Consider the following 144,179-nt stretch of genomic DNA (forward strand, 5'->3'; position numbering starts at 1 on the left):
TCTCTTCCTCTCTTTCAAATTAATAGGTAAACAGAATTTAAAAAAAAAAATACATGTTTGGGGGCAGGAGGGATGGCTTAGTCGTTGAGGAGCTTGTCTGCAAAGCTTAAGGTCCCAAGTTTGATTTCCATGGGCCTATGTAAGCCAGATACACAAGATGGCTACAGGCCCTGGGCCACACATTCTCTCTCAAATAAATAAATTTTTTTAAAAAAGTATATGCTTGGGCTGGAGAGATGGCTCCGAGGTTAAGGTGCTTGCCTGCAAAGCCTAAGGGACGCAAATTCGATTCCCCCACATAAGCCAGATGCACAAGGTGGCACACGCATCGGGAGTTCGTTTGCAGTGGCTGTGAAGGCCCTAGCACGCTCATTTTCTTTTCTCTCCGTCCTTGCAAATAACTAACACATTAAAAAAGAAAAACATGCTAAGTGTTAAAACACCTTAGTGGTAAAGCTGTTTTCCATGTAGTTGGGACTAGTGCTTACTGAATGCTTGCAGCCACCTGAAAACGATCGTGCGTATTAATTATAAGGGATCACAAGATGTTCTTTGATAAATTACAGAGTTGACGGGGTCACCAGGCTTGACTACGGCTCTGAAAATAAGAGTGATGACGAAACATAACGCAACACTTACACAAAGCACACAGAGACACGGCTCCGTTACGTAATCACTTTGTAACGTCCCGCCACACCCTGGCCTGTCCCTCAGCCTCGGCTCCCCGCCCGGCACCGCGCCCACTTCTCGCGGGATTTGAGGCTCTGACGAGACTTCTGAAAGAATTCAGGTTCTCGCGAGAACCTAAAACGGAAGCGTGAGGATACTAATATACTTCGAGTGCACCGGAAGGGCAGCTTTTTTGTAGGTCCTGAGGATCGTGGGTGCCGAGCCGTGGGAATCGCGGTTCCGGACGCTCGGGGCCCGAGGATGATAACGCGGGTGAGGCCGGGATCCGCGCCGCCTCGGACGAGACCTGCTCGTTCTCTCAGCGGCGGGGAGACGGGCAGGGGCCGGGGTGGAGCCGCGCCCCGGGCGGTGCGGGGAGGCCGCAGCCCGCGCTCGCTGGGGTTTCCCGCCAGGACTGCTGTCCGCGTCACCCGAGCCCTGTTGCTCGCGAGCCGCGCGGTGGATTCCCTCCTCGGCTCCTGATGCGCTCTCGTGGTGCTCATGAGTGAACGGAGTTGCAAGGAGTTTCAAGAAGAAATCAAATGACATGTTCCCCTAAATAAGCTTGCTTGTTTTGGAGTAATTTTAGATTCACGGAAAGTTTGCAGATCTTTTCACGAAGCCATCCCCCCTCTCCTCGTAGTACCTATTGTAATTTTTTAAAAAATATTTTTGTTTATTTGACAGAGTGTGCGAAAGAGAATGGGTGCGCCAGGGCCTTCAGCCGCTGCAAACGCCAGACGCATGCGCCACCTTGTGCGTCTGGCTAATGTGGGTGCTGGGGAATTGAACCTGGGTCCTTTGGCTTTGCAGACAAATGCCTTAAACCGCTAAGCAATCCCTCCAGCCCTGTGGTAGTTTTCAAAATTAATTTTTACCTTTTAAACTTCCTTAACATACTTAGTTTCTTCTTTGCTTTTTTATTGGCTACTAATCACCCTGAGAACTATCCCTTAAGCATAAATGGGTAGAGCAGTTGTAATGCAGTTTTGTTTACAAGGTATTTACCCCAATGTAAATAATAGTATCTTTTAAAAACATTTCTCAAAGGACTGTGATAGTGTCGAAGTTGAATAAATGTGTAATGTCACTGTGTGTCAGCAGTTTTTTCTTATCATCTCAGCTGAAAGCAAAGTCAGAGGGGAAGCTTGCAAAACAGATTTGCAAAGTTGTTTTGGATCATTTTGACAAGCAGTACTCCAAAGAACTTGGAGAGTCCTGGAATACAGTAAGGTTAGTATCATTCCTCCCTCAGTGCTGTGTGGGGACAGTGGGAGTATGACCTGTACCTCTGCGGGAGCAGCAGTGAGTATAAGAGGTCACGAAATCTAGACCTGGCTGTACCACTTGGGCTGTAGAAAGGAAGCGTTGAGGAAATAGATTAAAGTACAGGAGCATAGTGGAAAGAAATCCTCCTGTACAGTGATAGTAGCAAAAATTAGGCCCTCCTCAAGCAGTTATTCTTATCTGGAAAAAAAAATCAAGACTACGTACCTTTTTGACCAAATACTTGAATAAAAATATTGGAATGTTTGTTTGTTGGCTACATTCTGAAATTCAAAAAATATAAGAAGCCCTTGAAGTCACTGTCCAAAGTCACACTTTCTTCAGTAATCATATTTCCTCACTGTTGGGTCTGTGACTGGTTGTATTTTGACCACACATGCACCTGTACATACAAATTCTTTATTTTAAAAAAGAAACTGCATAAGATTAACCAAAAAATTTGATGTGTGTGGTGAGTTTTGGTGACAAAGAGTGCCTCATACAGAATATATAGTAAGTATCTCCAGCAGTACAAAAAACAATCTAGTCATGCTTGGTTTGCTTTCTAGTTGAGTGTTTAGGGACTTGTAATGGAAGGGGCATGGGCAAAATTGACATATTAATTTGGCAAATATGATAGAAGTGTGCACTAATACCATGTTTTATATGTCCAAGTGTTTGGGTGCCAGTGAATGCTTGAGGAAAAGCAGGTCTTGTTGACATAAAGTAATTAATTTGGCTAAAGGAACCAGGTATTCTAGCCTGAGGGAAAAATTGCACTGCTGGTGCAATTAAGGACAAAATCCCAATACATATGAATTTTACATATGGAATTAAAAGAGTTCTTTGGCTTTGGATATTATCTGGAATTTGGTTCAGACAGTAATTTCTTACATGATTGTCGTATTCCATCTCTTCTTGGATTAGCCCAGTATGTATTTCTCCTGTATAAATGCCAGCTTTATGAATTTCTTTTAGAACCAAAATATTAAATCCTGGCTAATAAAGATAATAAAGTCCGTGGTTCATAGATAATATTAGGTCAAATTAAGCTATTCATGAAATTCAAATACAGTATGTAGTTATCTCAATTCTAGGTTGGAAATGAAATGTGTTCTGTTATACGTTAGTGAGAATGAAGAGTGAAGTACAAAAATTCGTGAGATTTTTATTTTTCAAAGGTACTCATAGAGTACATAAGAATCACATCTTGCATACATGTATGCAGACAACACTCAACTTCAGTTCTCCAAAAGCCAAGCTTTTGATATTTACCTCCAGCTTTTTATGTTTCTTAAAACTGATCCAGCACAACTTAAAGTGTTTTGCTCAGGTTCCCTTAGCTTGTAAGCAGCAGAGCTGGGAAATTTGCCTCGGTTCTCTGACCAGGAACTTCACCACTCACTATGCCCCTTACTGCTTGTCATACCTGGGAGATAGCATAGTTGGTGAATAAAATAATATTTCAAGAAATATTTTGTTTGGAGACTAGGAATCTGACTATTCAGACCCTGTAATGAGTTGATTTTTTTTTTAATGTGCTTAAAAAGGCATAAATAACTATTTAAGCCTAAATAAAATGAACAATGAACCTTGAAGCCATTTAATTATCTCTGCCTTCTTGCTTCATCTACCTTTTTGTCGGTGTTTCATGGTAGTTAAAGCTTTGCGTATATATGTAATAAATTCACCACAGAATAAAAGTGTTTCAGAAAGTCTGAACATGGAAGAAAGTGTAGAGGAAAAAAACAATTACATATTTTGTAACTTAAAACAGTATACATGATTTTAAGTGAGTCTTCTAAGGTTCTTCCACCCCATCTACCATGTAATGTACTCAGTGTTTTCTGGTTATAGTAATACTGGTGATACTTTTAACATCTTAATTTTACTGTTTTATTATGACCTTGTCCAATCAGCACCTGGAAAGTCCTTTCAAGTTCAAGTTTACCCTTAGCCAACATATGCGCTACTCACGTGCTACACGTTCTTTTTCAAGGAAATGTGTGCATAGCATGACTTTTAGCTCTGATCAGTGTACTGTTATTTCTAGCTATGCTGTTTTTCTCAAAATGTAGTCTCCTACATGTGTTTTTTAACAATTACATTGAGTTAGCGTATTTAGTAAACTAAAGTACATTACTTTTCTCTTCAAAGCCTATGTTTTACTGCCTGTTATTTGTGATCTCACTTGAGTTGAAGGCACCACTATCAAAATGGTTACTGGCAATTTCTCCACACCTTTACCACTTTTGTGATTCAAAGGAAGAACCCAAGTCAGCCTTATGCTTTCCCTGAGCTCCTGGGAGGTGATCCCTATGCCCTTGAAACGTACTAATTCTGCTCTCATAAGACTACCTGTTTACCTGGGTGCTTGTGACACAGCTGATTAGTCAAAGAATGTGATTTAATTTACTGTAGGAGCTACAGACCACAGATAATGAATCAACCTCCAAAGAGTTGCAGACTCAAAGTCTGCTGCTTCATGACTGTTATTAAAAACATACCCTCACCTTTGTTGAACATCCCTGGTTAGCAATATTTCTTGTGTATATTGTCACATATCACTGTCAGGAAAAGAACCTTGTCCATGTTTATAATGGAAAGGGCAACTAGAAGTTTCATGCTTTGAACACTTCTGGGCTCTGTACCATGAATCTCTTCCCGTGACTGGTTTTTAATCTGTCTGCTTTTGCTAAAATAAACCCTAAGCTTAAACCTGAGACTCAATATGACAGTTTTCATTGAGTTCTATGAGTAATCAAATGAGAGTGGTCTTGAGGGCCCCTTTGATTGTAGTTAGTATGCAAAACAGAATGGTCATAGAAACCTCATTGCTATATTCTACTACACATCATTCCCTTCCCCCGCCAAAATGGCTACCAAGGCTGTTAAATCAGATTTTTTTTTTTTTTTTTTTTTTGAGGTAGGGTCTGGCTCTAGCCCAGACTGATCTTGAATTCCCTATGTAGTCTCAGGGTGGTCTTGAATTCCCAACAATCCTCTTTGGCCTCCTGAGTGCTAGGGTTAAAGATGTGTGCACCATGCCTGGCAGACTTTTTTTTTTTTTTTTTTTTAATAGAGAATTGCCACGCCAGTGCCTCAGCCTCTGAAATTGAACTCCAGATGCTTGCGCCACCCAGTGGGCATGTGTGACTTTCCACTTGCCTCACTTCCACACCGAGCATGGGTCCTTAGGCTTTGCAGTCAAGCACCTTAACCGCTAAGCCATCACTCCAGCCCAGATTTTTTATATTTTCATTTATTTGTGTCTGAGAGAGAATGAGTGCACCAGGGCCTCTAGCCACTGCAATCAAACTCCAGACACGTGTCACTTTGTGTATCTGGCTTATGTGGGTCCCAGGGAATTGAACCTGGGTGCTTAGGCTTTGCAGACAAGTGCCTTAACTGTTAAGCCATCTCTCCGGCACAGAAATTTAACTAGTAACTCATTTTTTAACTCTCTTGCTACTTCTTAGGCCTTCATCACCTCCTTTCTGACATGTTATAACAGCTGTAGGCTCCAGCCTTTTGCATTTATTTATTTGCTTATTTTAGCTGACATTTTCATGAGGCTGCATGTCAGTGTGCTCAACACTACACCAGTCCTCTCTATAGCCCTCTGAGGGGTAGTTATTTCTATTCACAGACAGGCTAGCTGACCCACAGGGATTAAATAACTTGCAAAGGAACACACAGTTCACATTTGGAAAGGGATTATGAGTTTGCCTTGTCTACTCTTGTGCAGGCTTTTGCTCGCTCACTATTATATTTGTACCTTGTGACTGAAGAGGCTCCTTCATGCCTCTAATACTAGATGTGCTGTCCCCTTTATCAGAGATACTCTTCCATGCCCCTTATCCTGGTCAGGAGTGTGTGTTCAAATGCATTTTACAGCATATGACCTAGATAAGTTTTGACTACCTCTCTAATCTGTAAAATGGGTAAGAGAGTATCTATTTCATAGAGAAGATCAAATGAACTTAACATATATTTAAGAGTAGTTAGTATATGTTACCATTATTTTTTTTCTATTATTGGCTAATTCTTTTGGTTTTTTCAAGGTAGGGTCTCATTCTGGTCCAGGCTGACCTGGAATTCACTCTGTAGTCTCAGGGTGGCCTTGAACTCACGGTGATCCTCCTACCTCTGCCTCCCGAGTGCTGGGATTAAAGGCGTGTGCCACCACGCCTGGCTTATTATTGGCTAATTCTTTATCAAGCTTTTTAATGTGCCCCTTTGTAATTAGTTCTGTCTTTTGTGTTTCCATTATATCTTGATGGTACAGTTGCTCTTGATTCTTTGAAGATTTGATTGTTATCAGTTACTAGTTTATACATGTCTTCCCTATTAATAGGGAAGACATGTATAAACTAGTAACTGATAACAATCCCTTAATACTTGGGCAAGTCATGAATTTATTCCCAACTTAAGTAGGATTTATGACCCAGGCATTCTACTATACATGAAGGTTATGATGGTTTTGTGTGTGTTTAAATTTATCTTGCCCTCCAATATAAATACAATGGCTGGACTAATTGGAAATCTTTATGAATTGTGGAAATTGTACACATTTTTGAAAACCAAAACATTTGTCTAGCCTCATTAACCAAAAATTCACAGTGCACAAAGTATAAATTATCTGAATTTGTGAAGAGTGTTATAATGGAATAGTTAGGGAAGTATACAGAAATTACTAGCTAGCTAGATTTCTGTTTTGTCTCAGAAGTTGCCTTGTTTTGTACATTGTCAATCTGTGTAAATCCTTACAAAGGAGTAATTTTTAGCCTCTTCAGCCCAGAACAGTTGCCAGGTGTGTCACTGCTAGAGCAGATCCAGGCCTTAGGAGCTCATGATTTTTCTTCTATCTTTTGTCCTTTCATGAAGGGTCTGAGGCAGCAGCCATACAAGTGAGTGCATAGTTCCCCTAATACTCACTATTTTAAAAAGTGTGCTGTCTACCAGAAACAAATTCTTACTAAGGACTCCTTATCTGCGTCACTGTGGATAATAAATTTGCACATAAATTGCCCTTGTGTAAGCAGTAAGGAAGAAATATTGCCAAGAAAAAGTAGAAAGCTATCAGCTCATCAGTGGAGTTTCTGAAGAATAAAAATAAAATGACATGGAAACATTCCTTCTTGAATTTCCATCAGTGCATTTATTACTTATTTCTAAGACAGACATAAAATGTCAGGTGAGCACCCTTTGAGATGGATAGTCATGATAATAAAACAAGGACTTTTTTTTTTCTCTGAATTACGAACTTTTCTGTATGTAGGTATCACGTGTTGGTCCCATTCCCCTTTTGTTACCCTCTTATATCCCCTCTCCCATCCCTAATTCCACAGAGGTTTTGCTTTAAAAAAAAAAACACTGGGAATTTAAATTGTGTTTGTAATCTATATTACTTGTGTTTAGTAGGTTGTCCACATCACTGTAGGAATGCTGACTGGAAAATAGTAGGAAAAAAGAATAATATAACAGAAAAGATAAATAAAGCTCATACTACCCAATAATAAATATTGCCAGTGGAATGTTTCAGGATTTTAATTTACCTGATTTCAATTTTTTAAATGCTTTTGAATTTTGCTAAAATAGCTTAAGGTATATCTCATAGGTAGAGTCCATACTTAACACTTATGAAGCTTTATGTTCAGTCCCAGGCACAATAGCAATAATAATGAATCAAGAAATCTGTGAGGAAAATTATAATTATGTTAACAAGGGCTTAGGAGTCATATAATTAGAGAAAATTAAGTTATAGTTCCTACAATCCAGCTAGGAACAACGGATAAATGGACAGTGTGACTGGTGCCATTATGTATAAAGTGTAATTTTGTTGACATAAGATTCAGTCATTCCTGTGTGCCATTTGTTCAGCATTTATGCCTTTTAGTCACCTGTGCTTAGTAGTTTCTTTTGTTTCCTAGAAATTTAAACATAATTTTCTATTCTCGCTAAATAGCCAAAGCACAGTATGTATTAGAGAATGGGTGATGGGTAGGCGGGTGCATGGGCGAATGGATTACTCTACACATGAAAACCGAAGTCTCAGTGTGCTGTAGTACAGTCAACAGTGAAACATGGTGCAGAAAGGTGCATGTGCCCAGCAAGTTTCAACCTTCAACTTCAACTAGTTCTACTGTAAGCCCTCGCAGAAGATTGCTCTCCTCCCCTTAGTTTCTAAGCAGGTGCTTAGCCTTTCCCAGCGGGCCTTTCTTTAATTCTCTGGCCAGAAAGGCCCATTTTCATCCTGATATCAAAACCATTACATGCCAGTGACTGTTGGGATGTCCATGTGAGGATTAAAAGGTTTTAAATGAACAGTGATGGGTGTCATTCTCATATTTAGGTGTCAACTAGATGCACCACATTTACTTGTCAGTGCTGGCTGCTAATATACTTGGCCTCCTGACTAGGAGATCAGTAGATAGAGCAGCTTCAGACTGTAATCATGAATCTTAGCAGGAGGCCTGGAGTGTGGGAGTCTGCTTTTTTCTTGAGTGTTCTAATCCTACTTGTCCATCTGTCAAAGCTCTGGGTTAGAGTAGTCATTGGTCTTCCAGTCCAAAGGTGGCCTCTCATTGTAGTAGGTGTGTGTGCGCGCGCGTGCGTGCACATGTGCCCTTGCGCCTGTGGTGACAGCTACAAGCAAATTCAAGGGAGTTGTGTCCTTGCAGTGATTTAGAGCAGTGATTAGAGCTTGGAAGCATCAGCCTTAGCAGTGCCTAGCAGTGCCTTCATTAACTTGTCCCTGTTGTGTCTGGTCCCGTGCAGCAAACTAGTCCCATTGTTAAAAGACGCTTGGTCGGCTTCAGCGGCCTCGCCATTTGTTCGAGGTGAAGTTGGGATGCAAATTCTCTACCCGCCCTTGTCCACCTCTGGTGCTGCACAACCAGGATATCACTGGGAATCGCACATGGAAAACGCTTGAAAGCTGAGACAGGAGACAAACTGGACTCTTTAGTGAGCTGTCTCACATTAAAAAAATTGTTCTTTCTTGAGAAGCCAAATGATTTGGTAGGTCATGAGGGACTAGAATTTTGTTTTAATTATGACTATTTTGTTTAGTTGTTCATGAACGATATAGGATGTTTCTGCCTCACTGTTGGAGTGCATGTTTTCAAAATCTTACTGGTCTTTCTCATCCTTGAGTCTTTGAAGGGCTTCACATAATTTCTGACACAAAGTGTTAAATGGTACCTGTGATAGTTATACACCTGAGTACTACTAGTCCCCAAACATACACCTTCATTATGTCTGTGGTTCCTGTGCAGAGCTGTTGCCTTTGTCTGGCACTTCCTTTCTCATTGCTTTCAGTTAACATGTTGAATAATCAAAAATCAGTGGGTTTATTAAATAACAGTCCTCTTAAACAGTATGCTTCAAAGGAAATATGCAGGACTATAAACATACTAAGAGATTTGAAAGGAAATGTGTATAAATGAAAACATTGGTCAGGGTTTGAAAGACTGAATGCCAAAGTCATTTCTTTCCAAGTTGAATACATTTAATATCTTTGTTGAGCTTACTGTGTACAACACATTTTAAAGGTTATGATTTTTTTTTTTTTTTTTTGGTGGGGAAGGGTCATGGTCTCACTCTAGCGCCAGCTGGCCTTGAACTCTTTTTGATGCTTCTGCCTCAGCCTCCAACTACTGAGATTTCAGATATATACCACCAGCTTCAGTTTACAAATTCTTTTTTAATTTTTAATTTTTATTTATTTGAGAGCGAGAATGGGCATGCCAGGGCCTCCAGCCACTACAAATAAATTCCAGATGCATGCGCCCCCTTGTGCATCTGCCTTATGTGGGTCCTGGAGGATCAAACTGGGATCCTTTGGCTTTGCAGGCAAACGTCTTAACCATTAGGCCATCTCTCCAGCCCTACAAATTATTTTTAGCTGGCCCAATTGATCCTAAAATGTAGTAGAAAGAATCAACATCTGAGGTGGTTTTGTAACTTTTATAAGAGAAAAAAGTTAATGGATTTATCATGTCAAGTCAAATAGCCCTATCCTTTTTTAGCTAAGAGGTGGGCACAGGATGGAATAAACCACTCCTTGTGGTATAAGTCATATTTTAACACTTCTGTATTATACATTACTCTTAGCACTGGGTAAATTTTCATCCAGGTTGAAGTTAGGGTACACATTCATAAAATTTACAATTGCATTCACATTGTAAATTAACTCTGGGGTCTAATTTTTTAAATTAATTTATTTGAGAGGGAGATAGAATGGGCAGACAGAATGGGTGCACCAGGGTCTCTGGCCACTGCGATCTCCAGATACACGTGCCACTTTGTGCATCTGGCTTTACGTGGTATTTTTATTTTTTATTTTTTTTTATTATTTATTTATTTATTTATTTGAGAGCGACAGACACAGAGAGAAAGACAGATAGAGGGAGAGAGAGGGAATGGGCACGCCAGGGCTTCCAGCCTCTGCAAACGAACTCCAGATGCGTGCGCCCCCTTATGCATCTGGCTAACGTGGGACCTGGGGAACCGAGCCTCGAACCGGGGTCCTTAGGCTTCACAGGCAAGCACTTAACCACTAAGCCATCTCTCCAGCCCTTTATGTGGTATTTTAAAGTGAGAGTTTTCATAGTGTGGTCCTGGAGAACAGTAGCATGGTGTCATACTCTCACCTGAAAACTAGTTATAAATACAAATTTAGGAGCTGGAGAGATTGCTTAGCAGTTAAGGCATTTACTTGTGAAGCCAAAGGGCCCACATTCGATTCCCTAGTACCCATGCAAGCCAGAAGCACAAGGTGGCACATCTGTCTGGAGTTCATTTACAGCGCTGAAGGCCTGGGTACACTCATTCTCTTTCTCTCATTCTATCTATCTCTCCCAAATAAATAAAATAAATTTAAAAAAAATTAAATAAATATGAATTTAAGTATTGCTTGAGCCGAATAAGCTGCTCCAAGCTTGGTTAGGATCCAATAGTCTTCTTTTCTAAAATTTATTTATTTATTTATTAAAGAGAGAGAAAGAGGTAGAGAGAGAGAGAGAGACAGAGAGAGAATGGGCACACCAGGGTTCCAGCCCCTGCACATGAACTCCAGATGCATGCACTTCCTTGTGCATGTTGCTTACGTGGGTCCTTAATTGAACCAGGGTCCTTTGGCTTTACAGGCAAGCATCTTAACCACTAAACCATCATCTGCAGTCCAGCAGTATTTTTTTTTAATAGTCCCTCAAGGAATGCAAAAATTCTTATCCCCCAAAGTAACTGAAACAAATCCACCATGCTTAGTAAGCAAGAGACACTGCAAATAGTTAACAGTCCTCATTTTAGCCCTAAATTGAAATTCACATGGCATGCATGAGTAGCAGGTGTTAAATTTCAATCCAGCCATTTCTCACATAAGCAACTCCAGGGTGAGTAGCAGCTGGAATTTATTTAATTGACCACGGTTAATGAGGCTCTCAAACAACTCAGCTGGAAAGGTCAGCTAGTAAATAAATTAAATATTTCCTGCTGCATCATCTGCCAGTTGATATGAGCTTATAGTTGTCATGAGACCTAATTGTTGGACCGAATACAACTTTCAGAAGATAACGCTGCAGGGGGAAGCCTGCACCATCACTCCATAAGTGATTTTGAATCATCCCTGGACCTTTACCACTGGAGCTGCTCATCACCTCATTGATTCCATGATTGTAGAGTTCACTTCCGTACCTTTTTTTCTCCATTAGAGGAAAGCTTAACGTGTGTGCCTTCAAACACATTTTCTGAGAGCATTTTTCTTTCCATATATTTATATTGGCTTTAAATTTTGCCCCAGGAAAACAATTGCTTGTGCAAATAGTGATAGAAAAGTTTTTGGCATATACACAGTTATGTAGTGACTGCAGGTCACTTTTGCAGGCTGGATTTTCTACAGGGGGTGTGATTGAGGCTGAAGTGAGGTATTCCTCCCACCGGTCACAACAAAAATCTCAGTAATCAAAAACATGTATATATAACTTTTTTTGTTTGCTTGTTTTCTTGAGGTAGGCCCTCACTCTAACCCAGGCTGACTTGGAATTCACTGTGTAGTCTCAGAGTGGCCTTGAACTCACAGCAGTCCTTTTTACCTCTGCCTCCTGAGTGCTGGGATTATAGCTGTGTGCCACCATGCTTGGCTCAAAAGAGTCTTTTTGGTTTTTAAGTCAAGTCCAACAGATTGGCCTTTTTTTGCCTTTTGTTTTTTTAAAATGCCAGAGAGTGAGAGCGAATTGGCACATCAGGGCCTGCAGCCACTGTAATTGAACTCCGGACATGTGCACAACCTTGTGTGCATGCGCGACCTTGGTTGTTTGCTTCACCTTGTGCTTCTGGCTTATGTGGGATCTGAAGAGTCGAACATGGGTCCTTAGGCTTTGCAGGAAATCACCTTTACTGCTAAGCTATCGCTCTAGCCCTCAAAGGAATATTTTAATAATGAAAATTAACTTAGAAATAAACAACAATGAATAACATCTGGTTTTAAAATAAAGAGGTTCATGACAGTGCTTGGATGCGTCACTTCAGAGCTATATGAGGCAAAAGGAAAAATTGAGAAGATTACTCTTTTATTCATCAGATTTTTGTGTTGCTGTGAAAAGAAAATGCAATAACTTAAACTTACTCCTTGTTTCAGAATCACTAGTCCAAGCTGTGGAGGGATTGGCAGAGCATAAGCAGTAGAATAGCTTCTGCCATGGGGGCAGGTAGCAGAAAAGAGAATACAGGAAACAGCAAGGACAAACCCTCATTGGTCTACTTCCTCCAACTGCCCCTCCTCCCCTGCTACTTTTTTTAGTGATCTACTTCAGTGATCTACTTCCTCCATCCCCTGTGTGGTGGTTTGAATAGAATAGATGGCCTCCAATATATTCAGTTGTTTATTTGTAGTTTGCATTCTGTAGCCACCTGGCTGGAGGCACTGGGTGATCTTAAGGTGTGGTGGTGGGTTTGAGATTTCATTCTAAAGATATGCAAAGTGTGCCTAGCTGGGGTTCCGGAAGTGTGCTGTGGCTTTTGACCTTCTGACTTGTGCTCTCCTCTCTCTGCTTGGTCCTGTGAAGGCAGGCCAGCTTCTTTTGTCATTTATGGAACTTCCCTTGGATCTGTAGGCTTCAATAAATATCCCTTCCTCCATAACTGTGCCTGGTCTGGAAGTTCATCTCAATGAACTTGAAGCTGTCTGCTACACCCTACTACTTTTTACACTTCCCCAATTATGGAAGCATATGAATCCATCAAAGGATCAATCTGTTTATTAGATCAGCCCTCATGATCTAACTCTGAAAATGCCCTCATAGACACATCCATTAGAGTGCTTTACTAATCTAGGTGTTTCTCAACCCATTCCCATTAAAAACTAAGATTAACCATCACAGGTTCTATCTGACCATTACAGATAAATGAAGTGTAAGCCTAGGACCACAGTCACCCCATTAATATAAAATTGTATTGGTGCATAACATTAATATTCAATGTTTTCTCATTTTCTCTTTCTAGGAATATACTGATAACACCATCATTGTGGCAATATGCCATCCTCCTCAACAGATTCAATTATCCTTTTGAGCTGGAAAAGGATTTGCATTTGAAAGGCTATCACCCACTCTTTCAAGGATCTTTATCCTATTATCCTAACTCAATGAAGTGTTACCTCAGCCAAACTCCTAGTCGAATGCCTTCTGAAAAACACCAAGTTGGAAACCTGAAAAAATACTTCCTCCTAAATGCAGCTTCTCTTCTACCAGTGCTGGCGCTGGAGTTTCGTGATGGGGAGAAGGTTCTGGACCTGTGTGCTGCTCCTGGAGGCAAGTCAGTAGCTCTGCTGCAATGTGCTTATCCAGGTAGTGATTCATTTTTCAGTTCGTACAGTTAGTCAGACCTGGTGGTTTAAGTACTCTGGAAAAATATACAAAAACCTGCAGAGACATGTGGGATTGAGTTTGGAAAGCCTGAAAACTAGAACCCTACATGAGGATGAAGATTGTCTTGGGAATCAGTATAAATCTTGCCCCAGCTACTTGGAAACAAAGCTACATGCACACACAAATCTGCCAGATACTTCTGATAAGGCAATTACAGAGGGTTTCAAGCATTTGTATGTGTACATCTGTGTGAGTACAGGTTCACGCTTGGCTTGGCAAGCACGTGGTGGTCAGAGGGTGGGTCCTCATGTTCCACCTTTTTGAAGCAAGATCTCTGCTTTTCTTGTTTACTTTTACATCCTTGCCTTATGTGCACTGGGATTACAAACTGGTTCTACAGTGTCTTTATGTGGCTGCTGGGGACCCAGCCTCGGGTGCTCTCACTTGCCAGTGCTTTGTATGCTGAGCCATCTCCCTGCTTCTGTGTTGTTTTTTTTTTAATTTTTTTTTGTTCATTTTTATTTATTTATTTGAGAGTGACAGAGACAGAAAGAGGGAGACTGAGAGAGAGAGAGAGAGAGAGAAGGAACATGAGAATGGGCATGCCAGGGCTTCCAGCCACTGCAAACGAACTCCAGACATGTGCGCCCCCTTGTGCATCTGGCTAACGTGAGTCCTGGAGAATCGAGCCTCAAACCGGGGTCCTTAGGCTTCACAGGGAAGCGCTTAACCACTAAGCCATCTCTCCAGCCCGCTTCTGTGGTTTTTATTGTGTATTTTTTGTGGTTATCTTTACTGGAGGTAGAATTCAGGCCTTTCATAAGCTAAGCATGTGCTCTACCATTGAACTAGTTATATTAAGAGGCTTGTATTGGATGGCACTGTCATATCTCTGCCAAATACACACACATACACACACACACACACACACACACACACACACACACTTTCAATTATTTTATTGTGCCATTAGTATAAAGTTCTCAAGAAGTTCTTTCCAACATGTATAATGTAAAATGAATATATAATTTAAAATCTTTGAATATTCTCAGCAGAAAAAATAGAAACAGGAGAAATTAATTTGAAGTTATTCAAATTATTATGACCATGTAGTCAACAATAAAATGTTTAGTGATGGCTGAGGAGATAACTCAGTGAGTTAAATGCTCACTGTACAAGCATGAGCACCAAATTGGGATTACCATCATACATGTAAAAGTCAGTTGTAGTGACACATGCCTATAATTCCAGCATGAGGGAACTGGAGACAGGTAGGTCATTAGGGTTTCCTGGTTGGCTAGTCTAGCTGAGTGGGTGAGCTCCTGGTTTAGTGATTTAACTATCCCAAAAAAGTAAAGTGGAGAGTGACTCAGGCTCTCGTTTGGTCACATCTAGTGTCAACCTCTGGCCTCCACACACATGTGTACATAGGAACATGACCATGTTAGACTACACATATATGCTTACAAAAATTTTAAAATTTTCTACTTGTACTTGTGTGTGTGTATAAGTGAGCCGGGGCCTCTTGCTGCTGCAAATGAACACCAGATGCTTATAGCACTTTTTGCATCCAACATTACATGGGTGGCTGGGAATTCAACTCATGCTAGCAGGCTTTTCGAGCAGGTGCCATTAACCATCTTCCCAGTTCCCCCCCAGTTTTTTTTTAAATTTTTTTTTAATTTATTTGAGAGCGACAGAGAGAAAGACAGATAGAGGGAGAGAGAGAGAATGGGCGCGCCAGGGCTTCCAGCCATTGCAAATGAACTCCAGATGCGTGCGCCCCCTTGTGCATCTGGCTAACGTGGGACCTGGGGAACCGAGCCTCGAACCAGGGTCCTTAGGCTTCACAGGCAAGCGCTTAACCGCTAAGCCATCTCTCCAGCCCCCCCAAATTTTTGATGATGCATTTTACATTCTCATTTTCTTTTTAAAAATATTTTTATTTATTAATTTGAGAGAGAGAGAGAGAGAGAGAGAGAGAGAAATATGCAGGTAGAGAGAGAGAGGGGGAGAGTTAGAGAGAGAGAATTACACCAGGGCCTCTAGCTACTGAAAACATACTCCAGATGCTTGTGCCCTCTAGTGCATCTGGCTTATGAGGGGTTACATAGGTCCTGGGGAGTTGAATCTGGGTCCTTTGGCTTTGCAGGCAAGCGTCTTAACAGCTAAGTCATCTTTCAAGACCCATTCTCATTTTCTTAATGGTCTTTGATACTGGTTAATTTACTCTAACAACATATTTCAAGTTCTCATAACAACATATGGCACTAAATTATCATCTGAAACAATGCAATAAATTCTTTAGAAGTGACTTCATCATTATTGGTGCAAAACTAGTACAATTTCATACATACTGTGTATGTAAAATAACATTGCTTAGTGGAAAATAACAAAATAGTTTATTTTGAGTAAAAACATGAGTGATCATGGCTTTGGAGCCTAGATTCTATTCACCCTGAATGGCATGTTCACCATGAAAGAGATTGGGTGAGCTTTTATAGTCATAGAACAACCATAATACATGCATTCATCAGGTACATTCGTGGGAGCATTCAGAAGGTACTGAGTTCTATAACAATGTAGCGAAATCTCTTCTATAGTATTCTAATGTTACCACATTCTTAATGACCTCATTGATGCTAGTCTGTGGAGTTTAGGACTATTGTCCAAAAATTTTATCTAGTAATCAAAAGGATGTTAGGTAATATATAGAAGTTAATAGTGAATGCCTATTGAAAGTTCTTCAGGGCTGGAGAGATGGCTTAGTGGCTAAGTGCTTGCCTGTGAAGCCTAAGGACCCCTGTTCGAGGCTTGATTCCCCAGGACCCACGTTAGCCAGGTGCACAAGGGGGCGAACGAATCTGGAGTTCATTTGCAGCAGCTGGAGGCCCTGGCGTGCTCGCTCTCTCTGTCTCTATCTGCCTCTTTCTCTTTCTGTCTGTCACTTTCACATATCAATAAATAAAAAAATTTATAAAAACTTCTTCAGAGAACCTCATTTTACATCTATCAAAAATAATAGTCCACATTTACTGTAAATTATTTTTTCTTTTTTTTTTTTTTTTTTTCGAGGTAGGGTCTCACTCTAGCCCAGGCTGACCTGGAATTCACTATAGAGTCTCATGGTGATCCTCCTACCTCTGCCTCCCGAGTGCTGTGATTAAAGGCGTGCGCCACCACGGTTGGCTTAAATCATTTTCTTAATAAGATAGATGATGCTTTTGTTAAAAGAAAAAAAAAACTGTCAGGTGTACCTAAGTGAATATGACTTTTTGCTAGATGAGGCAGTTCTGTCTGGCTTTATTTAACAGCATTGTTATTCATACAGATTAGTAAATAAGAAAGGCGAAAACTATGTTATAGTGGTTTCATTAGTTGTTCAAGCACCTGACTTACAGCCACAAATCACTAGGTGCATCAGGCATTAATGACCTATTAGGAGAGCACTCTAAAACTTCACCAAACGTAAACAAACTTGGGGTACATGAGGCAGTGTAGCTTCGTTACTACGCTCACTTTCTCAGCCAAGATTCCAGTGCACCAAGCTGCTCTTCTTCATGCTCCAGTGGTTGCTAAACCCTGACACAATTTACCTTAGGATTCTCCACAGGTGGGACTTTGCTTTGATCTGTGAAATTGGTGAATGGCCATGTAGAAGAGCATGCCTTTAGGAAGTAGATTCTTTTAAATTATCTATGTGTGCCTGTCTTTTAGAAAGCTCTTATTTTTCCCCAGAGCATGTATATCTCAGCTTGAAAACTATCAATTTACATTTTCCTTTGAGAACATTTGTTGTTGAAATAGATTTTTTTAAATATGGAAAATGTGAATCCAGTTGTATTAGAGTTGTGGTAAAACTGTTACTGAAGCTTCCTATATTTTAGCATAAAAACCAAAACAATATTGTTTTGTAAGTTTCTTTTATTATTCTTATAATCTGAGCCTCAATTTTATGTAATCATATATTCGAGGGAGCAATGTTTTTATATCCACTCTGTTTCTTGGCAGTATTCTTTCTTTTTTCCTCGAGTCCTTGTCACTTTTTATTTTAAATTTTAAATTTTTTTATTAATTTGTTTTGTACTCAGCAAATACAGTCAGTTTGGTACCATTATTAGGCTCATCCGTGACCTACTCCCTCCCCCTGGTCCCTCCTTGTTGAGGTATATGGGTCATGCATTGTGGAGTTAGCCCACAGTTATGGGTAGGATAAATGTCTCTGCATATCATGACCCAACATGTGGCTCTGACATTCTTTCTGACCCCTCTTCTGCAAAATTTCCCTGAGCCATGTTGGGTTCATTTTTGGTCTGCTTCAGTGATGAGGTATTGGGGACCTCTGGGTTTCTGGATCTCTGATTTGGTAGGAGTTGATTTTTCTCTGTGTTGATCTCCTTCACCATTGTGCTGGTACCCAGTTCACCAAGAAAACAGCACCCTTGCTTGTTTTGCCAACTTTTCTTAGTTTCAGCCAGGGCCCTTTTGATGTATAAAGGGGTGGCTCTGTCCTTAGGATCTACATCTATCTGAAAAAGAGAAGCAGATTCTCCAATGGAGAGTAAGTTAGCACCAGACAAATGAGATAACCCTTACTTTTTTTTATAGAGAATTTACTAGGTGTAGGCCCTCTTGTAGCCCATGATTGATGGTAGCTTGATAATGGAGAGTGGGCTTATGTTTGGATATGGTTCTGACTTGTTTCCCAGCTCCAGCTATGGGTCCCGTACCACCAAGGGGAATCAGTTAGCTGATTCAAGAGCAGCTGGTTCCCCACCATGGCTGTGTGCCACTAATTGCACTTGTGTGGGCATCACAACAGGTTATTTGCTGTGAAGTGGGTTAGACTATGAGTTGCTTGGACAGATATTGGTCATTTTCCACCAGTCGGCCATGTAGCACCTTCTGGCACTAGACGTGCTGACTGTCTGGGGACTGTCTCTCTTCCAGCTTCCAGCCATTCTTGGCAGTATTCTTATATTGGGTCTTAAAACTTATTTACCCTGAGCATAAAATTTAGTATTTCAAAATAAGGAAGAGAAATGTCAAGTTTTGGTATCATTTTGTTGATAGGGCATTTTAATTTTATTATTATTATTATTATTGAGATAGGGTCTCATTCTAGCCCAGGCTGATCTGGAACACACTATAGTCCCAGGCTGGCTTTGAATGCACAATAATCCTTTTACCTCTGCCTCCTGAGTGCTGAGATTAAAGGCATGTGTTACCACACTCAGCTGTGTTAATTTTAAATCACCTTTCTTCATGGACTGTAAATATTGACCCCTTTGTAGTGGGGAAGGTGATTTTCTTGGGAAACCTAAGGCAAGCTGATCTATTCTAGGAATCTGAAGTGGGAAAGCATCTTGCTGCTCTTATATCAAGGGCTGTGAACTACAGGCAGTGTTCCAAGTAAAGTAGCTTTTCATCTAAGTAGGGCTAATGATGATGGTTCACTGAGAAGTACAGATTCCTCATGCTGATGCTTGACACCCAAATTAGTCTAACCACAGCACTCAAGTGTGGAATGCAGAAACAGTGCTCATCAGAGCTTTTATAAGCATAAGTTGAAAAATTGGCTGCATTAAATATAGAATTTATACATCAGGTTTCTTCAGAGCAGTACTGGATATTGTCCTAGACAGAGACTCTGTAGCCATTGCTTTGAATGATTAAAAAGCTCATGGTTTAGTATAATTAAAAATGTGTCTACTTTTCTGTTGATCCTGCTGCTCTCACCTGTGATAGACTGGACATAGTTTTGATTCACACAGCCTTTGTAGTATCCTGGTCTTGCAGCAGCAAAGTATGCAGTTAGGATCTTGAATAGTAGAACAGAAGCATTCTGGCTAAACCAGGATAATGAAGCTTACTGGGGTGGCATGGTCACCTTTGCTAACATCTGGTTAACGATTGGGGTTAGAGAACATTTTGTTTTGTTTGGTTTTGTTTCTTTTTTAAAAAATAACTTTAGCGGGGCATGGTGGCTCACGCCTTTAATCCCAGCACCTGGGAGGCAGAAAGAGGAGGGTCACCAAGAGTTCAAGGCCACTCTGGGACTACCTAGTAAATTTCAGGTCAGCCTTAAGAACCTTATGAATCTTAAATAATTTTACCCACAAATGCACTTGAATCTAATGCCATCCTTGTTGCTACTTTGTACTTTTGTGATTTTATGATAGTGTTTTTGAGTAGCTTAGCTTTCACAAAACTTACAGCATACCGGCCAGAAAGATCGTCATATGGTGGCACTTTAGAGGCTAGCTGTGGGCAAGTTGGCATCTTATTAGATGCTCTAATTAGAGTAGGTTTATTTTCTTTGAGTCTGTGGACATATTTGATTTTTGAGCACTAGATGGCACCCAAAATCCAGATTTGTCACAATTCCACTGTTGGTTTTTTGTTGTTTCACCACTAGAGGGTGCTTAAAACCTCATTTTGTCTTGTATCCTCAATAGGTACATAGTTCAAGGAAGTGCCTTACTTAGTAAGATAGCCTGCCCCCACAAGCCTTCCATTGGGTACAGAGGAGGCCTACATGCCTCAACTACAGTCACTGGCTTATGGTCAGTTTCTGGATGAGTCTGCCTTGTACTGGGCCACACCATGAAAGACTGACCATGGACTCTCATATAGTGATTTTTCTTATCCCAAGTCAACAGTTACTCTTTCTGTGTTGTGTGGGGTCAGAAGAGGAATGGAGTACTAATCCCATGGATACCCACATTGCAACCCTGAGTTACACTCAGTACCTACAATCTGCTGAGACCAGCATAGCACAAGAGCACCAAGATCTGCATTGCTTGTAAGCTGTCTCCTGCTTAGTTGGACTCCTGGCCCAGAACCTCGCAGCCAGCAGGTGATGCTGGCCAGGTGAGAAGTCTGGTTGACTGTGGAACTGGGACAGGCCTAGAGGTTCTGTCCAAAAGTATTGGCCTGGGAACAGGAATTGTTAGAATCTGCCCAGTGTTTATTTTACCATTGGCACTGTGTTCTAAGACAAAGTCCTGTGCTCACATTTGTGTCAAACCCCTCCTGTAAGATGAGTTCTGTTTTTCCCTTGTGTTCCCAGGGTTGGGGGAGGGGAGGTGGAGATAGTCCCAGGGTGATGCTCAGCTGAGTTTCAAGGGTGTACATACATCTTGGCCCCCCACTACATTTGGTGGTGATATATATTGAAACTCAGATACATCCTATAAAAGTAAAAATCTCTATCTGATACCAAGCAGGTCTGGGACTCCATATGCAAGGTCAGGCCTGGGAACAAGGGACTTTGACCTCTGCCATGGCAGTCTTTGTATTGTGCTCCTGCCCAGCTGTCCAGTAGATAGAGTCTTTTTAAAAAAAAAATTTTTTTTTTATTAATTAGTTTTGTATTCAGAAAATACAGTCAGTTTGGTACCATTATTAGGCTCATTCGTGACCTACCCCCTCCCCATTAGCCCCTCCTTGTTGAGGTATATGGGTCGTGCATTTTGGAGTTAGCCCACAGTTATGGGTAAGATAAATGTCTCTGCATATCATGACCCAACATGTGGCTCTGACATTCTTTCTGACCCCTCTTTTGCAAAATTTCCCTGAGCTATGTTGGGTTCATTTGTGGTCTGCTTTCGTGATGAGGTGTTGGGGGCCTCTGAGGCTCTGGCTCTCTGATTTGGTAGGAGTTGATTTTTCTCTGTGTTGGTCTCCTTCCCCCTTGTGCTGGTATACGGTTCATCAGGAAAATAGCACACTTGCTTGTTTCACCAGGTTTTCTTAGTTTCAGCTGGAGCCCTTTTGAGGTATGATGGGGTGGCTCTCTCCTTAGGATCTACATCTATCTGAAAAAGAGAAGCAGATTCTCCAATGGCAAGTAAGTTAACACCAGACAAATGAGATAACCCTTACTTTTATTTTTTTTTTATAGAGAATTTACTAGGTGTAGGCCCTCTTGTAGCCCATGATTGATGGTAGCTTGATATTGGAGAGTGGGCTTATGTTTGGATATGGTCCTGACTTGTTTCCCAGCTCCAGCTATGGGTCCCATATCACCAAGGGGATCAGTTAGCCAAATCAAGAGCAGTTGGTTCCCCACCATGGCTGTGTGCCACTGTTGGACCTGTGTGGGCATCACAACAGGTTATTTGCTGCTAAGTGGGTTAGACCATGAGTAGCTTGGTCAGATATTGGTCATTTTCCCCCAGTCGCCCATGTAACTCCTTCTGGCACTAGACACGATGAATGTCTGGGGACTGACTCTCTCCTGGCTTCCATCCATGCCATTCCATTTTACGTGTCAACTGCATATGGTGTCTTCAGCAATAGGGTCTTACCATCAAGTACTCTGACAGAAATCTGTCTTTTAGGAAACCTTGTAGGTCTCTCTGATCAAAAGCTCATTGTGGATGATAGCCCCATGCTGGTACTGGGAGTTACAGGTCAGTGCCTAATAAGAAAATGAGGAAAAAGATAACTAATAGACAAGAGTTAGAGAGATGAGAGAAGAGAGAGAGGGAGAGGGAGAAGTAAGGAGGGAATATGTAGAAGATGAAGGTTAGCCTTGATCCTACCCTCTCCAGTGTCTTGTAGTTCAGGTGTTCCCTGTAAGGGTCTGGTGAAGGGTCAGCCATTTTGTCTGCCTTTTAGGAAGTAGAATTTTATGGTACCATTGCCGTTTGGGTCTAGATTTGTGTTTCCCACCTGTTCAATGCCCTCCCCTCCCTCCCCATACATCCTAGTGTCTAGTCCATGAGATGCTTGCTGGATATGTAAGGTATCTTGGGTAGATTAAGGTTAGGTGCTGTAGACAAGTGAGACTATGTGGTGATTTTTTTTTTTTTTCCTGTGATTGGGTAAATTCACTGAGAATGATCTGTTCCAGGTTCAACCATTTTTCCTCAAATTTCATTGTTTCACTTTTTTCTTACTGCTCTATAGAATTCCATTGTGTAGATATATCACATCTTAGTTATCCATTCTTCAGTGATGGACATCTGAGTTGATTCCAGCTCTTAGCTATTACGAATTGAGCTGTTACAAATGTGGTTGAGCAAATCTCTCTGGCCTGTGGTTTGAAGGTTTTAGGGTAGATGCCCAGTAAGGGAATAACTGGGTCTGTTGGTATCTCTATAGTCAGCTTTTCCAGGAGTCTACATATTGCTTTGCAAAGTGGCTGTACACTCCCACCAACAGTGGATGAGTGTTCCAACTTCTCCACATCCTCGCCAGCATTTATTTTCATTTGATTTTTTTTGATGATTGCTATCCTGGGGTAAGGTGGAATCTTATAGTTGTTTTAATTTTAATTTCTCTGATGATTATGGATGATGAATATTTTCTTAAGTATGTGTTTTCCATTTGCATTTCTTCTTCTGTGAACTGCCTGTTCAGCTCTTTGCCCCATTTTGTGAGTGGGGTGTTTGACTTCTTACTGTTTAGATTTTTGAGTTCTTTGTAGATTCTAGAGATTAGGCCTTTCTCAGTTGGATAACCTGCAAATATTTTCTCCCATTCTGTGGGTAATCTATTGGCTTTGCTTATTGTATGCTAGTGTGTAAAGAAACTTTTCAGCTTCATGTGATCCCATTGGTTGCGTGACTGTTTAAGATCGTGAGCTACTGGAGTTTTGTTCAGGAAGTCTGTTTCCATTCCTATATCATGGGAAGTACTTCCTAAATTTTCTTCCAGTAGTACTCGAGTTTCTGGTCTGATGTTGAAGTCTTTGATCCATTTGTTTTTGAGTATAGTGCATGGTGAAATGTGTGGATCAAGTTTCAGTTTTCTGCATGTGGTTATCCAGTTTGTCCAGCACCATTTATTGAAGATACTGTCTTTTTTCCAGCCTATATTGTTTGGGCCTTTGTCGAATATCAAGAAGCTATTCCATTGGTCTATAATCCTGCTTTTATCTTAGTACCATGCTGTTTTTATTACTATGGCTTTGTAATACAGCTTTAGATCACCAGTAGGTAGAGTCTTGTTCCTCATTGCTGCTCAAGGTTTGTGGCCAAAAGTGTTCAGCTGCCTGGCTAAGGAAGATGTGAGCCTCAGTCTGCAAGTACTGGCCTGGGGACAGGTCAATGAGGCTCTACCTATCACAGGCTTTCCATATGGAAGGCTTGGTACTGGGTTTCCAGTTTGAGACCTGGGCTTAGCTCCTTCCCCAAGTGGGTGGCATCCACTCCATCCACACTGATTGGAACTAGAGAAGTTGTGACCCAAGCAGCTCTTTCCTTCCTGCCTTCTTCAGTGCATCCCATCCTTTCTTATGAAGCCCTTGGGAAGATAGGCTAGTATATGCCTACCTGTTCCAACCACTGCCTCTGTTGAGAAGACCACCATTTGAAGCCCATCTTCAGTCTTTATCTTGCTCCCAATTTCTATCATATTCAGTCTTTTTTTTTTTTTGTTTTTGTTTTTTTTGAGGTAAGGTCTCACTCTAGCCCAGGCTGACCTGGAATTCACTATGGAACCTCAGGGTGGCCTCAAACTCATGGCAAGCCTCCTACCTCTGCCTCCTGAGTGCTGGATTAAAGGTGTGTACCATCACGCCCAGCTTTCATATTCAGTCTTAACTACCACTCTGCAAGGTGGCTAGACATAATCTCCATTTTACCTAATTCCCATATGGAAACAGACTGTTACTTCCTAAAGTTTCTTTGCTCACACTTGAACCTATGTTTTTCCTAGCATGGAACTTAAACATTTGCTTTTTTCCATATTCTATATTACCTTCCTTCACTTATAAAAAGAAAGTTGTGCCATGGGATGAATATATTACACTATATATTGTATATATTAAATGTATATATTACACTGTGCTGCTCACTGTTAATAAGTACTTTAGGATGAGAACTGTATCTGAAGTATTGGGTATACATCAACATATGTTTAGGAATCTAAAGGGTTTTACCTCTAAAATTATACTTGATGGAATAAATATGAGAAGTATAGGAAGGGCAGGTGGGTGTAACACATTCAATAGTGTGCGTATTTCTGATTTTAAAACATGAGATAATCACAGTGCTTACCTTGAGCCCTATTTCTGCATAATTTTGATGAATTGATTTTTCTGAAATTTATTGGCTGAAAAGTAGAAATTTAACAATTCCACTGCTTTCCTTTGAAACTTTTTAATCCTTTATGTTTAGGTTATCTTCATTGTAATGAATATGATAGTCTGAGACTGAGATGGTTGAAAGAAACGTTAGAATCTTTCATTCCACATCCTTTGATAAATGTAATTAAAGTGTCTGGATTGGATGGCAGAGAAATGGGAGATGCCCAGCCTGAAAGGTTTGACAAGGTACTTTTATTACATTGTGACAAACTGATGGACTCCCAGTGATACCACTGTTATGTTGTTGTTATTTCCGTCAGCTCTCAGACAGTGCCGCTTCTCAGTACTTGGCAAGATTTTGATAAAGTGAACTTGAAAGCATTTTCATTTGATGGGCAACATGGTTCAGTGGAAGCAGTAACATTGGGTTAGGGGATTATAGAGTGTCTTCTATTTTCTGGTGCCTCAAAGGTACTCAGGAAATGATCAGATATTATTTGGTTCAGTACAAAAATGTACTTAATGCTTTAATTCAGTAGCATTTCATAGCAGCATATGAGAATTGAAGAAAAAGAGATCATTTTAGTAAGCTGAATTGAAATAGTCTTAACAATGAACACTGATTCTGATTAAACCCCTAGCAATGCAAAATGAATAAAGAAACAAGTAAAGTAAAAAAAAATAAGAGATGAGAATTCAGAAATATAGTAATATCTACATGTAATTATTATCTTGGGCTGGAGAGATGATTTAGTGGCTAAAGGCACTTGTTTCCAAGGCCTGCTCACTGGGTTTAGTTTCCCAGTTACCACATAAAGGTAGATTCAGAAAATGGCACATGCATTTGGAAGTTGTTTGCAACATCAAAAGGTCCTGCTGTGCCCATACATGTGTGTACGTGCACACACACACACAAATAAAATATTTAAAGAAATAAAATAGGGCTGGAGCGATAGCTCAGAGGTTAAGGCACTTACCTCTAAAGCCTAAGGATGCAGGTTTAATTCCTCAGTACCCACGTAAACCAGATGCACAAGGAAGCGTATGTGCCGGGAGTTCATTTGCAATAGCTAGAAGCCCTAGCACACCCATTCTCTGTCTATCTGCTTCATCCTTTCTATCTCTCTCAGATAAATAAAATAAAATATTAAAAAATAAAATAAAACGAGGAACTTTCTGAGGACATCACAGGCATCTAATACCATTAATACAGATGTGTACTCTTTGTCTGCCCATTTTCCTCCCTCCACCATAACAAGCAAACAACAAATTAAATCCAAATTATGAAATTGCATAGGAAAATTTTCAGGAAACTGTTAATGAAGAAATATGATATGTAAGAATTCAACATGTTGTATTTTGCAGCCCAAAAGCAGTGTTTGTATTTGCATACCGATTGCTTGCTGTGTGGTCTATCTATACATTGTGGCTGCGGTCCATTTGATCGCTTGTTCTTGTTCTCAGGTGTTAGTTGATGCTCCATGTTCCAATGACCGTAGCTGGTTGTTCTCTTCCGACTCTCACAAGGCTGCCTGGAGAATACATCAAAGGAAGAATTTGCCTGTTCTCCAGGTAGAACTCTTAAAGTGAGTACTACTCATACAAAGGTTATTTAGTAGCTGTAGCAGACAGCTTCAGGTTCACTAAGATGAACTTTCAGACCAGACACAGTTATAGAGGAAGGAATATTTATTGAAGCTTACAGATCCAGGGGAAGTTCCCCAATGGTAGAAGAAGCTGGCCTGTCTTCTCAGGCCCAAACAGAGAGAGAGAAGCACAAGCCTAAAAGCCAAAAAGCCACACAGCACACTTCAGGAACTCCTGCTAGGCACACTTTGCATATCTTTAGATTGAAACCTAAAACCCACCACCCCACCTTAAGATCCACACAGTGATACTGCCTCCAGCCAGGTGGCTGCAGATACAAACTACAAACAAACAACTGAATATGTTGGGGGACCATCTATTCTATATAAACCACCACAGTAGATGTGATATAGCATTTCAGGCTCCCAAATGAAAATCTTCCTCTGTAGCTACATTGATTAATTCTTCTAAACTTAAACACAGAGAGTTTCAGCCTCTTTCTTTTCATCTGTCATGCTACATGCCTTCTTAACTTCAGAGAACCAGTGTAGCATCACTGTCCCTGCCCTGCAGTGGTTGCATGTATTTTGTGCAGACTCATTCTTCATTTCCTGCAGTGGTCATGTGTGATCTGTGTAGAGTCGCGGTCCCTGTAGTGCAGTGCTTATGTGTGATTTTGTGCAGAGCCGCTGTCCCTGTCCTGCAGTAGTCATGTGTGGTTTTGTGCAGAGCCGCTGTCCCTGTCCTGCAGTGGTCATGTGTGTGATTTTGTGCAGAGTCGATGTCCCTGTCCTGCAGTGGTCATGTGTGTGATTTTGTGCAGAGCCGCTGTCCCTGTCCTGCAGTGGTCGTGTGTGATTTTGTGCAGAGTTGCTGTCCCTGTCCTGCAGTGGTCGTGTGTGTGGTTTTGTGCAGAGTTGCTGTCCCTGTCCTGCAGTGGTCGTGTGTGGTTTTGTGCAGAGTCACTGTCCCTGTCCTGCAGTGGTCGTGTGTGGTTTTGTGCAGAGTCGCTGTCCCTGTCCTGCAGTGGTCGTGTGTGTGGTTTTGTGCAGAGTCGCTGTCCCTGTCTGCAGTGGTCGTGTATGGTTTTGTGCAGAGTCACTGTCCCTGTCCTGCAGTGGTCGTGTGTGGTTTTGTGCAGAGTCGCTGTCCCTGTCTGCAGTGGTCGTGTGTGGTTTTGTGCAGAGTCACTGTCCCTGTCCTGCAGTGGTCGTGTGTGTGGTTTTGTGCAGAGTCGCTGTCCCTGTCCTGCAGTGGTTGTGTGTGGTTTTGTGCAGAGTCGCTGTCCCTGTCCTGCAGTGGTCGTGTGTGTGGTTTTGTGCAGAGTCTCTGTCCCTGTCCTGCAGTGGTCGTGTGTGATTTTGTGCAGAGCCGCTGTCCCTGTCCTGCAGTGGTCGTGTGTGTGGTTTTGTGCAGAGTCGCTGTCCCTGTCCTGCAGTGGTCGTGTGTGTGGTTTTGTGCAGAGTCACTGTCCCTGTCCTGCAGTGGTCGTGTGTGTGGTTTTGTGCAGAGTCACTGTCCCTGTCCTGCAGTGGTCGTGTGTGTGGTTTTGTGCAGAGTCACTGTCCCTGTCCTGCAGTGGTCGTGTGTGGTTTTGTGCAGAGTCGCTGTCCCTGTCTGCAGTGGTCGTGTGTGGTTTTGTGCAGAGTCACTGTCCCTGTCCTGCAGTGGTCGTGTGTGGTTTTGTGCAGAGTCGCTGTTCCTGTCCTGCAGTGGTCGTGTGTGGTTTTGTGCAGAGTCACTGTCCCTGTCCTGCAGTGGTCGTGTGTGGTTTTGTGCAGAGTTGCTGTCCCTGTCTGCAGTGGTCGTGTGTGTGGTTTTGTTCAGAGTCACTGTCCCTGTCCTGCAGTGGTCGTGTGTGGTTTTGTGCAGAGTCGCTGTTCCTGTCCTGCAGTGGTCGTGTGTGGTTTTGTGCAGAGTCACTGTCCCTGTCCTGCAGTGGTCGTGTGTGGTTTTGTGCAGAGTTGCTGTCCCTGTCTGCAGTGGTCGTGTGTGTGGTTTTGTTCAGAGTCACTGTCCTTGTCCTGCAGTGGTTGTGTGTGTGGTTTTGTGCAGAGTCACTGTCCCTGTCCTGCAGTGGTTGTGTGTGTGATTTTGTGCAGAGTCGCTGTCCCTGTCCTGCAGTGGTTGTGTGTGGTTTTGTGCAGAGTCTCTGTCCCTGTCCTGCAGTGGTCGTGTGTGGTTTTGTGAAGTCATTGTCACTCTTACTTTCCTGCCGTGGGCACTTGTTATTTTGTACAGCATTACTGTCACTGTCCTGCAGTGGGCACTTTCGATTGTGTACAGCATCCTGTCACTGTTCTGTGTGGGCTTGTGCCATTCTGTTTGCTGAGTGGGTCTGTCCCAATCCCAGAGCCTATGACTTACTTTATTTTCCATATTTAAAACAGTCCTCTTATAGGAATAGCTTTGGACCAAAATAAATATTTTTATAATTTTCTGGATGTTATTTCCTAAGGAAGGTATAACTAGTTGTTCACACTTACCTACTCTCTAAGAATTTTCCAGAAGTCATTACCAAGAGATATTTGATTTCCTTCAAATCACAGGCATTTGGGGACATGTTTGTTCTGCTTCTAAAGGAGATTTTGACTTGCACTCTTCCAAGCTAATTACTATTACTTTACTTTTTAAAATGTTTCAAAAAATTTTGTTTATTTACGTATTTATTTGAGAGAGACAGACAGAGAGAAAGAGGCAGAGAGGCTCAGTTCCCCAGGACCCATGTTAACCAGATGCACAAGGGGCACACGCATCTGGAATTCATTTGCAATGGCTGGAGGCCCTGGCGTGCCCATTCTCTAGCGCTCTCTCTCCCTCTCTCTCTCTCTCTCTGTGTCTGTCTCTTTGTCTCTCTGTCTGTTGCTGTCAATTAAATAAAAATAAAAAATAGATTTTAGAGAAAACTTTAGGGAAGGAAGGCAGTGCTATTGCTCAAGGAAGAAAGCAGGGCTTTCCAATAATGGAAAAGCCCCTTGATTTTCTTTTAAAGTATTTTTTTTTTACAGTACCTTGCTATATAACACAGGCTAGACTCTTCTCTTTTCTCCTATCTCAGCCTCCCAAGTACTGGCTTTATAAGTATGAGCCACCATGCTCAGCTAAATATATATTTTTATTATATAAATAATATCTGGAAACATGGACATTGCAAAAATAGTGCTAATACAGAGTCTCTTGTGCACATACTCAGGCAGGTATCAGCTTTTTAAAATGAAGTTGGAAGACTTAAACTTGTTTTATACTCTTAATTTTTTTTCTATATCAACCATATCAACAACTATACACATAGAAGGTATATAAAAAAATGCACAAATATATTAAAGTATTTTATTTATTTGTTTACTTATTTGAGAGAAAGAGGCAGACACAGAGAATGGGTGCCACAGAACTTCATGCCCTTACAAATGAACTCCAGTTTAAGGAGTGTAGCTCTGACCCTGTTATTACCTGCACCTCCTTATGGTGGCTCTTCATTACCAGCAATAGTTTTGATCCTTAGTATAAAACATCTAAGACCCCACTCGTCCTTACTTAACTAACCTCGGTGTTAGGCCTATTATACTGTGTTACAATTGAGCACCTCCTCAGGTACTCCATGTGTCTAGGTTCTGAGGCCAGTGCATTTCCTGTTGATTTTATTTTAGTGTTCTGTTTCTCCTTTTATCAGATAAACTCTGATGTTTTTTCAGGAATTGGCTTTGACATCTCTGATTTGAAGTGTTAATTGACTCTAGGTCTAGGATTTATATACCTGTGATATCTTTACCTTCATTTACAAAAGGTGTGTGTGTGTGTGTGTGTGTGTGTGTGTGTGTGTTTACTTTCTCTGATAGACATCTGCCTATACTCGTGTTGTCAAAAAGACAGTATAAGCACCTTGGAGAATGAATTATTTCATTAATTTTATTATCAGTATATAATTTGGTGCCTCGAATATAGCATGAGCACAGTAAAAAAAATGCTTAAAAACAATAAATTATAAGGGCTGAGAATTTACTATATTTACTAGCTATAATTAAATTTATGGCAAGTTCATGCAATCAAAATAATAATGTAATTATTATTATGCTACCAGGTAATCAGAGGAAAATGTAAAGCAATTTGCAGTTATTTTGATTACTATTGCTTTTACGTAGTGATAGCATGCTTTTGGTTTTAGTTTACTTTTTCTCCTTTTGATGAATTTTTCTTAGGATACTATAGGATTTCTGTCATCAGTACAAAGATAGCACATATACACAGACTTCTTAGCACCTATTAACTAAAACCATTCCCTAGTAACTACTCCGCTTCCCTGTCTTTTTAGCAACCTCTTTAGCATGTCTTTAGCACTTCATTACTTGAGTAGTAAATTGACAGGGCACAAAACTAACTCCAGTCTTAATGGGTGTCAGTTTCATTTCAACATATGTGACTGGGAAAGGCCGCCCCAGCCATCCTCCGTTCTTTTCCTTGAGCGGCCTCTTTATATGCCTGCCTTACTCTTGTTGACTGGGCTGTATGGGAAGCTTAGAGAGACATGGAGCAGCTGTAGTGAGTATGTTCACTATGCGGTAATGTTGTACAAAAGGGAGGGAGTTGGACACACAGCTATACGCACGGAAAAATGGCCTGATTTCCTGACATCTAGAAATCTTGAGGTTATAAAGATAAAGGGAAAAAGTGATAATACCAGGGAACTATTCTTTCATCTCCTACCCTTGATTTCAAAAAGATCCCAGTTACTCTGCTCATCAGAGATGCTTCTGCTGTATGACTACTTCATTTACAAGCAAGTTTCTCTTGCCTCTGTTCAATTTTGCTCACAAAAGTTAATCATACTGTATAAGAGATGAGTGGATTTAAGTGCAAAGATACAATAAAGTAAATTGATATGTAAGGGTTTGAGTCAAATTATAAAGGAATGAAAGATCCTTGCTTGAATTTGCAAAGAACATTTGAAAGAAGTAAATATTAGCTATTTTCATACTGCAGCAGTTGATGGTCACAATGACAAGTGTCATCAAGAGGCAAATAGATGAGCTATAGATGGTGCTACAGGATTGTAATGTGTTGCTTACAACACTGAGTCAGGAGGATTTCCAGTTCCAGGCCAATCTTGGGTTGCATTACAAGAAAAAATTTTTTTTCAGAATAGGGTATCAGACCTGTTATGGGATTCTGGGAGGCAGGGAGCTTCTTTCCCTGGCCTGATCCCAACTTTTTGATCCTCGTTTGTTCCAACAAAGAATTGAGGAAATGGATTCTGGAAAGGTTAAATTATAAGGTTTATTTGAAAAATTTGAACGGTGAAGGGGATTTACAGGGAAATTGAAAAAGGGCCAGAGCTTAAAGAACACAGGCTCTCTCCTTCACATTACACACACAGGGAGGTAGGCATAGGGAGCCAATGCAGGAAGTGGACCATGGGAGTGGAGGAGCAACCTGAGGGTGGGTGTGATTTCCAGGAAAATCAAAAAAAGGGAGCCAGAGCTTAAAAAGAAAGCTAAGAGGTAGCAAGAGAGTAGCAAAATGAGAAAGAAAAAAATACCTTCTCCCCTTATTCCTGGGCCATAGAGAGCTCTGGCTGCTGGGACCCTGAGGCTCAGGCCAAGAGAAATGGACAGCTAAGAAAGCCTTGCCCACCTGATAAGCCCCTCTTATAGCTCATTGGGGTTGGCTTTAACATCAGGCTTAGGTGGATGTGAGAGAGATCTGACTGGTCTGACTTAAGTGGCTGACCCAAGAAGAGGTCAGCATACCTAACAGAGGGTACTGTGGCTGAGGGATGAGACTGATTTCCATTTCTGCTGAAGCAGACCATGTGACATCTCTTGGTTTTCTCTTGGGGCCCTACCCTAGCTGACTACATATTTAGAAAAGAACTACCTTGCTCCTACATCTCCCTCAGATCCAGGGCCTTGTACTTGCGAGGCCAGTGCTTTACCATTGACATCCATCCCCTGCCTAAGAACAATATTTTTAAATGATGTCATACTTTTCAGTTGAATTATTTTATCAAAACATAGATTGGTGTCTGTATTTAGGTGTTAACAGACAACTTTAAAGGTACCCTATATCCGTGTGGTTATATATTCATGTACCTTACCAGAAATTATTTGTAGTCATATTAACTATGTAATATTCATAGGGCTCAGTAAGTTTTGAAAGATAGTATTATACAGCCGGATATTAATTATTATACAAGCTCTTATGAATGTGAGCTATATAAGGGGAAGTGATATTTTTGGTAGATTTTTATGTTAATTTTGTTTTAAAGAACTGTTAGTAGATGTGTAATTGTTTTGCCTTTCTTATGCTGAAGACTGAGTCTAGGGCCTTGCACCTGCTAGGCAAACACTCCACAACTGAACTTGGCTTGATCTATAATGATCTTTAAAAAAATCTTTTAAAAGTTAATTTATGTATAAAGTATATGCAATCATTATATAATAACTTTTCTTGCTGCTTCAGCATGAAGAGCCAAATGCATCAAAAGTGCCATGATGACAGAATCCAGGGAAGCATTTGAGCTCATTGTACTGTTAATGGGAACTCTGATATATCTGCATGGAAATAGAAAAATTAGAATCTCTATTGAATTTATAAAATACAAAGAAACAAATTACATAGAATTTTCACATAACAATTCCCTAAGTTATTTCCAAATATAAGAGTGAAGAGTAAGGATTAATAATTGCATATGGCTCATTTTGTATGGATAGAGTGTTACTTAAAAGTGTAGCTATGTCATCACTTATCAAAGTGATTTCTGAGCCAGTCATTTTTGGTGTGCACTATGTATAAACATATTACATAAGAAAGTTATTTTGCTCCATTTGCATTTAAATGTATTAAGAAAAACAGAGTGGAAAAATATGCTAAAAATGATATACATGGGGTCTGTTTAGAAGATGGTTATATTTGTGCAAGAGAAGCTTACATGATTTTTGGATGAGAAAGTACTTACTGAAGAGTATGATTTATAACAAAAATATAGGTATCTTATTGCAGTAATGTATCATGTCATCCATTTCCTAGAAGAAAATCAATCACATATAAAGTACTGACCCCTCCTGGTTTTCTTTTCTCTCTATTTGACAAGTAAAATGCAATTTGGGGACTCATTGAAAAAGGAAGGTAGATTATTGGGTAATGCTTTACAATTTTGTATAAATCACCCAGATAACAAGTCTTAAAAAGCGAAATCCTGGCAGCAAGAATTGTGTTTTAAAAGAGGAAATAAAAAATCTCTAGCATTTTTTCCTTGGTGATGTTGAGCCAAGATTAGGGATTCCTAGTGACTTGGGAGTACTGCTCTTCACATGTATCAGTGTAGTGACCAAAAAAGTTCCTCTGTTTATATTGGAAGAAAAATTCTTGGATATATTATTACATCAGAGTGGGAGGCTTTCTCCATTATTTCAGCTCTGAAAAGTACTTCCTTCTAAAAGTTCAAATCAGTCAGCTTTGCATATTTTATTCACGTACTTACTCATACACGTTTAGAATCCAGAAGACAAAAGCAAAGTGCCGTTACTAGTATTACCAGTAATACTTATTATTTCCTCCTCCACCTGTTCTTGCTTCTCCTTTTCTGTTTTCTTCCTTTTGTTTTTCATTAAATTAGGGACAGGAATTGGAGGTTCTGAGATTAGTCATTTCTAATTTGGACAAATTATACTTTTTTTTTTTTTTTTAGTTTTTCTTTCTTTCTTCTTTTGGTAGTACACATTAAACCCAGGGCCTCATGATAATGGGCACATGCTATGCCATTAAGCTTGTAGCAGTCCTTATATTCTTCTTTTTAGTGCTAGTTCTCAAAACATTCTATGTTAAGTGAGCCAACAGAGAAATTAAAAGCTAGTTTGTAGCTATGGCATTTTTGTGTATAAATAAATATTTATTGTATTTTCACATATAAAAATGTCTCAAGCATATAGGTCAGCAGTTTGAAGTGATATTCTAGCATCATAGTTTGTCAGGATTTACTAAGTATCTACTTTGAGATTTTAGTTAAATACCATAGAGACAAAAATATGTAATGTGGGCTGGAGAGATGGCTTAGTGGTTAAGGCACTTGCCTGCAATGCCAAAAGACTCAGGTTCAATTCCCCAGGACCCACATAAGTGAGATGCACAAGATGGCATATGCATCTGGAGTTTATTTGCAGCAGCTGGAGGCCCTAACACACCATATTCTCTCTCTCTCTCTCTCCCCCTCAACTAAATAAGTAAAAATAATATAAAAAATATGTAATGACAATCCTATCTCGAAAAACAAACAAAACAACATATGGAATGAATGCAATGTGTTTTCCAGGTCTTAGGGCAAATATAAAATGTGCCAAACACTATAGGGAATAGTTAGGTGTAGAGAAGGCAAAGAAAGAAATGCCTCTTAATCCACCCCCACATAACTTTGGGACTCAGCTAATACAGCCAGTTGTTAGAGAAAAAAAATTCCTGCCTCTTACTGAGAGGCAAATCCAATGGAATGGCACATACCTGTATTCCCAGCACCAGAGAGACTGAGGCAGGAGGACCATAAATTGGAGGTCAGCCTGGGCTATGTTGTGAAACCTTGTATCAAAAGCGCTTAAACAACAAAGTCCAGAAAAAGAACTGATGGCCTATTGGACCCAAGCTTCTAATAAGTCCAAGAGATAAAAAGGGCTTGCAATACTCATGAGTAGTGATTCTGTTTAATTTGGCCCTATCCACTAGTAAAAATAATAACAGTGGGTGCCATTCACTTAACCCATTAGCTGCTTCTCACTTCCATTTTTTGCAAAGGCTCAAGAAGGTTGAGAGATTTTGGAGTTTACCTCAGCAAAATGCCTCTCTTCTTTCTTGTAGGTGAGGGAATCACCTCTTTAATGAAAATGCGAGGCATGGATTATGAAGGTTCTTTCCTAAGTTTTTTTCAGTGCTTACTGAGTAACTTTTGAGCACCAAGCCCAGTGGTAAACAGGGTAAATTCTAATCTTGGTTGAACTAGCTTCAGTCTCTCATCTCTAATTCTGGAGTCATTAACCTTTCCCTAATACCTATTAAATGGACAGATTGAGGATTTTAACTTAGAAATACATACCAAACCTTTCTATAGTTATTGACATTAATTGCAAATGTCTTCTTCCATATTGTGTCTTGATGGCTTGCCCATTTAATCCGACTTGTAATTTTTGATTTTTCATGTTGGCTTATTTTACATTTGACAAAGGATATTATTTTATATCACTCATCATGTTTATAATTTCCTTTGTAATTGGTACATGGTCCAGCATAGTCTCCTATGTTATTTTCTAAAAACTTTATTTGTTGCATTTGCACATTTAAGTATATAATCCACCTATAGTTAATTTTTGCTTAAGAAGGGAGGCTCCTCTTCCCTTCCCTCCCCACCCTTCCCCTCCCCTCCCCTCTCCTCTCCTCCCCTCCCCTCATTGTGTCCCAAAAGTTATAGTATCTCGTGTTTTTGTTCTCATTCCATTCTAGAAATTTTACAATTTCATTTTTGATTGCTTCCATGACCCAGTCATTATTTTATAGTGTGTTGTTCAGTCTCCAGGAATTGATGTAATTTCTATTGTTTCTCTTATTGTTGATTTCTAGCTGTAATGCATTGTGGTCCAATATGATGCAGGAAATTATGTCAATATCCTGAATTTCTGAAGGCATGTTTTATGGCACAATATATGATCTATTTTGGATTAAGTTCCAGGAGCTGCTGAGAAGCATGTGTATTCCGTAAAACTAGAGTGGAATGTTCTGTAGATGACTGTTAGTTTGATCTGTGATGTTAGTAAGATCTATTATTTCCCTTTTGATTTTCTGCTTGGGTGATCTGTCTATTGATGATAATGGGATATTGAAGTCCCCTAGTATGATGGTATTGGTATTTATAAACTGTGATGCACTGTGTTTGGCATGTATAGATTTATAATTGCAATGTCTTCTTATTCCCTTGTCTTTCAGATCAGTGGCTGTGTCCTCCACGTGATTGACTTTGTTAGTGAGGGCTTCTAAAGAGGCTTTTACAAGCTCTTCTTGATTTTTGTTGTCTGTTGCATTTTTCTGTATTGTGTCCATTTATTGAGTTCTAATTTTAGATTGTGGTTTGATTTTCTTGATGCTTATTGGAGTTCATTCTTGGATTTAATTATGTCTTCATTAAGCTTAATCTACTGGTTATTGAGATCCTTTATTTGCTGATTCATTTTCAATTCGTTTATGTCTCTTTTGAGGTTAAGCCTAGTGACAAAAGCTGTTTGCTGTAACAGAGTTTTCCATTGCATTTATTTATGCAATTTTTTTCTTTAAATTTTTTTTTTCCTTTTCTTTTTATCACAGACATTACAGCAACAGGAAGCTAACTCCCTCCCCACACATTCTCCCATGCAAAGACTAAATGCAAAAACTAAGCAGGCCTAGCCCTGCTTAGTTTCCAAGATCAGACCAAATAGGATGCATTCAGGGTGGTATGGTCTTGGACAATTGGTTTTTGATGAGTTGCATCCATTTCAGCAATTCACTTCATCAGGGTCACATAGCTTATTGTACTTTCATTTGGGGATATGTTTACATTGGAGACTCCCACTGTGGTACTGGGCAACCTTGGTGAAGATCTCTCAGTTTGTTGACTTTTGTTTGCAGTTTTTTGCATTGGGTTCTACCCATCTTGGGGTAAAAGTCTTATTTTATTAAGGGGGAAGCAAGTATTTGCCCTTGTAGTCTCTTCAGTGAGTGTTTTGTTTTGTGTTTGAACTGGCTTGGAGTGAGATGACATTGTATCCATAGATGCACAGGTTATGGAGGTTGCAAGTGCTCCAGTAGCTCTGGGCAGGCGGCTGATAGCTGTGGTTGCAGAATTGATGGTCTGAAGTCTCTTCTGCCTGATCACAGCTGTGCCTTCTTTCCTGTGGGGCTAAGGTTCAGTAGCACTTTCCCTTGCTCACCTACTGTACCCAGCTGAGCAGGTTGTGGAGGTCTCACTAGTTCCCCCTGGTGAGTGGTTGCCAAATACTGCTGTGCTCTCCATCTGGGCCAGAAGTGATGCCCCAAGAAGTCTGTAGGATGTGGGGAGTGTGGTGTGGGGGTCAGTAGACTCCATGAACCAGGCTGGACCCAGGTCCATGGAGTCGGATAGTGTTGGAGCATTGGTATGTGCAGGTGGCCAAGACCAGAAAGACACTGTGTATACTGGCTCAGTGGATTGGTTCCCTATCTGAGTGCAGGAGGTATGGGAAAAGTTGTTGGAACTTCCCATGTGGCATTCCAAACACCTGTAATCAGTACTTCCTCACCCACCATGGGCCAGGCCCCAAAGAAGCTGGTAATCCTTCTGTGGTCTGAGTTCACAGATCCCAATCAAGCTGGCACCTCACTCAGTCTGAAGGCTCAGGCCCCAGGCAAGCCAGCCCTTCTACCAGTCCAAGCCCTCTCCTAGTCTGAGGCCCAGGCCCCAAACACACCCGCACCTCACCTGGCCCCTAGCTTCCGTCTTTTCTTCCTTTCCTTTCTTTTGGCTTTTCTACTTTCCCTCCTTCCCTCCCTCCCTCCTTCCCTTCCTTCCTTCTTCCTTCTCTCCTTCCTTCTTCCCTCCCTCCTTCCCTTGCTCTCTGTTTCTTTTATTCATTTTTTAAACTTTTTTTGACAATTTCCATATATATAAATAATATAACATGTTTGTAATCCTCTCCCACCTCTCTCCCTCGCTGTTTGCTGAATCCCCTCTCCATTGAATCCCATCTCTTTTGTATTTTGTTTTAAATTTGCTTTTTAAAGTTTATTTTTTATTTATTTATTTGAGATCAACAGACAGAGAAAGAGGCAGAGAGAGAGAGAGAATGGGTGCGCCAGTGCTTCCAGCCACTGCAGACGAATTCCAGGTATGTGCGCCCCCTTGTGCATCTGGCTAACATGGGTCCTGGGGAATCGAGCCTTGAACCGGGGTCCTTAGGCTTCACAGGCAAGTGCTTAACCGCTAAGCCATCTCTCTAGCCCGTGTTTTAAATTTTTTTTTTAAAATTTATTTATTTATTTATTTATTTGAGAGTGGCAGACACAGAGAGAAAGACAGATAGAGGGAGAGAGAGAGAATGGGCGCGCCAGGGCTTCCAGCCTCTGCAAACGAACTCCAGACGCGTGCGCCCCCTTGTGCATCTGGCTAACGTGGGACCTGGGGAACCGAGCCTCGAACCGGGGTCCTTAGGCTTCACAGGCAAGCGCTTAACCGCTAAGCCATCTCTCCAGCCCCCGTGTTTTAAATTTTTATTTATTTATTTGAAACTGACCGAGAGGGAGAAAGAGACTGAAAGAGAGAGAGAGTGGGGGGGAGGGAGAATGGGCACACCAGGACCTCCAGCAGCTGCAAACAAATTCCAGACACTTGTGCCCCCTTGTACATCTGACTAACGTGGGTCCTGGAGAATCGAGCCTTGAACCCAGGTCCTTAGGCTTTACAGGCAAGCACTTAACCACTAAGCCATCTCTATAGCCCTCTTTTGTATTATTTATTTATTTATTGTCTTTTGAGAGAAGGTCTTGTTAGGAAGGCTAGACAGGGTATGATTTCATAATCCTCCTGTTAAGTATTTTGAATACTGAGATTAAACCTGACTTGAATTAGTTTCTTTAATAGACATGGAATTCCTTATAAAATATTCTCTTGATTCTTGAATCAGTTCCATACATGTTTGATTTTGTTTAGTAATTTATCCATGCCTACAAACTAGCTGATGCATGGTCATATAAAATAGGTCCTTAATGTTTGCAAAATTCACAGTGATGTCTCTGTATTTTATATATTTAACAAAATTTGGGTTTTATGAATTTTAATTATTATTATTAGTCTTACATTGGGTTTATTAAAATTTCTCTTCTCAAGTTATAACATATAAGTTTTTGATCTTTCTTTACATATTTTTTATATTTTTTATTTATTTACAAGCAGGAAGAGAGAGAATGAGAATAGACATCTGAATGGTTTTCTGCCACAGCAAACTTAACTTCAGATGCATGCCCACTTTGTGCATCTGGTTTTACATGGGTACTGAGGAATTTAACTCAGACCATCATACTTTTCAGGCAAGTGTCTTTAACTGCTGAGCTATCTCCCCAGCCCCCCTAAATATTTTTTTTTAAACATTTTTTAAATTATTTATTTATTTATTTGAGAGCGACAGACACAGAGAGAAAGACAGATAGAGGGAGAGAGAGAGAATGGGCGCGCCAGGGCTTCCAGCCTCTGCAAACGAACTCCAGACGCGTGCACCCCCTTGTGCATCTGGCTAACGTGGGACCTGGGGAACCGAGCCTCGAACCGGGGTCCTTAGGCTTCACAGGCAAGCACTTAACCGCTAAGCCATCTCTCCAGCCCTAAATATTTATTTTTACATCGGTTATAGTCTTATATCTTCTCACCCCATCCCCGTTTTGCTAAGAGCTCTCTTTAGTAGTGTTATTGGTATTCACTTTATGGTAATTAGGGCCTCTGCCAGTCTCTGGGGATCTAGTCCCTCTACACATTTTTTTATTCTCAATCAAATACATGTAAGCTTTCAGATTATCATTAAAATATTTATTTAATTTTCTTGTGTCGGTGACCATTTGTCAGTAACTGAAGTTGATTTTACCTGTCTATAGTCCTATCCTTATAATTTCTGTAAATATTTTATGTGTACTTGTAAAAAAAATATAATATTTTCCTTATTCAACATTCTATATGTGTACATTAATCATATTTTTATGTTACCCAAATCTTTTGTACTATTTGTTTTTATTGATTATTAAATTATTGAGAGAAGTATGTTACAGTTTTCAAATTATAATTTGAATTTGTACATTTCTCCCTAAAGGTCTGTGAAGTTTCAGTTAATATGTTTTAAGATCATGTTACTATAAGCATACAGATTTTATTTATTTTCAGTGGTTTTAATATTATCTCCAGAATCCTAGAGACCACCATTTTTTTTTTTTTTTAATTAAAATGTGGGACTTAAACGGCTTCAGTTGGGAAAAGAAAATGTGGGACTCGGGGGGCTGGAGAGATGATTCAATGGTTAAGGCACATGTCTGACAAGGCCTAAGGACCCTAGTTCAGTTCCCTATTACCCACATAAAGCCAGATGCACAAGGTGGCACATGTGTCTGGAGTTCATTTGTAGTGGCTAGAGACCCTGGCATGCCCATTCTTTCTCACTTTCCCCCTCTCTCCTTCTGTTTCAAATAAATAAATAAAATATTTAAAAAAATTTTTCTTTAGAAAAAACGTGAGTCAGACTTGGGAGATGGCTTAGCAGTTAAGTTTCTTTCCTGCAAAGCCTAATGACGCAAGTTCAGTTCCCCAATCCCCATGTAAAGCTAGATGCACAAAGTGGCTCATGCATCTGGAGTTTGTTTGCAGCAGCTAGAGTTCCTGGTGTGCCCATTCTCTGTTCCATCTGTCTGTCTCTCTTTTCTTTTTCTCTGCTGTCAAATAAATATTTTTTTGAATGAACTACTACATACCTCTTAAAGAGTGGGACTCAATCTGGACATGGTGATGCGAACCTATAATCTCCTTCCTCAGGAGGCTGCAGTAGAAAGAGAGAGTTCCAGGCCAGCCCAGGGGCTTTATCATCAGTGCTTATCTATTTTACTCTTGAGCCAGATAATATTGATTTTTTTTTGTTGTTGTTTGTTTTTCATGAGTGCCCAGGCTCAAACGCAGGCCCTTGCTCATGCTAGGCAAGTGCTCTAACACTGAGCCCCACCCTCAGCTTTCTGTAATTATTTGTTTTTATTTATTTGTAAGGAGAGAGAGACAGAGAAAAGAAAGAGGGAAAGTGAGAGATAATGGGCACACCAGGGCTGCTAGCCACTGCAAATGAACTCCAGATGAATGTGTCACATTGTACATCTGGCTTTAAGTGGGTGCTGAGGAATTAAACCTGGTTCATTAGGCTTTGTAGGCAAGTGCCTTAATGGCTGAGCCATCTCTCCAGGCCTAGCTTTCTGTAATTTAAATTGTACTTTTGACTAATGTTTAATTTGAAAAGCTCATTCTGTAACTTAACACAACTAATGTAATAAAGTAAAAGGAAGTCACTGAAGTCTTCCACAGTTCAGTGACATGATTGCCTTTATTTAGAAAGACTTGTTACTGCATGTAGGCCATGGGTACAGGAGAGCATTGACAGAAGGAACAAAGCTAACTAGGAAGAATGGGAATTTTTCAAGTGTTAGAATATTATTAGTAAACCAACCTTAGAAAACAGTCTTCAGCATAAGGAGTGCTTAGATAAAATTCATTATCCTCTATTCAATTTGTATGGTAGTTTGAATGTGAAACACCCCACATAGACTCATGTATTTGTGATTATGAGAGAAGTCAGATAGCTTTAGTAGGCAGTTAGGGTAACTGGGTCCTTGAAAGTATCCTTGCAGTCTCCACTTTGCTAGAGATCAAATTATGATGTGACTCTTTATGTCTTGCCTAAAAGAGACTTGTTTTTCCACAAACAACCTGGGCCCCTCCTGGGAGGCAGGTCTTCTTTCCTAGGAGTCAATCCTAACATTGTGGTTGCTCAAATTCAGCCCCCAGAACTTGGAACTTATGGCTAGCCTCTTCCTGAGGCAGCCTGTAGCCCAGACCTATCAGCTGTCTCTGTGGCTTAGCTGAGCCAAAGCTAGGACACACCACCATAAGGTTATATGTTTATGAGGGGAGAGCAAGCTCTCTGGGCTGCCTGACCACTCATGAACCTCCAGGTTCTGGTGAGTTTGCCCTCATCTCGTCTCAGCTGGGCCAAGATGTGGGGAGAACTCCCTAATGCCTACTCTTACATGGACTCTTTACCTCCTCCTACTGTTTACATGACAGAGCACTTTGTATGTTATTTTCTGTCCTCTGTAACTCTCTATTTATGGTTTTGCCAGCCCACCACGTGGGCTCTCAGGCCACATCGGTGTATTCGTTTCCCTTCTCTTGGTTCTGTACTTCCCTCAATAAATATAATAATTTAAAAATTACTCTTCTCAGTTCGGTTTGCCCAACTCTTTGATCAAATGCAAATGTGAACCCAGGGTTTGGGGTTCAGGGACTTTCTTGCATTTCTTAAACACAATAATACCAGGTGGGGTGCCAGTTTGTTAATTTAGGAGGGAATAAAGCAGACTTTGAATAATAGGGCACTCCTTGAGCATTCAGGCCCCTTCAAAAGAGTCTACATTCTTCCTGTTGCCCCAGTGCAGATCATCTGGCCCAATCTCAAAGGCTGTAATCTTTCATATAATTGCAGCTGAATGGGCAGAAATTTCAGCCCAAATATTACATTTCTGTGCCATATCCCTCTGCTCAAACAATCTATTTCTACGTAGTGCATCCCTGTACAAATTCTCAGGTCACAGGCATAACAGCAAACCTCTCATGTAAACTGCTTCTAACCCAATCCTAGCAAAGCTCTTTCTCACCCTTACAAACTAAACCTCACATTCTGTAGTTCTTACTGCATTCAGGTCTTTCAACTCTGACCAGACTAGTCCATCAAGCTGTACTTAGAGTACTGCAAAGAATCTTTGAGGCCAAGGTTTCAAATCCTTCCATATCCCTCTTGAAAATCAGCTTCAAAGGTCAAAGACACACAGTCAGGTGTCTAGCAGCAACTCCACTTTCAGTACCAACTTTACTGTTGCAGTCAGGATCACACTGCTGGCAGAGATCATCCGACTTAGAACAGCTTTTGGGGTAAAAAGGGGTTTATTTTGGCTTACAGACTTGAGGGGAAGCTCCATGATGGCAGGGCAAAGTGGTGGCATGAGCAGAGGGTGGTCGTCACCCCCTGGTCAACATCAGGAGGACAACAGCACCAAGAGAGTGTGTCAAACACTGGCAAGGGAACACTGGTGATGATACCCATAAGCCCACTCCAAAATACACTGCCTCCAGGAGGTGTTAATTCCCAAATCTCCATTAGCTGGGAACCTAGTATTCAGAACACCTAAGTTTACGAGGAACATCTGAATCAACCACCATAGTGCTCTATGTTCTTTTGCCTTCTTTGAAATTTCTGTCTATTGGAAACAATTACCTTTTGACCCAGTGGATTTTACTAAGACCAAAGAAAGCTTGGTTCACTGTATGAGTCACAAGTTTACAGCTTTTCTTTCATCAGAAACATTTCCTGGCACTTGACCCCATTCCACCACTCATTACAGGTATCTGAGTTTGCCATTCTATTGACCTAAATGGAGTCACTAAGATGCCTTTGCTAAGCATTTCAGGCTTTTAATTATCTTATAATCTGTCCACTGCAGGAGTCAAATGACTTCTTTCTTTAGGAGGAGAACATCATTATTTTTTTTTTTTTGTCCCCAAAGGATTATTTAGGTCAGTGGTTTTCAAATGCTGTTCATAGGGGTTCTATAGCATTGGTTCATAAAACACCTGGAGGAAATACATAAGGCTGACTGATCATAAGGCTCCTTAATCCACCACCCTATATCAAACTGGTAAAAAGCATATAATTTCACTTAAAGCTAGTTTGTTATTACAAAAGTTTGAAAAACCCTATTTAAATCATTGATAAGAAATTCCCTGATCACAAGCATGTTTGCTATTGGGACAAAATCAGATCAGTTCTGGCAGTTTCCTTAAAGACTATTTAATTCTTTTCTTTGGGTAAGTAAGGAGACTTTGATAGTAGATAAACGACCCAGTCTTGAAGTTGGGCCTAATGTAGTCTTATTGATATTCTTTGCTAATTTAGGCAACACAAACTTAGATTTATTATGTTCTGTTTTAGTGGAGAACTTTTAATCCATATTCCCTTTCTGTGTCCATATTAATGAGATAATTAAATGTTGGAAAAGATGTACCAAATTTGAGATCTTCAAGTGGAAACTCATAATAAATAGTTAAGCCTTGTCATTTATAATCTGTTTCAGGAGGATCTAATGTCATTACTCTGTTCTACTAGTACCATATAAAACATATCCCTTCTTCAAGGTAGGAACTTACTGCCAGTGGAGAGAAGATAATTAACAGAGCGGTTTGTATTTCTTAAGCTGACAAAAGACTAGCTGCTGGGTATGGTATCCCTGAAAATAGCAAGCTCAGTCATGTTCCTTTATCTTGAATTTACAGAATTTCTTTGATAATAAACAGTTTGATATCTAGAGATTTGATTACTTGCTGTGAGCACAGTGAAAGGACCCTCAAGGCTTGTAAAATAATACTGTTAAAACTGATGATAGCAGTGGGTAGCTATCAACTTAGAAATATCTGTGTTTTTGATGGCTATAGTACCTGAAACTTAATTTCAAATCTGCATTTATTTGATAGATTGTACATGAGCTCCAACTTTTCACTTTAATGTTTCCTTGGTCATGGTACGTAATCATAGTGGGGATGTTTTATTTGCTCTCTTGCCCAGCTGCTGTTTTCCAGCAGCAGTAATAAACTGATAGAGGCAAATGATGAGAAGCAGACAGTGGGGAAAGGAAAGACTGGAGAGCTGTTGGAAAGAAACAAAAGCAGAGTGGGACAGAAATACTGGAAGCCAGCAGTGTAATATGCAAAACAAGATGTGGATGGAAAGGTAAAATAATCACTCAGGGGAAGAAAAGTGACGAAATGTGGAGGAATAGACATTTGGGGTTGAAGGGAGGCAAAGGAAGAGAAGTCAGAGACAGAAAACTCAGGAAAGTTGGCTCAGGGATGCTTTTACAGTTTGTCCCATTATATTGTAATAATTAAAATAGGTCATTTGTTACCTCAAATTAGGTTAATACTTACTTTTAATACTAGGTTGAGTTTCTTTCTTTGAAATCAACCCCCTCCCCACGTGCACATTTCTGTCCTCTGTTAGGTTTCCCTTTTCTTTTTTAAAAAATAATTTATTTTTATTTATTTGAGTGAGGGAAAGAGGAGAGAGAGAGAAAGAGAGAGGGGGGGGGGAATATGGGTGTGCCCGGGCTTTCAGTCACTGCAAACAAACTCCAGATGCATGTGCCACCTTGTGCATCTGGCTTATGTGAATCCTGGGGAATCAAACTGAGGTTCTCTGGCTTTGCAAGCAAGCGCCTTAACCACTAAGCCATCTCTCCAGCCCTCCCTTTTAATAAAAAAGGAATGCCAGATATAATCGACATTTACACTGCTTTAATAGTATTTTCGGTACTAGATGTCTCAGTTTTAAAGCACTGACCCTGTTTTGTGTTTTTTTTTTTTTTTTTATAAAGCTAAGTTACTTGTTTAAAGTCACCAAAAAGTTCCACCTTGTCAGAACAAGACCACAATTACTTAATGAATAGCCCTCATTAATTAATTGTTTTACTTGTAGTGAACTTTGTTATGTACAACCATGTGGGCAAGAAGAAACACTTTTCTCAATTTTTAAAAGAATAAATAGTAAGACCTTTATTTTCCTCCTCCATAAAGCTTCTGGCCTCTGTTATACTCAGAATTGTTACATGTTACCTGTAATTGAATGTTTCTACTTGAACATTTTTTTACTTGACCTTTAATTTAATTTAATTTAATTTAATTTAATTTAATTTAATTTTATTTTATTTTATTTTATTTTTCAGTTTTTCTAGGTAGGGTCTCACTCTAGCTCAAACTGGCCTGGAATTCACTATGTAGTCTCAGGGTGGCCTTGAACTCATGGTAATCCTCCTACCTCTGCCTCCTGGGTACTGGGATTAAAGGTGCACCACCCCACCTGGATCTTCATTTTTATTTTTTTGGTTTTCTGAGGTAAGGTGTCTCTTTAGCCTAGGCTGACCTAGAATTCACTATGTAGTCTAATGATGGCCTCAAACTCACAGCAGTCCTTTACCTCTGCCTCTAAAGTGCTGGTGTTAAAGACATGTGCCACACTTGGCCTGCTTCTTAATTAAAGTACCGTTCATTCATTTATTCATGTAATAAATGTAACTTAAGAACATAGCTAAGTTGATAAAGTGCTTGCCATGCAAGCACGAGGAACTGAGTTTGCATCCCCTCCTTGCACAGTAAACCGGTGCAGCAGCATATACCTGTAATCCCAGTACTGGGGTCTTTGATGTAGGAGGTTCCCTGTGGCTTGGCTGGCTAATAGTGTAGCCAAATTGTTGAGCTCCAGGTTCCTTGAGGGATCCTGTCTCAAAAAGTAAGATGAAGGGGCTGGAAAGATGGCGTAGCAGTTAAGATGCTTGCCTGTGATGTCAAAGGACCCAGGTTCTACCTCCCTGTACCCATGTAAGCCAGATGCACAAGGTGGTGCATGTGTCTGGAGTATGTTTGCAATGGCTGGAGACCTTGACATGCCTGATTTTCTCTCTAATTCTTCTGTGTCCCTCTCTCAAATAAATAATAAAGTATATTTAAAAATAAAAAGAAGAGTGATAGATAAAGACACCCAGTATTGACTTGACTTCTGGCCTCTACACATATGTATACAAATATGCCCATGTACCTGCACATAAACATGCATACACATGTCTACATACCTATACAATGTACACACACACACACACACACACACACACACACACACACAGAGAACATACTTTTTAGTTGTGTTAAATTTAAAAGTTACAAGCTGAGGATGTGTGAGGATACATACATCTGTTATCCCAGAACTCAAGAAGCTGAAACATGAAGGATGAGTTTGAGACAAAACAGTCTACATAGCAAGTACTAGGCCAGCCAAGATCACATAGCAAAACCCTGTCTTAAAATAGAACAAATAAGTGTATATATGTACATTTATATGCACATACAGAATCATATAGCCATTTTAAAGAACTTAAAAATTTGGGCTAGAGGTATGGCTTAGCAGTTAAGTCATTTCCCTACAAAGTCAAAGGACCCAGATTCGATTACCCAGGACCCACGTTAGCCAGATGCACAATGGAGCACATGCCATCTGGAGTTCGTCTGCAGTGGCTGGAGGCCCCAATGCACCCATTCTCTCTCTCTCTCCCTCTTTCCCTGTCAAATAAGAAAGAAAGAAATTAAGAGAGAGAGAGAGAGAGGACGAAAGAAAGAAGAAAGGAAGGAAGGAAGGAAGGAACAATGAGAGAAAAAAGTGTTGACAATTTATCACTTGGGAAAAACAGACTAGGGAATTTCCTGGGAAATCAGTGAAGGTTTCAGAAACTGAACTTTGAAGTGGGTCTTGAAAGATGAAACATGATTTTTGTGAAAAATAATTCATATAAGCATTAGTACTTGCTAAGAATTTAGAAAGAACAGGCAAAGAACATATTTTAGCTCCTCAACTTGGTGTTTAATTATACAACAGTATCTTCCTGGCTTCACAGGAGTAGAGGAATTATTGTGTCTCAGAGTTTGGTCAGAGAGAAATCCCCACAAGAGCTGTAAGGGATTTCATCTTGGAATTAGATCTCATTCAGTTATGGAAGCTGTTACCTAGCTTAGGCTTGAACTGAGTAAGCTGACAGTATGACATGTGGAAAAACCCAAATGGACAAATAGAGAACACAGCTTTCTGTTAGTAGAAGCTGTGTATATCTCTTGCTATACATAAGCTTCAAAGTTTAATGATGTCAGCCATCTGTAGAAGAGCTGTTAGATTTCTCCATGGAGCTATATGCACATGAATCTGGTTTAGCCTTAGAAGAAGATGAATGAATATCCTGAGCCAGTGGATCTGTGGTGTGTGTGTGTGTGTGTGTGTGTGTGTGTGTGTGTGTGTGTGTGTGGTGTATGTGTGTATTATTTTATGGAGTTTTGACATTTATTAAGAAAACCCTATTAAGATGTGATTTTATTAAATTTTTGTGGTATTATAGTAAAGGGCACTGACAATATTAGTATTCTCCAGAGAAAATTTATATGCCTATATGGAAATGGGGAAAAAAACGAGAATGAGAATGAGAAGATTTGAATATGAGATTTGAAGAACAGGTTCACACAATTAGGGAGGTTATTAGGTCAATAATTTGCAGGGTGACCAGCAGGCTTGAGACCTAGGCAAGAGCCTATGTTGCAGCTCAAGTACAAAGTCATGTGCTAGAGAATTTCTTTGAGTGAGATCACTGTTTTATTCATTTCAGTCCATCAGCTGATTGTCCACCCACATTAACAAGTGCAATCTACTTTATTCATTCTCTCAACTTGAATGTTTATGTTACCCAGCCCATCACCCAAAAAACACCTTGAATACTATTTGGCCAAATATCTTGGCCTGATGGGCCATTAGAGTTGAATATAAGATTAGCTAGTTGTTGCTCTGGCTCTGTAACTTGACCCTGCCCCTTATTACCTACTTACTGTGCCACTTCTACATTTTAGATTTGCCTACACAATCCAACCTGAGGTACCAAGCTCACTGTTAGTTAAGTTGTTTGTCTTCTAATATAATAGAGAAAAAGATATTGACCTCAATACATAAGTGTATGTAAGCCTTCTAAGCTTGCATTGGCAATCTATACAGTTACCAAACTGTTCGGTCATCTGAGTTTCAGCCCACCACACAGTCCAGGGCAGCTATTCTCATGCCTGCTGTTTAATTTGCATGCAGCATATAGAAAGGAGTAAACAAGTGTAAGTGACATAACTCACATCCCACCTGTCAGGCTAAGTCATATGACTACCTGTATTTTTGAGACAGCTTAGGAAATTGACCTTAGTCATCCTCAATTAAAACTCCCATTCCTATAGGAGGAAATGAGAACAGATATTGAGCATTAACTATGCTCAGTACTTCTAATTGAAGTGTTTTCCACAAATTGAACTAAACAAGAAAATTCATTAGCAGGCATCAATTGAAAGATTTTATAGTAATAAAAGAGTATATGACATGGGTCTTAACTAAATGAATGGGGGGAGAGATGGAGATGTCATATTTTCAAGATGTTTTCAGTGTAAGAATTAATAGAATTTAGTGGTTGATTGGCTCTGGAATGGGATAGAAGAAAGATAATGAGTTGAACACATGCATTGTAGAGGTGCCTTATCTGGGTTTGAATCTTGGGACAAATATATTCTGAGTGACCCTGTTCAAGTTGCTTAACTCTCTTGCTTTACTTTCCTCTTCTGCAAAGAGGGAATAAGCAATATGTCAAAAATTAATTGAAGAACTGAGTGAAGTAGCTTTCAGCAATAAAGGTAATCCAGGGTTGAAGTTGTAGAGAGGACAGATAATTGAACAAGAGGAAGATCATCCAATAAGGAGGCTAAATAGGGACTTCAGAGAAGGAAGAAATGAGCAGAGAACAGCCAGCTCCAAAGTGGATGAAAATTCATGAAGCTGAGGATAAATGGCAGAATCAAGCAGTATGGTAAGAGTAAGATAAAGGCTGATAACAGGTCTAATACAACCTGGCTGTGCACTTATCTTTTCAGTGAGCTTCTGAGAACGGCAAATATTTTTTTTCTTTTATAGTTGTGGGAAACAATATGATTAAATGTTACTTTATGTAATTATTACCAATTTTATCAAAGGTTTAACTACTTTTGTGTTCTTTTTGAATCTGATTTGTTAAAATTCTTCACGACAGTCACTTCAGTGTCAGTCTGTGATGAACTTTTGCCTCAGCCTAAGGCCTTTGTTCTCATTTACCTCACAAATGCTGTGTGGCAGTACTTGTATATAGAGGCTTGATAGAAGGACAGGTTACCTATATTCTCAGGTCATTGTTCAGACCTGGCTACTGCTTCCTTTCTGTTAAAATTGCCTAAAGGCAGATTGTGACTCTTTATCTTCCATGAGTATTTGGGCCGATTGGGATGATTAAATATCTGCATGAGGCATCCTAGGTCTTGTTGCCCCAGATTCCATACTTACTTGGCAGTTGTAATGCTTGCAGCTCTTTTTTGATACCAGATGATGGTGGCAACCTTTGTACTGTCTGTATTAGCTGTTTAACTTCACACAAGTCAGAATTTTGACCCTGGGTTTGATAAATTGGGTCAGACTACTTTGTATACTCATTTCCCAAGTAAGGTGTCATTACAACTGTATGTGGTATATTCTTTAAGCATCAAATGATCATCAAAGTCATACTTATTAGTCTGGCCACATGTTCTTTATTCAGTTAACATAGGAATCAGTGTTTTTTTTTAAAAATTATTAATTAGTTTTGTACTCAGTGAATACAGTGAAGTTGGTACCATTGTTAGGCTTGTCCGTGTCTTACCCCCTCCCCCTGGCCCTTCCTGTTGAGGTTTATGGGTCATGCATTGTGGAGTTAGCCTACAGTTATGGGTAGGAGTCAGTGTGTTTGATTCCTGAGCTAAATCTATACTCTGTTTTATTCAGAAACCTTGTATTCTATCCCAAACAAAGGTTAAGAATTTCCTCACAGGAGCATAAGTGCCATGTCCATGTCCTCTGGATTTCACAATTTCAGTTTGGGACCTAATATCATTTGAACAGGGAGCTAAAGAGATTCCCAGTAGGTTTCATGCATTTTTTACATTATTGTAACACATTTACTTTTCAGCACATTTACAAAGGCCATATAAGGTATTTAGCATTTTGTTACAATTCCAGGATTGAATTCATTTGCTTATTTCAATTTTTTTAATTACTACCATCTTCCATGATTTTAAAAAGTGTCTGAAGCTAGTGTTTCTGACATGGGAAGCATGCTAAGACTGCTTCTGCCCATGGGGACTGTGGCTCCCCTCACTGGTTCCCCCTTGCTCATAGTTAAGTAGAACCTTGTGGTGCAGCTGCCTTGGTTCCAGCCTAATTCAGGACAGGATTGTTTAGTCACGATCTTGATTTTTCAAACCCACAGTTGTCTGTGATTCCTTTACTTCTACAACAGGAATTGTAGGTAACTTTCACCTGTAAGTGAATGCTACCAAGGCACAAAAAGAAGTTGCTTATCTCCTGATGTGGTGATAAATCATGAAGAATTAGTGAAAGGGGGAAGATCACTTTCTACTTTAGTCAAAAGATGGCACTGTTGCTATATTGATAGGGCTGTTTTTTTTACCCTATAATTTGAGTTATGCCCTTTCTTTAAATGTTGAAAACAGTTAAATGTAGTGATCTAATTAACAATGACCTTCCTAACATAGTGCCAAATCTTCTAATCAAGCACTAAAAGAATAGATCAGAAATGGGGAAATTATATATGTTTGTAAAATCTTAGGAGGTCTTAATAGCTCTTTATATACATAAAAAAATAATTCTCTGAGACCCTGAGAGTTGGAAAAACAGAGCACCCTGTGTCACACAATAAACTGTAGAGAAGTTTTTGTATCGCCTTCCCTATGGAACTTTGATAGCTGTCAGGGTTCCAAGACCTGTTAGTTTCTTTGCTGCATTGTGGCTTCCCAAGGTCATCGAACATTCACTGTTATTAAAGGAATATGTTTTTCCTTCCAGTTACTAAAATCAGGTAATTCTTTTTCTCTTTAGTTTTCCTGTTCACTGGGAATGTAAAGGTCTACTCTCCTTGTGCTAAGAAAGCAGCACATTCTTTTTTTTCTCTCTCTGTTTTTTTTAAAATTTAATTTATTAGTTTTCTTTTCATCAAATACAGGCAGTTTGGTACCATTGTTTAGGCTCATCTATGATCTACCCCCTCCCATTAGACCCTCCTTGTTGAAGTAAATGGGTCATGCATTGTGGAGTTAGCCCCCAGTTATTGGTATGATAAATGTCTCTGCAAATCATGACCCAACATGTGACTCTGACATTCTTTCCACCCCCTGTTCCGCAAAATTTCCCTGAGCCATGTTGGGTTCATTTTTAGTCTGCTTCAGTGCTGAGGTGTTGGGGGCCTCTGAGGCTCTGGCTCTCTGATTTGATAGGAGTTGATTTTTCTCTGCGTTGGTCTCCTTCCTCTTTGTGGTGGTATCTTGTTCACAGGAAAACATCACCCTTGCTTGTTTCGCCACTTGTCCTTAGTTACAGTTGGGCCCCTTTTGAGGTATGTTGGGGCAGCTCTCTCCTTAGAATCTGCATCTATCTGAAAAAGAGAAGCAGATTCTCCAACGGAGAGTAAGTTAGCACCCGGAAAATTGAGATAACACTTACTTTTTTGATAGAGAGTTTGATAGGTGTAGGCCCTCTTGTACCCCATGGGCTATGGGTCTAGTACCACTGAGTGGATCAGTTAGCCAAAACAAGAGCAGTTGGTTCCTCACCATGGCTGTGTGCCACTATTGCACTTGTGTGGGCATCACATCAGGTTATTTGTTGCTAATTAGGTTAGACCATAAGTTGCTTGGACAGATATTGGTCATTTCCCCCAGTTGCCCATGTAGCACCTTCTGGCACTAGACACAAAGCAGCACATTCTTGCTTTGTTTCTAAGCCTCTATCTTAATGGCTCTTGATAGTTGGCACTGATTTTCTTTAAATAAATCCTACAAGCATGATAAGCTTGCGGAGGAGGGGGGAGATAGTGGTAAAGGCATTTGCCTGCTAAGCCTAAGGACCCAGATTCCATTCCTCAGTACCCATCTAAGCCAGATGCCCATTGTGGCACATGTATCTGGAGTTTGTTTGCAGTGGGTAGAGGCTCTGATGTGCCTACCATTCTCTCTCTCTCTCTCTCTCTCCTCTTACCTCTTTCTCTCAAATAAATAAATAAAAATAAAAAATATTTTAAAAAAGAATGGTAAACTTCACTGGAAAGCAAAGAAATTTTTGAAAGATAAACTGATGTTTTGAAAACTGGCTTTACCTTTATGAATAAAGCATTTTAAAAAATTACAAAATTAGGGCCAGGCATGGTGGCACATACTTGTAATCCCAGAACTTGGGAGGCAGAGGTAGGAGGATCACTGTGAGTTTGAGGACACCCTGAAACTAAGGTGTGAATTCCAGGTCAGCCTGAGGTAGAGTGAGACCCTACCTCAAAAAAGAAAAAAAAAAGAAAACGAAAAAGATTTACAAAATCAAAACACATTCTGAGGTTAAGGGGAAAGGAACACTTGCTATATTGAAAAAACATAAAACAACCTAGTTTTTATTCCTATATTAAATGAGAAAACACTGCTAAATGTATAGACTACTAATTAGATTTACCTGTTTGACGCTTTTTTTTTCTCCTGTCAGTACTGGAGATGAACCCAGCCTCATGCATGCTAGACAAGTATTCTACCATGGAGCTGTATGCATCAGTCCCTTCTAATGCTTTTTAAATTTTTCATTTAAATAGTCTGCCTGAGCCAGGTGAGGCGGTGCACGCCTTTAATCCCAGCAATCAGGAGGCAGAGGTAGGAGGATCGCCCTGAGTTCAAGGCCACCCTGAGACTCCATAGTGAATTCCAGGTCAGCCTGGGTTAGAGTGAGACCCTACCTCGAAAAAAAAAAAATTAAAAGTAAATGAATAGTCTGCCTGTAATTTTTTTTTTAATTTTTTATTTATTTATTTGAGAGCGACAGACACAGAGAGAAAGACAGATAGAGGGAGAGAGAGAGAATGGGCGCGCCAGGGCTTCCAGCCTCTGCAAACGAACTCCAGACACGTGCGCCCCCTTGTGCATCTGGCTAACGTGGGACCTGGGGAACCGAGCCTCGAACCGGGGTCCTTAGGCTTCACAGGCAAGCGCTTAACTGCTAAGCCATCTCTCCAGCCCTGCCTGTAATTTTATTAAATAATGCTTTCATCAAATAACTATCTGGCTAGTTTTATATCTATGTATATATTACCAAGTCTATTTTATGTAATTTTTCATAAAACTTAAGTTAGAAGCTCAAAATGCAATGTAAACCTTTTGAAATCTGGTGTGTTTTAAGACTCAGATATTTAGGTTGAGATTAAACAGTAATATGTTGCATATTTGGTATATCAAATAACTGTCCCCTCCCCACACCTGTAGGGCTAGAACAACACCCTGTAATACAGTGTCCTAGTATTTGTTTAGCAAAACATAGGAATAAGTTTATCATTTTTATACCAAAGAATCCACCAAAAACTTTAAAAACTTTAAAAACCCCTTTAGTTTGCAGAGCTTGGGGATTTAACAGTAAAGTACCAGGTATAGTAGATTTGAAATACCATTCAAGTATGCTTTGTAAACTACCAAAAATGTATAGATATTTGTTTCATTTAATAACTCCACATTATTTTCTGTTTATTGTTTTTCTTTGTAAGGATTTGTTTGGTTTGTTTTTAGCTGCCTCATTAACTAGATGGTTGAAGGACCAAATGCATTTGAGCCTTTTTCCACAGCATCCTGAGAGATAATGGAAAATTGGCTTCTAAGTAACAGGGCATCCGGAATACATTCTATGGCTGAGTGTCATCATTCTTTCTCTGTTTTTAGTACTTGGGATAAAAGCACTTTCTACACATTTTATTCTATGACTATTCATCAAGATCAGCTTTGTTGATTACAGCAGTGTTATTTTGGATTTCAAATAGGGTTTAATCCTGATAAGCATGTATATAGAAGGCTTCCAAGGAGACACACATGCTTGAAAGAAATGAGAGAGAAAAACTATATTATGCCCCAATTCTACTTCCTCTACAAGTATTTCCCCAAGTTTCCCATGTTTAGTATGTATTGAACAATACATGAAGCCAAGTATAATTTATTGGTTCTCATTTGGATTTTAGCAATGGAGTCTAGTGTTGTGAGTGTAGATGAATACTGACTTCGTTATGGCTAGCCAACTCACCATGATAACCTTATAAGTCTGATTAGAAAGCTCCACTCCTGTGCCTTCCAGTCAGCGATAAATGATGTCAGTCTTGATACAACTTGCTTCGTAGTAATCCCATACAGTATGATTAGTGGTTCAAGCACAGGTGCATAATAGCACATTTCTCAGATCTTTTAAAACGGTGAAGCAGTCATGGAGAAGACTAGGAGTTGCTGCTTATTGTAGAAGGATGGCAGAACTGACTGCTGTAGCAAAGTGGATGTTGTTTAGGTATTTTTTTCCTCTCATCAAAAAGAAAGAAAATGAAAAGACTACTTCATAGCACAGAAATTTACATAAGGCATAGAACCCTTTTTGTTGCTATAAGACCCAAATCTTGCATGGCCAATGTCACTGCTTTGTCAGAATTCATCATTTAAATCTCTGTAATATCTGGCTTTTCCACTCTAGAATTGTTACTTTGTTAGTGAGTTTGTTAAATCTACTGTACACAAATTGCTTAAAAACATCTAGGGGTTTATTTAGCGGTTGCCTGCCACTGAGGGCAAACTTACTCTTTTGTATTTGATGTTAGTCTTTAAAATTCTTTTATGCGTATCTTCTAATTTCTCACTATCCTCTAAATATGTCCTTAGAGAGAAAAAAAATAGGTTTATATCTAGACACCAGACTTAAACTGCTAATAAAGCCCTGTGGTAAGAAGAATAATGATTTTTACACCCTTACCCCTGGAGCTTATAATTATTTCACATTACATGGCTAAAGAGCATTTGCAGTGTGAATAAATTAAGGATGCTGAGATAGAAAGATTGTTCTGAATTATCTGAGTGGACCAAATGCCATCACAAAGGGCCTTGTTAATGAGTGGAAAGTAGGCAAGGTAGAAAAGGAGGAGGTGCCAAGCTGAGGAGGTGGCCCAATGATTAAAGGTGCTTGTTCTGTAAGCCTGACAATTGGAGCTCAAATCCCCAGCACTCATATAAAGCCAGGAGGAAAGAGGCACAGGGTCTGTGATCCCAATACACCTATAGCATTTGTAGGCAGAATCAGGAGAATGTCAGCTAGTCTGTCATTCATAGCAGCAAAACAAAACACTCTGTCTGAAGCAAAATAGAAGGACATGATTTTACATGCTGAGCTTGACCTCTGACCTTCCCATGTGTGTGTCCATACCCATGCACTTATACATACATATGCAAGCACATAAGTGCAAAGGGAGATGCAATAATGGAAGTCAAGGCAGAGGGACAGGAATGTTGGCTGATGAGAAAGAGCAGAGGTGTGTTGCTGGGGGACAAGGGGATTCCTGTCTAGAACCTCCTGGAATAATTCAGGAGTATAAACACCTTGGTTTTGGGTATTCATAAGACCCATTTTAGACTTCTTTACTTCAGAAGCCTGAAAGCAATGTGTTTATTATCTTAAGCCATTATGCACATTGACATTTTGCTAAAATTGTGTTAGTTAGAAATTAGAACCATTTACTACTGGCTATAGTGACAGGCATAAAATTTTAAAAGCTGTTAGATTGCTGGGCAAGGTGTATATGCAATACTTCAATGTGGGTATCTAAATTCCCATTAAAAGTATTGGTAGCGCACGTGTTTAATCCAAGCTCTCTGGGAGGCTGAAGTTGGAGAAATGCTTAGTTTGAGGCCAGCCTGAGATTTCACAGTGAATTGTACTTAAGCCTAGACTAGAGCAAGACCCTAACTCAAAAAAAGAGTATCCTTTGGGTCTTTTTCCATAGTTAGCAAAGCTAATATTTAAGTAATTTTTTTTTTAAGTTGCAAAAGGTACATAGAAGCCTCACTATTTACAAATGATAGGTTTCTGGCTTGATTCAAATTTAATTTAATTTCTATAATGTTGCCAATGTTGGCTCATTCTTCTGCTTTGTTTTCACTCCAACATTCATAATTTATCTTTGTAAAATTATGTTGGCATAACTTATCTGCCCACATTAATTTCTAAACAAGGAAATTATATATAGCAATACAAAGATTTCTTTTATTACAAATTAAAAATAAATTATACAGATCTAAACTTAGAAATATAATTGAGCTTCTGGTTAAACTTTCCCCTGATACTTCTCCCTCTCTTTCTTTCTTTTTTTTTTTTTTTAAATTTAATTTATTAGTTTTCTTTTCAGTAAATACAGGCAGTTTGGTACCATTATTTAGGCTCATCTGTGATCTACCCCCTCCCATTAGACCCTCCTTGTTAATGAAAATGGGTCGTGCATTGTGGAGCTAGCCCCCAGTTATTGGTATGATAGATGTCTCTGCAAATCATGACCCAACATGTGACTCTGACATTCTTTCCGCCCCCTTTTCCGCAAGATTTCCCTGAGCCATGTTGGGTTCATTATTGGTCTGCTTCAGTGCTGAGGTGTTGGGGGCCTCTGAGGCTCTGGCTCTCTGATTTGGTAGGAGTTGATTTTTCTCTGCGTTGATCTCCTTCCCCTTTGTGCTGGTATCCGGTTCACAGGAAAACATCACCCTTGCTTATTTCTCCAGTTGTCCTTAGTTTCAGTTGGGCCCCTTTTGAGGTATGTTGGGGCAGCTCTTTTCTTAGGATCTGCATCTATCTGGAAAAGAGAAGCAGATTCTCCAACGGAGAGTAAGTTAGCACCCGGAAAATTGAGATAACACTTACTTTTTTGATAGACAGTATGATAGGTGTAGGCCCTCTTATACCCCGTGATTGATGGTAGCTTGATATTGTAGAGTGGGCTTGTGTTTGGGTATGGTTCTGACTTGTTTCCCAGCTCCAGCTATGGGTCTAGTACCACTGAGTGGATCAGTTAGCCAAATCAAGAGCAATTGATTCCTCACCATGGCTGTGTACCACTATTGCACTTGTGTGGGCATCACAGCCGGTTATTTGTTGCTAATTAGGTTAAATAATGTGTTGCTTGGACAAATCTTGGTCATTTCCCCTAGTCGCCTATGTAGTGCCTTCTGGCACTAGACACGCTGACTGTCTGGGGTCTGACTCTCTCCTGGCTTCCAGCCATGTCATTCCATTTTACGCGTCAGCTGCGTATTTCTCCCCTCTCTTTCTTGCTCTCAGAGGTAATGACTGTTATATACTTCTCATCTTAACTTGTTCTCCATGTCTCTAAGTCATGTGTTTATCATTCATCCACTTTCAGACATGTGTTGCTAACATTTACCTCAAATGTACTACCCAGACTATGCATTCTTATGCATCTTGAGAATGCTACACAGGCTTCTTCTCCCCCAGTTAGCTCTGAAACTTATTACTTATTAACTTCTTATTACTGGCTAAAATTTCTCTTTTCTCCCTTTTTAAGAGTGTCATGCTCCACCAACTAAGCTAGCTGGGCATCTTATATTCTCTGTTTTAAGTCATCTCGACAGTGTCTTTTGTCTTCTGCTATTGTAAGACAGGGATATTGGCACACCTATCCTATTTTGTATATCTCCCTCATGTTTACTTTTCAGAACAATACAGTGTGTTTCATTTTCATTTTGTCAGCCTTGGTAGAATTCTTTATGAGATTTTTTATAATCTGTCTTCAAGCATTACTAACAGTTTATAGAATTAGTCTCATCGTTGAAGAGTAATAGAAGATATAGGTTGTTTAGTTGTACAAATAATGTTCACTACAATGTGTTAGAATTAATTTTTTCTCTATTTCATGATTGTGACACCACTGAAAGAACTTTCCTAAAAGAGTGTAAAAGAGAAAAGGAGGAAAGAAGGGGAGAGGAAAACACTGTAATGAAACATAATTCTGTGAATTCTAGTAAAAAAAATTAAAAAAAGAATTTTCCAAATCTCATGAGAAAATTATCCCTTTTCTCTTCTTTTGTACATGCCAAGACCACAGGTTTTTCTTGCCTGTTATCATTTCACCTGTTTTTCTGTGTCCTCTCCCTTCTTTCTGGAGAATTCTCTTTCCTTGCAGCCTAGAATAATTGCCCTTTGTGTTTCATAGTGCTCTCATTCCGATACTTTATTCTCTTCACCATTCTCCCATGTAGCATTTGCTCTTTGATGGATTATGCTTCTCCTTCTTGAATTACCTCCTCATTTTGCTTGAGGTCAAATATCTGAGTCATCAGATATCTGCAAGTTTCTGTATGCTTATGTATTTGCGTGAAGGGTCAGCTGCAAATGGAATTCACTTGGTATTGCTCCTCCATAACTATGGTATACTCTGCAGATGCCAGCCTGATCATTGAACACTGAAGTGACCAGTAGTGATCCATTTTTCCTTCTGGAAACATTCAGTATCTCCTCTCTCTCGCTGCCTTTTATATTTAACAGTGTTGTATCTAATTTTGTGCATGTCACTTGTTACAAAGTTGAAGTCTATGCTGTGTTCATGGGTCTCCCTACCCCTGACTCTGTGCTGTCATTTCCACACACAATGCTCTCTTCTCCTTTGTCATGTTTCAGGGACTATTCACTGGCTATTCTCTGGTGTAGAATGTTAGCTCCCTTCCTATCCATGTGGCCTGCTCCCATACTTCCTCAGGTCTTAATCACACAGTCTTATTTAAATTGTACCCCTCACCATCCAAGACTTCTCATCCTTTTATCCCATTTTATTTTTAGTACCTACCTCTACTTTACACACTAAAGAGATATTTTCAAGCTCTTGCATATATGCTTTTGCACTAGTGTGTATATACATTTATGTACTTATGTGTATATAAGTTTGTATGAATCTTTTTTGGCCATGATAACAAAGTACTATAGGCTTGCACAACAGTGTATCTATCACAGCTTGCAGACTGTCAGTTTGAGGTACAGAACTATGTTAGCAGGTTCATTTCTTCTGAGATGTCACTCTATGGCTTGCAGAGCTTCTTTCCCTGAATATTCATGTGGTCTTTCTCTGAAACTGTGTCCAAAGTCCCTCCTCTTATGGGAATACCAGCCGTATTTGATCAGTGCTCCCCTTTTCCAGTGACTTAATTATAACTGAAGTCCTTCAAGACTTTTGCAAACCCAATCTACATTTAGAGATGATATGCATTTGGGTACCAGCATAGCATTCTCAGAAAGCATAATTCAGACTCTGATATACTGGGTTGTTTATAATATTCTGTCTCCTTGATAGAATCACAAGAAAGTGATCTTCATGGATATGACAGTTTTATAAGACAGGGTCTTGCTCTTTAGTCCCGTCTGTCATGTTATTCACTGTGTCACCAAGGCTGGCCTCAAACTCATGTCATTCCTCCTGCCTCAGCCTTCCAAGTGCTGGGGTTCAGGCGTGTGCCACCTTGTCTACTGGGGAGGGGGGTTGTTATTGTTTATTTTGTTCTGTTTTATCCACATTATGATTATTAATTATATGTATTAAACATCAAGAACACTGTCCAGTACCTTATAAATGTTCAATAAATAATAATGAGGGCCAGGGTGATGGTTCACTGGGTAAAGTGCTTAGTGCACATGCATGAGGACCTGAGTCTGGATCCCTACCACCAACATTAAAATGCTAACTATAGTGATATCTGCCTGTGTGGTATCTTTGCACTGAGGTGGTAGAGACAGGGAATTCTTGGGGCTTACTTGTTCATTAGTCTGGTTGAATCAGTGAATTTTGTATTCATAAGGGATTTTTGTTTTGTTAGAGGAATAGAGTTGATAGTATGAATATGTATTATGATGATTGGCTTACATAAGATGAGCTGGGCAATCCAACATTGGCTGTCTGTAGGGAATATGAGAACCTGGTAGCTGCTCAGTCCATGTGGCTAGATGCCTCAGCAGTCCCAATCTGGTACTGATGGCATGAAGGATTCCTGGAGAGCATCCACATTGGAAGGCCAAAGAGGCTGGATTTCAAAGTCCATAAAGAGTGGCAACAACAGGGTAGAAATACTCACCAGAAGTAGCAAGGGCAGCTACAGAAAAAAAAAAAAAAAAAAGGCAGGGGTGGCGAAACACATTTTCCTGGAAGCTTTTTATTTAATTGCTGTTACTGGAAGTGTTGCCCAATGTGGGGGAAGGTCTTATCCCCTCAGTTAGTCATCCTTCCTGGACATTCCTTCTTCACAAACTTATCTAAGAGGCCTGTCTCTTTTACTAATCCAGTCAAGTTGACAATAGAAATTAACTGTCCCAAGCTCTAAGTTCAGTAAGAGGTCATATCTCAGAAACTAAAGTGGAGAACAATTAAGACAATTAAAACATCTGATGTTGAACTTGAGCCTTCTTCATATGCACACACATTCAGATGCATATATCCATGCACACACACCACATACATGCAAGATAAAGAAAATCATCTTCTCATTCCGTTCATTCAACACCCTCTCCTAAAATTCTGTTTTATTTTTTGATTCTCTTAATTGAATTTCAGATTGATTGACCTGCCTTTCAGTCCATCTGTTGTTTTGCTTTGAACCTTAACTTCCAAGTGCTTCTACAGAATATTCCTTACCTTGACAAACTTATTAAATTTTTAAAGAGCTCCCTTTTGGCATTTTCTTAGCTATTGTTTTTTTTTTTTTTTTTTTTTTTTTTTTTTTTTTTTTTTTTAAACAGGTAATCTACTTTTGTGGATCTTTTCTGCCTTTGTTTTGTAGCATTTTGTGACCTGAACTTTCATTGTCTCCCTGGCTATTGCTTGTGTTCTGTTTCTTATGCATTCTTTAAGGGTTTCTCTTCCTTAATTTTTCTGGCAGTCCTTGGCTATACCCGTACATTTTTAGCTTATAGTGAAACAACAAAAATACTTTCTTATGTGTCCACAAATAATTTATTCATTTTTGTTAGTTAAAACCTTCTAGCTTTAGGGCTGGAAAGATGGCTTAGTGGTTAAGTGCTTGCCTGTGAAGCCTAAGGACCCCATGCTAACAAGATGAAAAGGGGGCACACATCTCTGGAGTTCATTTGCAGTGGCTGGAGGCCCTGGCATGCTCATTCTCTCTCTCTTTCTATCTGCCTCTTTCTCTCTCTGTCACTTTCAAATAAATAAATAAATAATAAACAAAAAAATTTTTTAAAAAACCTTCTAGTTTTAGCCTGGTTGCTTGACATGGAGTGCCTGCAGTATGGAGTCAATGACATTTTATATATGCCTTCGATTAGTATCTTTGTTTTTACTGTTATTACCATTAATTCAAAGACAAACCCATTGCACATGCTCTACCATATTCTTTTCTACCCTAAACACATAAACCATCAACCAGACAAATACTGTCTTTATCTTTTCTTTCTTAATTAGTCTTTCTTAGTCATACTACAGTCTGAGTCACAGTGAGGGCAGTTGCAGGCATGTAATCTTCCTTTCCCTCAGAACCTAAGTCTTGCTCTTAATGTACCTAACTAATGCTCTTGTTATCACACACAGGTCTGCAATTAAGGCCTTACGTCCTGGAGGGCTACTTGTGTATTCAACGTGCACACTTTCCAAGGCTGAAAACCAAGATGTGATCAATGAAGTTTTAAACTCCTGCAGTAACATTGTACCTGTGGACATTACAGGAGTAGCAAGGACTTGCTCCAAAGATTTTACATTTGCCCCCACTGGGCAGGACTGTGGCCTCTTGGTAATTCCTGGTGAAGGTAAAGCATGGGGCCCAATGTATGTGGCCAAATTGAAAAAGATAATGAGCACAGGAAAATGGTGATATGAATTTTGTAAGCCATGCTGAAATATATATTTATTTTTCTTAGTTTTGTACATGTTAATATTTAATTATATACTCACTTTCCCTGGGTCTGTTTGGAATCCTACTTAGTTAATATTTTAGCAAAACAGATCCTGGGCTTACAGAATTTTTAGATGAAACATTCCTAGAATATATTTGTAGTAATGAGTTAAGGTGGTATAGATGGTGTTTGTTATATATAATAAATCTTCTGTCTTTTACTTGGCATTTTATTGTTAAATTAATCAGAATACATGGTTCCATGCCTAAAATGTATAGCTCTATTTGTGTTTTGAGCCATTAAAAATGGACATTTGCCTCCACTCTTACTGTTTTCTTCCTTATCAAATGTAACTCTTTTTAGTTAGAACTGATTGGTTTTTTGAGGTTAACTTCTTAAGTAGCACAATTTCTAATGCTAGCAAAATAGGTTTCTTATTTACGAAGTTGTTTTCTGTTAAGGACTGACTTCTGTTTACTTCAAAGGTCAGTGACTCTATTGACACCAGCTTTATTTTCCCTCAGTTTTTATTTTGTATTCAAAAATACAAATTGAAAGGGTAAATTATGTTGAAAGGCCTTTAGAAAGCAGATTCACATGCGCATGTTTGACTTTCGGCATTCAGCTTGTAGAATAATGGAGTCTATCCAGCAGGCTATAAAGCAAGTACTTGAAACAAAACCAGAATGATTAATAACTGCAATAACTAAACTATATTTGGAGAGTTTTGTTACATAATCACAGCCATAATGAGTACTACAGAATCTGATTATCTTACAGTTGCAATCTGGAGGGAATTTGTACTTCACTCTTATGAAATGTTATGTGAGAATGTGATGTCACGTATTAATGCACACAAGGGAGATGCCTAATGAGAGTGAATTGTCTGTGAACCATTTATCTTACAGCTGGCTTTCTCTGTTTGGCTATATACTGGGAATGTTGTATATATACACATATACACATACATACTTAGGGTTTTATCTTCAGTTTCGTATCATGCATTTTCTCCAGAAATTACTTCACTTGAGTCCAAACTCATGTTTCGAGCTATTAAGAAGTACTATGCCAGGAATGGTTGTGTAAGCCTGTAATCACAGCACTTAGATAGTTGAGGCAGGAGATCACAAGTTCAACTTAAGCCTGGACTATATAAGAAGACCTTCTTTTAGGAAGGGAATGGAGGAAAGAAGGAAGGAGAAAGAAAGAGGAAATGTATGCAGTATATTTCCAATTAGAAATTGAAATTTCTAACTGGCCATGCCGCCTTGAACATTCCTGATTTCACCTAATCTTGGATGCTGGTCAGGGTCGGGCCTGGTTAGTACTTTGATGTAAGAAATTGGAAAATAGCTTAAAAAAACTGTGATTATAGTAACACTATAGTTCATTGTACTCTGTGAATTAAATTATGGATTGTTTTCTCATTGCCTATTTTATTTCAAGCTTATGTAACCATCTTCAGATCACTGGGAGGTCTAAGAAAATGTTTTCTGTACCTTTGTTCTATTGACAACTTTTGAAAATTGATCTAGCCAGTCTGTTTTAGATAATGCTAGATCCCTTGGCCCCATCAGGTATAGTCAGTTCATATAAAGGGCTAATGATTACAGAAAATTTTTGTTGTTGTTTTACTTTGTACTTATTGATCTGTTTTATTTTTGTAGTTCAAATCTTGTCTTTGGTTACTATAGGTGTAAAAGTATTGTTTATTTTATATAAATAAACCTTGAAGTAAATTTTCACAGTTAGTTTGTTGAATGTCATTTTCCCTAGATAATGCTTTGAAGCTTAATTTGAACCCTCAGTGTTGCATTTTATTAGACTTTCCCATGATTACATAAGTGTATATACTCACTACATTTGTTGAGCATGTAGCTAACTCATCCCAAGTGAGAAAGAAGTATGGAAAAGAAATATGGATATACTTCCTGTAGACGTTACAAATAACTTTTCTGAGAATAATTCTATGAGAAACCTTTTTCTGTTAAACTCTTGTCCCGTCATATAACTAAGCTATGAAGTTACTTTATTACCATGTAATCTACGTGCTTAGAACAGTGCAACTAGATTTACTATGCCTTAGATTGATCACCTTTGCCCTAGATAGTGCAGATGATCCATATTAACGAGGAGAGTTAGATATGCTGATGTGACTACAAGCCATGCTCTTTGCCCTTTCTCCTCAGTGACCTGATTGTACTCTTGGCCCACAACAATATGTGGGAGCTTGGGATACCTTGATCACTATTGAAAGTAACAGATGTTAAAAGTAATAAATTACTCACAGGAATGATGAAAACAACAGGTGAGCTTAGAGTGATGACACCTGAGAGAGAGCATTTTCTAGATCAGCACAGTTCAACCTGTCCTGCCCCTTTATTTTAGCAAAGGTTTAAGGAAAAATTTGGAGTCAAAGTTCCTTGTTCCTTGCTCCCATGTGGCCTGTTCTTCACTCACATAATGCTGATTCCCTGTTCAACTTGCTCACATACTACTGTTTTTGTTGTTCATTGAAACATCAGATAAGTAGCAATGACAGAGGCAGCAGGATCACTCTTGGTTTAAAATGACTCCAAGAGTTAGCATTTTTATTCCATGACATCACACAACTGGGCAATATCAGACCTTAGATGGTAGAAGAACAGGAAGGAGAATTGTTAGATTCATAGCCAGCCTGGGCTGTAGCATTAGACACTGTTGCAAAACAACCTACAGATTGTTGCAGTCAGGTTCATATTGCTGGTAGAAATCACCCAATCAAGAGCTTCTTGGTTGGGTTGGGAAAAAGAGGTTTCTTTTGGCTTAATGGCTCGAGAGGAAGCTCCATGATGGCAGGGGAAATGATGTCATGAGCAGAGAGTGGACATCACCCCCTGGCCAACATAAGGTGGACAATAGCAACAGGAGAGTGTGCCAAACACTGGCATGGGGAAACTGGCTATCACACCCATAAGCCTGCCCCCCAAAATACACTGCCTCCAAGGAGGCTTTAATTTCCAGTTGCCATCAGCTGGGGAACCTAACCTCTAGAACACCTATGTTTATGGGGCACAGGTGAATCAAACCACAACATTCTGCCCCTGGCCCCCATAAAGTGTTAACCATCCATGATGTAAAATGCAATGCATTCAGTCTATCTTTTAAAGTCCCCATAGTTTTTATCAATCCTAATGATGTTCACACATCCCCATAATCCAAGGTCTTTTAACTGAGCCATAATACAAAAAAATAACCTCAAAAAAACCCATAGTGGCATAGAATAAACATTCACACTGCAAAAGATGACATTAGAGAAATATTCAACCAAAACAAGATTTAAAATGAGGGCAAACATCAAACTCTGTAGCTTCAAGTCCAACAACTCTAGCCAGTGACAAATCTCCAACTTTGATAATTCTAACCAGCATTAAGTCTTTGGCATTCCAATTCCACTCCTCCAGCTAGGATACTCACAGTCCTGGAAAACTTCATGGGATCTAGCAGCTATCCTTAGCAGCCATTGTGGTCCTGGCATCTCCACTGGGTCTCCACTGCAATCCAGGGTTCATTCTCTTGGCTCCATAGTGTCTCCATGCAGGCATTCACTGCTTCACTCTGCCCATGGCCATTTCCAAAACACAAGACCATGTTGCAAACTCAGGGACACTCTCTTTCCTAGATTTCTTATACTTCACAATACCAGATATGGTACCAACTTGTTAATCCAGGGGGGAATAAAGCAGACTTTGAAGAACAGGACACTCCTTGAGCACACAGGCCCCTTCCAAAGAGTCTTCATTCTTCAAGTTGCCCCAGTACAAGTTAGCTGGCCAATCTCAATGATTGTAATCTCTCAATTGCAGCTGAATGGGCAGTAGTTCATCCAAAGATTTTTCTTTCTATGCCATATCCCTCTGCTCATACCAGTTCATTTCTACACAAAGCAACCCTACATAACTTCTCAAGACCCAGGCATTTCAACAAACTTCCCTCACAAACTGCTAGCCCAGTCCAGGCAAAGCTCTTTCTCACCATTATTAGCCAAACCTTACAGTCCACAGTTTTTACTACATTCAGGCCTTTCAACTCTGACCAGAATAGTCCATCAATCTGTATTTACAGCACTGCAAGGCATCTCAGGCCAAAGTTTCAAATCCTTCCACATTCCTCTTGAAAGTCAGCTCCAAAAGGCCAAAGCCACACATTCAAGATTGTAGCAGCAATCCCACTCCTCGGAACCATTTTACTGTTGCAGTCAGGCCTGCATTGCTGGTAGAAATAACCCAACCAAGAGTAGCTTGTGGGGAAAAGAGGTTTATTTTGCCTTATAGGCTTGAGGGGGAGCTCCATGATGGCAGGGGAAATGATGGCATGAACAGAGAGTGGACATTACCCCCTGGCCAACATAAGGTGGACAATAGCAACAGGAGAGTGTGCCAAGCACTGGCATGGGGAAACTGGCTATAACATCCACAAGCCTGCCCCCTACAATGTACCACCTCCAAGGAGACTTTAATTTCCAATTGCCATCAGCTGGGGAACCTAACCTCCAGAACACCTAAGTTTATGGGGAACACCTAAATCAAACCATCACAGACACTGTCTTAAAAAAGCATGCAAATGAACAGCCTTTAGTAGTAAGTTAATAATCCCTTTTTGTAAATGTGAAAACCAGGGCTCAGTACTATTTATGGTTTGTCTGGGAAACTGGCAAGTAAAGAGGAGACCCAGTTGAAAACTGGCTCCCCTGCCAGCCCCTCTTCTAGTCACTGTCTCACAAGAGTATGTGGTCTTGGGCTGGAGAGATGGCTTAGCGGTTAAGCGCTTGCCTGTGAAGCCTAAGGACCCCGGTTCGAGGCTCGGTTCCCCAGGTCCCACGTTAGCCAGATGCACAAGGGGGCCGCACGCGTCTGGAGTTCGTTTGCAGAGGCTGGAGGCCCTGGCGCGCCCATTCTCTCTCTCTCTCTCCCTCTACCTGCCTTTCTCTCTGTGTCTGTTGCTCTCTAATAAATAAATTTTAAAAAAAATTAAAAAAAAAGAGTATGTGGTCTTGAAACTTTCAAGATTATCAACTTCCTTTATCCTTATTCTCCACAGTTTAGGTTTCTAATTTTATTTAATTCCCTATCCCTAGAGCATCACTGAATTTATCAATACTTGAGGAAGAAAAACCTTTGAAATATTTCAGGCATGTTCTAAAGAAGTGTGTCTTGTGGTTTTAATACTAAGAAATCTCCTACACATAGATTTGGTGCCTTCTTTCCCTTTGCAGATATTGAACTGAAGAGTAGGGATTTGGAGCAACCTTATAATGTCAATTGAAAAGCAAGGAGTAATTGATATTACTTTCCATGGCACTGAGTTACTTTCAAAGTAGCTTTATAAAAATACTGGTTACTTACCAACACATTAACTTCTCCCTGCCATGAGGTCACTGAATAGCCACTAGTTTCAGCAGAAGACTACAAATAAATGTAATGCATTTAAATAGTTAGTACTGAATTTTTAAAGCATAAGATAGTATCTGTGGTTTGGAATCAAGGTGGCCTACTGTTCTTTATTTTTAGGTTACATATTATTCCCTGTAGCAGGGCTGTGAAAAATACCCTTTCACACAATGTTGGTAGGTATAAAATAACGGCTACCTGAGTACTTGCTCCATGAATAAATAATCACAAATCTAATATACCTCTATCCAAAAGCGTTTATGCATGGGAGAAAAATATGAGATGATCTACATAGACTAATGTAGCTCAACTGGGATAGAGAGAGAAAATTTGAACCAATAGCACCAATTTTATCAAATGCAGAGTAGTCCTCTAATGCAATTGAATGGGACTACCTGTATTATATATTAGGTAAATTTGGCTTTAGGGACAAATAGAGCAGATAGCACAATTTATTTTCAGCTCATTTATATGGTTTAAATCAATGGTTTACAATTTTCCTTTCCCTGCCTTATTGCTGCAATGGGGTAGGAAATAAGGATGAGTCCCATTACTAATGCTACTTTTCAGACTGACATTGGAACTATCACATCATCCTGATCCCATGGGTACCTGAGGAATATTCACATAGAGGTTCACAAGTTAAATAATGTATGCTGATAATCCACTACTTGTGCTGAAAGCTTTAACAGCATCTGCCCTGAAAACATTAAAAGTAACATCAGAATTTTGAATGACTTCAGGCTGCAAAGTCAGTGGGAGGAAATCAGAAATACTATCTTGACAAAACAATTTTTATTAATATGACAAGGGACGTTTATAATAAAATTTAAACTTGGAAAGAGTTGACTTGGAATCATTAGAGAATGATTAAGGAGTAAACAAAACACTCGGAAATTGAACTGTAATTCAGTGGTAGACTTTTTTGTTTTTAAGTAGGATTTACTAAATCTAAAGAGGATTAAAACTTAGTAGAGCATATCACCCCTTTAAAATTTAATTTTCTAACACAAACATTAAATCTATACCTCTCTATAACTCTTTACAAATGAAGAAAGTGATTTACTCAGGCATGTTAGACCACAAAGACATGTTGAAACTCTGTGAAAGCATTTGCTACCATAGGAAAAGGACTGTTTGCTTCATTGTAGTCTAATTGATGGTATACGTCATGACTCAATTAAGCTTGCTATGGCTTGTCAAGAGGAATTTTCCACTGCATATTGCTATGGAAGAGTGTTGTATATGTGAATAACTGTACTCCACTGGGGAGGATCAACAGAGACTAACACTGCAGTTTACTAAGACATTAAAAATAGGACCACAACATTCTGCTTCACTAGTTTTTAGAAACAAGTGGGATGAAATTTCAAGTAGTGACAAACATGAACAAAAGTCAAAGAGAGTAGCAAGGGTGAAAGGAAAAAAAAGTACTGAATTTATATTAGCTTATAATTGTTTTCATAGGAAGTTTTTTCACTTATTAATCCATTTAAGGTATTAACTGCCTTTCCAAAAGGGTACATGAGAGTGAAAGCCAGAGAAATTAGAGGAATGGAGAATTGTGCTTCCTTCTGAGGTAACAGTGGTTGGAAAGGCTTACTGTGGGCTTAGAGTTCACAGCTGCCAACTCAGGAAAGGGAAGGATAGGCATGTGGTGCTGACAACTAGCATTGATGTCACAGGAAATTACTCTGTTTGGCAGTGTAGGCAGGAATAACTAGTACAACTGGCTTTATTACACAGAGCATCATAGATATCCTCTTGAACTGATATTTATAAACCTGATTACAAGTACTACAGTATAGAAACTATGTTTAATAAATACGCAGACATATACAAATCTACCTGTTTCTTCCATCTTCGCTGTCCTCCAAGAATGGTGGCTGGCAACTACTCCCAGGTACACCAGCTCTGTGGAAAACTGATGCCAGAGAGCATCTAAACTCAGTGTGTTAAGAGCAGACCTAGCTGTTTCAAAAACATTTCTCTCACTCTGTTGCTTTGTCATGTATCTATATACATCTGTTATGTCTACATACAGCATCTGTTACTTCCTCCATACGAAGGGAGTATTATTTTGAGCTACCTGGTTAAATGACCATATACAGTTAACTCATTATGTTCTCTTTACATCCCATAATATTGAACTGGCAAAAGAAATGATATGATTTCAAAAAAGGTGGTTATTGGAACAGGAGAAGTTCAAGATTCCGGCATCACTTGTAGCTCTGAGCCAGGCCTATGTTGAGTGGGTAAAGCAAGTTTCAGGAGCAGAGGACACTGTGGTAAGGCTTGGCGGGCTTTGATGCACTACCAGGGAGTCTGTTCCCACTCCTAGTACAGGTTAGATGTTGAGGACTTACTATGGACCAGCATCTAACTCACATCCTCTCCTGTGCTAATGCTGCCATGCTTGAGGCTGAATTCAACATTTCCATGGAGAACCTACTCAGTATCCTATCAACCTGGTTCTTTGATTTCCTCTCCCTCACAGCTTCTGTGTCCATTATGGTCAGCAAATCATAAGTGGGAATATTCCCTAGAGCTTGACATTATTTGGAGTCACACTGTCCAGTGGGTCTTTCTGAAGGGTCATTAGCTTTTCTTATACACACATCTTCCTATCCACTGTCTCATACTGTTTTCTGGTATCACTACCAAATGTTCTTCCTGCAACAGAATTCAGTCTTGTCTTTATCTTGCTGCCATAGTTATGCATGGGAGAAAAGGTCTATATGTTAAAGGCATCTTTGGAGTTCTATTGGGAGGTGATAAAACCTTTAAGAAGTTTGGTCTAGTGAATGATTTTAGGTTTTTGGGGGCATGTCTTTGAAAGAGACTACTGGACATTGGTCTTACCCTGTTTCTCACTTCAACATGAGGTAAATGGTTTTGCTCTATACCATGTGCTCCTACCCTGATCTGTCCAGTCATGGATGGACTAAAACAAACCTTTTCTCTTTATAAGTTGATTATATCAGATTCTTATTATAATGAAGGGAGCATGCACTTGATCCCTAACTACATCTGTAGAAGAAACCAAAGCTCTTCACATTCCATACTAGATAATTATCTCCCCCTCAACACACACATGTTATATTTATTTACTTCATCAATATTTGAATATTTCTACTTAAACTAGGAAACCTAATTACCAGAGTATTTAGTGTCACAGGTTACTGGTTGATTTCTCTTTAAGCAACTTGTCATATCTTCCCCTGATAATGAGCTAGGATGCTAGTGGAGGACTTGATATTATTTTAGCAAAGAAGTACTTTCAGAGAGTTTTAAACAAAACATGTTTTATTAATAGTTATTTGCACAGTTGTATGTGTGTATGTACAGATGGATGCACAAGGGTCTCTTTCCATTACAATAGAGTATAGGATGCATGTCTGGCTTTTATGTGGGTGCTGGGAAGCTGAATCCAGGCTGGCAAGCTTTGAAAGTGATTTAACTGATGAACCATCTCCCCAGCCCCCAAGATTGTTTTATTATTTCCTAACCTCCCTGTGTAGCAATAGTATGGGTATATTTTAAGTTGCAATAATTGGTTTTCCCAGAGTTTATTAAAATAACAGGCTACTTTCAGAATGGTCTGGGTGTTATAAACTAAATAGAGAAACCACTCTATGCTAGACATGCTTAAGCATGCATACAGTGGAAATTTTTCAGGATGAAATAGTTTAATAGTAAACTTGGAATGCCATTGGATAAATCCATAATTGTCTTCTGGAGTATCTCTCAAACCTGTGAGGAATGTTCAAGGGCAGAAAAGCAGATGAGAGAATCTTAAAATAGAAAAGAATTTGTACTCCACCAGTACATCAAGGACAGGGGAAAAAAAAACATTATTAAAGTGGCACTTACAAAAACTATCTTATCCTTTCCAAAGGCATGAGTTTCTCTAGAAGTTTTATGTTTTATTTTCAAGCAGAGAGAGGAGAGAGATAGCATAGACAGAATAGTCATTCCAGGGCTACAAATGAAACTCCAGACAAATGTTCCACTTTGTGCATCTGGCTTTATGTGGGTGCTGGGGGAAGCAAACCCAGGTGATTAGGCTTTGCAGACAAGCTCCTTAACTGCTGAGCCATCTATCCAGCTCCTGCCCACAAGTATTTTTTTTAAGGCATGAAAATTTGCATGATCACAAATTACATTTGCTTTTAAGTTATTGACAACATTAAATTATCCTCAAATGTTCAAAACTTTGGTTGTCTGATCTTTAAATAAAACTATATACTATATAGACTTTAAGTTGTTGTATTCCAGGCCTTTTTCTCAATATTGATGTGCTTGATAATGTATTTGATCTGGCCTGTTCCCTCTGAAAATGGTCTACCTGAGGTTGCACAGAAGTCAAGGGAGAAAGTTGGGCTTCAGTGGGGAATGAAAAGAAGTCCAGGAGGAGGTGATGCATTGATTTGCTGGAGACCTGAGTAGGCGATGACAGGAGCAGGTGGAAGGACTTAGGTGAAGAGCATAACTGGCTATATTTGTTCATGTTCTTGGCAAGTATGTTCTTTTTGCTAATCCAACATTTCTGGTATGTATGCCAGCATGGCATAAAGCCTTGTTTTGTTTCTCAGAAGCAGCATACCAGTCTTTGTTTCCAAGCACAGTGCTTTTCACTCTTGCATATCTCAAACTTTGGTAGTGGAAGTACCTCTTAAAAAGTGAAATATTCTCTTAAGTTATTTAGCTCTTTCCCACCATATTTTCTTAAAATATTTATGTAAAAGAGAACATAACTCTGTGTAAAATTGTGTGTACATTGTAGTTTTGTGCATCCCTAAAGTCTACATAATTCTATAAAATTGCTTAAGACAAAAAATAAGATAGGGCACCTCCAGGTAAGATGGTGGCATTGGAGCCATGCCAAATCAGCTTAGTAAGGGATTTAAGCAAAACCATAGCAGAATACACTCTTCTTCTGAAAATGAAGGTGTATAGGTTCTTCTTAGACACAGCGTAGAAGCAGGAGAGACCAAGATCCACCAGAAAGAAGGAAAATGGCCAGAATACCACTGAGGCACTTGCAGCTCCCAATCTGTGTGAGTGACAGGAGCAGAGACCAAACAAGGGCATTTTCCAACCTCATCAGCCTCCTTGGAAAGTAAATAAACCAGAAAGAAAGATAGCGGAAATCAGCTAAGGAGCTACTAAAAGGGATACAGGCAAGACTGACATGGAAAGAGAGATTAACACAATACAGAGGGATAGAGGTGGGAACCATCCCAAAAGGCAATGAAGCCAACTGAAAAGAAACAAATAAATAAACAGGTACATAGCCCTGCATTGGAAGTGCTAATCTCTCTTTCCATGTCAGGGCAGATAATAGGTTACATATTCTTGATTGGCTCTACCATTTTCAATTAGGTTGTATTTGGGGGTTGAATATTGTTTCCTTTTATGCTTTCAGATTTATAGGGCCTTTGTCTTTTGCTTCTGTCATTATTGGGGGAAGGGTCTGATGTAGATCCAGGCTGACGTGGAACCCAATTCAGAACAGAATTAATCAACCTCCCAGATGACAGAATTAAAGGTGTAGAGCAACACACACTCTTAGAGATTTGGCTTTATGAGGTTATCTGTTTGTTTTAATCCCCACACTTGCATACTCTGTGCAGCCTTTTATTGAATGTGTATATTGCTCAGTTGAAGTTTAGAATTTGCCAATACATTGTTCTCCCAGTCCACTAGAATACTTGCTTAGCAGACAAATTCAACACATGGGATTACTTCTGCTTTTGGGTTGGGGTACAACAGCTACCCTTGATACCTAAACTCATATCCTGAAGGTATATAAACTTGGATTACTACATCCAAGAACACTAAAGATAAGTAGAAAACCCAAGCATCAAATCAACTCAGGCTGCAAAAGTAGCTATGTTATAATATAAGAAGCACAAAGAATCTAGACAGAAAATCCCACCAAAAATTATAAATTCATCAGAAATATCCCCCAATGAGATTGTTTTAGATGAAATGAGTGACAGAGATTTCAAAAAATAATTTTATCTATACTCAAAGAAATAAAAAAGAAAACAAAGGAATTAAAGAAGAAAACACAAAAAGAGAACACAGGAAACCAGTTTAATGAAATAAGGAGGTAATTATAAGACATGAGTAAGGAAATAGAAATACTGAAGAAAAAAAATCAGGCTGAAATTCTAGCTCTGAAAAATACAGTCAGTCAAATAAAAAACTCTGGAAAGTCTCACCAGTAGAATGGATGAAGAAGAGAACAGAATATCTAAAGTAGAAGACCAGGTGGTAGACCTAATATAGTCCAACAAAGAGAAATACAAGCTAATAAGGTATGAGTGGGAATTTCAAGATATCTGGGATGCTATAAAAAGATCAAAGATAAGAACTTAGGGTATAGTAGAAGGAGAAGAATTTCAACCCAGAGGCTTAATAGGTGTTTTCAACAAAATCATAGAAGAAAAATTTTCCACAAATTGGGAAAGAAATGCCAATGCAAATACAAGAAGTTTTTAGAACATCAAACAGACAAAACCTCGAAAGAACTTCTCCTCGCCTTGTTATGATTAAACTACTAAACATGCAAACCAAAGAAAATATATTGAAAGCAGAGAGAAAAAGCAAGTCACCTACAAAGGCAAGCCCATCAGAATAATAGCATATTACTCAACACAAACTTTAAAAGCCAGAAGGGCTTGGAATGATGCAGTCTAAGTTCTGAAAGGTAACAACTGTTAACCAAGATTACTTTATCCTGCAAAGCTATCTATCCAAACTGAAGGAGAATTAAGGACATTCCACAACAAAAACAGGCTGAAGGAATTTATGACAACTAAACCAGCTCTACAGAAAATACTTGAAGGTATCCTTAATGCTAAAGAGAAAGCAAAACACACACAGGAGGAAATAGGAAAAAATAAACCATATTCAAACAATAGTTGAAACAAGCAAGTAAAGGGAAAACAGGAAGCACCACAAAACAAGACTGATGAGAATAAATACATAACTTTCAATAATAATTCTTAATATCAATGGACTCAATGTCCCAACCAAAAGACACAGGCTTGCAGACTGGATTAAAAGGCAGGATGCTGGGCTGGAGAGATGGCTTAGTGGTTAAACGCTTGCCTGTGAAGCCTAAGACCCTGGTTCGAGGCTCGGTTCCCCAGGTCCCACGTTAGCCAGATGCACAAGGGGGCGCACGCATCTGGAGTTCGTTTGCAGAGGCTGGAAGCTCTGGCATGCCCATTCTCTCTCTCCCTCTATCTGTCTTTCTCTCTGTCTCTGTCGCTCTCAAACAAATAAATAAATAAAAAAATTAAAAAAAAAAAGGCAGGATGCTGCCATTTATTGCCTCCAAGAAACTCATCTCTCAGTAAAAGATAGACACTGTCTTAGGGTGATCAGATGGAAAATGGTATTTCAAGGAAATGGGCCTAGGAAACAAGCAGAGGTTGCTATCTTAATATCTAACAGGGTAGACTTCAAACCAATATTAGTGAGGAAAGATAAAGAAGGTCACTTATACTGATTAAAGGAACACTCCAACAGGAGGACATTGCATCCTAAACATATGCACCTAACATGAGGGCTCCCAGTTTCATCAAACAAACATTATTAGACTTAAGGTCAGAGATAACACCTAACACAATTGTAGTGGATGACTTGATTACCCCACTCTCTGCAACTGACAGGTCATCCTGGCAAAAAAATAAACAGAGACACATCTGGATTAAATGATGTCATGGAACAAATGGGCTTAATAGATATATACATAGCATTCTATCCAAATGCTCCAAAATATACATTTTTCTTACCAGTACATGGAACAATCTCCAAAATAGACCATACATGAGGACACAAAGCAAATTTTAACAAATACAAGAAAATTGAAATAACTGCTTGTACTCTGTCTGATCATGATGGGATTAAACTAAAAATCAGCAACAAGAAAAACTACAGAGCATACACAAATTCATGGAGACTACACAGTACATTATTGAATGATGAGTGGGTCATTGAAGAAATCAAAAAGGAAATCAATATATTCATAGACTCAAATGATGATGAGAATACAACATACCAAAAATCTTTGGGACAAAATGAAGGCAGTCCTAAGAGGGAAGTTTTTAGCTCTACGTGCCTATATTAAGTAATTAGAGAGTACACAAGTAGACAATTTAATACTTCATCTTAAAGCCCTATAAAAAGAAGAACAAGGCAAACCTAAAATCAGTAGATGGGAAGAAATTTTAAAGGTTATGGCAGAAATTAACAAAATAGAAACAAGCAAGCAAACAAACAAACAAAAAACCCAAAGAAACAATGAAAGGAGTTGGTTCTTTGAAAGGATAAACAAGATTGATACACCCTTAGAAAATCTGAAAAGAAGAGAGAAAAGTCAAAAATTAATAAAATTAGAGAAGAAAAAAGGCACCATTACAACAAATAACAAAGAAATCCAGAAAATCATAAGGACATACTTTAAAAATATATACACCTCTAAGTTTGAAAATATGAAAGAAATGGATGATTTCTATATGACTTACCAAAATTAAATAAAGATGAGATAAATCATTTAAATAGACCTATAACAAGTATGAGACCCACACAGTTATAAAAAGTCTCCCAACTAAAAAAAAGTGCAGGCCCAGATAGATTTCACTGGTGAATTTTAACAGAGATTCATGGAAGAGCTAACACCACTATTTCTCAAACTTTTCCATAAAATAGAAAAGAAAGGAATTTTACCAAACTCCTTCTTTGAAGCCAGCATCACCCTGATAAGAAAACCAGACAAAGACAGTAGAGAAAGAGAAAAGTACAGACCAGTTTCCTTCATGAACATAGATGTAAAAATTAACAAAATATTAGCAAGAATATATCAGAAAGATTATTTACCCTGACCAAATAGGCTTTATCCCAGAGATGCAGGTATGGTTCAACATACACAAATCTATATAAATGGACAGAAGGACAAAAACCACATGATCATCTCAATAGATGCAGAAAAGGCATTCGACAAAATCCAACATCCCTTCATGGTAAAAGTCCTACAGAAACTGGGTATTGAAAGAATATATCTCAACATAATAAAACATAATAAAAGCTATTTATGACAAACCTAAGCCAGCATAATACTAAATGGGAGAAAACTTGAAGCTTTTCCACTAAATTCAGGAACAAGACAAGGGGGTCCACTGTCCCCCTTTTTATTTAATATAGTACTAGAAGTATGAGCTATAATAAATATAATCACAAAAGGGATACAAATTAGAAAGTAAGAGATGAAATTATCATTATTTTCAGATGCTATGATTCTATACATAAAGGTCCCTAAAGACTCTAAGACCAGCAAACTGTTAGAGCTGAAAAACACTTTTAGCAATATAGCAAGACACAAAACAAATACAGAAATTAGTAGCTTTCCTATATACTTAAACATGCAGAGGATGATATCAGGGAATCTCTCCCATTCACAATTGCCTCAAAATAAATAAATAAATAAATAAATAAATAAATAAATAAATAAATAAATAAATAAAGTGCCTTAGAATAAACTTAACCAAGGAAGTGAAGGATCTCTACAATGAGAACTTTAAAACACTCAAGAGAGATTGCAGAAGACACTCAAAAATGGAAAGACACCCCATGTTCATGCATTAGAAGAATCAATCTTGTGCAAATGTCAGTCTTACCAAAAGCAGTCTACACATTTAATGCAATTTCCATTAAAATTCCAATGGCATTCTTTGCAGAAATAAAAAAAAAATTCTAAAGTTCATTTGGAAGCACAAAAACGTTGAATAACCAGAACAATTTTCAGCAATAAAAATAAGGCTGGTGGTATCACCACACCCAATTTTAAGCTATGTTACAAAGCCATAGTAACAAAAACAGCAGGGTACTGCCACAGGTACAGACATCTAGATCAATGGAACAGAATAGAGGACCCAAATGTTAATTCAGGCAGCTATAGCTATCTAATTTTTGGGGAAAAAAGTACCAAAAATATTCATTGGAGAAAAGACAGCCTCTTCAACAAGTGGTGTTGGGAAAACTGGACATCTCTGTGTTGAAGGATGAAAATAGGTGCTGGTCTTTCTCTACGCACAAGAATCAAGTCCAAATGTGTCAGGGACCTTAACATCAGACTTGAAACTCTGAAATTGATAGAGGAAAAGGTAGGGGAAACCCTTCAATATACTGGCATAGACAATGACTTTCAGAATATAACCCCAACTGCTCAGGAAATAAAACCACTAATCAACCACTGGGATCTCATGAAATTGCAAAGTTTTTGTACAGCAAAGGACCCTGTGAATAGAGCAAAGAGACAGCCTTCAGAATGAGAGAAAATCTTTGCCAGCTGCACTTCTGACATAGGATTAATATCCAGAATATACAAAGAATTCAAAAAAAGAAAAGAAAGAAAGAAATCAAACAACCCAATTAAAAAAAATGGACTATGGAACTAAATAGAGAGTTCTCATCAGAAGAAACACAGATGGCATATAAACATCTTAAAAAGTGTTCTACTTAGCCATTAGCCACTAGGTAAATGCAAATTAAAACTACTTTCACATTCCATCTCGCTCATATCAGAATGGCTATCATCAGGAAAAAATGACAATAAATGTTGATGAGGATGTGGATAAAGGGGAACCATTCTACACTGTTGGTGGGAATGTAATATGGTACATCCATTGTGGAAACCAGAGTGGAGGTTCTTGAGACAGCTAAAAATAGATTTACCATAAGATCCAGCTATAACACTCCTAGGCATATATCCTAATGACTCTTTTCACTACCCTAGAGATATTTGTACAACCATGTTTATTGCTGGTCTGTTCACAAAAGATATGAAATGGAACCAGCCTAGATGTCTCTCAACAGGCGAATGGATAATAAAGATGTAATGCATTTACACATGGAGTTCTAGTGAGTGGTAGAGAAAAATGAAATTATGAAATTTGCAAGGAAATGGATGGGTCTGGGAAGGATTATACTAAGTGAGGTAACCCAGGTCCAGAAACCCAAACATCACATATTCTCTGTCATATGTGGATCCTAGCTACAAATGTATAGGACTTGTGTGTGAGCTGGAACCAAAAATTGGTAGCAGAGGCCAATAAACTAGAAAAAGGCTATAAGGGAGGGAAGAGAGGGAAGGACTTAAGGGGATGGTATTGTATAGGTGTAAGTAAAAGAACAGATTGCAGGGAGTGGATGGCCTAAGTGAGGCCAGGAGAAGAGATTGTGTGAAAGAAGGGTCAGGGGAGGGTCAATCAAAATTCAAGATATTCTGAATAAGACATATGAAAACCTACTTTTTTGAATAATGGCTTATCCAGAAGCCATAGATTGTTACTAGAAAATTTTCAGTGCTAGTGAGTTGTTGGCCAGGGAGGTCCTTGTTACCTCCAAAATATTACAGGTCATTATCAAGGCCCTTGTTTTCCCATGAGAAACTGATGGTAAGACCTTATTGCTGAGGACTTCACATGCCTGGTCAGCAAGGTCTCTGAGAAATCAAGCTGCCCTGAGCTGAAAACCTTCTACCTGTAAACCAGCCAACTGAAAGCTGGAAAAAGCTGCATAGCATGCAGCTTTATGGGAGACAGAAGTCATCAGCTTTGAAAACAGTGGACACTGTAGCCTCATGTTTGGCCAGGGAGGCCAAATGACTGAATGAGTGCAACAGTCAGATGTCTACTCTGGAGGAGACCAGCTGCTCTCTAATTGTCCTGGAGGCCCACTCTATGGGAGGTAATATAGGCCTATACTAAAACTCTAATAAAAACGTCTATGGCAAGGAGGTCATGAGCTTTAGGGGTATAAAGCCTTCTCTTGTCTGGCTAAATGTATATATTAATCTCACCAAACTGCCCTGAAAGCTACACTTAATATTCATATTCGTATATTAATGCACTCTCACTTTTGGTTAGAGAAGCTGCTCTTTTCCGATGGCAGTGACCATTGGGATGACCCGAAAGGCAACATAGTGCTGAGAAGAAGGGACGGAGAAGTGTCCAGCACTGAAACATCTCTATCATACCCTCCAAGCATCAGGGTTCATTGTGGAAGAGATGGTGGAAAGAATGTAAGAGCTAAAGGAAGGGTACCACTCCTTACAATGCAATTGTCCAGATAGAAACTGATCTCAATATCCGTGACCTCACAGCGCCTAGCAGTACCTTCATAAGACCCTCATAATAGTAGAAAAAGTTGATAACATCGAAATAAAAGAAATAATGGAGAGAGTGAGGGGATATGATAGAGAGCAGAATTATGAAGGGGAAAGTGGGGAAGGGAGGGAAATATCGTGGTTTATTGTCTTTAAGTATAGTAGTTGTCAATAAAAAAAACTAAAAAATAGGTAGCATTAATTTATCATCTCAGGAAATGCTGTTGTGTTTAAATGATGGGGAACCTGATGTTTGAGTGTGTTTTGGAGATCAGTGTTTCTCAGCTATCTCATATCTGATGCATCCTAAGTTCCACTAGTTTTCTTTGTTTGGACCACAAGAAAACCTTTATTCCTCGTGTTCTATGATTACATTTTGCTGCCAACTTTCCATAAATACACAATTCATAAATTAGGAACAGATTTGGTGCTTTTAGGTATTTCACAAAATATTAAGATGTAATGCTCAGCTTAAATGCAATAACAGAAACACCTTCTGAAGCAATAGAAAGGTAAGTTTTTCTAACCAAAGGAGAGTGTAGCATTAATTTATGGGAATAAACATGTAAGTGTTGACAAAAACATCATGGAACTGGAATAAAACCAGAAACAGACCAATGGAACAGAATTGAAGATCCAGACTTTCGGTCAAGCAACAATAGATACCTGATGTTTGACAAAGGTGCCAATAATGTAGACCAGAGAAAAGGCAGCATCTTCAACAAATGGTGTTGGACAAATTGGATGACCATGTGTAGAAAAATGAAAGTAGACTCATTTCATTTCTCTCTGCACAAAGATCAAGTCCAAATGGATTGAAGACCTCCATATAAGACCTGAAACTCATAGTGGTGCATGCCTTTAATCCCAGCACTTGGGAGGCAGAGGAAGGAGGATAGCCTAGAGTTTGAGGCCACCCTGACACTACAGAGTTAATTCCAGGTCAGCCTGGACCAGAGTGAGACCCTACCTCGAAAAACAAAACAAAACAAAACAAAAAACCAAAAACAAACAAACAAACAAAAAGACCTGAAACTCTTCAACTACTGGAAGAAAAAATAGGAGGCATGCCCCACCATATAGGATTGGGAAAAGACTTCCTGAAGAAAACCCCAATAGCCCAGGAAATTAAACAAGAACAACCAATGGAAGTTCATGAATCTAAAAAGCTTTTGCACAGACAAACATACCATAAGCAGAACCAATGGATTACCCACTGAATGGGGAGAAACTATTCACCTCTATACCACTGACAGGAGCCTAATATAGAGAATCTACAAAGAACACAAAAAGGTTAAAAAAAAAAATCAACCAACCAACTCCAAAAGTGGGGCAGAGAACTGAATTGGGAGTTCTCAGAGGAAGAATTACAAATGGCTAACACACACTTAAGAAAATTTTCAACATCCCTAACCGTTAGGGAAATGCAAATTAAAGCAACTATGGGATTCTACATTACCCCAGTAAGGATAGCAAACAATAAAAAATCAAATGAAAACAAATGTTATAGAGGATGTGGAGAAATAGGAACCCTCATTCACTGTTGGTGGGAATGTAAGCTGGTTCAATCACTATGGAAATCAATATGGTGACTACTGAAAAGGATGAATATAGAATTGCTAACAGACTCTGTTATTCCCTTACTGGGCATTTACCCTAAAAGCTCCACACCTCAGTTTAGATATTTCCTTAAACATGTTTATAGCTGCTAAATTCGTAATAGCTAAGAACTGGAATCAACCCAGGTGCTCATCAGTGGATGAATGGGTAACCAAGATGTGGTATATCTACACAATGGAATTCTACTCAGCAGTAAGAAAAAAATGGCACAATGAAATTTGTAGAAAATGGTTGAAGTTGGAACAGATCATAATAAGTGAACTCACACAATCACAGAAAGACAATCATTGCATGGTCTCACTCATCTGTGGTTCCTGACCTGGTTCAGCACAAGTTGCTGGCACACCTGAATAGCATCCTGAGGCTTGGACAATAGCGAGGCCAGGGGTTGAGGGAAGGGAAAGAGGGGTCCCAAAACTGAACCCAAATTGAACTGCTACTGTAGAATCCTATGTCCTGGAAGTTAGACTAAAAGGTTGAACCCTCAACAGGGGCTTATGGGGAACACCTGAATATAAGGACCCTGGAGAGGGTGAGATGAAACCTCATTTTGAATTTCTGCTGTTTCTCCTTTTTTTTCTTTTTCTTTTTTCTTTTCTCTTGGTGCTCATCTGCAATTCCCTGTACCAGGATGTGGTTAATATCTACAAAGAGCTGTTGATTGGAGAAACTTCTAAGGTCTCCAAAAACAAACAAGACAGACTTCTGTCAGAGCCCTTGATTACCCACCAGAGGTTAATGGTAAGACCCTACTGCTGAAGACACCATACACTGTCTGCACGGGCCATAGAGAGACCTGGTTGGAATCTGGAAGAGAGCCAATCCCCAGAAAGTTAGCCCATCTAGTGCTGGAAGGCGCTACATGAGCTACTGGGGGAAACTGGCCAACATCTGTCCCAGCAACTCAAAGTCTAAGCTACTCAAGCAAACAGCTTGACATAATGCTCACACAAGTGCAATAGTGGCATACAGTCATGGTTGGAAACCAGCTGCTCTGGTATTGGCTATCACATCTTCTCAGTGGAAAGGAAACCATATCTGGACCTTGGCAATAAATCAGAATCATAGCCAGATAACATTCATGTTCTCCAGTGTCAAGCTCCCATGAATCTCGGGCTATAAGAGGATCTAAACCCTTTAAATTCTCTCTAATAATAGTTATCCCACTTAACCAGTTCTGACTTCATTCTCTGTTGGAGAATCAGCTTCTCTTTTTCCGATGAGAGCAGTATCAGAGAAGATAAAGGACCCAGTGCACTTCATTCCAGCCCCAGATGAAACCACAGAGGAACTAGGAAAATGAACAAGAGTTCTGCCTTGGTGAACCTAGTATCAGCACAAGGGTGAAGGAGATAGACACTGAGGACAGTCAACACCTACCAAAGTAGAGATCCAGAGGCTCCTAAGTGCCCATCACTGAAGTAGGCTTAAAATGTACCCAACATGGCTCAGGTAATGTTGTGTAAGAGGGGGCAGAACAATTGTTAGAGCCACAAGTTGGAACATTTTGCACAGAGATATTGCCTCTCCCCCATAACTGGCTGCTGCCACCACAATGCATGACCCACAATCTCTATGGTGTTGAGCTGCATCCCCAACGAGGAGGGCCTCTTCAGTAAAAAAGGGAAGGGAGGAGGGAAATGGTGGTACCAATATGTATTGTTTATATACTTAGTATGTCCATATCTAATAAATATTTTTAAAAAAGAAAAAAAGTGTTGACAGGGCAGTTTGTTGGGTGTAATTCATCCATTTAGTCAGACAACAGCCATTACTTCTCTGGGCAGGTATTTTTATTTATTTGCAAGCAGCGAGAAACAGAAAAGAGGTGCACCAGGGCCTCTAGCTGCTGTAAGTGAACTCCAGATGCATGTGCCACATTGTGCATCTGGCTTTACATGGGTATTCTGGAATTGAACTCAGGTCGTTAGGTATTGCCAGCAAGTACCTTAAACCTCTAAGCCATCTCTCCAGACCTGTGACATGTATGTTTATATGAAAAATAGTTTGGAAATAAACTGCAAAATGCTTACATTTGCTGTGGAAGCTCAGTTAACTGAGTGTTGGAGAACTTCCAAGTCCTTGAACATTATCTTCGAGACTGTACTAGTCTTTGTGGACATTCTTAAATAGAAAATATGAACTTCCCTCTGATAAATATGTCATAGAGGGTTTGCTAGGAAAAGAAGCAATTGAAGGCATACATTCAGTAAAAACACCCTAGAAGATCTTTGGTTCACACTCCTTCCCTAAAAATGTTCCTTTCTAGGACAGGAACATTTTTTCCATCCTATGGAAAGAATGATCATGTAAGTGATTGTGGAGGAGGATGTTTTTGAGAATAGGAGGCCAAGTTATTTTTTTTTTAAATTTTTTTAAAAATTATTTATTTATTTATTTGAGAGCGACAGACATAGAGAGAAAGACAGATAGAGGGAGAGAGAGAATGGGCGCGCCAGGGCTTCCAGCCTCTGCAAACGAACTCCAGATGCGTGCTCCCCCTTGTGCATCTGGCTAATGTGGGACCTGGAGAACCGAGCCTCGAACCGGCGTCCTTAGGCTTCACAGGCAAGCGCTTAACCGCTAAGCCATCTCTCCAGCCCGAGGCCAAGTTATTAATAACCACCTAGACAGCTAGGTAAGCAGGGCTTCTGGACTGCCTGACCTTAAATGTTGCCCATGGGTCAGAATGAAGGGGGCTCTTCAGTGTTCAGTGAGAAACACTTTTGTTGCTCCAATACACATTCTAACAGAAAGGATACATTCCTCAGCCTAAACAAATAACTCTAATTATAAATGAACTTCTTTTCTACTTATCTTTTTGAAAAGTGTGAGGGTCTTGTAATCAACTCATAATGGACTTTAAATGGCTTCAACCTGATACCATTCTTGATGGGTTATTTTGACAAGATCCTACCTGAGTTAAGGGAGTAAAGATAAATAGTTAGTCAATGATATGATAATAACTTTCAAACTTAAAGTGAATCACATTTGTCAAATGACATACTTACAAACCCCAGGTAGATAAAATTTTATTATGCAGTACTTGCCCTTACACTTGACATGGACACGCACATGCATGCATGCTTGCACACATCCATTTTTAAGACTGGCTATGATCCACTTAGTTGATTTCATGGCCTACTAATGTTTGATGAAGTGCAATTTGAAAAATCCCTACTACTGGCCATTCTTTCTGCATTTAGTTAAATATGAGGGTGCATACATGGACTATTCATGTCCATATGCCTTTACAAAACTTTAACTTGTCATTTTATTTTTGGTTTGAGTCAATTTCAGCACATTTTAAATAGTCCTATGTGAGATATTGTACACCATGTTATTCAAAGTGCCCTATGACTAACAAGTGTAATTATTCATTTCTTTTAGATTTCAGTGACTATTTTCTGATGACCTAGGGTATATTATTCACATTATTTCTCACTCTGGCTTAGGTGCTGACAGTTAAATTTGGGGGTAATTGCAATAATTATCTCTCTTTATCTCTTGTCACCTCCTCCATTCTGCACATGATTTATTTACTAGAATCAAGTGTGAATGCTGTGCTATTTTATAGTTGTGATGTTCAGCAAGTTGCTTGATTTCTTTGCATCTTAGTTACTTCACTAGTAAAAGCAGAATAACAGTAATAGAACAACTATAATATATATATTGAGGTTTTTATGAGAAATAAATATGGTAATACTTTTCAGTAATATTGCTAAATTGATAGTAACAAAACAATAAATTCAGTTATTATTAACACCATCTCAGGTTTCCAAAACTGACATTATAATAGTCGAGGTTCTCTTTGCTTTCCAATTTTAGAACTGGTGAAGTCCCTTATAAAGTCTCATCTAAAGTGGTCATGTACAATGTATCTTTGTGTCTTCTAGCAACATCCCTGTGGCAAATGTTTCCCCTTAGGATCTAGAAGCTGGGCTCAATCCTTTCTGATATTTGTATGTTTGTTTGTTTTCTCAGTAATGTGCAAAAAACTTGAGGATCATTTCTCAGTCAATTTGTGGCTCTCTTGAGTTCTTCATTCATTACTTAACTATAGTAAATGTTTCACAAATATTTAAGTAATCATTTACCACGGTATTCTCAATGTCAATAAAATAAGAAAGTTCTCAGCAAGAGTAAGTGAAAATTCTACTCAGTCTAATGAAAGCATACATCTTGACATTCAGAACTTTAGCTGAGGCAGCTTATCAGTGAAGTTAAGAAAATGGGCTTATCACATACATTATGGGGATAATCAACTTTCTGATTATACAGAGGCCTACTAAGTGGGAGGAAATTCACACCTGGTACTGAGAAGTAAGTCAAAAGCCTCCATGGCTTGGCAGGTCATATATCTTTCAGGGAACCTTCCACTGTTCTATGGCTAAATGGAGAGGTTATGGCCACCAAAAAGTTTTCTAAATATAAATGTCTCTCCCCTTTGGTCAAAGCTGCTTTTATTCTTGATTGAAGAACTGTTGTTTATGATGGAAACATTGCAGAGGAAGTATATTGAAAATGAGTGCTGCTCCCACTACTAGCCAGAAAAACTTTTCTATGGAGATGACAGTAGACCCTGGGGAGACTCAAAATACATCAAAGCAGAAAATAAGAGGCTTCAGTGAGCTCAACAATAAAGGATAGGGTTTTCTATCACACCCTCCGAGGCTCAGGGAACACTGTGAAAGAGGAGGCAGAGAATGTAAGAGTTACAAGGTAGAGAGGCATACTGTGGGGCACTGTTGTTCTAACATGAATCAACTGGTGCATTCATGACTCCACAGTGATTACAGATACACTCACAAGACCTGCACTGTTCTGAGTTCATAACCATTTTGAAAGTGAAGAGAGGGGGACAAAAGGAATAAGACAATGAAACAGCGTAAAGAGTACTTTGAAGGAGGAGGAATCTTAGGAAGAGGGCAGGGTAGAGTCAGCAAAAGAGGACAACATGATGGGCACACCACCGAATTACAGTGTGTTCATGTATTAAAGTTGTCAATAAAAACTTACAAGTTTGAAACAGGAGGCTGTTGAGAATAAACATTGATGTGCCTGATTCTCCAAAACATTTCTGACTCTAAAATTCTAGTGTTCTCTTATGTACACATGTTAAAATTAATGGAGGATGTATTCTGTACTGTTCACAGAGGGAAAAGGAGAGACAGAACTTGCAGGCCACGGCCTCCAGCCAAGGCAATCAAACTCTGGGTGTGTGAGCCATCTTGTGTATATGTGCGGCTTTACATGCTTGCATCACCTTCTGTGTCTTGCTTATGTGGGATCCGGAGAGTCAAACACGGGTCCTTAGGCTTCTCAGGCAAGCACTTTAACTGCTAAGCCATCTCTTCAGCCCTTATGCTCAATTAAAAAAAATTATTTATTCATTTGAGAGATAGGGTATGGGCTCATCAGGGCACCCTACTACTGCAAATAAACTCCAGGTGCATGCATCACTTTGTGCTTGGCACAGGGGAATTGAACTCAGGCCATCATGTTTTAGAAGTAAGTGCCTCTAAAAACTGAGCAATCTCTCTAGCCCCACGCTCAATTTTTTTTTAAAATTCTTTTCAATTATTTATTTATTTATTTATTTATTTGAGAGCAACAGACACAGAGAGAAAGACAGATAGAGGGAGAGAGAGATAATGGGCGCGCCAGGGCTTTCAGCCTTTGCAAACGAACTCCAGACGCGTGCGCCCCCTTGTGCATCTGGCTAACGTGGGACCTGGGGAACCGAGCCTCGAACCGGGGTCCTTAGGCTTCACAGGCAAGCGCTTAACCGCTAAGCCATCTCTCCAGCCCCCCATGCTCAATTTTTAAGTGTGATATTTTAAAGAAACACTGAGAAAGAAGACTACAACCAAGAATGATCAAAGAAGATAGTCTAAAAAACGATAAATTGCCGGGCGTGGTGACACACTCGGGAGGCAGAGGTAGGAGGATCACCATGAGTTCAAGGCCACCCTGAGACTACAGAGTTAATTCCAGGTCAGCCTGGACCAGAATGAGATCCTACCTCAAAAAACCAAAACAAATAAATAAATAAAATAAAAGAATAAATTTAGCTGAGTGGTGCACACCTATATTCCAGCTCCTCTGGAAGGTAAAGTAACACAGGAGACTCCATAAAGTTATGTCTGTTGTTGGATGTGGTGGTACACATCTTAATCCAATCACTTGGGAAACAGAGGTAGGAGGATTACCATGAGTTCGAGGCCAGCCTAGTACTTCAGTGGGATCCAAGTTACTGTGGGCTAGAGTGAGGACCATATATTGAATAGACATACCCACCATGGCTCAGGAAATTTTGGAAGTGGGGGGCAAAATGATTAGAAGAGCCACAGGTTGGGACACCATACCCATAGGCATTGCCTCCCTTCCCCAATAACTGATTGTTGCTCTGCAACACATAACCGACAACCCCACAGGAAATACCAGTAACCTCACTGAGGAGGGCCCCAGCAGAATGGGGGCAGGGAGGAGGGAAAAGATGGTACCAACACATGATGTATTCATACAAAGAATGTTCTTTATAATAAAATAAAGAAGCTATATCTATGATCATCGTGCATTGCTACATGCATGAAAATGTCCTAATGAAAATCTCTCACATGCACATGCACACACATATGTACACTCTACCCCACTGCTGGGCTTTGTTGTAGAAATCCCATTTCTATTATTTCCTAGTTACATAGACTTGGGTAAATTATGTTACCTCTTTAAACTTAATATCTGTCTGATCTAAACTGAGATAATGAGAAGATCATATCTGAACAAGAACATGCCCACAAATAGAAAAAAAAAAAAAAAGATCATGCCTATAAAGAGCTTGGTAGAGTGCCTGACAGAACCAGATGTAGTAGGTTTTCTATTGCCTATTACAAATGATCAGATTTGTCATTAGAACAACACAAATGTATTATATTACCACTTCCCATGGGTTAGAATTTAGGATAGTTTAGTTGAGTCTTCTACTTTGCATCTCAGAAGGTTAAAACCAAGGTATAATCAAGGTGCAGTATGGTTATATTCTCATCTTGAGCTTGATAGGAAAGTGTTCCCTCCTACTGGATTGCAATTACTTTGTACTAGCTTCTGGCTACCACAACTCTCAGCCAGTATAGACAACCAAAGGTCGTTGTCAACTCGCCCCTTCCACAGATCCTCTTCCTCTCTGGGTCATCCTACACAACATTCTCAATTGAGCTGATTGTATCCACTCTGCTTTGGATAATTTTTTTTTCTTTCATTGAACTGAAAATCAACCAATCAGTAGCCCAATTATGGAAGTGATATTCTGTCATATTCACATGTGTGGCCTATACTCAGGAGGAGGGATTGTTTCAAGGTACAGGTCAGTTAGAAGAGAATCTGGGACACCTCCTTACAATTCTGTCAAACACAAGAAGGAAATTTAGAACACTGTTGAACAATTATTTATGTTTTGGGAAGCATATAGAGGAAATTATATCATACTTTATACCACCTTTCTGTGGTATAGTATGTGTAGTGAGCATTGGACAAGAGGTTTGGGGCTTGTGGTCCCATAGTTAGCATAGTTAGCATGCCTTTGATACTGTGAGCACCTTGCCAACTATTCCTCTTAACTATTTTATCACGTACTAATTTATTTTAATAAAACAAACTTGTTTTCTAAGTTTGAAGGAAAATCTGTCTGTGTTTGGACTTGTTACCCACTGATAGTTCTCCAAAATAACTTTTCCCAAAGAGGTCTTTGAAAGTAATTTTAGTTATATGCAAGATGTGCTTTGTACTTGTTTTTACCATATACCCTCAATAAAGAAAAATTGAGCTATATTGTTCTCATTTGGAACACTGCAAGATAACTCAAGGTAAGGAAATGGTTCAACAGATAGAGTGAGAAAGGCATTTCGGCTTTCTTTTTCATTTCCTTTATGAAAAGTAATTGAAATTGAAAGTGTGTTACAACTTCCTATTGTATGAGTTATGTTTAACATTGAGAGGAGTAGAAGGAATTATAAAATTACTTTTATCTTTAATGAAACAAAATCCATTGCAAATATGAAGTGATAAAAAGTACTAGAATTCAGAATGCAATTGTAATAAAGGGGAATGGTAAACATTAAACTCAAGGCATCCTAGTCATGAAATGAAGAGGTCAGGGTGGCTGAGGAAAGTGGGAGAGCACAGCTAAACCTACAGAGATGGGCAAGATGTCTTCCGATGAAAGGAAGAGGTCACTTGAAGAGGATGGAGTACCATGAGCAGAAATAGAAGCACACATTAGTCCTCAGATGGCTGCCCTTTAGATCTTTCCACTAGGTACTTCTCTTAAAGGTTCTGTAACCTCCTAATATCATCACATTAGGACATATATTAATGATGTGGTGGCTATAGTTGAGAGTCTGGCTAAGTGTATAAGGAGAGAGAAAACTGAAAATGTAGATTTATTTTAACCCTCAAATGTGAAATCAAGGAGTCTGGGTATAATCCAACTGTCAATAGCAATCCATTGAAACTCATACCGTAAAGAAGTTCTGCATAGTGACTGTGAAAAAAAAAAATGAATGCATGGTAAATATACTTTTTAAAGAATAATTTGGTGAATGTCAAATTGTAGGAAGAATATTGGTCTGGGTTATATATAAAAAGTAAATTATAATTACACTAGAAGCTAAGTCATGTATAAATAAAAGAGATGTTTTGTTTTGTTTTTAGCTCACAAAAATCCAGAGATCAAGATCTGTCTGTATGAGCCTTGGTGTGGGTCCCCTTGACTAGGTGATAACACAGAGGACAAATGAAAAGGAATTGAGTGACTGTGGAAGGGAAAGGATCGCATAAAGCCAGAAGAATTTGAGGAGCAGGCTTGTCTTTCTATAACAATACTATTTATAGAAATAACTCTGTGGGCTGGAGAGATTGCTTAGCAGCTAAGGCATTTGCCTGAAAAGCCAAAGGACCCAGGCTTGATTCCCTAGGACCTATGTAAGCCAGATGTGCAAGGTTGCTTATGCATCTGGAGTTTATTTGCAGTGGCTGGAGGCTCTGGCATGCCCATTCTCTCTCTTTCTCTGTCAAATAAATAAAAGACCTAACTCTTTCTGCATGATCAGCATTTATCTTTCCATGGGCAACATCCTCAAAACCTAAATCTTTTCCACTAGTTCCTACCTCCTAAAGGTTCTACCAACCTCTTACTATTGCAACATTTTAGAACACATCTCTATCCCATGAACATGCAGACAAGGAGCTATAGCCAATGTGTCATTTCAGGGAAATGGACTGCAAAGGCAGGAATATAGAGAGATGAGTCAATAGGATTTGAAGACTGCAGGAGGAAGCAAAGAGAAAGAAAATAAAAACCACTGAAATATTATAAATTATGATAGCACTTTATAATTTTCTTACACGTAAAATGCGGAAAGGAAGAGTACTATCTCCTAAGGAGACATATGTTCTATCATAATTGTTATATATGCAAAGTAATCATTGAATTTCAATAAAAGTTTTAGTATTTTATTATTCTTTGGTCATTAATATTTTTATTCATAACTCCACATCTAAAGGACTCAAAACACTGCTCTTTTTGTTTTAGTTTTGATCACACATTTATCAGTCTGACCTGAAGTGTTTTGGTAGTATAACCTTACCTAAATTAATAACTTATTTATATTTAAATTAACTGTGCATGGAACTGTGTATTTTTGTCTCTAAGTACTAACACATTTATAGTAAGGAACAATAATTCTTTCTACAGCTCTACCAGATTCTCCAGCCTAACTCTTTAGCACATTTGTAAATATAATGGTAAGTCTCAAAGTTAATCAAAACAACAAATTTGGATGCTGATTAGGATGCAATTGAGAATGTTAAAAATATAGTCTATACATTTGTAACATTTTGACTCTCTAAATTTCAAAAACATCACAATTCTATTTCCATTCAGGCTACTGTTTTAGATAAAGTGTAGTGGTATTGTTGATGGAGAAAGTAAAATAGAGATTTTCAGAGAAGACAAATAATTGGCTTTAAAAATGTTGCATTTCAGGAGGTAGGAGTACAACCAAGGGAGATTGATTTTTTTTTAATTTTTATTCATTTTTATTTATTTATTTGAGAGTGACAGAGAGAAAGAGGCAGATAGAGAGAGGGAATGGGGCGCCAGGGCCTCCAGCCACTGCAAAGGAACTCCAGACACGTGCGCCCCCTTGTGCATCTAGCTAACATGGGTCCTGGGATATCGAGCACTTAACCACTAAGCCATCTCTCCAGTTCGGGAGATTGGTTTTTGTAATCAATTGGATATCTCCAAATGGGATTTCAGAATAGTGAACACTGGGTATATAGAAGTGAAATTTCAGATCATGAGTAGGAATAAGGTCTGTGAGAAATACTTCACAGAGGAAGGACTAAGCAGTGGGGTCACTAGTAAAAACTGGAGGAACTGCTGACTAAGCAGATGCTTGCCAAAGACAAAACTAACTATAAGAAGGTACAGCAAATCACGAGAATAAAGTGCTTCCTGGAGGCTGGAGAAGAGATCACTAATCACTCTGAAATGGGGAAACTTCCTGACCTCTCAATGCTCTGATATGGCCTGAAGCAGTCAGAGATAACAATTACATGTGTGTGTGGGGGGGGGCAAGGCTTGCCCATCTCCTTAACAATGATGCTTTCTCGGTTTCCTGTGAGCTCTCTCGCTCTCCCCCCCCCCCCCTCTCTCTGTAAACAAAAAGGCTGGAATGTAAGAGCCCCAGAGCTACCTCCATTCTGCTTCTGCTGTCCCTCTCTCCCATCTAGCCATACTCAGTCTAGGTTGGGATTTTGAACCATCTCCTGGTATGTTAATTAAGCACACCTGGATGGAGAAGAAGGAATGCCACCTTCCCCCAGTCCCCACCTCAGTCACATCACCCAAGGTGAGGCAAGGCCCCTCATTTGCAGGACAGTTTACCTCCTCATCTTTCCATAACACTTAACACCCCTGTGGTGGTTTGATTCAGGTGTCCCCCATAAACTTAGGGGTTCTGAATGCTAGGTTCCCAGCTGATGGATATTTGGGAATTAATGCCTTCTGGAGGGAGTGTATTGTTGGGGGCGGGCTTAAGGGCTTTATAGCCAGGTTCCCCATGCCAGTGTTTGGCACACCCTCCTGTTGCTGTGGTCCATCTTCTGTTGGCCAGGGGGTGATGTCCACCCTCTGCTCATGCCATCGTTTTCCCCTGCCATCGTGGAGCTACCCCTCGAGCCTCTAAGCCAAAATAAATCTCTTTTTCCCAGAAGCTGCTCTTGGTTGGGTGATTTCTAACAGCAATGCGAACCGGACTGCAACAACCCCCTTTCTTTATCCAGGGTTCTGGAGATCCTCCAGCTTGCCGCTGTTTCCCTCTATGTTCACCATAGCCTGACAAAGCTCAGCAAGGACTCATGCATAAATCTATTGCAAAGGAATATGCTAGAAGAGTGCCTCAGCCATTCACAACGATGGCAAGTCATAGATAACCATTTTCTATTTTAAAAGGATAATATAATTTTGGCTCTGGACCTGTTATATTTCTGTAGACAGTCGTTGAAGTATTAATAATACAGGTGTGGCTTTCTGTTGGAAGTGAGTCAGAGAAGCAGCACCAGCTCAGTGAGAAGAGCCAGCCCAATGCTGCCTTTCCTTACCACTGTTCTTGGATGAGGTTTTAGTGAACATTGCATTCATTCACTGCTCATTCATTTATTAACAAGCACTTACTGAAAATAATATGCATAGACATCATATGAGGGGCCAGACACAGAAAGGTAAGTAAAATCCCTGCCTTTAGGGAGTTTATTATCCTATAGAGCTCTCTCTGAGCTACTAAAATTTGGTAACTTTTAGAGTAAGCCAGTGAAAATGAAACTACTGAACATTAATGAACTGAAGCATAAATGTTGACACAAAGGAATGTTTCCTTGGATTAATTAAGTTACAACATATGAATGCATAGCATTCCCAAACTGTTAGCATGTCAATGGTAGTACAAATCAGTATTCAGAAAATCTTCAGTGAAAAGTAACACTTGCATGTACATGCATACATACATACATAAAACACACCTGTATATGCATGCTGCCTTTTACCCTTGAAATGATGGGGAAGCATCTACTTTCTATGGTAAGACAGGGCTATGGGCTACAGGAATCTCAAAAGTTGTCCTTCTAGCAGCACCATTAGGGGTCTTTGGTCCGTAAATCTATACAGAAGAGTAGGAAGCTTCGGTATCCATGCTGTAGTCTCAGCCTTTCGACTCACTCACAGATGACTATTATCAGCGTCTTAAGCATCTTCTAAACAGCAAATCAAGGCTAGTAGGCAGATATGTACACTGAGGGGAAAATGGTAATTTTGAAAGCATTTGGAACTGGATCTACTGGAAAGAATTGTATAAGTTGCTTAGGTGACTTAAAGTCAGAACTTGCATTGTCGGAGAAATGTCCATATTCTTGATGTTGGGAAAAATCTCAGCCACTGCGGGCCCTACCTTACAAAGGAATGATTTTACTTCAGCAAGGTCTCATGGATAGGTCTATTAAAAAGAAATATGCTACAGGGGGTCTCAGCCAGTCACAGAGATGTCAAGTCATACATAGGAAAAGATAATACATTTTCTATTTTAAAAGGATAATATAAGATAATTTTGGCTCTGGACCTGTTATATTTAACTCGCCACAATTCCTATAGACAGTCATTGAAGTTCTAATAATACAGGTGTGGTTCTTCAAAACTCGGCCTTTGGTTCCCTGTTAGCCAATATCACACGATGTTCTGTGCATTTATCAAATATTGTTATTATCCCATGTAGCTTTTGTTGTTATTGTTCCACGTTGTGACCCTTAGGATCTGCTATAGATGAGGGTGAGTAAATTTATAGGCCATAATAAAAGAACTCCCTGGATCTATTATACTATTATGATGTGTGTAATTATATATATATATACTTATACTATATATATATATATATAATTATACTATATATATATAATAAAAAATTTTTTCTGAGTCACATAATATTTATATGTGATACATTATTTAAGAATATATCAAAAGCCAGGCATGATGGCACACGCCTTTAATCCCAGCACTTGGGAGGCAGAGGTAGGAGGATTGTTGTGAGTTCAAGTCCACCCTGAGACTACATAGTGAATTCCAGGTCAACCTGGGCTAGAGTAAAACCCTACCTTGAACCCCCACAAAAATGTGTGTGTGTGTATGTGTGTATATATATATGTGTCTATATATATATATATATATATACATATATATATATATGTACACATATATGTATATATGTATATATAGAATGATGATTTGGTGCAGGTGTCCCCCATAAACTTAGGTGTTCTGAATGCTAGGTTCCAAGCTGATGGAGATTTCAAAATTAATCCCTCCTGGATGGAGTGTATTGTTGGGGGTGGGCTTATGGGTGTTATAGCCAGTTTCCCCAAGGCAGTGTTTGGCACACTCTCCTGTTGCTATTGTCCACCTTATGTTGGCCAGGGGGTAATACCCACCCTCTGCTCATGTCATTGTTTTCCCCTGCCATCATGGAGCTTGCCCTTGAGCCTGTAAGCCAAAATCAATCTCTTTTTCCCACAAGCTGCTCTTGGTTGGGTGATTTCTAGAAGCAATGCGAACCTGACTGCAATATATATATGGCAACATTTTTGAAATGCCTTTGACAGTTTAACATTATTTAAACATGAAATAAAGTAAGAAAATAACCAACTTGGAATTTTTAAAAACTTTTTGTTGATCATCTTCATACATATAGAAAATATATCATGATCATAATTAACTCCCACTACCTTCCCTTTTACCCCTCCCAAATCCCACTCCACTGAATCCCTTCTTCTTTCCTACTAGTCTCTTAATATTTTGATATCATCATGTTTTTTCCTATTATGTACGTATTGTGTAGGTTTCATTAGCCACTGAGGGGTCATGGACACCACAAGATCACTCTGTGCCTGGAAGACAATATTGTGACTCATTCTTCCCCTTCCTTTGGCTCTTACATTCTTTCTGCCACCTCTTCTGCAATGGACCCTGAGCTTTGGAGCATGTAATAGAGATGTATTACTTAGTGCTTAACACACCACTGTCATTTCTTCTCAGCACTTTGGTAAGTTGTGAATCTCTCCAGTGGTCACTGTCATAAGAAAAGTGAAGTTTCTCTATCTAAAAGTGAAAGTAGTGTTAATATATGGGCATAGCTAGAAATATTTAGAGGGCAGTCTGAGGGGAATATATGTCCGTTTAGCCAGGTAACAGGACTGATTTTTCCCCTGAGGCTTATGGCCTCCCCAGCCGTAGGCTTTAGATTAGGTTTCTAGTACCAGGCATGTATTCCCTCCCATGGATCAGGCTTCATGTCCAATAAGAGAGCAATTGGTTTCCCCTAAGACAGACATGCCACCATTAAACCAACCGGCACAAGTGGTAGAGCTGGCTGGGTTCCCTACTGATTAGGGCTATTGATGACTTTTCTCCTCCAACAGGTTGCATAGGTATTTCCAGTGTTCTGAGAGCTTGTCAACAGGAAAGAGGCTTCAAGATCAGTGATGTCTCAGTGTCCTGCAGCCCAAGCATGTATTAAGCAATAGAATTTATCCATGTAGTTCTTGTTGGCAACTGTTGTAGTCAGCTTCACATTGCTGGGATGACCATCCAAACCAGGCACAGCTTATTGGAGGAAGGGATTTGTTTCAAGCTTACAGATCCAGGTGGAAATTTCATCAGTTCTGGAAGAAGCTGCTTTCATACATCCAAGCACAGAGAAACAACCACCAGCCAGCAAACACCAAAAGCAAAATGCACAAAACCAGCAACAAACAGCAGGGAACCCAACAGAGATCAGACTGCTCTGCATACTTTTGGCCTGAAAATCAGGCCCACCCCCAAACACACCTTAGGGCTGGACCCCAGGATCTGCCCCTAGTGACCCATCTTCCAGCCAGGCAGCTGGAAATTCAAGCTCCAAGCCTTAATAAAACACTCGAGTCTATGTGAGATATATATTCAAACTATCCTAGCAACCAAGAGCTTTGGCAATAAACTGATGTGTTTGGCACAGTGGAAGGGGGGGGGGTTACCAGGGGTCACCCCGTCCACAATAAAATTTGCTGGAAGGGATTCCCCCACATCTGGCACTAAAATTTTCTTATAACATCTATGGTTTCTGGGCACACCATCATGCACCCCACCCTACAGAGCGCTTCTGCCCAAACTTAAAAAAAAATTATTTTTATTAGATATGGACATACTTGGTATATAATCAACACATGGTGGTACCATCTTTTTCCTCATCCCTGCTCCTTTTCCGAAGAGGCCCTCCCCATTGGAGATGCACTTGTGTGAGCATCATATCAGGTTGTTTTCTTCTGAGCAGCTTGGACTTTGAGTTGCTTGGACAGATGTTGGCCACGTTGCCCCAGTAGTTCATGAAGTGCTGGAAGGCTGTCTGGGGACTGGCTCTCTACTGGATTCCAACCAGGTCTCTCCATGGTCCATGCAGACAGCATATGGTATCTTCAGTAGTAGGGTCTTACCATTAACCTCTGGTGGGTAATCAAGTGCTCTGACAGAAGTCTCTTGTTTGTTTTGGGAGACCTTGTAGGTCTCTCCAACCAACAGCTCCTTGTGGATGTTAACTGTGTCCTGCTACAGGGAATTACAGGTTAGTACCAAGGGAAAAGAAAAAAAAAGACACAAACAGGGTCCTTAGATTCAGATGTTACCTCTAAGATCCTGTTGAGGGTTCAACCCTTCTCCTTCCCCCAAGTCCTACCCTCCCTATTGTCCAAGCCTTGAGATACCATTCAGGTATGTCAGCAACTCAGGCTGATCCAGGTTAGGAACTATGATGAGTGAGACCATGTGATGATTGTCTATCTGTGATTGTGCGAATTTGCTTAGTATGATCTGTTCTAAGTTCGACCAACAGCAGCAGTGGTACTGTGGGAGGAATCAGCATTACTAGGCCAGCAAGCTTCCTGGAATGTCTCCCTCCTTCCTCCTTCACACTTCATAGCCAGTAAAAACAGAAAACCTGTTGTAAATGTGGTCTAAGAGCAAATAACAGGTTATGCTGTCAGCCTTTTTGCTTGGAAGAAGCAGGAAGTCTTGCTGCTTTCTGCCTGCTTATAGTTGGGAGTGTCATTGGAAAACAAAACTCTTGCCTCAAAGAGAATAAGAGAGAATTTATTCTGGAGGCGAATATAGGTGACTGTGGCCTCAGAAACAGAGATTTAACTTACTCCAAATTCTATGTTCTGATATGTTAACAATTTCATCAAGTTTTTTTTTTTTTTCTTTTGAGGTAGGGTCTCACTGTAGCCCAGGCTGACCTGGAATTCACTATATAGTCTCAGGGTGGCCTCGAACTCACAGTGATCCTTCTACCTCTGCCTCCCAAGTGCTGGGATTAAAGGTGTGCACCACCATGCCCGTCCAAGGTTTTTTTTTTATTACTTATGTATACAGTGTATACAGCCATGTTGGTACCATTGTTAGGCTGCTTCTTGTCTTCCCCCCTCTGCAGGGACCCTTCTCATTGGGGAATATGGGTCATGCATTGTGGTGTTAGCCATCAGTTATGGGTAAGAGGCAATGTCTTTGTGCATAACACTCCAATGTGTGGTTCTAACATTCTTTCCACCCCCTCTTCTGCAAATTTCCCTGAGCCACCTTGGGTTCATTTTAGGTCTGCCTCAGTGATGATGTCAAATTTTATGGTACCATTGCCATTTGGGTCCAGTTTTGTGTCCCTTACCCCCGTCCTTATCCTCTCCTCTTATCCCACCTACACTATTGTCCAGTATTTGAATTGCTTATTAGGTATGCCAGCATCTCAGGTAGATTCAGGTTAAGAGCTTTAGATGAGTGAGATTATATGACGATTATCTTTCTGTGATTGTGTGAGTTCATGAGAATGATCTGTTCCAGGTTCGACCATTTTTCTTCAAATTTGAATGTGTTGTTTTTCACTACTGCTGTGTAGAATTCCATCATGTAGATATACCACATCTTAGTTATCCATTCATCTAATGAAGGACATTTGGCTTGATTCCAGCTCTTTGCTATTATGAATTAAGTAGCTATAAACATGGCTGAGCAAATCTGTCTGAACTGAGGTGTGAAGATTTTAGGATAAATGCCCAGTTAGGGAATAACTGGGTCTGTTGGTAACTCAATAGTCAACTTTTCTTGGAGTCTCCATAATGCTTTCCAAAATGGTTGTACCATCTTATGTTCCCACCAACAGTAGATGAGGGTTCCTATTTCTCCACATCCTTGCCAGCATTTGTTTCCATTTGATTTTTTAATGTTTGCTATCCTTCCTGGTGCAAGGTGGAATCTAATAGTTGTTTTAATTTGCATTTCCCTGATGATTATGGATGCTCATGAAGTTTTTACAGTTACAGAACAGAAGAAAGTCATAACCCAAGGCACTTTTCAAATATATTGGTGGAAACATCAGGCAGTCAGATCATAGCAAAGCAGGGAAATTTGTGCTATATAGGCTTCAGATATTATCTGATGACATTCTTAGCCATTGGGTTGGTGGAAGCTGGTGGTCTGTTAGTACATTCTGTGATGGGGTGTTTGGGGTCCAGGAAAGTCCTTGAACCCCAAACCCTAGGTTCACTTTTAAATTTAATTAAAGAATTTAATAAAAAAGACTGAGAAGGATAATTAATAAATTATTATACCTATTGAGGGAAGTACAGAGCCAAGGAATGGTACCCACATGGCTGGAAGCCCCACATAGAGGGCCTGGGAAAAGCTGTGCAAAGAAAGAGAGAAAAGAAAGATCAAGGAGCTCCTGCCCTGTGGAGAGCTGGAGGGGATAAAGAACCTGTGTGGAGAGTAAGGGGTAGGGGGACCTCCCCTTGGCTCAACCCACAGCTAGTAGTTCCCAAGTGGTCAGAGAGCCTTTCCTCCCCTTGCAAAGGTATTTATGACCTTATGGTGGTGGGCTGTCTTCCAGCTCAGTTGAACCAGAGGGACAGCTGGTTGGTTAGGGCTAAGGGCTGTCTCAGGAAGAGGTTAGCCCTGATCCCAAGTTCTGGGGACTGATCTTGACCAACCACAATGTTTCAATCCTATGAAAGACCTCCCTCCCAAGAGGTGTCCTGGTTGTTTGTGAAAAAACAAGTCTAGGGAACTAGGCAAGAGATGAAAAGTCAGATCATCTTTGATTTTTAGCAAGTGCAAGCTTTTTTGTCCTTTTAACTTTCAGGGGTCCCAGTCACCGTGACTATATTCCCATATCAATTTCAAAAATGATACTGCTTAGGAGCGAGGTATGTGTCTTCTGGTAAGTAGTTAACTAGGAACTGGCCCATAGAAACATGAATGTCACATTTCTTGTCCTGGTAAGACTATAACTTGTGTCTGATCTAGTCTCATCCAAGATGACTGCAAACAAAACCCTTCTAATCACCACCCTGCAAAAACAACAGCTTTCTCTTTCTTCCTCAGTTTTGGGGGCTTAGTCCCATGGGTAGGTCCTTCCTGAGTCAATGTTCCTCCTGGGCCCACAAATCAACCCTCATTCTCCCTACACAACTGTATCTGATGATGAGGTTCATTCTAATCGGATGCCTAGTTCATATAATTAGACTTGAGCCAGTTGTTTAAGTTTTCTTACTTCTCCCAACCTCTTGGACTTTTCCCTATGTGAGGAAAATCTTCTAAACCTTCCCTCCCTGTCCCACAAAGGTTGGGAAGGGGAGAATTCTTTTGGCTTGGGCTTTCCTGCCTTTCCTTCTCATGATTAGACTGTCCCATGACTCTGCATTCTCAATTCTTCCCTAAGGTAGATAATAATATTAGACTTGATAGGTGTGTGAGAGTTCTAATCCTATGGAACTCTTTTGGATCAAAAAGGTTTCACCTGCTTGCCTGATAGTCACTATGATGTTAGGTCAGATACAGAGGTGAGAAATAAATGGCTATTGAGGGGCTAATGGTAGCCCTAGGTAATTTGGCTCTGATTCTGAAACATTCAGTCTATCCATGATCACAGATGTTGTGTCAGCCCATTCTGCCTTTTTTAAAGTAGAGTCAGCACTTTTTAGAAATTTTACTTCACAGGAGCAAAATGGTCTAGGTGTCAATCTCCCACTGAGAGGAACTGGAGTATAGGTGCCTCAGTGTTGAGTTAATGTTTTCACCAGTAGAACCTTCTTCTCTAACCCCTTTTTTCTTCATTCTCCTTCTCTCTCCTCCAGCCAGGTAAACCTGTGCTTCTAGAGCAGTAATCACAAAGTACCTAGCGATTTGGTCAAAATTTCTAGCTAAATTAGTTTAAGGAATTGCAGAAGTAGAAATATACTTCCCTGGCCTCTCAGCCTTCCCCGAGAGTCTTCTGGCTTTATCCCTATCTTCAATACAGCAAGAAGATAGTATTTTGCATCTTCATGTGAAAAGTATTTACATATTCAAAAATCATCTTGGCAAACCAAAGCTCAGAGATTGGGGGATAAACATTGTCTTCTTTCTTTCTTCCCTTCAGAGTTAAGACGTGAATTCCTGAATATGATAAGAGCAAAAACTTGGCAGAAAGGGAGGCAGAAAAAATGATGGCACATATGTGTGTGTGTATGCGTGTGTGTGTGTGTGTGTGTGTGTGTGTGTGTGTGTGTATATATATATGTATTGATCAGTAAGCTCTCTTGGCCCATCTTGGGCTGCCTGTGCCCCTTATGGGATTGACAACTGTTTCCTCTGTGTTCCACCTCCCCCACCCTTTCTGAACTAGATTCTCTGATCCTGATAGGGCAGAGGCAAGAACTGTATAACTCACAGCATCTGATTTCAAATTCAAGGTGGTGGGAAATTAAAATGAGTTCTTTTGCAAGGAAAAATATCAGCATTCTCTTTCAAACAAGAGAATGTAAGTAATGATTCTGGTGAGAAAAGATTGGTATTAAACTGTGAGGCTGTGCTTAGTGGGCTTATAATTCATATTTTTATATGTAATTTTTGACAAATAGCAATATAATGTTGACTTTATATATACTTGATAATTTTTCCATTTTAAAATTATTTTTTTTGAGAAAGAGGGAGAAAGAAAGAGAGAGAGAGAAAGAGAGAGAATGGGAATACCAGGGCCTCTAGCTACTGTAGATGAACTCCAGACACATGCACCACCTTGTATATCTGGCTTACATGGGTCCTGGGGAATTGAACCTGGGTCTTCTGGCTTCACAGGCAAGCACCTTAACCATTAAGACCTCTCCAGCCTTTTACTTTTTATTATTTTTTTTATTAGCTTTCTATTCTGCAAGTACAGGCATTTTGGTACCATAATTAGATTTGTTTTTATTTATTTATTTACTACACACACACACACACACACACACACACACACACACACACGGGGGGGGCAGGGGGCTACCTGGCTCTTAATCTCTAGTATCACTGTGCTGGTATCTAACATCCTATCTAACTTAACATCCTATGTAACATCCCCACTAATGTTTGGTAAACACCTTTATTTATGACTTGGTATGTGCTGTGACTACAAAGTGCAGGCAAGCGTTTCCACACTAAAACATGCTACTATCAGGCCATTATCAGTTATATTTGTCTCAAAATAAATTATCTCGAGCTGTGATCTGCTTCATCATTTCACATCTCTTTGGCATATTATTTTAGCATTCAAGCTATTGCACATTACAAATTATCTAGTCCATCTTTCCTAAGGAATTATCATGAGTAATATATCACATACGAAATTCTTCAACGGTGACTTAAGAATTAGCTTTATTCTGCTTATTGAAAACCATATAATCCAAATTCATTACTACTATTACCATGTTGAGTTCAGGATCTTTTGAGGAGTGTTATCCTCACCTTCTTACAAATGGATGAAGGAGAGGAAAGTCTGTACCCACCTTCTTGATATTTCCACTGTGTAGAGACTTCATAGGAAGACAATGGCTGTGAGTTGTATTTTGGATTGTGCCTAAAATCTTAGGATTTCTTGTTTGAAGATGTTGGGAGATCATCATACACTACCTGACATAGCATGCTCACTTATTTTGAGTAGTTTTTTCTTGTGATCCCACACATAAAATTACCAATGACGCTTTGTACAGTGTAACCCTTGGCCAGGATTGTTATTATTACTCCTCCATTATGTCCAAGAAGATCTTAGAAGAAAAGATAAGCCTGGGCTGGAGAGATGGCTTAGTGGTTAAGCGCTTGCCTGTGAAGCCTAACGACTCCGGTTCGAGGCACGGTTCCCCAGGTCCCACGTTAGCCAGATGCACAAGGGGGCGCACGCGTCTGGAGTTCGTTTGCAGAGGCTGGAAGCCCTGGCGCGCCCATTCTCTCTCTCTCCCTCTATCTGTCTTTCTCTCTGTGTCTGTCACTCTCAAATAAAAAAAAAAAAAAAAGATAAGTCTTATGGGTGGGGGTGGGGAGAGTAGAGAAACTGTTTTGAGTTAAATGCCTAACAATTCGTTTATATTTGTAATACTAGTTTCCATTTCTGTGAAATGATGTTAGTTATCCTATCTTGAGAGGCTGCTTACTGTATAGTCTAGAAGATGGCGACATTCAGACAGGTAGGATTTTCCCACTCACACCCCCTTTCCTTGGCTGGCTGTGCATAATCCACAGTGGACCTGTTTCTTTGGGGAGAGCTGGGGAACACACACACACACACACACACACACACACACACACACACAGGTACACAATGTAGCACCATGCATTATTTGCTGTTCCCACTAACTCCATCCTTATAGCTGTTCTCACTGTTGCTCTGAGGCTCAGTGTCTCCTAGAGCCCAATGTGTTTTGAGTTCCACAAGCTGGTGCTTGCAAATAGTGTTCTGAACCATCTTGCATTAATTAGTGTGCATTTAACTTCCATCTTTCCCAGTAGCTCCAGAGGCAAATCTCGAGCTTATTTTTTTTTTTTTAATTTTTATTAACATTTTCCATGATTATAAAATATATCCCATGGTAATTCCCTCCCTCCCCACCCCCACACTTTCCCGTTTGAAATTCCATTCTCCATCATATTACCTCCCCATTACAATCATTGTAATTACATATATACAATATCAACCTATTAAGTATCCTCCTCCCTTCCTTTCTCCACCCTTTATGTCTCCTTTTCAACTTACTGGCCTCTGTTACTACGGATTTTCATTCTCACGCAGAAGCCCAGTCATCTGTAGCTAGGATCCACATATGAGAGAGAACATGTGGCGCTTGGCTTTCTGGGCCTGGGTTACCTCACTTAGTATAATACTTTCCAGGTCCATCCATTTTTCTGCAAATTTCATAACTTCATTTTTCTTTACCGATGAGTAGAACTCCATTGTATAAATGTACCACATCTTCATTATCCACTCATCTGTTGAGGGACATCTAGGCTGGTTCCATTTCCCAGCTATTATAAATTGAGCAGCAATAAACATGGTTGAGCATGTACTTCTAAGGAAATGAGATGAGTCCTTTGGATATATGCCCAGGAGCGCTATAGCTGGGTCATATGGTAGATCAATCTCTAGCTGTTTTAGGAACCTCCACACTGTTTTCCACAATGGCTGGACCAGATTGCATTCCCACCAGCAGTGCAGAGGGTTCCTTTTTTTCCACATCCCCGCCAACATTTATGATCATTTGTTTTCATGATGGTGGCCCATCTGACAGGAGTGAGGTGGAATCTCAATGTAGTTTTAATCTGCATTTCCCTGGTGACTAGTGACGTAGAACATTTTTTAAGATGCTTATATGCCATTAGTATTTCTTCCTTTGAGAACTCTCTATTTAGCTCCATAGCCCATTTTTTGATTGGCTTGTTTGATTCCTTATTATTTAACTTTTTGAGTTCTTTGTATATCCTAGATATTAATCCTCTATCAGATATATAGCTGGCGAAGATTTTTTCCCATTCTGTAGGTTGCCTCTTTGCTTTTTTCACTGTGTCCTTTGCGGTGCAAAATCTTTGGAATTTCATTAGGTCCCAGTGGTTAATCTGTGGTTTTATTGCCTGAGCAATTGGGGTTGTATTCAGAAAGTCTTTGCCAAGACCAATATGTTGAAGGGTTTCCCCTACTTTTTCCTCTAGCAGTTTCAAAGTTTCCGGTCTGATGTTAAGGTCTTCAATCCATTTGGATTTAATTCTTGTGCATGGCGAGAGAGAAGAATCTATTTTCATCCTTCTGCAGATATTTATCCAGTTTTCAAAACACCATTTGCTGAAGAGGCTGTCTCTTCTCCAATGAGTATTTTTGGCATTTTTATCGAATATCAGGTGGCTATAGCTACTTGGGCTTACATCTGGGTCCTCTATTCTGTTCCACTGATCTACATGTCTGTTTTTGTGCCAGTACCATGCTGTTTTTGTTACTATGGCTCTGTAGTATAGGGTAAAATCAGGTATGGTGATACCACCAGCCTCTTTTTTGTTGCTCAGTATTATTTTAGATATTCGAGGTTTTTTGTGATTCCAAATGAATTTTTGGATTGTTTTTTCTATTTCCATGAAGAAAGCCTTTGGAATTTTGATAGGGATTGCATTAAATGTGTAGATTGCTTTAGGTAAGATTGCCATTTTCATGATATTGATTCTTCCAATCCAGGAACAAGGGATGTTTCTCCACTTTCTAGTGTCTTCTGCAATTTCTCGCTTGAGTGTTTTAAAGTTCTCATTGTATAGATTCTTTACTTCCTTGGTTAGGTTTATTCCAAGGTATTTTATTTTTTTTGATGCAATTGTGAATGGGAGTGATTCTCTGATTTCATCCTCTGTGTGTTTGTTGTTAGCATATATGAAGGTTACTGATTTCTGTGTATTTATTTTGTATCCTGCTACATTGCTGTAGGTTTTGATCAGCTCTAACAGCTTGCTAGTAGAATCTCTAGGGTCCTTTATGTATAGAATCATGTCATCTGCAAATAATGATAACTTGATTTCTTCCTTTCCAATTTGTATCCCTTTTATGTGTGTCTCTTGCCTTATTGCTATGGCTAAGACTTCCAAAACTATATTAAATAAAAGTGGGGACAGTGGACACCCTTGTCTTGTTCCTGATTTTAGTGGAAAAGCTTCCCGTTTTTCCCCATTTAGTAATATGTTGGCTGTAGGCTTGTCATAAATAGCCATTATTATATTGAGATATGTTCCTTCTATTCCCAGTCTCTGTAGGACTTTTATCATGAAGGGATGTTGGATTTTGTCAAATGCTTTCTCTGCATCTAATGAGATGATCATGTGATTTTTGTCCTTCAACCCGTTTATGTAATGTATTACATTTATAGATTTGCGAATGTTGAACCATCCCTGCATCTCTGGGATAAAGCCTACTTGGTCAGGGTGAATGATCTTTTTGATATACTCTTGTATTCTGTTTGCCAATATTTTGTTGAGAATTTTTGCATCTATGTTCATGAGGGAGATTGGTCTGTAATTTTCTTTTTTTGTTCTCTCCTTGCCTGGTTTTGGTATCAGGGTGATGCTGGCCTCATAGAAGGAGTTTGGTAGGATTCCTTCTTTTTCTATTTCCTGGAAAAGCTTAAGAAGCAATGGTGTTAGCTCTTCCTTAAAAGTCTGGTAAAATTCAGCAGTGAATCCATCCGGGCCTGGGCTTTTTTTAGTTGGGAGATTATTGATAACTGTTCGGATCTCCATGTTTGTTATAGGTCTATTTAAGTGATTAATCTCATTTTGATTTAATTTAGGTAGGTCATATAGATCAAGGAAATCATCCATTTCTTTCAGATTTTCATACTTTGTGGAGTATATGCTTTTGTAGTATGTCCCTATGATTTTTTGGATTTCTCTGGAATCTGTTGTGATGTTGCCTTGTTCATCTCTGATTTTATTAATTTGTGTCTCTTCTCTCTTTCTTTTGGTCAGATTTGCTAAGGATTTATCAATCTTGTTTATCCTTTCAAAGAATCAACTCTTTGTTTCATTAATTCTTTGGATTGTTCTTTTTGTTTCTATTTCATTAATTTCTGCCCTGATCTTTATTATTTCTTCCCGTCTACTAATTTTTGGTTTGCCTTGTTCTTCTTTTTCCAAGGCTTTAAGGCGAAGCATTAGGTCGTTTACTTGCGACCTTTCTAATTTCTTAATATAGGCACTTAAGGCTATAAATTTACCTCTTAGAACTGCCTTCATTGTGTCCCAGAGATTTTGGTATGTTGTGTTCTCATTATCATTTGACTCTATAAATTTTTTGATTTCCTTTTTGATTTCCTCGTTGACCCACTCATCATTTAGTAGTGTATTGTTTAGTTTCCATGATTTTGTGTATGCTCTATAGCCTTTCTTGCTACTGATTTGTAGTTTAATTCCATTGTGGTCAGATAGAATGCAAGGAATTATTTCAATTTTCCTGAATTTGTTAAGATTTGCTTTGTGTCCTAATATATGGTCTATTTTAGAGAATGTTCCATGTGCTGCTGAAAAGAATGTATATTCTGCAGCCTTTGGATGAAATGTCCTGTATATAACTGTTAGGTCCATTCCTTCTATGACCTCATTTAGTCCAGATGCCTCTCTGTTTATTCTTTCCCTGGATGACCTGTCAATTGATGAGAGTGGGGTGTTAAAGTCACCCACCACCACTGTGTTTGGTGTTATCTGTGACCTTAGTTCTAATAGTGTTTGTTTGACGAATTTGGGAGCCCCCATGTTAGGTGCATATATGTTTAGGATTGTAATGTCCTCCTGTTGGAGTGTGCCCTTAATCAATATAAAGTGACCTTCCTTATCTTTCTTGACTAACGTCGGACTAAAGTCTACCCTGTCTGATATTAGGATAGCGACCCCTGCTTGTTTTCTAGGCCCATTTGCTTGAAACACCGTCTTCCAACCTTTTACCCTAAGATAATGTCTATCCTTTGTAGAAAGGTGAGTTTCTTGGAGACAACAAATTGTAGGATCCTGCTTTTTAACCCAGTCTGCAAATCTATGTCTTTTCGTTGGGGCATTGAGACCGTTGATATTAAGAGATATTATTGAAAGGTGTGTATTTATGTTTGCCATTTTTGTGTGTGTGTGTGTGTTACTGGTTCTACCTGTGCTCTCTTCTGTTAACTGGTATTTGAGTATAGCTTGTTTTTTCTAGGTTCCTTATATGTGTGCTTTTCCTTTTGTTCAGCATGGAGGATTCTATCAAGTATTTTCTGTAGAGCTGGTTTTGTCTTCAGATACTCCTTTAACCTGCTTTTGTCATGGAATGTCTTTATTTCTCCATCTATTTGAATGGATAACTTTGCAGGATAAAGTAACCTTGGTTGACAGTTGTTATCTTTCAGAACTTGGAATATATCACTCCAAGCCCTTCTGGCTTTAAAAGTTTGTGTTGAATAATCTGCTGTAATTCATATGGGCTTGCTTTTGTAGGTAACTTGATTTTTCTCTCTAACTGCTTTCAATATTTTTTCTTTGGTTTGTGTGTTTGGAAGTTTGATTATAATATGGCGAGGAGAGGTTCTTTCTGGGTTTTGTCTGGCTGGGGTTCTAAAGGCTTCCTGTATCTGTATTGGCACCTCTTTCCCAATTTGGGGGAAATTTTCCTCTATGATTTTGTTGAAGATGCCTACTATGCCTCTGGAGTGTAGTTCTTCTCCTTCTACTATGCCCTGAATTCTTATATTGGATCTTTTCATAGTGTCCCAAATATCTTGAAATTCCCACTCATACTTTTCTATAAGTTTGTCTTTCTCTTTGTTGGACTGCATTAGGTCTGCCACCTGGTCTTCTAGCTTAGATATTCTTTCCTCTCCCTCATCCATCCTACTGGTGAGATTTTCTACAGAGTTTTTTATTTCGTTAACTGTTTTCTTCATTGCTAGTAATTCTGACTGGTTTTTTTTTAATTATTTCTATTTCCCTATTTCTGTCTTGTATTGCCTTCTTTATTTCATTAAATTGGTGTCCTGCCTCTTCTTTGATTCCTTTGATTTCCTCTTTGATTTCCTCTTTGATTTCTTCTTTGATTGTTTTCATGTGTTCTTTGACCTCTTTGAACATATTTATAATTATTCTTTTGAACTCTTTCTCAGGCATTTCCTCTAACTCTTTCTCACTGGGGGACATTTCTGATGCATTAATACTGTTAGTTGGATTTATATTGTCTTGCTTTTTAGTGTTTCTTGTGTTATAATGTATATATTTTTGCATCTTGGATTAAGTTAATGCTTGGATTTTCTAGCTAGCTGTGTATTCTTAGCTGTATCAATTGATTTGATGTAATATATTTTCAGGGTAGGACCTTAAGGTATTAGGTGTGGCTCTTAAGACTCTCAGAGTATCTACAAAGATGTTCTTAGGGATTGAGTTTCCCTGCTATAGGAGTATTCAAGCAGGCTGAGTGGAATAAAATACAGGTAGATTCTAAAATTTAACTAAACACTGTACACATTCAATCAGAAACAGCCCCGAGTATGTATGCAAGAGTAGTTATTATAATGACCAGATCCTCTATCAACAAAGAGGTTTAGATATCTGGTCTGTTGAGGGATCCAAGTCAGCTTGTGACCAAGTGAGACCCTTCCCTGGTGCAATCCCAGTTACCTTGGGTGATTTTTGTCTCAGTCAAGTTGCTGCCTGGGTCGTCAGGCTGCTGTTCTGATTTCTGGAGCGGGGCTCTTGCTTTTCCTACGGGGCAAACCGAGCCACTGCTACTGCCTCTGCTGCTGCCGTAGCTGCCACCACCGGAGCCACCACCGCTGCTGAAGCTGCCGCTGCCATGTCCACCGCCACTGCCGTGTCCACCGCCGCTGCTCCCCCTGAAGCCGCTGCTGCGGGATCTGCTGCCGCTGCCGCTCCTGGGTCCGCTGCTGCTGGGGCCGCTGGTACCGGTGCTGGAGCCGCTGAAGTTGCTGCCGAACTCTGCTCCTGCTTGGGTCCCGCTGTCAGCCCAAGTTGGTGTGGCCGGGTCCCGGGCCGCTGCTGTGTTCGTTGGAGCTGGGTTCAGGCGGTGGGGGAGGGGAGGGAGCCGAGGCTGCTCTGGTTGTCTTGCTGCTCCACGTGTTCTTCTATTTCACGGTCTTCTCCTCCGCTGCTCGCTGCCGCTCTCTCCTCACGTTTCCCTAGTTGCGGAGAGCGTGGTGTGAGGGGAAAATCCCACACCTGGCTTTTCCTGCGGCTCGAGCCGAGAGTCTGGCGGCTTTCTGCTGCGCCGCGGCTGCGGGGGTTGTCCGAGCTGTCAGAGCCGCTTTTCCCGCCTGTGCGGTCTCTGGATGCTCTATAACTCTTCTACTTCTCCGCTGCCGCCTCAATTTCCTATACACCTCACTTTTTAGTAAAAGTGTGTATTTTGCTGAGTTTTTTTGGTCTTTTCCCCCCTAGGCTGCTTTGGCGTGGTACCTACGCCGCCATTTTAACCGGAAGTCTCTCGAGCTTATTTTTTAATTCATCTAATAAAGAGGACTTTGATCATCCCACACCTAACCCCAAATTCTAGATCCCATTAACATGGTGTATTTTCTTTCATTTGTCTGTAACCTACTGTACCATTTCCTGTTTTACATTGTCCCTTGTTCTGCAATAGGAAAAGCTTCATAAAGGCACACATCATTGTTTTGTTCATTGAAATGTGCACACAGGAAATAGAAGAGCCCTTAGCACTTGGCAAGTAACTGTCAAATGAATCTTAAATATTTTATGTCTTAGGAAACTACATTACTCCTACACAGAATAGTTAACTTTGGAAGATTTTTGATATTCTTTAGAAATAAAATAAAAGTTTCACATTGAGATACTTATTAAGCATACAGTTTCAAAAGAAGTTTTAGAAATTAAGCACCATGAGGAAAAGAGAGTGCCATGCACTTGCTCTTTTGGTCTCATCATCACCATCATCATGATTGCCAGTCTGCAAGATATATCTCCTAATGTCCTTGCTTTGTAGTATTCATACAGTGCATCATCCTCTCCTTTGTTGAGTGGGGTTGGCCAATGTAACAAAGAAATTGTGGAGATAATCATGTGGCATTTCAAGTATTGATGTAATTTGTTATGCAGTAGATAACTAATATAATCATCACTAACTTCTTGAATGTCTCTCATATTCAACAGTATATCACTTCCTTCTTACATCAAACTTCTGAAATGGTAGTCATGTCATTGCCCAGAAGAGAAAATAGGAGGAAAGGTTACATACCAAGGGAGGGAGAAGACCTAGAATTTGAACATTTTATTTTTAGTAAGTAGAGTATAACCCTAATGCTACTAGAAACAGTATCTGAGGGTAGTACCTGATAAACTTAGTGACCACAGCTATTTTCAATGAACTTTTTAAAGGTACAATAGGAAAACACCTGGGTACTGTGTATTTCAATAATTGTTCAAAAATTTCTAGACTTCCTTTAGATAAATGCAATTCTTAAGTCCTTAGCTCATGCTGAGTTTTTAATGTACTAGCTGGTAAACTATCTGATTCCTGACAAAACACAAGAGTGGGAAGTTTAGATGGTAGGAACATATCAGAAATAATGACAGAGATACAAAGAATGCAGACAGAATGTAGAGGAACACATAGAAATTTTGATTAAATTGCAAAAAATTGTATAATGTCACAAATACTCCACCATTTCTGATCTTCAAAGCAAGACATGTTCTTCTTTTTTAAAAAAATATTATTATTAACAAAATATTTTATATGTAAACATCTTGTGTTGGTACCCTCTTTTCCCTCATCCCTGACCCCATTCCACTGGGAACGCTCCTCAGTGGGGTTTCAAGCATTCCCCATGGGACTGTGGTTTATGCGCTATGGGAGCAGAAGTCAGTAATTCCCCGGGGGGTGGGAGATGCCTCTGGGCATGATGTCTCAAACTGTGTCTCTTAAAATCTTTATGTCCCCTCTTCTGCAAAATTCCATGAGCCATGGTGGGTGAGTTTCAAGACTTCTGTGATGAGCTCTTAGGAGCCTCTGGATCCCTTCTTTGATAAGTGTTGAGCATCCTCAGGCTCTGTCTCCTTCACCTTGGCACTGATTATCAGGTTCAGCATGGAAGCAGCACTCTTGCTCATCTCCTCAATTGCTCTGTGGTTTTAGTTGTGGCTTGGCTGAAATGTGAAGGGTAGTTTATTTCTTCGGGTCTCGCTACCTTCTGAAAAAGAGGAACAGATTCTCCAGTGGAGAGTGAAGTCATCATAGTTTTGATGGGTCAAGCATTATTAATTTAGGGAGGATTTGATGTATTTAACCGCTCTTTTAGCCAAAGACCAGTGAGAGCTTGACACTGGAGAGCATAACCTTTGTCTCCACTGGATTCTGATCTGGTTCCCAATTCCAGATATGGGTTCCTTTACACTGAGTGGATCTCTTAGCCAATCAGAAAGCTATTGCTTACCCACCAAGGCTGTGTGCCACTATTGCACTGGCATATACATTATGTCAGGGTGTTTGCTTCTGAGTAGCTGAGACCTCTAGTTGCTCACTTTCCCTAGAAGCTCATGTAGCACTTTCCAGCACTAGATGGGTTAAATATCTGGGGTCTGGCTCTCTTCCAGATTCCAGCCAGGTCTCTCTATGTCTTGTATCAGCAGCATATGGTATCTTCAGCAATAGGGTCTTACCTTTGCCTCAGGTGGGTAATCAAGTGCTTTGACAGAAACTTGTCTTGTTTTGCAGACCTTGCAGGTCTCAGATCAACAGCTCATTGTGGGTGGCAACCAATTTCTCTTACTGGAAGTTACAAGCCAGAGATGATTTTTTATTTCAAGATAGGGTCTCACTCTAGCCCAGGCTGATCTGGAATTGACTCTGTAGTCTCAGGTTGGCCTTGAACTCATAGCGATCGTCCTACCTCTGCCTTCCGAGTGTGGAGTGCTGGGATTAAAGGCATGTGCCACCATGCCCAGCACAAAAACATTGTTTTAAGGTTAGGCTTCATTCCACCCTCTCCAGGGCCCTTCTTTTCAGGTGCTCCCCCCATACTCCTGTTGAGGGTTACTCCTTTTAGTCTGTCTCCATGGATAAAGGTTTCTATGGTGCCACTTCATTTTAGATTTAGTTTTGTGTTTGCTTTTCCTCATCCTCCTCTTCCCTTCCCCTAAAACACTTCCCTCCCTATAAGAGATGTTTCTCCTAAAGTAGGTGACCAAAAGCTTCCTATATTCCTAGATCTGCTACTCTGGCATTTATTTTATCTTAAAACAGAAATATCTCATAGTACAGGGTAGAACCAGAGAAACACATAAGGATGTAGTGAATATCTGATCTGAATGTTGTCTGCAGCGCTCTGCTGTTATATCAGAATGACTATGTGTCCAAAATATGAATAAAGTTGGTTAAAGCAATACTTCTAGCACTGGCACTAGTAATATAGAAATATATTGTAATAGTTTAAAATGCTTACATGAGAATTAAACACAAAACTTCTCTGTGAAGCAGGTGCAAGATTAACATCTAACTGATGAGTACTTAAAGATGACAGTCTAATTTCCTCAAATTTATAAACCACCTTATATGACCATTTTTGTGCTCAATATTCTCATTGTCCTTTGTGTTTTAAATTCTTCTGCTGACTTATTTCTTGTGTCAGTTTTCCACAGTCAGCATCCTTTAAAATTGGCTTAGGATTCTGCTACAGAAAATGCTGAAAACTCCCTTGCTGATTGTGTGTGGCATGCACCCCATATAAAGCATACTATATCACATTTTCATTCTGAAAAAGTGTTTCTTATAATCATAAAATTACAGTGGAGTTTGGAAAACTACTTAGAGATGAACAAATGGCTGTTTGGGGGTATACAATAGATTTTTTTCTTGGAGCTTTGAACTTTCATCCATAAAGAGGGGGAAGACATGTAGGAAAGAGGAGGTTGGGTGTCAGCACAAATGGCCAAATGGGAGATGCACTTAGCAGGAAACTTAATGAACCAACATGGTGGTATAGCAGCAAATAAAACTAATGGAAATTAAAAGAAAGATGCTATCTAGAATGAAAAAGGGGATAGCCATCCTCTGCTGAGAAATTTGCTGAGATTGTATTATTTCTTAACAAAATATTGTTAGAAGCAAATGAAATATAAATATCATAAATGGTGAAGTACATTATACAGTTTGTTACAAGGTCATGTGTAACATGAAGGGAGATTGAAAAGCTGGGCAAAAGACTGGGGGTCGGAGTGAGTCATTGCTGTGTGGCTAAGTGGGGTTCATTGCAAAGGCAATATAATGATTTTGTTAGGAAGCTGTTTATGCAAATAACTAGAAGAAAATAGAAGTATGAGGACTAATAGGAGTCAGTAGATAGTGAATAAATGATGAAAGAAGACTTTATTAATATATAGCAATGTGAACATTCCATGGCACAAAGCACAAAGTGTTTACACAGCATGAAAGTATGCATACACAGACATATTCATTCTATATATATTGATTAAATATTTATTTATTTTTAAACATTTATATGGTATGTTTTATATTCTAGGGACAATCCTAAATCGTTTATCATGTAATTAATTAAATCATCATTTAATCTTCATGACTTTGTTAAAAAGTATGTTTGACTTTATGAACAGAACACATTCCTAATTAATTCTCTGAAGTCTGGATCAGGCTAAGTGGAGTGTGACTTTTTCTGGGTTTGAGTCCTGTTTCTATGTAAGCTCTACCACTTCTTTTTGAACACTTTCAAAAATACTGGAGAGAAAATAAAACACATCGATTTATGCCCAGAAATAATTCAGGAAAGAAATTTGCCAAATATCAATATTGATTTTCCTGTTTGGTTAGAGTTACAAATAACATTTCTTGTTTTACAATACTTTTGTATATTGTGCAAATAAAGCTATACCTGAGTAACCTGAAAAGATTTTTTTCTTTTAAGTATGATGCCTTCTGCAGTGCTTAGAAAATAATAACATAGACACTTAAATTTTGGAGAAAGAGCAGCACAGGACTTGGCTTCCCATATTGTACCACAGTCATTTTTTGTCTTGTACTATCCCCCCTGGTCTGTGGGCATGGGAACATATACTATGTCAGCATAATGTGGAAGAAAGAACATCTTGGATGCCAGGCTCTGATCGTACTTCTGACACTAATTTACTCTGTATTTTCTAATGAATTGATTAATCAATCCAGGCGTTAATGCTTTTCTAAAATTAGAGAATGTGCAATGTGATCCTTCTGTCTCTGGTTTTCCATAATCCAGTGGAAATTTTATAGCCTTATTCCAAGTTAAAGGCAAATGATCTTGAAATATGCATTGCCATACCTGTTTGTTAGCTTGCACGAGAAATTGACATTTTGATAAAAAATCTTTGAAGTCTATGTTAAGTCCTATTCCTAATAGAGCCTAGCTAGGAAAGTATTGTTACACACACACACACACACACACACACACACACACACACGTCAAATCTATAATGCTTAACTTAATACATGGAAAAACAATAAAACTGCAAAATCAGTTTAGTTTTAAATATTTTTGTTTTAGCTAGTGTACAGAAATATAGGTATTCAGTCTGGAATTTTCAAATATAATTTGTATTTTTATTCTAATAATGGAGTTATTCACTTTGAAGTTACCATTTTACACACACATACATACACACACTATTAATATGGTAGTAAATAATCAAAAAATTCCACAATATAGGTTGAGCAGCTTTGGAGTGGGTAGTGGGCTGAGTGAGTGTGGAATCAGAGTAAAAGACATCAGAAGAATCAAGCTGACCTAAGAATAACATGTCTGAAACACCTGTAGGCCTAAGTAGAGATTAAGTATCTATTGCCTAATGTCCTACCAACACACATCCACCCAAGCATACCCTTATCTTGGGATCAGTTGAATGCTGAATGCTCCTCCTTTGGCATGAGAGCCATTATGTGTTTTCTTTCTCTTTGATTTCTGTCCGGGCACTTCTTTCTTTAGGAGATTGTCTCCTGTGCCTAGTTTTGCATATCCATTCCTTCCTCTCGGACAAAAGACAGCTCAGTGGGTAAAGTACTTGCTGTGAAAGCATAAAGATCTGATTTTAGATCCTGAGCACCCACATAAATGCTGGATGTGGTGGTATACACTTGTAATCCCCATGCTGGGGAAGCAGACATAGGAGATCCTCTAGCCTGCTGGCTAAGCAGTTCAACTGAATTGGTGATCTCTGGGTTCAGGGAGATACACCTGTCTCAAAAACAAGGCTCAGGGAAGTTTGCGGAAGTGGGGGTGGAAAGATTGTACCAGCCCCAGGCTGGGAAGGAATACACTGAGACATAGCCCTCTCCACACTGACAGTCTGCTGCTCTCACAACTCCTAACCTACAGCCACATGATAAATGCCAGCAATCCCACTAAGGAGGGCCTTCAGCGGAGCAGAGGCAAGGAGGAGGGAAATGACGGCACCAACATATAATGTGTCCATACACATTTTCTACTTAATAAGAAAAGACAAGGTGGAAGGCAAGAAGGAAAGACAGCCAACACTGATTGGTCTCCATTCATATGCACTCACATATGCATCCCATAGACACATGCACACACATGTCTACAGACATGCAGACACACATATATGTATGCATACCATGCACACACAAAAACATTAAAATAGATACACATATACTTATCAGGTTACAGTTTAAAACTCTAAAGGCTTTCTTATTATCTGCCAGTTGTTGAAAAAGGGGAACAATTCAAAGGTATGATGATATATTTTACTCCATTGGAGAAAGACAAGACACTCGGGCCCTAAACAAACAACTTTTTCTCTGAATTTGTGGCTGAGAAGAAATGAAAGACACCTTAGAAGCCACTCGGGTGCCCAGGCATCTCTACAAAGAGGTTCTTAGCTACTTGGCTGTCCAAGAAAAGAAGCAGCAAACACACTTGCAAATCAGTGCCCGTAGTTCACAGATGGGCGTTATTAACAATGTGCACCATCTGGCCACTTCCCTCTTTTATACTAATTTGTCTTGCTAACTAGGCTCAGTTACGGTCTCTGCTGCTGAGGAAGTACATGTGCTATCAACATGTACATACACCACATTTCATAACCTTAAATCATCATTTCAAAGTTTCAGCTGCCCTGCTCTAGACATTACTCTTTTATATGAAGCCTCAACCTTCGTAAGTAGGATGTTGGCAGGAAAGTTTTAGTGTTTTTTAATTTCTGATGGACAACCTCCATACATGTAGACTGTTTAACATTATCGTAATCCCCCCTCTTTACCCTGTCTTCTCCCCATCCTGACCCCCCTCCACAGAATCCCTTCTTTTCTACGTGTTTTGCCTCTTTTTAAAAAATATTTATTTAGGGCTGGAGAGATGGCTTAGCGGTTAAGCGCTTGCCTGTGAAGCCTAAGGACCCCGGTTCGAGGCTCGGTTCCCCAGGTCCCATGTTAGCCAGATGCACAAGGGGGCGCACGCGTCTGGAGTTCGTTTGCAGAGGCTGGAAGCCCTGGCGCGCCCATTCTCTCTCTCTCCCTCTATCTGTCTTTCTCTCTGTGTCTGTCGCTCTCAAATAAATAAGTAAATAAAATTAAAAAAAATATTTATTTATTTGAGAGAGAGAAAGAGGTGGGGGAGAGAGAGAATGGGCACACCAGGGCCTCCAGCCACTGCAAACGAACTCCAGATCCATGAGCCCCCTTGTGCATCTGGTTTATGTGTGTCCTGGGGAAATGAACCGGGATCCTTTGGCTTTGCAGGCAAACGCCTTAACTGCTAAGCCGTCTCGCCAGCCCCTCGCTTCTTTTTTGATGTGTTCATTAGTGTAGTCAGCTTCACATTGCTGGGATGAACTTCCAGAGCAGGCACAGTTGATGGGAGGAAGGGATTTATTGAAGCTTACAGATCAGGGGACATTCCATAATGGTGGAAGAAGCTGGACCCTTTTACCAAATTCACACAGAGAGAAATATCCCTAGCAGTACCTTAAACAAGCGCACTCCAGGAACCCCAGACAGAGCTCAAGCACTTTGCATACCTTTAGGCTAGAAATAGATCCATCCCCAGTAACACCTTAAGTCTGGACCCAGGTGGCTGGAGATCTAAACCACAAGCTTGAATCTATTGGGGGACACCCATTCAAACTACCAGATAATCCCCCCCCACCAATTATATGTGGCTTGACATATATTAACATTAGCCACTGTAGAGTCATGAATACCATGGCCACTTTGTGTCTGGAAGATAGTATGGCGAAGCACTCCTCCCCTTCCTTTGGCTCTTACGTTCTTTCTGCCACCTCTTCTGCAGTAGGTCCTGGGTGAGTGTGATAGAGATGTCTCAGTGATTAACATTTCCCTATCATTTTTCAGCACATTGGTGAATTTTGGTTCACCCTAGTGGTCACCTCCACCTAAAAAGAGAAACTTAAAGATTTTTTTTTTTTTAATTACTGTGGAGAAATATCTATGGGATACTGAAAGAGTAAACATGAGAATGACACAAAAGACCCCAAGTTCCAAATCTCCAATAACATTCTAATGCAAATTTCTCTATGTCTTATTATTCCAAATTCATTATGGCATAGTATACTCTGTAGAGTGGACTGAACCCCTCCCGTTACTCTATGGTGCATCTATTCTGAAGACATACAGGATCATTAATCATCCCTTTCTTCCTGTTCAATATCCTCTTTATTTTAACTAGGAAGGGAAAATTATATCACCCCCTGGTATATAGTTGTAGAATTGATTACTTACAGTTTCAATAACTTTCTCATTACAGCTAGATCTTGTAGTCTTTATGAGAGACTTTCTTGCTTTTAAACAGAATGTCAGAACTTTTTAAGTAGTAAGGGATAGATGCCCAACTCAGAGCAGCCTAAGGTAAACATTGGACTATTGATCAAAAATCACATCAGAGAGGACCACATCCTGGACAGAAATTGTATTTTAGATCTTTCTCTCTTCTGTTAAGCTGTCCTGCTTTTGTCTGTTAGCCTCAATCACTTCTATTGGTTTTTAAGCATTCTTTTGCTGGCAAAAAAGATAGCAGAGTGCCACCCCAATTTGTAGGGTACCAGCTTGGTATTTCCAAAGGAAAGAGAGTAAACCTCTTTTCTCAATCCAAAGAAATGATTCTGTTGGGTCTTGCTTGGCCACTTATCCACTCATCCAATCAAAGAGTCCAAAATAGTGGGTGCTCTCCCATGATTGATACTCAACTATTATTTCAGCAGGGGATTGACTTGCATTTGTCAAGCAAAATGGAAGAAAGAATGTGTGCATATTAAGCATACATACACACATAGTAGCATGCATGGCTTGACATACTATCAATGTTTAATGATATGTGTATATATATATATATATGTATATATATATAGTATATATTTATAGATATTTATATAAATGTATATATTTATAGATACTTATATAAATGTATACATATATTTAACTTCTCATTATGACTGACAGATTCCTTGAGTCCTCAGAAGCAATTGTGATTTCAAATATCACATCCAACTGAGAAATAGAATATCATTGGGCCCAAAGTTTGTGTTTTTAAAAATATTTTTGGTTCATTTTTATTTATTTATTTGAGAGTGACAGAGAGAGAGAGAGAGAGAGAGAGAGAATGGGCTCACCAGGGCTTCTAGCGACTGCAAACGAACTCCAGATGTGTGCGACTTTTGTGCATCTGGCTAATGTGGGTCCTGGGGAATTGAGCCTCATCGAACTGGAGTCCTTAGCCTTCACAGGCAAGTGCTTAAGCACTTAACTGCTAAGCCATCTCTTCAGCCTGAGCCCAAAGTTTTGATGAAAAACAATGTAATTCTGTTCTAAGGCATGTGGCTATTGACTCTCCTAAATGAACACTTGGATAGTTTTTATGATTTAATCCAGGTATGTCTAACCTCTGGCCCACTAGTCCCAGGATAGCTAGGAATGTGGCTGAACACATTTGTAGATGACAACATCATGTCTCAATGTCAAAAGGCTGGACATCCTGGGTAATTTATACTTTTCTTGGTTTTAGTTAAAACAAACTCAAGTACTAATTCAAGAGAAAAATGACGAAAGATAAGAGAGTGACCAGATGCTACAATTTAAAAAGAAAAATAAAACATAGTTTGCAATTTTTGTAGGTCTTTCAACCTTGCCTAACATATATCCTTCACCAAACACTTGTGAAATTTTCAAAACTGATATTTTGCCTACGATTTTCCTGGCCCTCTTCTGAAGCTCATTAACTATGCTTTGAAATTTTACTTAAAAAAAAAAAAAAAGACTCCTTTATAGCGAGGAAGCTCATTATTTCTTATGGGAAGTAGTTCATTGCCAAGTGCTGCCATTTCGTAGGAGGCAGGCAGACTTTAATTCAAAAGGCAGCACAAGGCTTGATTATGCCTTACTGTTCCTGTTGGACCCAATCTGCTGTCCTTTCTCCTCCCTGCCAAAATAAACACTTCTCCCCACCAGGCGTCCTCTCTCCACCCTTGGAACGTGACACAGCTTTCAGGAGTCTCCATATTAAATCTGTTCTGCTTTCACTGACAGATGCCACACTGGCTTTGGCACACCATACGGGCTGACCCCAAGGGATCCACAATGCTCAGAGTAACTGTGAAAACTACGGGCACTCAAAAGGCTCTCATTTTATCTAATTCCTAAACTTTACCATATTATTAAGTAACAGAAGCACAAACCCCTTCCTCATTATCCCCCTCAAGTCATTTCTCCTCTACTGAAACAGAATGCTCTTTTAATAAACTCCAAGCAAACAACCAGATGTGACCAGAAAAAACTGCAAGAGGTCATCAAAAGGAATTACCGTAAAATGCCACTCAAAGTTTCTGATTCTAAGGGTCTGTGCTCGGCACCGCCCGCTGTTCTATATCTTGTGCTCCCCAGCAGGTAGATAAGTATGGGGACTGGCTGAGTACTTTTCAGTGGGTGTTAAAAACATGGCCAGGGGAGGTGTTGTTTAAAAGGGACGTGTTTTGGAAATGAATTTCAAACAAGAGAGGCTTCAGCCATCTTCATTCCATTAAATGAGGAAAACTATACCACAGGCTTTTAGGAGTCAGGAGAGGCTTAGGTTGTGTAGTGTTCTGATTGAAAATCCTCTTAAAGACTGCCCCCTTTTTTTTTTCTTACTCTTTCATTTCCTGAGGATAGAACAGAAAGGCACTCCATGGTAGGCAAGTGGCACATCATTTTATGCATCCAAGTGCTTTGTTCCCTTAACCATTTTTTTCCTGGCAATTTAAATAAATCACAGGGATGGAATTAGATTTTCCTGAAGAGCTAGAGAAACACGGTGAGAGGCTGAGTCACAGTTAATTTCTATGAGCTGATAGTAATTTCATTCCTTCCGTGTAGGTGATACTCCTTGTAGCTGGGAAAGTCGTGTCTGGCATCTTATCACTCTACTATAAAGGCTGCTTAAGCTCTTCACTAATGAGTCTCAGAAATGACTTTAATGAATGATGGGGGTGGGGAGTATAAAATAACCTCATGTTTATTCATTTCCTTGTTGTAATGCTGACTGATAGACCTGCTAAAAGATTGAGAACTTAAATAATTAACTCATTTCAAGTGAGAATTATATGCATGATTTGCCTGACATACAACTGGTGAAGTGGAACGCACAGTGAACCCTCTCCGTGCAGCAGTTGGGGTAGGGAGGCAGGAAAGTTATTTAAGGTCTGGATAATCTGAGAAGGAACATTTAGTACTAGGAGCAGACATTCAAGGGAAAGGAGGCACAGAGGGCCAGGTACTCAGCTTTCAAGATGGCCTGGCAGTGATTTTTTATGAAGGGTTGGATACTAAAGAGTTAGGTTTTACAGGCAAGATGGTTTCAGTCTCACTATTCTACCATGCCAGAGCATTCAGACAGTTCTTAGTTCAGTGGGAGTGGCTATACTGCCTTCAAACATGATTTATGTGTGAAGTTCATGTACTTTGATGTCTCATAGAATACTATTCATTTCTTGACTTTTCTACCACTTTAAAATGTAGCCACATTCTTAATGTGCAGACAGGACATAAACACCCCATCAACCTGTAAGTGGCAGATTGGGTGGGCATAAGTTTCCCCATGGGATCACTATGTCCAGGACTTGAGGTAGGACATTGAGTCATAAAACTGTACGATGTTAGATTGAAATGGCCTTTAGAGAGTGCTCAGTTCAACACCCTCACTTTAATAACATCTCTGGCATTTTTAGTTCACTGTTAAGGACAGGTGGGACTGTCTGTAACAGCATAGTACAAAGAGTATCATATACGTAGTGGGTTTTTTTGGTTTGTTTTTTCGAGGTAGGGTCCTCTGGTCCAGGCTGACCTGGAACTCACTATGTAGTCTCAGGGTGGCCTTGAACTCATGGCTTTCCTCCTACCTCTGCCTCCCAAGTACTGGGATTAAAGGCGTGTGCCACCATGCCTGGCATATGTTGTGATTTTACTTCTTATGATTTGTTTCTTGGCTTAGCAAGCCCAATAACGCTACTGGTTCTTTTCCTTTCATTAGACTAGATGAGGCAGGCTCACATTAATGCACAGTCTCAACCTTTTTTAAAGCCATTTTCAAAGCTGAACATATACCTGTACCCCCGGCACTCAGAAGTGGAGACAGGAAATTTGCTGGGGTTTTCTGGTCAGCTAGTCTAGACAAAATAAGGTGAGTTCCAGGTTCAGTGACAGACCCTATCTCAAGAAAATAAGGTGGAAGAGTGATAGAGGAACACACCTGATATCCTCTGACCTCTGCACGTGCTCCCGCAGGATGCATGCATCTGCACACACATATGCGTGCACACATAACACACAAATATCACTACCCCCCCCCAAATTAAAGCCATTTTCCTCTTCAGTGTCTAATGAAGCAGGAAGAGCTTTTCTCAAAATAACTTTTTAAAAAGTATTTTATTTACTTGTTTGAGAGAGAGAGAGAGAGAGAGAATAGGCACACCAGTACCTCTAACCACTGTAAACGAATTCCAGGTGCATGTGCCACCAAGTGCATCTGGCTTACATGGGCTGTAGGGAACTGAACCTGTGTCCTTAGGCTTTGCAAGCAAGCATCTTAACTACTAAGCCATCAATCCTGTCCTCAGAATAATTTTTAATGGCAAAATAAAATACATTTGCCAGTGTAATAGTTTGAACATATGTGCTCCAACAGACTCAGGTGTTTTACTAAAGCTTGTAACTTGGATTTCCAGCTGCCTGGATGGAAGAGATATCACTGTGGGTGGATCCTGGGGTCGAGCCCTAGGATAGAGTGGTGGTTTGATTCAGGTGTTCCCCATAAACTTAGGTGTTCTGAATGCTGGGTACCCAGCTGATGGCAATTTGGAAATTAAAACCTCCGGGAGGCAATGTATTGTTGGGGGCAGGCATAAGGGTATTATAGCCAGTTTCCCCTTGTCAGTGTGTTTGGCACACTCTCCTGCTGCTGTTGTCCATCTAATGTTGGCCAGGTGGTGATGTCCAAGCTCTGTTCATGCTATTGTTTTCTCCTGCCATCACGGAGCATCCCCTTCAGTCTATAAGCCAAAATATTCCATTTTTTGTTTTTCTCTTGCAAGCTTCTCTTAGGTGATTTCTGCCAGCAATGCGAACTTGCCTAAAGGTTTGCAGAGGTCTGAGCTCGGCCTGGGTCCCTGCTGCTGGCTGTAGTTCCCTGCTGTTTGCCGTCTCTTTGTGCTTGCCTGTGGTGGGGGTGGTTTCTCTCTGCTCCAATCTGTGAAAGAGGGCAAGCCTCTTCCACCATTATGGAACTTACCCTGGATCTGTAACCTGAAATAAACCTTTCCTCCCATAAGCTGTGTCTGGCTTGAATATTTATCCCAGCAATGTGAAGCTGACTATAACAGCCAGTGTTTATCTATAATGAAAACTTCATAATAAAATGTAATTATAAAACTATAAGCAATTCTTGCTATGTTAATTTGTTTTGTTGTTAATCTTATAAATTATAAGATCTAGTGAAGCAAGATACATGTAGATGATGTTTTATAAACACTTTCTGTCATAATGTGGCATGAAGATATCTATGAAATTTTTTTGAAGAAAGTTACGGGTGCTTGAAAACAATCTGAACAAGATATAAGCATATAAACCCAAATGCTAACATGTTAGTTTTCAACAATGAATATAAATATCAAACTGAGTCTTCACATTTCCTTCACAAAATGTCTGCTGTGTAGGTAAAATGCCAAAGAAGCTAAAATATAAGTTTGTTGTGTGATCAGGGAATTAGTCATGATTTGAATTGTCTGATACTTCCATCTCTGTGGGCAGAGACAGATAAGGTCTGCTGGGATGTCCCAGGTGTCCCTTACACTGTGGAGCCTTATCAATGGATCTTGGTTCTCCTGCATTTTGTCTACCATTTATAAAATAAAGCAGGTACTCCCAATGAGAGTGACAGTAACTTGGGTTACAAGAGATACAAATTTATTTGAGAGGTTTTTTTTTTTTTTTTTTTTTTTTTTGTTTTTTGGTGTATAAGCCCATTCTTCTTCTCCAGGGAGCAGTGGGAGCTTCTCTCTAAAGATTGAGTTTTCTGACCATGGGATTCTGACTTGGTTTCCAGTATCAGATATGTGTTCTGTCCCACTGAAGGGCCTCATGTCTGATCAGAGAACAGTTGGTTACCTGCAGCAGCTGCATGCCACTATTGCTCTTGACTGGCTGGTTGTTTTCATAGTCTGCAGGATCCCTGACTTATTCATGCTGCTGGTGACTGTTGTCCCCAGAGACTCCCACAGAACTTTCTAGCACTAGGAGCCAGGTGGGAGCTTATTTTCCACCATAATACTCTGACATCCTGTGACTATGATGTCTTCAGCAATAGGGTCTTACCTTTTAGCTTTGGCAGGTAATCAAGTATTTTGGCAGTAGCCTATATTGTTTTGGAGACCTCATGAGTCTCTCTGGCCAACAGCTCACTGTGGGGCCAACCCAATTCTGGGCCTGGGATTTACCAGACAGAGTCCATGGTTTTAAGGTTAAGCTTTTTATACCTTCTGTTCAGACTGCTCCTCCTCTCACTTTATTGGTGGTTATATCTTATATAATGCTAGCCAAAATGCAAATTTCTATAGAACTTATTTGTGTTGTCTAAACTTCTGTGTAAGTCCCTCCTCTTAATCCTTTCCCCCTAAATTCCCCCTGTCCCTGATATTCTGTCCATTCCCTAACCTGTCAGGTAACTCATCTTCCCCTCTCTTCTGATTGCTTCTCTCTTCTGATCTCACTCTAGTTTTATGCCCATATTCCTGGTGCTGACAACCATTTGCACTCATGTCCAGTTTCCTCCAGTCAGGAACCATATGAGAGAAAAGTACATGTGGCATTTGTCTTTCTGTGCCTGCGTGACCCCCCCTTAGAGTGATTTTTTTTTTCCAACTCTATGCATTTTCTTGCAGGTTTTATTGTTTCAGTTTTAGTTACCACTGAGTAGAATTCTATTGTGTGTAGATAGCACATCTTCATTATCCATTCATCAGTTGATAAGAATATAGGCTGATTCTAGTTCCCAGCTATCATGAATAGAGCTGCAACAGACATGGCTGAGCAAGTGTCTCTGTAGTAAAAAGTGGAGTCTTTAGAGTACATGCCCAAGAGTGCTATCACCGGGTCAAATGATCATTCTATTTTCATGATCCTCCATACTGATTTCCATAGTGGTTGTACAAGTTTGCTGTCCCACCAGCAGTGGATAAGAGTTCCTCTGTGCTAGAGAGATTGCTTAGTGGTTAAGCACTTGCCTGTGAAGCCAAAGGATCCTGGTTTGACTCTCCAGGACACACATAAGCCAGATGCACAAGGGGGCACACGCACCTGGAGTTTGTTTGCAGTGGCTGGAGGCCCTGGTGCGCCCATATTCTCTCTCTCTCTCTCTATCTGCCTTTTTCTCTCTCTGTCTGTCACTCTCAAATAAATAAATAAAGATAAACAAAAAAATTTAAAAAAGAGTTCACTTGTCCCCACAGCTTCATCAACATTTGTTGTCATTCACTTTTTTGATGAATACCATCCTGACAGGAATGAGATGCAATCTCAGAGTGATCTTGATTTGTATTTCTCCAATAATGAAAGATGTTCAACATCTACTTAAATGTGTAATAGCAATTTATATTTCTTCCTTTGAGAATTTTATGTTCAAATCTCTAGTTTCCCCTTTGTTTCCTACTGGTATTCTGATGTCCTGTGAGTACAGCCTATGTCTTCAGCAATAGGGTCTTACCTTTTAGCTGTGGTGAGTAATTAAATGTTTTGGCAATGGCCTACATTGTTATGGGGACCTCATGAGTCTCTCTGAAAACAGCTTACTGTGGAGGGGCAACTCAATTCTAGGCCTGGGGTTTAACAGCCAGAGTCCATGGTTTTAAGGTTAAGCTTTTTCTACCATCTGCCCACACCGTCCCCCCTCCCACTTCATTGGTGGTTGTATCTGGTAGACTGCCAGTCAGAATTAGGGTTTCCATGGAACTGCTTCTTAATGTTGTCTTAACATTTTTTTTTTTTTGCAACTCCCTCTTCACCCTCCCTACTTCCTATCCCTTCAAGCCACTTGAACATTCCATCTGCCTGTCCCGCAACCCACCGGGAAACCCTCCTCTCCGCCCAATCCATTTCTTCTCTCTCGTGGTCTCAATCTAGTTTTATGCCCTTATTCCTGATGTTAACTACCATTTTCACTCATCTCCAATTGATCCAGTTAGGAACCACAGATGAGAGAGTGCATATGGTATTTGTCCTTCTGTGCCTGAATAACTTCCCTCAGAATGATTTTTTTCCAACTCTATCCATTTTATGCACATTTCATTATTTCATTTTTCCTTACCACTGAATAGAATTCATTGTGTGCAAGTATCACATCTTCATTATCCATTCAACAGTTTATGGGCATCTAGGCTGATTCTAGTTCCCAGCTATTGTGAATAGAGCTGCAGCAAACATGGTTGAGCAAGTGTCTGTTAATAATGAGTGGAATCCCTAGGGCATATGCCCAGGATTGGTATTGCCGGGGCCAATGATAGACCTATTTTCATCTTTTTCAAGAGTCTCCATATGGATTCCCATAGTGGTTGTGACCACTTTCCACTCCTACCAGCAGTAGGTAAGAGTTATTCTTCCCCACAGCCTTGCTGGTATATGTTGGCATTTAATTTTTTGATGTATGGCACTCTGAATGGAGTGAGTATAGGAGGCCTGTCCATTTTCTCATGCCCTCTACTTCTTTCTTCAGTGCTATTATGTTTGCTTTACATAGGTCTTTTCACTTTCCTGGTCAGTGATATTACAAGGTCTTTAATTTTATTTTCTTTGTGGCTATTGAAAATAAGGTAGTGTTGCTTACCTTTTTTTCTATACTGTGGGTAAAGGCTGAGTGGGGCAGTTCTACAACAGGGCTTATTGCCATTCTGGGGTGGTTGTTTGGGAGAAGATCATCTGCAAGAAGGGCCATGCCAGAGTGAGTCTGTTGAGTGTGGGAGTTTTGAGCCAAAGCTAGACTCTTATTTCCAGGCAGCTGCCTGGAAGGGGTCAGACCAGCTGTATGCCAGCTCCAAGCAGGGCTACATACCCTCATGGGTAGGAGCTGAGCTGGGGAGTTAGCTGCCAGGGCTGTTTTCCATTCTGGGACAATTGCCTTGGAGGGGACAGACCAGCTGAGGGTCAGCAATAAGCAGCTGACCAACTTGCATTCTACTTCTCACCTGTAATATCACTGACCAAGAAAGTGAAAAGACCTATATAAAGCAAACATAATAGCACGGAAGAAAGAAGTAGAGGGCATGAGAAGATGGACAGACCTCCCATACTCACTCCATTCAGAGTGCCATACATCAAAAAATTAAATGCCAACACATATCAGCAAGGCTGTGGGGAAGAAGAACTCTTACCTACTGCTGGTAGGAGTGGAAAGTGGTCACAACCACTATGGGAATCAGTATGGAGGCTCCTGGAAAAGATGAAAACCCACCATGCAAGCTCACCTAAAAAACACAAATGATCTGGGGTTGAAGCAGAGGGCCACCATTTACCAGCCCCAGCACCCAGGAGAAGCTTGAGTTGACCTCACACCAAAAAGCCTGACAACGAATAAGAATGGAAGAAAGGTGCCAGCTTGGTCAACCAGGAAGACAGGCCTCCCAAGGTCTTACCCAGATTTTCCAGGAGGTGCCACACACAAAGTATACCCTACTCAGCAGGCTCAAGTACACTACCCCAACTTAGTGGATAGTTTTCAGCCCCACAGCCATATAGATCAATTTAGACCAGGCCACACAACACAGACTATACAAGGACTGCTATGGTTGCATGCTCAGTGAGACAACTGGTCTTGAGATGGACAGACCCCAGTGCAAAACAGATAACACATGACACACAGCAAAGAGATCCACACCAAGATTACTTAGCTCACAATGGAAGCTTCCAGTGAAAAAATAGAGGAAACCTAAGATATATAAGCCCCAAATTAAATCTCAACAAGCATTTAAAACAAACTTAGTAATATCATGAACCAATAGATGTTTGAATGGGAAGAAATTGGTCAAAAAGTAATCAAACAGGAACATCAAGAATGGCTGAAGGAAATGGAAGCAAGTTAGGAAAAAGAATTCAAATTACAAATCAAAGGTTGGTTTTAGCTCTTGAATGAAAGTTTGGCAGAACTCAGCAGTGAATCCATCTGGGGCTGGACTTATTTTTCGTTAGAAGGTTTTAAATTACTTTTTCAATTTTGTTAGAAGTAATGTTTGTTTATGAAGTCTGTCTGTTCTGGATTTAGTTTTGGAAGGTGATATGAGTCCAGGAATTCATCCATTTCTTCCAGGTTTCCCAATTTTGTGAAATACAAGTTTTTGAAATATGCCCTGATGAGTCTTCCAATTTCATTGGTGCCAGTTGTGATATCTCCATTTTCACTTCTAATCTTTTGATTTGAGTCTTCTATTTTTTTTTTCTTATTTTGAACAATTTGGCCAGTGGTTTATCAATCTTGTTTACTTTTTTAAAGAATCGACTCTTAGTTTCATAAAATTTTAAAATTGTTTTCTTTATTCCCACTTCATTGATTTCTGCTTCATCTTGATTATTTCTTTCCATCTGGTACTTTTGGGCTTGGATTGTTATTGTTTTTCCAGGACCTTCAAAGGCATGTTTAAGCTACTTATTTGAGAACTCTCTATTTTTTTTTAATGGAGGCAGTTAGTGCTATAAACTTCCCTCTTAGAACTTCCTTCACTATGTTTTGGTATATTGTGCATTCATTGTAATTCAGTTTGGTAAATTCATGGGTTTCCTTTCTGATTTCTTCAACAACTCATCCATTGTTTAATGGTGAGTTGTTCAGTCTCCAGGAGTTGGTGTATTTTCTGTTATTACTGTTGCTGAGTTCTAGTTTTAATATGCATGTGATAAGATCTAATACAGGGAGTTATGTCAATTTTTCTGGAACTCTGGAGACAAGCTTTATGCCATAATATATGGTCTATTTTGAAGAAGGTTCCATGAGCTGCTGAAAAGTATGTGTATCCAGGAGAATTAGGGTGGACTGTTCTGTAGATGCCTGTTAAATCCATTAGATCTGTGGCATTGTTGAGCTCCATTGTTTCTCAGTTTATTTTCTACTTGTAGGACCAGTTTATTGATGATAGTGGGGCATGAAAGTTTCCTACCATTACTGTATTGGGATTTATATGTTTCATTATCTAGTAAACATTGCTTTAGAAAATTAGGTGTTCCTGTGTTTGGTGCATATAAGTTTATGATTATCATATCTTTTGTTGAATTATTTCTTTAATGAGTGTGAAATGGCCTGTGCCTATTTTGATTACTTTCAGCTTAAAGTCACTTTAAAAAATTGTTTTATTTTTTATTTGAGAAAGAGAGACAATGGGTGCACTAGGACTTCCAGTGACTGTAAACAAGCTCCAGATGCATGTGCAACCATGTGTATCTGGCTGACATGGGTTCCGGGAATCAAACCTGGGTCCTTAAGCTTTACAGGCAAATGCCTTAGCCACTAAGCAATCTTTCCAGCCCCTAAAGTCAAGTAAAAAAATATATAGTTTATTTGCAAGCAGTGGTAGAGATAGAGAGAGAGAGAGAGCATGCCAAGGCCTCTAGCTAGTGCACATGAACTTCAGATGCATGCATCTGACTTTATGTGGGTATTGGGGAATAAAACACAGGTTGATAGACTTTGCAGGTAAGTACCTTAACTGGCGAGCCATCTCTCCAGCTTTAAAGCCATTTTTTTTTTTTCAGAATCAGTACAGCCACTCCTGCTTATTTCTTGTTTCTCTTTGCTTAGAAAAATCTTTTTCCATCTTTTCATTCTGAGGTGGTGTTTCTTTAATTGTAAGGTGGGTTTCTTGTGGCTAGTGAATGGATGGATCCAGCTTTCTGATCCTGCCTATTAATCTGTATCTTTTGATTGGAGAGTTGTGCCCATCAATGTACAGAGATATAATTATGAGATGTGAGTTAATCCTTGTCATGTTAAAGGTTCGGTGTTTTCTTTGTTTGTTTGTTTTCTTTTTGTTTGCTTGTTTTGTCATTCTAATTTTGATTTTTCTTCTTCTTTCCTCATATGTATGTTATTTCATCTCCTGGGTGTGGCACATTCCATGCAGTATTCTCTATGGCTGGTTTGGTGCTCATTGTAAAGCTCATTTATATCATGAAAGATTTTTAAATATTTTTATTTAGTTACTTATTTGACAGAGAAAGAGGGGAGAGAGAGAGAGAGAGAGAGAGAGAGAGAGGTAGAGAGAGAGGGAGAGAGAGAGGGAGAGAATGGGCACATCAGGGCCTCCAGCCAATGTATACGAACTCCAGATGCATGCACCCCCTTGTGCATCTAGCTAATGTGGGTCCTGGGGAATCAAACTGGGATCCTTTGGCTTTGCAGGCAAATGCCTTAACTGCTAAGTTATCCCTCCAGCCCTCATGAAAGGTGTTTTTTTTTTTTTTAACCTTTTTTAACCTAATAGAGAATTTTTCTGAGTATAGTATTTGGGTTGGCAGCCATAGTCTTTTAGCTTTTGAACTACCCCATTTCAGACTCTTTAGGCTTTAAGGGTTTCTATTGAAAAATCTGAGGTAGTTCTGATTGGTTTATCACTGTATGTAATGAGTTGTTTTTCTCTTACAGCTTTTAGTATTCTCTTTGTTTTCTGTGTGTAGCAGACAGCTTCAGGTTCACTGAGCTGACTTCCCAAACCAGCCATAGTTATAGAAGAAGAGATATTTATTGAAGGTTGCAGATCTAGGGGAAGTTTCATAATGGTAGAAGAAGTTGGCCTCTTCTTAAAGAAGGAGACAGGGACAGATACCACAAACCAAATCCCCAAGACCACACCAAAAAACAAGTATACTTCAGAAACTCCAGGCACTTTGCATGTCTTTACATTAGAATGTCAAATCCACCACCATACCTTAGGGATAAACTGCCCACCTCCTCTGGCCAGGTGGCTAGAAAACAAAGAAGTTTTAGTAAACTTCTGAATCTATGGGGGGGGGTGTCATTTGTTCAAACTACCCCACTTTGTTTAGTATTTTTATTATTATGTAACATGGGGTATTTCTTCTCTGGTCCTATTTGGTATTCTGTCAGCCCTGGAAGCTCATACTTTTCCTGAATAAAAGCTTTTATCTTTGCCTCAGAGTGGTTTATGTGGTCTTGGTCACTCCCAAATTTCACACTGTGCACCTCCTGTACCCTGATCAGTATTTCTTTTATAAGGTTGGGAATTTTTTCTTCAATAATTTTGTTGAAGATATTTTCTATGCCCTTGGTCTTTATTTCTTTGCTTTCATGTATCCTCATGATACAAATATTTGGTCTTTTTAAACTATCCCAAAGCTCCTTCATGTTATATTTGCACATCTTTTAGAACTTGACAATGTTTGTGGAGTTCAGATCTAATTCTCCTGTCATTATCCTTGAGTTCCGAAATTCTGTTCTCCATGCTGTTTATTCTGCTGGTGAGTCTTTCTTGGAATCCTTTTAAGAGGGTATGGCTTTTCTGATTTCCTTTAGCATTTCCATCTCTTGCTTGAATTTCATTTTCATTCCTTTTTTTAAGTATTTTATTTTTATTTCTTTATTTAAGAGAATGAGCAAGAGGGAGAGAGAGAGAGAATGAGCACATCAGGGCCTCTAGCCATTGCAAACAAACTCTAGATGCATGCTCCACCATGTGCCCCTGGCTTATGTGGGACCTGGAGAATCAAACCAGGGTTCTTAGGGTTTGCAGGCCAGTGCCTTAACTGCTAAGCCATCTCTCCAGCCCCATTTTCATTTATTGATTTCATCTTTTTGTTGTCTTTTGGAGTTCATTACTGCATTGGTATATATCCTCCTTGAACTTGTTCCATTACCTATGAATTCATTGATTTTTTGTTGTTGTTGTTAGTATTTTATTTTTCTTTATTTTTTTAATTTTTATTAGCATTTTCCATAATTATAAAAAAATCCTGTGTTAATTCCCTCCCTCCCCCCCCACTTTCTCCTTTGAAATTCGATTCTCCATCATATTACCTCCCCATAACAATCATTGTACTTACATATATACAATATCAACCTATTAAGTACCCTCCTCCCTTCCTTTCCCTTCCCTTTGTGTCTCCTTTTTAACTTACTGGACTCCGCTACTAAGCATTTTCATTCTCACGCACAAGCCCAGTCATCTGTAGCTAGGATCCACGTATGAGAGAGTACATGTGGCGTTTTGCTTTCCAGGCCTGGGTTACCTCACTTAGTATAATCCTTTCCAGATCCATCCATTTTTCTGCAAATTTCATAACTTCATTTTTCTTTACCACTGAGTAGAACTCCATTGTATAAATGTGCCACATCTTCATTATCTACTCATCAGTTGAGGGACATCTAGGCTGGTTCCATTTCCCAGCTATTATAAATTGAGCAGCAATAAACATGGTTGAGCACGTACCTCTAAGGAAATGAGATAAGTCCTTAGGATATATGCCTAGGAGTGCTATAGCTGGGTCATATGGTAGATCAATCTTTAGCTGTTTTAGGAACCTCCACACTGATTTCTACAATGGCTGGACCAGATTGCATTCCCACCAGCAGTGCAGAGGGTTCCTTTTTTTCCACATCCCCGCCAACATTTATGATCATTTGTTTTCATGATGGTGGCCCATCTGACAGGAGTGAGGTGGAATCTCAATGTAGTTTTAATCTGCATTTCCCTGATGACTAGTGATGTAGAACTTTTTTTAGGTGCTTATATGCCATTTGTATTTCTTCTTCTGAGAATGCTCTACTTAGCTCCATAGGCCATTTTTTGATTGGCTTGTTTGATTCCTTATTATGTAACTTTTTGAGTTCTTTGCATATCCTAGATACTAATCCTCTATCAGATATATAGCTGGCGAAGATTTTTTCCCATTCTGTAGGTTGCCTCTTTGCTTTTTTCACTGTGTCCTTTGCAGTGCAAAATCTTTGTAATTTCATGAGGTCCCAGTGATTAATCTGTTGTTTTATTGCCTGAGCAATTGGGGTTGTATTCAGAAAGTCTTTGCCAAAACCAATATGTTGGAGGGTTTCCCCTACTTTTTCCTCTAGCAGTTTCAGAGTTTCAGGTCTGATGTTAAAGTCTTTAATCCATTTGGACTTAATTCTTGTGCATGGCAAGAGAGAATAATCTATTTCCATCCTTCTGCAGATATATATCCAGTTTTCCCAACACCATTTGCTGAAGAGGCTGTCTTTTCTCCAATGAGTATTTTGGGCATTATTATCAAATATTAGGTGGCTATAGCTACTTGGGCTTACATCTGGGTCCTCTATTCTGTTCCACTGATCTACATGTCTGTTTTTGTGCCAGTACCAAGCTGTTTTTGTTACTATGGCTCTGTAGTATAGGTTAAAATCAGGTATGGTGATACCACCAGCCTTATTTTTGTTGCTTAGTATTATTTTAGATATTCAAGGTTTTTTTATGATTCCAAATGAATTTTTGGATTGTTTTTTCTATTTCCATGAAGAATGCTTTTGGAATTTTGATAGGGATTGCATTAAATGTGTAGATTGCTTTTGGTAAGATTGCCATTTTCACAATATTGATTCTTCCAATCCAGGAACAGGGGATGTTTCTCCACTTTCTAGTGTCTTCTGCAATTTCTCTCTTGAGTGTTTTAAAGTTCTCATTATAGAGATTCTTTACTTCCTTGGTTAGGTTTATTCCAAGGTACTTTTTTTTTTTTTTTTGATGTAATTCTGAATGGGAGTGATTCCCTGAGTTCATCCTCTGTGTGTTTGTTGTTAGCATATATGAAGGCTACTGATTTCTGTGTATTTATTTTGTATCTTGCTACATGGCTGTAGGTTTTTATCAGCTCTAACAGTTTGCTGGTAGAGTTTTTAGGGTCCTTTATGTATAGAATCATGTCATTTTCAAATAATGATAACTTGATTTCTTCCTTTCCAATTTGTATCCCTTTTATGTGTGTCTCTTGCCTTATTGCTATGGCTAAGACTTCCAAAACTATATTAAATAAAAGTGGGGACAGTGGACACCTTTGTCTTGTTCCTGATTTTAGTGGAAAAGCTTCCAGTTTTTCCCCATTTAGTAATATGTTGGCTGTAGGCTTGTCATAAATAGCCTTTATTATATTGAGATATGTTCCTTCTATTCCCAGTCTCTGTAGGACTTTTATCATGAAGGGATGTTGGATTTTGTTGAACGCTTCCTCTGCGTCTAATGAGACTATCATGTGATTTTTGTCCTTCAACCCATTTATATAATATATTACATTTATAGATTTGTATATATTGAACCATCCCTGCATCTCTGGGAGAAAGCCTACTTCCGCAGGGTGAATGATCTTTTTAATATATTCTTTTTTTTTTTTAAATTTAATTTATTAGTTTTCATTTCAGTGAATACAGGCAGTTTGGTACCATTATTTAGGCTCATCTGTGATCTACCCCCTCCCATTAGACCCTCCTTGTTAATGAAAATGGGTCGTGCATTGTGGAGTTAGCCCCCAGGTATTAGTATGATAAATGTCTCTGCAAATCATGACCCAACATGTAACTCTGACATTCTTTCTGCCCCCTCTTCCGCAAGATTTCCCTGAGCCATGTTGGGTTCATTTTTGGTCTGCTTCAGTGCTGAGGTTTTGGGGGCCTCTTTTTAATATATTCTTGTATTCTGTTTGCCAATATTTTCTAGAGAATTTTTGCATCTATGTTCATGAGGGAGATTGGTCTGTAATTTTCTTTTTTTGTTCTCTCCTTGCCTGGTTTTTGTATCAGGGTGATACTGGCAACATAGAAGGAGTTTGGTAGAATTCCTTCTTTTTGTATTTCGTGGAAAAGCTTAAGAAGCAATGGTGTTAACTCTTCCTTGAATGTGTGGTAAAATTCAGCAGTGAATCCATCTGGGCCTGGACTGTTTTTAGTTGGGAGATTATTGATAACTGTTCGTATCTCCATGCTTGTTATAGGTCTATTTAAGTGATTAATCTCATCTTGATTTAATTTAGGTAGGTCATATAAATCAAGGAAATCATCCATTTCTTTCAGATTTTCATACTTTGTGGAGTATATGCTTTTATAGTATGTCCCTATGATTTTTTGAATTTCTCTGGAATCTGTTGTGATGTTACCTTGTTCATCTCTGATTTTATTAATTTGTGTCTCTTCTTTCTTTCTTTTGGTCAGATTTGCTAAGGGTTTATCAATCTTGTTTATCCTTTCAAAGAACCAACTCTTTGTTTCATTAATTCTTTGGATTATTTTTTTTTTGTTTGTTTGTTTCTATTTCATTAATTTCTGCCCTGATCTTTATTATTTCTTCCCACCTACTGTTTTTTGTCTTGCCTTGTTCTTCTTTTTCCAAGGCTTTAAGGTGAAGCATTAGGTTGTTTACTTGCGACCTTTCTAATTTCTTAATATAGGCACTTAAGGCTATAAATTTACCTCTTAGAACTGCCTTCAATGTGTCCCAGAGATTTTGATATGTTGTGTTCTCATTATCATTTGACTCTATAAATTTTTTGATTTCCTTCTTGATTTCTTCATTGACCCATTCATTGTTTAGTAGTGTATTGTTTAGTTTCTATGATTTTGTGTATGCTCTATAGCCTTTCTTGCTACTGATTTGTAGTTTAATTCCACTGTGGTCAGATAGAATACAAGGAATTATTTCAATTTTCCTGAATTTGTTAAGATTTGCTTTGTGTCCTATTATATGGTCTATTTTAGAGAATTATCCATGTGCTGCTGAAAAGAATGTATATTCTGCAGCCTTTGGATGAAATGTCCTGTATATATCTGTTAGGTCCATTCCTTCTATGACCTCATTTAGTCCAGATGCCTCTGTGCTTATTTTTCCTGGGATGACATATCAATTGATGAGAGTGGGGTGTTAAAGCCACCCACCACCACTGGGTTTGGTGTTATCTGTGACCTTAGTTCTAATAGTGTTTCTTTGATGAATTTGGGAGCCCCCATGTTAGGTGCATATATGTTTAGGATTGTAATGTCCTCCTGTTGGAGTGTGCCCTTAATCAATATAAAGTGACCTTCTTTATCTTTTTTTACTAACGTTGAACTAAAGTCTACCTTGTCAGATATTAGGATAGCAACTCCTGCTTGTTTTCTAGGCCCATTTGCTTGAAACACCGTCTTCCAACCTTTCACCCTAAGATAATGTCTATCCTTTGTATAAAGGTGTGTTTCTTGGAGACAACAAATTGTAGGATCCTGCTTTTTAACCCAGTCTGCAAACCTATGTCTGTTCGTTGGGGCATTGAGGCTTTTGATATTAAGAGATATTATTGAAAGGTGTGTATTTATGTTTGCCATTTTTTTTTTTTTTTGTGGTTTCTGTTCTACCTGTGCTCTCTTGTGTTAACTAGTATTTGAGTATTGTTTGTTTTTTCTAGGTTCCTTATACATGTGCTTTTCCTTTTCTTCAGCATGGAGGATTCTATCAAGTATTTTCTGTAGATCTTGTTTTGTCTTCAAATACTCCTTTAACCTGCTTTTGTCATGGAATGTCCTTATTTCTCCGTCTATTTGAATGGATAACTTTGCAGGATAAAGTAACCTTGGTTGACAGTTGTTATCTTTCAGAACTTGGAATGTATCATCAATCCAAGCCCTTCTGGCTTTAAAAGTTTGCATTGTATAATCTGCTGTGATCCTGATGGGCTTGCTTTTGAAGGTAACTTGATTTTTCTCTCTAACTGCTTTCAGTATTTTTTCCTTGGTTTGTGTGTTTGGTAGTTTGATTATAATATGACGAGGAGAAGTTCTTTCCAGGTTTTGTCTGGCTGGGGTTCTAAAGGCTTCCTGTATCTGCATTGGCACTTCTTTCCCAATTTGGTGGAAATTTTCTTCTATGACTTTGTTGAAGACACCTACTATCCCTTTGGAGTGGAATTCTTCTCCTTCTACTATGCCCTCAATTCTTATATTGGATCTTTTCATAGTGTCCCGAATATCCTGAAATTCCCACTCATACTTTTCTATAAGTTTGTCTTTCTCTTTGTTGGACTGTATTAGTTCTGCCACCTGGTCTTCTAGCTTAGATATTCTGTCCTCTCCTTCATCCATTCTACTGGTGAGGTTTTCTACACAGTTTTTTAATTCATTAACTGTGTTCTTCATTGCTAGTAATTCTGACTGGTTTTTCTTTATTATTTCTATTTCCTTATTTATGTCTTGTATTGCCTTCTTTATTTCATGAAAATGGTGTCCTGCCTCTTCTTTGATTCCTTTTATTTCGTCTTTGAGTTCCTCTTTGACTCCTTTGATTTGTTCTCTGACTTCTTTGAACATATTTACAATCATTCTTTTGAAATCTTTCTCAGGCATTTCCTCTAACTCATTCTTTCTGGAGGTCATTTCTGATGCATTAATACTTTTAGGTGTATTTATACCGTCTTGCCTTTAGTGTTCCTTGTGTTTTAATGTATATATTTTTGCATCTTGGATTTTCTAGCTAGCAGGGTATTCTTAGCTGTATCAGTTGATTTGATGTTATATATTTTCAGGGTAGGAGCTTAAGGTGTTAGGTGTGGCTCTTAAGACTCTCAGAGTATCTACAGAGGTGCTCCTAGGGGTGGAGTTTCCTTGCTATAGGAGTATTCATGTAGGCTGAGTGGAATAAAATACAGGTACATGCTAAAAGTTAACTAAACACTGTACCCATTCAATCAAAAACAGCCCCAATTATGTGTGCCAGAGTAGTTATTATTACAACCAGATCCTCTATCCACATAGAGGTTAAGATTTCTGGTCTGTTGAGGGATCCAAGTGAGCTTGTGACCAAGTGAGACCCTTCCCTGCTGCAATCCCAGTTACCTTGGATGATTTTGGTCTCAGTCAAGTTGCTGCCTGATCATCGGGCTGCTGCTCTGATTTCTCGAGCTGGGCACTGGCTTTTCCTGCAGGGCGAACTGAGCCTGGCAACTGTGGCCCTGCAGATCCGCACCCCTGCTGCTGGAACTGCTGCTGCTAAAGCTGCCTCTGATGGGTCTGTCAGCTGCTGAAGCTGCTGCTGCCTCTGTTGCTGCTGCTGCTGTAGCTGCCACTTCTGGAGCCACTGCTCCTGCTGAAGCTGCTGCTGCTGGGTCTGCCGCTGCTGCCGCTCCTGGGTCTGCTGCTGTTGGGGCCTCTGTTACTGGTGCCGGAGCTGCTGGGTCCCGCTGTCGCCCCAAGTTGGCGTGGCCGGTCCCGGGACCACTGTTCTGTTCGCTGGAGCTGGGCTTAGGTTGTGGGGGAGGGGAGGGAGCTGCAGCTGCTCTGGATCTCTCGCTGTTCCATGTGTTCTTCTACCTCGTGGTCTGCTCCTCAGCTGCTCACTGCCACTCTCCCTTCACGTTTCCTGAGTTGTGGAGAGCGCTGGTGGGAGTGGAAGCTCCCACACCTGGCTTTTCCTGCGGCTGGAGCTGAGTCTGGCGGCTTTCTGGTGCGCCGCTGCTGCCACCACTGTGGTTGCTGGAACTACCGGGGCCGCTCTTGCCCCCCTGTGCGGGCTCTGGGTGCTCTGGATCTCTTCTACTTCTCCGCTGCCAGTTCAATTTCCTATACCCCTTGCTTTTTAGTAAAAGTGTGTATTTTGATGGTTTTTTTTTGGTCTTTTTTCCCCCCAGGCTGCTTTGGCATGGTACCTATGCCGCCATCTTAACCGGAAGTCCCCAATTCATTGATTTCTGATTCTCCTCAAATTTCTTTAGCTTTCTGTTGATTGCTTTTTGATTGATCTTGATTTCTTTATGTTATCTATGGAGTACTGTTTCCTGATTCCCTTTGGCTTCCTTCAGACATGGATTTAATTGTTCTTGTTTATTAGCTTCTATTTCCTTCATCCATCCTTTGAGTTCTTTTTGTTTCATTTCTTCCAATTCATTGATCTATCCTTTGAGTTGTGATTTGAATTTTTTTTTTTTTCAGTTTTCTTCCATTTCCTTCATCCATTCTTGGAGTTCCTGTTTGATTACTCTTTGTCCAGCTGCTCCCCCTTTAACCATCCATTTCTTCATGGGCTCATTGTTTGTTTAAGATCTTAGTCAAGATTTAATTTTAGCTTGTATGTCTTGGGTTTCCTCTAAGTTTTCACTGGAGGCTTTCATTATGGGATTAGACTTGGTGGGGATCCCTTTTCTGGTTCTGGTGTGTTATTTACCTTGTTTGTGATCTGCCCATCTTGAGATTAGCTGTCTCACTGAGGATGTAGCAATAGCAGTTCTTATATAGCCTACATTGGACTGCCTGGTCTAAATTGATCATGTGTGTGTTGAAGACTGTCCATTAGTTTGAGGTGGCTAGGCTTGACCCAGAAGAGGGTCTACTTTGTGTGTGCCATTTCCTAGAAAATATGGGTAGGACCTTGGGTGGTCTAGCTCAGGTGCAGAGCCCTGGTGCTCAGCTCCATTTTACAATGGTGTGCAACTTTGTTCCTTTCTGACATTCACGTGGTTTGTTCTCTCCCAGGCAGGTGCTCTGGAATGGTGTTTAGCCTTGGCATGCAGCCCTAGTGCTCAGCCCTGTCTCACCATGGCACATAGCTGTATTCCTCTCTGACCTTCAGGTAGATTGTTCTCTCCCAGGCAGGTGCCCTGGAATGGTATCTATCCCTGGTTTGCATTCCTGGAACTCAACCACATAGTGTTTCGTTACATAGCAGTATTTCTCAAATTGACCTACATTATCTAGAAAGCAATAGTGGGAAATAGTTTGAGACTTTAAATAATGGGGCCCTTTGGGTGGTCTTTGGATAAGTGTGGGGCATGTCCTTGAAAGGGAATATGAGAACCTGGCTCCCTGGACAGCAAACAGTTTCATTCTCTCATGTCCCTATGCCATGATACACCTTGTTGCAGGCCTATACGCAACAGGACCAATGAATCACAGATTGCAATCTCTGAAACCATGAACAAAATAAAAGTTTTCTCTCTTGACAAGTTGGGTATCTCAGGGATTTGCCACATTAATCTGAAGCTGACTAATACAGGAACTTTACAGTTACAAAAAGAACTCTTGTGTTACATTGCAAAGAAGACAAAAAATAACCATATGTATGTCCTCTCTCTCTCTCTCCTGCACTATTGGTGCTTCCCCACACCAGTTCTTGGCTTTGCAGCATGATTCACTTTGGCTAATGGAATGTAAGCAAACATGAGACAAAGAGGTGCTTGAATAGCACTTAGAGTTAGTTTCTCTTGCTTTTGAAAGCTACATAACCCCCTGTGGGCAAGGGTAGACTTGCTTCTTAGACTCAGGGAGAATTCCAGGCCCCTACAGGACTGCTCCTGCTGAAGCCATAGCTGAGCAAACACAATTGGCATGCTACAAATCAGAAGCTTCCGGCTGATGACCAGTCTGCAGAGCAGTAGCAAGCATGTTGTTTGAAGCCTCTGCTGTGTGATGCATGGCTCACAGTGCTATTCCTTTCCTGCTCCTGTTCCATGTCTTTCAAAGTTGACAGAGCTAATACTTTTCTCTGAATCCACTTTCTAAAAGCCAGAATTTCTTCCCAAGCATTGCCCAGCATCTCTCAGCACCCTGTTCTCTCACTGAGATCCCAAAGATGCTCACAGTATCCTAAGCTGAACTCCAGCATCATGTGCTGATAACCTCATGCTTTGATTCTAAAATGTGTCTCTGTGATGAGGAAAATAATCTGATAGTGGGATACAGAAGAGTGTATTGCAGATAGAAAGTCAAATTTTACACAAAGAAATCCTTAGGTAATGAGTGAATTTTATGAATCAATTGGGATATTATGAACACAATTTATTTCCAGTACACCTTAGAATCAAATACATGCATTTATTGAACTAAATAGTATGTCTTCAGTCAGGAACAGGTCCAGTGTGAAACCATTAAGCTTGCTAAGGTACAGAATTTAAAGAAAGCATTTGCTTTCTGGGTCATACAAGCTTAGAATCAGCACCTGAGAATGAATGCTTCCGTACATTTTGTGCTCCTGACACCCTGATCTCAGCTTAGGTCCATGGCATTTGCAGAGCATTATACTTACAAGTATTTGTTAAGAATGACACAAAACACAGCTGGTTACAGCACTCATAGCCATCTTTCTCTCTCTTGTGTCTTGTTCATATAGCATCAGTTTTGTTCAGGTGCCTTTACAGAGATGCACCTTTATGAAGAGATTACTTCCTGCATAGGCTTGGGGAATGAGTGCCAATTCCTCTGTATCAAAATAAGACTAAGTCAACCATGGTACTCCCATGCCCCTTGATGATGATCTAATTCTGGTGAAGGGAAGCTGGTGAAATTGCTGAGTGCTCCCTAGAAAGCGTTCTCAAGAAACAAAGAAAATACACAGGCAGGAAGGCCCTATTCCATTTTCAGTAGTCCTGTTTGCCAATAGCTAGTATCCCTGCTGTAAAACACAGGAGATGGATTGACGGCATGCTGATGGTGGCACATTAGCACCGGGGTACTAATGGTACAACTGACCTCTTTATCACACAGAGCCCTCTCTGGAATTTGTAAAATATAGCATGAAGTTTTCAGCCACTTTTTTGTCATATTTCTGTGAACTGAAGCTGAAAGCATTTTGACTGATGATGCAAGCAAATGCTGGGACTTTGCTGCAGAGCTCTGCCTGTGGGGGAGGTCTGCCACCTTCCTAATGCATTAATTACACAGCATAAGGGTATTTCCTTTCATTTCAAGCGTAGTTTAATAATAATAAAAAAAAATAGCTTTTAAGACTTGAGACTTTGTGAATCTACCTAATTTAATTTCTGGGGTGAGCTGCCACCACCCCAGGCTAATATCAATGAATATAGAAAGGAACCTGCAATCTTTATTTTGAAGATGTCTTTGGACACGGGTGAGAAACAGATGTGCTAATAAGCTGTATGAGAACAAGAAGAGCAACAGGAATTGGGGGGAGAAGTGGCCTCATTTGCATTTCACCCACTGAGATATACATCAGCATGATTTGAAAAAGCTTACCAAGTAGCAACATCAAGGCTACTTAGCTGCAGACAAACATCAAGAAAAGAGGTACTGGCTGCTGTCAGAGAGTTCATTTTGAAAAGAATTAGAGATATGGAGAAAGTAGTGGTATTGGGACTATACATATTTTCCAGTTTGAGCATCCCTGCTTGTTAGCCCATCTTTGTGCTAGGACTATGAAATCTGGGAGAATTACTGAGGGAGGGGAGAGAAAATAGAACTAGAAAATATGAAAATAGGCAGCATGATAGTGTATGCTTTAATTCTTAGAGGCAGGAAACAACGGAGTTTGAAGCCAGTCTGGGCAACATAGTTGTAGTTTGAATAGATGGCCCCCAATATATTCAGTGGTTTTTTGTTGTTGTTGTTGTTATTTTTTGGTTTTCTTTGTTTTTAGTTTGTAGTTTGCATCTGCAGCCACCTGGCTGGAGGCAGTGTCACTGGGCAAATCTTAAGGTATGGTGGTGGGTTTGAAATTTCAATATAAAGATATGCAAAGTGTGCCTAGCTGGAGTTCCTGAAGTGTGCTGTACTGTGTGGCTTTTGACTTTTAGGCTTGTGCTTCTCTCTGTGTTTGGTCCTGTGAAGGCAGGCCAGCTTCTTTGGCCACTATAGAACTTCCCCTGGGTCTGTAAGCTTCAACATAACTGTGCCTGGCCTGGAAGTTCATCTCAGTGAACTTGAAGCTGTCTGCTACAATAGTGATACCTTGTCTCAAAAAGAAGGAAGAAAGGAAAGAAGGGAAGGAAGGAATGAGGGATGAAGACACACACACAGAGAAATAGAAGCCAAAGAATAATGACATGAACTATGAAGAATATATAGGGGGCAGAATTATGAGAGGACAGGAAAAGAAATAATATTTATTGACTCTTTAGCGCCTACATCTCCACATACCTCCCATGTTCTTTTATTTTTTAAATGTTTTATTTATATTTATTTATTGGAGAGAGAGAAAGAGGGAGTGAGGGAGGCAGATAGAGAGAAAATGGGTACATCAAGGCCTCCAACCACTGCAAGTGAACTCTAGACACATGTACCCTTTTGTGCACCTGTCTTACATGGGTCCTGGGGAATTGTACCTGGGTCCTTTGGCTTTGCAGGCAAATACCTTAACCACTAAGCCATCTGTCCAGCCCTCCTAATGTTCTTCTGACAATCTTGAAAATAAAACATTTTTGTCTCCATTTTACTCAAATTCAGGTTTGCTCTGCCACAGTACCACAAATATATATATTTAAATTCAGAAATTGGAATATAAAGCTAATAAGATAGGAGAGAAAAATATGTCACTAAAAATTGCATATAACTATAATATTTCATGAAATGAAAGACCAAACAAGATTATTGAGGCATGGCAGTAAGTTGAGATGGGAAAGAATTATGTCTGTCATGAAGTGAGGAGGGGTGGTGATAAAGATGGGATTTGGGGCAATGCAGATTGGTCATAAATATGGTCTTGAGTAATTCATTTCCACTGGAACTGATTCCACTATAGTCAGTGAGACAATGGGGAAAAGACTACCATATGCTGGAGAGGCCACCTGAGTAATTCACACCCTGAGCTGTTCTACTTGGTCAGGAGAATGGGGAGACAGTGTGGCAGTGGTCATGCAGGACACCCTTGCTATGTGCAATTTTATCTTCATGGCCTCTCTTGATCTACCTGGAACCAAGCTTTCGTCCAAGGTGGAAGAGGCTTCCTATTGGGCCACCTCCCAAGTACAGAGGCAGGATATGTGTCTCCATGGGTAGCATCCTCTGGGTACCACTTCCTTGGGCAGGCAGGTAGCTAAGAGGAGATGTCATATGCTGCTGGAACAAGAGGAAATGGTCAGGCAGAAGGTGGTATCCAGAGGTGAACTCAGAACCTCCATCCTCTGAAATGTTCATCTGCCACAACTTTAAGCC

The 144,179-nt window shown here is 39.7% G+C and overlaps 1 protein-coding gene across 2 annotated transcripts; it reads left to right on the forward strand.

The window, feature by feature from the left end:
• Positions 1-830: 830 nt before the first annotated feature.
• On the forward strand, positions 831-64,375 carry Nsun3 (NOP2/Sun RNA methyltransferase 3). Of its 2 annotated transcripts, XM_045146689.1 has the most exons (7): positions 929-942; positions 1,793-1,902; positions 8,716-8,958; positions 13,441-13,784; positions 24,935-25,089; positions 26,308-26,429; positions 62,323-64,375. In XM_045146689.1, the coding sequence occupies exons 3-7, from the start codon at positions 8,951-8,953 to the stop codon at positions 62,600-62,602; spliced, it is 909 nt and encodes a 302-aa protein (XP_045002624.1). In that variant the 5' UTR covers positions 929-942; positions 1,793-1,902; positions 8,716-8,950; the 3' UTR covers positions 62,603-64,375. The 2 variants fall into 2 exon arrangements, with proteins under 2 accessions (XP_004663324.3, XP_045002624.1); XM_004663267.3 differs by lacking the exon at positions 8,716-8,958 and having other exon boundaries at positions 831-942.
• The last annotated feature ends 79,804 nt before the right edge of the window (positions 64,376-144,179 follow it).

The sequence above is a fragment of the Jaculus jaculus genome, chromosome 4, assembly GCF_020740685.1.
Source record: "Jaculus jaculus isolate mJacJac1 chromosome 4, mJacJac1.mat.Y.cur, whole genome shotgun sequence".
NCBI classification, from domain to species: Eukaryota; Metazoa; Chordata; class Mammalia; order Rodentia; family Dipodidae; genus Jaculus; species Jaculus jaculus.

What these genes read in the sequence shown, in the direction of transcription:
- Nsun3 (XM_004663267.3), top strand. An exon ending in GAGTCCTGGAATACAGTAAG is followed by an intron (nt 1,903 to 13,440) that starts GTTAGTATCATT and finishes TTCTCTTTCTAG; the next exon opens with GAATATACTGATAACACCAT. An exon ending in CTCCAGGTAGAACTCTTAAA is followed by an intron (nt 26,430 to 62,322) that starts GTGAGTACTACT and finishes TATCACACACAG; the next exon opens with GTCTGCAATTAAGGCCTTAC.